Consider the following 144,179-nt stretch of genomic DNA (forward strand, 5'->3'; position numbering starts at 1 on the left):
TGGTGGTTTAATAAGTGAGACGTAGAATAAATGGAGAGAAGACTTAAAAGGACTGTTAAAATGAGCTTTAGTTTAGAGGTATCTTTTTGTTTATTTGGAGATCTCAGACTGAAAAATGTGCTGCTGCCTTGCAAATAGATGTATAATTTTTTACATAAGACATGAATGACACAAAAATTCCTCTTTGGTATATAAGGCCATGTCACTGTTTTATAAGGCTGTACAGAAGATCAGTGACTATGACTAATATAGCTATTGTGCTTTTTAATGTTTTTGCTGCTAAAGTAGTGCTTTAGTGGTATTTTAGATCAAGGATGAAATTCCAGTTGTGATAGCCAGTTGGACAGTGGGTCCAGTATAACATGGAACCTGCAAAGAGGCTCTAAGGAAATTAATTAATTAATTTTGATGACATTTGGCTTTGAGCTGTTCAATGGAAAGATCTTCTGAATAATTCTAAATGAAAAGTTCACAGTGATTAAAACTGGAACAGATGAGCAGGAAAATAAATATTTTTAATCCTTTCTCTCTCTCCTTTGCAGAACTAGATGGAGGTCTTTGTGTTTCTTCAGTATTTCACCTTCACAGAAATGATCTCAAGAGAGGAAGCCATTCTGATGTCTTAATTATCTTTTGTTGCATCTACTAGCTTTTATTTTTTAAAATTATTTGGTACAAGTTTTGGAGAAAAATGAAGGGTTGAGCTAAATTTGCAGAAGAAAGACATTTATGGGCTTTACTTGATTTGGTACTTAAGAGTATGCCTCAGAACAATGGTGCCTTTAAATGGTGTTGGGCTAGAGGAAGAGCTGAGCAAACAATGCAGGTTGCTTCAGTATGAGTCAATAGCTATTGTGACTTCATAGAGACATTTTGATATCTAGAGAACTGATAATAAAAGGAGAAGTAATGTTCCATGTTGTGTGGTAGGACAGATTCGTAGCATGTGGTATAATGGTTACTGAAGGCACCTGGTTGACCAAAAAGAGCTAGGCTGTCAGAGCCTCCTTTATACGTTGTTTGGCACTTAGGTTTTTGGATACATGTCCCTGGCTGTGCTAAACAAGCTGTTTATAGCTAACAATTTCTACTTCCTTTAATAAAATGCTTAGTAAGTCTCCTGCTTGGAGATTTAATGTAGTTAGATGACTGTCACTGTGGGGGATTTCTCTATTAATAAGATATGCTATCCTAACTTCTGATGCTGTTCACGGAGTGGTGAAAGTAATATTACTTTAAATATTTGTTGATCTGATCTGTAAATCTCAAATTCACGCTTCTTGAAACTTTAATTTGTAGAGTATTTAGGTAAACAGAGGCATTGAGGCATTGACTTGAAAAAACGGAGCAAAACTTCAGTATTTCAATACTGGAGTTTGAAAAGGAAGATTGTTCTGCACCTCTGAATATTGAAAGTCCCAGCGTCAAAAGATTCTGAGTGTGCATATTGTTTCTGAAAAACTGAAATTTAGTTTTTTTATGTTATGTCTTGAACTTGGTGTTTCTTTATGAAGGACTACTCTACATATCCTTGTGTCATAGATATAAGCCATCTATACACTGTCAAATGGAAACAACTGTACATATCTGCAAATAGTGATGATTTTCATCATCTCATACCACCTTTAGGAAAAATTCAGAAGTTTTGTTTTGACAAGTTGAACTACAGATGCTCAGAGCTGCTACTAAAATCTCTCACGGCTTTATTTTTGCTTCAGAGTACCTTTGCTTTTCCTTTTCCTCCTTTTGTCAGCCTTATCTATTATACTTGACACTGCATTTCTCCCATGCTGGACTTCTCCTAGTGTGTCTTGTTGCTAACACCATTGTATCTCAGATGTATCATAGGTGTGGTACCTTTTCTGTTGTGATGTTTTCCTGCACTACTGCTTATTATCTGATATTTTCTTTTCCATAGATACATGTATCTTTAGACTGACAAAAACCCCCTCAAAATACGATGTTTAGAGCCTGCTACTTGTTTTGAGCAGTTGTTTATGCTAGGGAGAGTTGGGGACCAGTGACAGTAGGTAACTCTGCCTCAGAACTTGGAAGCTAAAGATGAAAATAAAGTAGATTCATTCCACTGTTGAGATAACAGGAGGGACACAGAGATTCCTAAATCCCCAGATATAGCCAAATTAAAAGTGACATAGGATTTTGAAGGCCTAGAGCTCCCCTAAACATAAATCATCAGAAAGCAGAAAAAGGATAGCATCCTATGGCGTGTTCCTTCAACTGACAATTCAGTGCTCCAATCTGTGTTACTACCTATGTTACCAGTGCTAGACACAGAAGGAGAGAGTTTCAGTTATTCCTTTGGAAGTTACAGCTCTTTCTAGACATAAATGTATTTTCTCACTTACTGCTAGTCATATCCCACAGATGAGGAAAGGCAGACAGGTTTTTGGCAATGAAAGAGAAACTTCTCTTACCTGTTTATTTTTATTTTTGGAAAGGAGCTGCTTCATCCAGCTGACCTGCACAATATTTAATATTCACCAGCAATTTTTTTTGACATGCAGTATTTTCATGCTGTTTTTCTTTCTCCAGCAGGTTCAGAAATTAGCAGCTGACCCTTTAGTTTCCTCTTTTTTTCTTAGCCTTTAACATTTTCAGTTATGAGTCAACCTGTTACTTTTATTTTCCAAGTGACTGCTAGAGCTAATACCATTTTGGGATTGATCTGCAGCTTCGCAGAAGGTAGCATTCCCATGATGTCATTGGTGTATTTTTCTGCAGTGGCCACAGAGTATTTTTGTCTCTGCTTCCCAATTAAAACAAACAAATGAACAAAAATCCCAAACAAATCAAAAAGATGAGCACAGGTCTCTTGGAAGAACAACTAAGAGAAACTTCTTTATTAAAAATATTACTTCTTTTAATATACCAGATTAGAAAAGCCTTTCATAAATGGTAGTAAGTGATTTTATATATATTAGGAAAAGCATGAAAAAGCCAGTGCAGACCCAAGAGAATTCAGGAGGGCTCTGGGTGACGTTCAGGACTATTGTTAACATTATAACATCTATAGAATGCTTTGCAACAGCTTCAGGGGTTGTGGTGGTGTCCATAGCACCGTTCTATAGATGAGGAAAACAAGATAGAGTACTTTAGTCATAAAGCTTAAGTATTGAGCTTGTCTGCCCTATCAATAGTCAGGGACTCCCCCTGTCCTGATCCTCTTTTCAGGAGGCTGGCCAAATTCCAGGCCCTTTGCCACTGGGCCCCACCTGAGCCAATCACCCAAGGAACTTCAAAGGAAGAAGGGTTCAGTTTGCAAGATGCTCAGCCCACCTACTACCACTGGGTCATGCTGGTCTTCTTACAGGAGCTGCTTCTGTCCTATTAGTGCCTTTCATCTTTCACTTGTGAGCGAAATACCTGTCACCTTCAGGTGTATTTCGTTGCATCTCTGCCTGTTTCTGTACTACTAAACAAAATGAAGACCAGGATTGGTTCTCTCGTCCTTGAAGTCAAATGGAACAGACTGGCCATATTCACATTCCTAGGCACTTGGCTGTAGTCTCCCCTGAGCCCATGTTTATCCATACTTCAAATAAAAGAACAACAGTCTAGTTCAAACACTGGACTCCTGCTGGCTGTGGTTTGTGCTACTCCAAACAGCTTGCTCTGAGAGAAATCAGCATCCCTTGGCCTCAGAGCTGGGGCTTGGTCCTGGACCATCATTTACTAATTTATATGTAGACATAGAGGCTTTTATAGACCTTCCCCTGGCTTTCAAGTGAGTGTTGAGGACCCACTGAAAGAAGTGCCAGAGCTGGAACAGGAACTCCAGAAAGGCTACCTAATAGTCCTATGTTAAATCAGATCTTTTCAGTCTCATACCACCTATCATTTGTAACTGAATCTTATCTTAACAAGGAGTGGTAATGGCCTGCCAAGAGTTTCAGGTCCTATGGTTTCCAGGTGGTCTTTTAAAAACATATTTATTTAATTTTATTTTTAAATAAAGCCATAGAAAAATACAGCTGAAAAGACCATCAGGAGGACTTTTGGTGCAGTATTTTTCAGCCTCCAAGCAGCTGATCTGTGGTAGTTCATAAAGCTTCTTAAGGTGATCTACATAATTACTCCCAAATCTGAAAACTCTGCACATATACTCATGAGCTGCTGAAATGCATGCTCAAGTATCATCATTATAAAAGATCACAATGTTCCACTAAACAACATTTCACAAAGCAGCTTGTTTATTTACCTAAAAGCAAATACTTTATTTTTAAAATAATTTTTCTGGAATGTGCCAGGTAAATCAGATAGATACAAGATTACCCTCTTTTTTCTTAAATCCATCATCCACTTATTAATTACAAAGATAGTTATGCATATCTAAGTGTCCAGCCACAAGCAGAATCAGCTACAGCCTTACCATCCTGTATATGCTTGCCAAACCTCTAACAACAGTGCTCAGCAGATCCCCATAAAAAATCCATTCCAGTCTTTCCTACCTATTACATTGTTTTTCCTCATAATTAACCTAGATCTACCCTGCTGCATATTTAGTGGTTTATTTCTTGTCGTGCTGGTTGTGGTAGAGTATACCCTTTACTACATAAAAAACTCTTTGGTTTTCCCATTCAATCGTTTCATTAATTGTCCTTGTGAAGTTAAGGCATCTTTGTGTGTGTGTCTGTGTATGAATAAAAGTGATTTTCTGTGAACAGCAATAGAGGGAGAAAGGGAAATTAAATGAGAGTCTCCACAAAAGTCTGCATTTGCTTTCATCCTACACGTTATGTACCTTCCCACTCGCTAACCTCCAAACATATTGTGAGAAGCAATATCTTTTATCACATCAGTCCAAGGTTATTCCTTGCTATTTAACAACTGGGGTTGCAGTAGGGAACACAGTTAGAGTGAGTCTAATCTAGGTTAAAATAATAGTTTGGAGTAAAAACAGTGTGGTGAATTTATAAAGAATTGCAGTTTCATTTCTGAGAGACATCCCAGAAAAATAAGGCCCTGCTTACTGCATCTGCTCCTAGTAAAGTCCTCCTTTGTCTAAACACTGCTACTTCAACGTTGCCACTTTCAAGAATCAGATCAGGAACTCCATGGTCATTTTGATGAAGTAGTAATCTTTTCAATGATTAGAATTAAGAAGTTTCTCACAGAGTCTCCGGCTGCTCGACTAGTCATTGCTTCAATAACAAGAAGTTACCCTGCAGTGACAGTACCAAACTTTTCTGCTTCCTATGGTGCATTCAGAGGTCAGCTGCAACAAGAATATAGAAGTTGGTTTGACAGAAGAAAAGGAAAAATGCAACCTTACAAATAATCACAGAAGAGAAAACTGATGTCTTAAGAAAATAGGGTTACTTTTTTTGTCCAGGTTATATTTCTGGACATCTTTGGGAAAAGAGAGAAGTAAAGGCTCTGCAGAATTTAAGGTCACATAAAGTAGTGTTGGTTTTGGCTAGAATTGCCACAATGTGAAGGTTGAAGGTGAACTTTCTTTCTGCATTCCCCTTCACATTTTGAAAATTTGTTTTCACCTGTGCTGTAATTCTAAGATGAATTTTGAGAAAAATAACCCATGAAGCTTTAAAATCAGGGGCAGGGAGGTTGATCAAAGCCTTATTTGTAAATATGGTAGTCCATATTTGTAAAGAAAATTATTGTGTTGTAAACCTAAATATCTTTATAATTTTTCTCTCAGGTCCTTTGCTTCCCTCCAATTTGCCTCCTACTGGCTATTTATCAAGGAACCTGCTGTCATGAAAATATTACTTTTTATTTTTTACATAGTTATAGATTTCTTCTCTGTATGTTATTTCTTTCCCTGCAGAAATTATTTACATTGTTATTATTATTTACTGCAATAAACAATAATATGTATTTAACAAAATAAAATCAGCATAATCTCAAATACATTACTGCAGCTTAATATTTCATACTGCTCTCTATAACAGAGAATCTTTTAAAGATACGAAAAAATTATTTGGAAATATCATACAGAATACTTCAGGTTTATAATAAACAATACTTAAACCTTTAAAAATTAAGCTGATGCTGAAAGGCTAACAAATTAAAGGTATTTCTAGGTGATTAGTCAATGTGTGTACAGTACTTTGAAAATGAAATGCTATATCCTTGGTTAATTATGAGTGTCCTTGGAATTACTAAATGCAGTCTGAAGAAATATAAAAACATATGGATGTTCATTTTAATTTCTGATGCCCCTCTTACCCTCTGAGTCTTCCTTCCCCCCCATTCCTCTTACAAAATATACTTTCAAGAAAGCCAGAAAATGCTGGGTCACCTACCCCTCTCCAGCAGATGAGGATTCATTTAGTATACGGTCTGTCTGTATACGCTGCCGTTTCTCTCTGGTGCAACTTATGTTTTCTGTTGCAGTGGGATTTAGGAATCCTTCTATTCTTCATAGTTTCAATGAATTCAAAGGTGGAAAAATAATCTAGACTGGCTTCCTCCATAACATGCTGAGGAATTCTTGCATGATGCCATAACTTTTGAAATATATCTTTTAGATTAACATCCAATCTTGACTTAAAGCTTTCAGATTATGGAAAAATCTAACACCTCTCAGTGAATTTTGTCTTGTAACAGGTACCTTCAGTATAAACAAGTGCACTTCATTTTAATTCTACATCTTGGGTTTTGCTACACCTCTCTGTGTCTGATTAAAAAGCCAGTTACTATTTGAAATCTTTCCATGTAGGAACATACAGACTGATTTGTTGCACAAGCCTTCTTCTGTTATTAAGGAAGATTTTTTTCCCTCACTGTAAATAGGGAAATGAAAAGTTGGTAGTTGACACATCAGGTTTACTGAATCTTTGTTTGTTAGGAGTAACACAGCAAGTGTTCTTGGTTTGCAAGCAAGCAAGCAATTCAATTTTTATTGATTTCTTTAGAGATACTGTCTGTATTTGGTGAGGTGGTTCTAAAGGAATAATCCTTTCAAATTTATCTGGATTTTCCTTTATTTCCAATGCTAAACAAACCCAAAACCCCCCCACCCCCCGCAACCTCTGAACCCCATTTAATATCTCCATATACTTTTTCTTCCTCTTTTCAGACCTGAATTTATATTAATCCTTTTTTGACTAGCTAATCCAGATTCATTTGTCCCTTCTTTTTGAAGGAGTGGTGAAAGAAAATCTGTTTCTCATAAAGTTTTAAGCTGGTAACTAAATTTGTTTCTTTTCTGCATGGTCTGAACATGAGGGGTGATAAAGCACCATCTCTTCCTTAACTCTGGTATTGTCTGTTTTCCTTTTTCCTGATTTATTGGAAATTAACGCTGCCAATCTCTCATTTTGAGAGCAAAGGTACCCTTTATATTGAGCAGAATTAACAGAAAGCAAGGGAGAACACCGTGTGCAAGTACATAACTAAAAGGTGTTAAACAGTTTGATTGCCATCTATCTGTATGAATTCTGTATACATAATGTATACATGTTCCTCTAAACAGCTGTGACTTTAAGCTGATTGCCTTCCACACTTTCTGCTGGTTTACTCTAGCTTATCTCAAGAGCAAATAATTTTCTAGCATGCTCTTTGTTAAACTAAGTATATTGACCTTCTCTGGCCTTAAGGCAGATTTTTCACGTGTCAAAATATGCTTTAACTGACTTCTGAATATTTTCCATTTTTTAATGTTTTGAAGATGCAAATGCCACATCATGTTCCAGCATTTGTGACATTAATTTTCGAATATGGAAATAATGAAAAGCATCTACTTCTTTTCAATATTCCTTTACTTCTCCAAGGATCAGATTAATTCATTTAGCAACAGCTTTGCACTGTGAGTTCACAGACAGTTTCTTACCCAACTACAGTTTCAGAATCACTTTTTTCAGTGTCCCGTCCTATAAATATGACCTGCATTCCTTGTCCCTAGAGTTATGACTTTATGATAAAATTTATCTTGTTCAAATGAAGCCAGCTAACCAATCAAGACAGATCATTCTATAGAAAATTTGCCTTATTACTTGCCACTCCACCAATTTTTGCACGCTCTTCAAGTTTTACCAGCAATTGCCTGTATTTTCTTCCAGATCATTGAAAACTATACTTAAGACTTAGACACTGGCTAGCCCATATTAGATATACTGTGGTGAGACAGGCATTCCTCCTTTACGTTCCTTCCTGAAGAGGAATGTAGAATATATTTATAGCAGCTATAGCTAATAACTAATTAATAATTTTAAAAATAAACTTTAACAATTTAAATACCACTTAAGTTATTGTATTTAATACTATCCACCCCTCATTCCAAGAAATCAGCAAGAACACGGTAGCTCAGAATGTAGGAATAAGCCATATGCTTTACAGTCATGTAAGTTCAGTATATTAACCAATTTTCTTCTCTCAAGAAAAACTCTAAAGCTTGCAGCCAGGGTGCTCAAGGTACAATCCTCCATTTCCATAAAATCAATTAAACTTTTGGGGAAGATAAGAAAGCCACACTTCACAATCCTTTTTCCTAATAGTAGGATATAAGCTCCGAAATGTTATTTAAATTTTAAAACAGCAGTTCATTCTAAGCTTGCAGAATATTACTGCATTATGATGTCCCTGCTGGACCATGAAGAATGAAAACTGAAGCTAGCAAATAGTGTCAGGTGTTTTAGTTATGGGGGTGGTGGCACCTCTGTCTCCTTGTTGGTCTGTTCCTATTGAAGGAGCTCCAAAACAGAGTAAGCTGATCGAAGACAGAGCTGCTGTAGTCCTTTTTCCCTCCCGCTACACAGAGCATGTTTTGGATCACTATCAGTGTTCACCTGGATCTGTGGTAAGCAGTCTTGGGGACTTAAACTGGCTCAAAACTATGATGATGGTGATGATGATGCAGGAACCTGGCCAGCACAGCTGTGCAGTAGGAGTATGAGAACGTGGTCTGAGCTGAGGAAAGTAGCATCAGTGTAAACTGTGTTTAGCAACCTGTGCAAATTTTGTTCTGTTGTGCCTCTCCATTTTGTAAACTGGAGTCACATGATTTTCCAATCCTTAGACTGGCAGGACCTTAAAAAATATTGGGGCTTGTCTAGCTCTGTTTTCTGCTGGAGTCAATGGACTTACCTTCCTGCTAATAATGGACTGGGAGAGGAAGGAGTTATTTACTCAACTGCAACATTTCCTTATGGAGCTAGTGCTCACAAAATAGTTCAAATGTATAAGCATCTGTAAGGAGAATAGAAAAAATCATTCTTTTTCATACTGCACATTAATTTTTGTCATGCAGGCACCATCTTGGTGATAATTAGTTTTTTATTTGTAATAAACAAAATTATGCTACATGAGTGAATATAGAAATTATGCAGAGAAGTGTGATATAGCGGGCATTTCCAAGGTGTAGTGACATGCATTCACAGGTAATTTTTTCTACAGGTAAATGATTTGAAATTAAATATGTGGTGCTGTTTTCCATAGAAACATATACTATAAAAAGAGAGGTTCAATGTGATTAAGCAGTTTATAGATGCTGTGGGCCACATAATTATCTATCTATACACAATACCTCAAGCTGCAACATGCAGGCAAGTCTCCCCTCAGTAATTTCCACTTCTCCATCTCTTTAGAAATCTAAATTCATTGGCTCTGCAAACACAAGTATTTACCTAATTTCTGTAACTACACTTTGAGTCGCTTCTAGTCAGCTTTCTGTCTCAACACTTTCCCCAAACTCCTCTCAGCTAGCGAAATCTTGGAATTGCTTGAGATGTCTTCCACTTGCTTCTGTTCCTTATTTTCTTTATTCCACTGACACTTTAAATTCAAACTTTCCTTTGAAACTAGTATCTTTTTCAGGGTTTGGTGAAACATTCTAATTTTGTGCCCACCTCTCTGCTTAATTCTATGGCATGTCTTTCAGTTTGTTGCACTGTGAGAATGCCAGGGGCTTTCTATCTGTCCCTAAAGGACTCTCCCTCTGCACTGCATCCACTGCCATTTTTATGTTGGTGATTTATTTCTGACACATCTCGTGCAGCTGCTGATCTTGGTTCTTATCACCGATTTTGGTAGTCCTCCTGTCTCCAGCTTTACTATCCCCAGACTGTGTATCTCTCCAGTTCATCTATATTGCCCATTACACCCTTTCAATCCTTTTACTATCTCTTTCTTTCTTGCTAAATTACATTGTTTCTATTAATTATCTTCGAGTTTCTTCCACAGCTTTACTTTTGTTCGATGTACTTTTACCTCTGCTACATCATCAGGACTCTCTAAGCCTCTCTAATGAAAACAAATTTGATGAGTGCTATATTTGTGCCTCTCCTGTGCCTGACAAGCTCATATCCTTCTTGAGACAAGCCATATAGGAAACTGCTCCCTTTTGCACATCCCTTCTAAAGCTGGTGTCAAATTAAATGTCTCATGAAAATAATTAATTCATAATGTTCAGGGAAAAGGCAGTTGAGGATAGCTGCATTTTCTTCTTTTTCCATCTCATTTAATGTTGCTTGTCTTTGATTGTAAGTACTCTGAGTTTGGGATTGCATCTGTACTCAAGTTTGGAAAGTGATTAGCCCAGGATGCACATAATAATTTTTTAGAAAAGATTCTCTTGACTTATAAAGAACAAAACCTGCCATCATTGTTAAATATTTAAAATATTACTACTTGCTGTGTTTAACACATACAGCCAAATAACTGTTAGCTGCCTTCTCCAAACACTGCATCGTTATGGTCAGTGTTATTAAAATACTTGAAAACTCACATGATTCTCTGATTTATAATTCAAACAGGCATCATTAAGCCAACAAGCTCTTAAAGTGTAAATATCACCCAGCACCTCTAAGCTACCAAGCAGAAGACAACATTGTTTCTGACCACTGAAAATTTTTGCATCTGGGCAGTGAAGAAGGGATAAAGGAAGGAATGTGGCCCCTTCAGAAGGATGAAATCAACAAGAGAATGAAAAGTCTCCCTTACTGCATCTTGAACAGAGGGTTGGTGGGGGAGGAATTCACAAGCTTCAAAGAGCCTAAAACAAATTCAAATTAAAGATAAACCTCTTGAGGAAGGTCTTAGATGATACAAATTGTCATAGAACTGATTAAAAGTTACCTCCCTTGCTTACTTTACCTTCCATCGCCCATGACTAGTAAATTGTTAACTTATATTCAGATGAAGTGGGGTGGTCCAGGCATAGCATGAGCACATTAGCCTACTGTATTTGTGCTCTGGAAAGATGTGGTCAGCTTGCTTGTAGCAGCTTGGAGAAGCATGTGCCACCATACAGAGCAGCACAAACATGGCTTTTGTTGGGGTGCAGTGCAGGCCAGCAGCTCCCAAAGGAGAGGAGCCATGAGCTTGCTGTGGGACCATCAGCAGGTCCCATCCTTCCACCCCAGTGAGAGGAGTGGAGCAGCCTAAGGCTGCCATCACTGGGCAGGGACACAGCGATGGGTTACATCTGAGGCTTGGCCAGAAAGCCATGCTGCAACAGTGTCCCTCCACAGGATTGTGCTTGGGGTACTCATTTGTGAGGTGGTGTGGCCGTGGCAGGAGCAGACATGTCATCTGCTGGGTCCCTGGACAGGGGCCCAGGAAGTCACTGCAGGATTATCTCAGAATGTACATTGGGGAGAATTTAAGATGGATGGATGGTGTGTTGGGCACATTTTATCAAGGACATTTGACACCAAAATGGGAACCTGTTTGTGTCCTTAACTGAAGCTAGAAATTCTGGGACAATTAAAGCATTGGTACACATGACCCATTTCTTTTTAAATCTGACTTACAAAACCTCTTTCCCTTCATTTTTCTGCTCTGCTGCTACCCTGCTCAAGCCTGGTCTGTGCTATCTGTTCTAGCAGTCCAGAGAGTGGTTCTCTCTACTGCCCCTTCCTACTGGTTCCAATAAGAACTCTCTTAGAAAAGACCTTTAGGATATTTTCACCTACTGATAAGAGTAGTTGAGGCCTCGTGAATCCTTGTGAATTCACCTCTCTGTTGTGGTACTACAGCCTACAGCAAAACCAAGCTCAAAATTTAGATAGAAGGACTCACTAAAGTACTGTGTAATTACTGCAGTAATTCACCTCTGCTGAACTACCTATAGATATGTGTGTAAAATGCTTTTCAATTAAACTTTTCTTTATTAATGGTCTAGTAATTTTACCTACATGTGCATTACAAAATGCACCAATATAGTGATCCTTGTTAGAACAGGGACCTACACTGTATGGTCTCTAGATAAGACAGGGATCTCTGTACTTCATATCTCTGTGCTACCAACCATGCTGTGGGTGTGATAGAATACTAAATAGCAGTAACATATTTAAAATATAATTACAAGTATTTGACTACATTCATCCATGGCATAATGGGGCAGCTGTATTATTAGGCTGTCCTTAGGAAATTGAATTACTCTAATAAATGGAAATGACTGTTATTTAAATGGAAGACTATTTGCATAAAATAGGCCAATGCTAAGTGACCAGCTGTTAAATAGGTGTAAAATCTAATCTCAAAGTTCTGGGTCAAGGATGGATGGGTTCTTGCCAAAGATTTTAATATTTGGACACTTAGCCTATATATAAAAATTTTGCAGTCAGAAGAAGCTTCAAGATCTGAAAATTGCAGCTCAACTTATTCTTTTTCCTTTTTCATATTTTTAATTAAATAACAAGCTAGTGATTGTCATTCAACAAAATCAACAGTTTCTCTTAAATGGAAATCAAGAATAAGAAGTCAAATGATGCAGCTTCATTTCATAAGGGAAATGAAGGGAAATGGCACTGTTGGACTTGTGGTATTTCTGAGGTAACTGAGTATTTATCCCACTATTACCTTATTTGATATCAGGAGCTTGGAGATAATTCAGTGCAAAAGAAATAATTAAAAACTATAATAATCTTAATAACATAGATATTCACTTTATCAACAGAAATGCAACAGGTCCATATCTTCCCAGCAACTTTCTGTACCTTATTGCAGCTGGGGCTCAGCTCAGACTCCTGTGAGTGCTCCTTTAGTTTGGAAAATAGTTCCAACTCTTACAACATTGAAGCTTTTGGAAAGACAAGCTGGAAAAAACTTTTTCAGTAAGATTCTTGGTTAGAAAAAAGGTTGTAAAAATTACCTGAAAGACCCCTTCTGTAACATTCAGCCCTACATTCCCTGAAAAGGCTGTCAAATGTTATAAGGCTTGCGTCTGCCTATCTCCACAGTACTCTATGAAGCAAGAAGCTTAGTAGTTTTTTCTTTGATGTGTGATTTTTTTAAACAGGAGGAAATTCAGCAATTTATTGTTTGCCCACTGCTGCCTTTTTTTGTCATAAGGCCACATTCTTATGTGACTTGACATTGGTACTCTTCCATGTCTATTAATAGATTTATGCAGCTGATGATCTACATTATAATCTTCTCAATCTGTAAGCATAACGTAGCTTGGTTTATGAATAACAAACACCAGAAAAACTACATAGAGAAAAAAATCTTGAACAGAACACAATCTTGTAAAAGGTGGGGTTTTTTTTGTTTTCTGTTTCATACAAGTAACTTTTTCTGCTGGAAGCAAATAATTCGAATATAAAATATTAATTTGCTAAAAGCTACAGTTTCCATCAAAATGGTAGCTTTTCAGCCAACAGTTTTTATATTGAATATGACCCTTATTAGTTGTCTCACAATGACTGAGTCACTGATGTGGAAGAAAATGAAGCAAGATGTCATGTGAATCATATGACTGTTCTGTGATTGGTTGGGCTCCATTTATTTATTCCATGATGTGGAAGGGAGCTTCACTTTTTGTGAAGTTAAAGGATTTTTTTCACTGAAGAAGGGGACAAATTTTCCACACAGCTCTGTGTTGATTTTTCTTTGAAGACTGGAATTTAATACCCTTTTAAACATGAGTGTCCTGGCTTTGTGTCTTCCCCTGCCATCTGCTAAAAAAGAAAACTACTGTAATAATAGACATCATAGAAATATTTCCAGCATTTTCAGACCTAGCCAGCTGATTTAACCTTCCACTAGCTGATTAACACCTTCCACTAGTTCTAGCTGAGGTAAGGCAAAACTCATATAGGGTTATAAAGGGATGAAGGATGCATACCTCTAAAGGAAAATATTGGTAAGTCTAATTTTTTCTTTTCTGTAGAGCAAATGTTCAAGCCATTCGACATTGAGAAAACTGTCTGCGTTTCGGGGAAAATGCCTTCAAGCTTTACTCCTTTGGCCTTGTCAAGTATTTATTTAGGCATAAAAGGAATGAAGCCACTATGTACTGCAAGATATAAACCATATCCAGGTTCCTGTCATCTTTAACCTATAGACTTTTATCTGTATTCTGTACAGGTGGCCCAAGTCCCACAGTATTATGAAATTTGGCAAGTTCTGAGGGAAGAAAAAAAAAAAGATCTTTGCAATGTAATAAGAATGTTAAGAAAGTCTACCTGGCAATTGTGAAGCCCTGAAGATCTGCTTTTTCATTTAGATTTGTTGTTTAGGGTTTTTTTTCCCATTAAGAAAGAACGTACCTACCTTTGGTGGGTTGCACCTCATTTCAAATACTCTGAATCAAACCAGCTTCTCCATAAGTATCCATCTATATATTTAGATAGATAAATAAAACTAAATATATTTATGTAAATTTAGATATCTAAATATCTAGAGTCAAACCTCACTGAACAGGAATAGATAGAGGAGACCGATACTGTGATATGTAGGTGATCATGTAAGTGACCACTTTGTAAAAGGTGACGTGGAACTTGCCCTGGTTCATTTCATTAGTTAAGTGGGCCCAGGAAGGAGATGCTGACTGATACCTGCTATCTTACTGAAGTATGTGTGGTTAAGTATTTCTCACTAGGCGTGAGAGAAAATGAGAGTGTTTCTGGAGAGAAAGTGTCTAGGGCAAAGTTCTTTCTATAGAGAGAATCCGTAAACAACAGAGAAAAGTGAAGAAAAGAATCACTGAACAACAACAAAAAAGGGGAAAAAAGTATGAAATTTCTATTTTCATGAGCTCATACTTTCTTCCAGTTTTGGTACTCTATTCCTTGATTTAGTAAGAGCAATAGCTTAAATTATCTTTTTCTGTGTGTCTTTATTCTTGTACTGGTAAAAGTGCAAAACGGACAATGTTAGCCCTTCTCTGCCTCAGTTGAAATTCCAGTTCTCTAGTAGATAATGGGCTGAGACAGCTCTCAGAGATTTTACTTTTGCTTTCTCCCCTAAAGAAAGCTTTCTGAAACCTTGAATTATACTCGCCAAAGTGAACAGAGTTATTGGGTTGCATGCCTTTTAATATTTTCTTAATTTGGGAGTCCTTTCATCTGGAGTACAAGGGTAAGATAGCTACAGAAAGGATAGCATGAGCATAACTATATTAGCACCCTGTGGTGAATTCTCATGCTCAGCATGAAATCCCTGTTTCTGCATGTTGGAGCAGGCTTGAGCTGCTACTAAAGTGAACGCAGAAAAGGTTCAGGGACTTCTAAAAATCTAAGACCTCCAGAGTGTGTTTGCTCACCTAACTGAATATTTCAGTAGACTTAATACAATTATCAATCAGAGCCAGGCAGGCACAGAATGTGTGAGTAGTCCCACTTTCTTTGCTGTATTTATAAAACTGCCCAAATTCCATTAAATAAAATTTTCCCTAAAATGTTCCATTTCATAACTTCCTGTAACCTTCAGCACTAACCTTTTTTAGATGCTTGTGAAACTAGACCTCCTGAGCCTTCCATGATATCATCAGAAATGTGTAATGCATTAGCTTTGTATTTGTTTAACCGCATAAATACAGGCAAGCAGATTTATTCATTTTAGCTCTTGGTAACAGCAGTGTTTGAGTGCTCTTCTCCCCATTAAGTTTTTCTAAAGACACTGTTGGTTTTTTTCTAAATGTAAGTGGCAAAGAAAAGTGTCCCAGGCATGTAATTTTAGTAGTATCTTCTTCCCTTATGACTCATTACTGCTGAAATCAACACAACTTGGGATGTGCTCAGGAACTTCAGTACCCCTCTTTAATGTTTTCAAATAGTAACATCTGTGCATGTTTATGACTTCATGTTCTGCCTTAGCGTTAGTCTTGGCCAATGTTTCTGGCTGTTAAATGGTTGTACTTTCAGAGAGTAGGGTCTCCGCACATAGCAAGAAGCAAGAGAATTATCATTACTGAATATTTCACTGAGCAGAACAGCAGCAATGCTTCAGAAACAGACCTACTTTTATCAGAACCATGCAGGTTTGTCTGGAACTTGCACCATATATTCCAAGGTAACTGATACACATTTTTTCCTCCCCAAGTCACGACCAAACCCTTCCTTTCACTTTCTACATTCATTTAGGGACAATAATTCTTCTGGATTTGAACACCTCTGGATCTTCTTGCAGACCCCCTTATTTTAGCTTGCCACCCACCATGATGACTGGCTGAAGGGAGAAGAGATACAGAGCGGGAGAAGAGACAGAGGTGAAGAAAAAGCTGGCTTGAAGATAGATAGTGAGAAAAGGATGAAACAGATCTCAAGGAAGAGTAGTGACCTAAACCACCCGTCCTTTAGGAGATGGCTGAAAAGGGATCTAGCAGTGGAAGCCTTCAACCATTCTTGCTGTGCTTATGTAAACATGTATTTGTATAGAAGTTATATAAGAGAAATATCTTAAAGAACAATTACACATAGTCTTTGTGGAACTTTTGTCATCACCTGACACTATATCTTGATTATTAATATCAGAATGGCTGACCTTTGAACAAATAATACAATGTGCAAATTATCAGACATGAATATGCAGTCTCGTAGGACTGCTGGTTTTGCCACTCTAGACAAAGGGCAATTATAGTAAATTGATTTCCGGAATGCTTTCAGGATTATTATCTGTGTCTGACTGTACTCCGTCACTATCTTGCTCTACATCTTTATATAGTGTATTCAAAGTTTTGTGGCATGTCAATATAGCAAATAAATGAGCTATCTTCCAAAGCTCAAAGTGCTAATAAAACTGTGAAGTATGAAATGAAAGTGCCAAAATGTGAGAGAGGTGTTGCAAACTTGCATGCAAAGAGGAAAGACAATATCATCTGGAAAAGCCATGGGATTTATGCTAATATTACGTCTTCTCATGAAAGATGCATACCTGGCGATCGGAACAGTAGTGTACTGCATGCTGGGGAAGTTACAGATGTCCTGTAAAGCCTTTCCATGTACTTGATGATACATAAGGAAATCTTGACAGGTTTATGCCAAAGAGAGGATTTTTCTGTTTGGTTTCTACATTTGAAATTCATATTGTCCAAGAAAAATTCTCTGTTGATTGAGGAGATAATGACATGTTAATAATCACAAGAACAAAGAGACTGAAAATTGTACAACTGAGAGGGAAATGGGTTTAGGATCATTCTGTTTAAACCAGAGTTTGCAAAAATGCATAAATGTATTGAACACAAAACTGAGGAAATATGCAAAATAAAGGGAAGACCAAAAATATGCAGCCTGCCTAACTTCCCATGTGGAATATGTGAATTTACTTATGGCACTGAAACTGAAAAAACTTTTACCTGTATTAAATCAACATGTACACATTTCAAATGAAAAAGAGGAATGGTCTTTGATTTCAAAATTATTTATTATAAAGTGCAATATAAAACAGGGAGAACTTTATGTTCCTAAGCAGGTACAAATCAAGACATCAGCACTGCTACTCTGGGTTTGGCACTCCAACTACTAGAGATACATGCTTTAGTGGTACTTTTTTCTGTCTGATACTTGAGTGTGGTAAGACTATATGGGTGTATTGCTAGGCTGATGGGGGTGAGCTCTTTCAGGGTGAAAGTTGCATGTGCTGCGTTGCATCTGCTGCAGTGAGGTGAGAGAAGTTCACAGGATGAGTTGGAATGGACTGATTTCTGAATCCCCCTGTATTCTTTACTTTCAAATTACAGTTCACACTTGTATTCCACTTTGTTTTACTGAAATTAATAGACTTAATTTGTTTTCTTCTCAGTGTTTTGTTTCCCTCTGAAAAGTATGAGTGTTCGCAAGAGAGAGACTTGAATAATGATCTGTTTGCCAGTGCGCTGGAACTGGCATGGTGAGGCTTGGAGGAATGAGCATCTTCAATTCTACCTCACCCATGGTGTACTGTTGTATGATTACGTGTGTACGAAAAGAAACAGAAGGCTTCCAAATTCGTCTGTCTGTCCGTGTGTGTGAACACAGGACAAAATGTAAAACATTTTAAAAAATTAGAATATGTTAATATGGGACAGTAAGTGGAAAGTAAATACAGAGGGAATATTTTTCTCGTTTAAGGAAAGCTTCTGAAGGGAGCGAGGGGAAAGAAACAGCACTTATAGTGTACATATTTGAAGGCTATTGAATGTTTTTGCTATCTTTAGTACTTCTAAAACAATTGCTGTATGTGTACATTCCTAATAAGATGATTTCTAAAGCAGTTTTTATGCTTAAAAGTGGTTTAGTTTTCTCTGTGCTTGTGAATATAAAACAGAGCTATATGGAGTGTGTGGTCCACTTGCATAGTGGTTTGGCGTCCAAAATTAAATGCAGAGTGACACTGGAGAAGATGTCTGCTTGCAGTATGTGCATATGCTTGTAGTTTTCCTGAGAAGTTTCTCATACTTGTATAGAAAAACATGATGAATTGGTGCCTCTCTTGAGCTGGCTGTGCTTATATGTATAGAAATTAATATATTTTAAATATTTATATATCACTTGCCTTGTTCATAGAGAGAATGTGTGTAGCTGAGTTTAGTCTGGGATTGACTCTGTGAGTAGGGCTTTGGAGAATGAGAAAAAGGAGAACTCATCTCTCAGGTAAGACCTGGGATAATTGACTGGACTATTGTTTTTCCTCTCAAAGCGAAATAAGAAGTTGACTCTGCCTTTTTACAGGTTATAAGTTACATTACTGTAAATGTCTTCCTGTGAATTCTTTGTGAAATTATAAAGTTCTACAAAATCTAGGAATAAAAGTTCTGTTTGATTGCTTGTTTACATTTATTTCTATGAAATTCACTATTGCCTCTTCAATATATAGATTATTCCCAAGATCTCACTGAAAAATGCAGGATGAGCTATCTCTGCAACTAAAGACTTTAGTTCTTACAGTAAGAAGAACTGAACCTTCCCTTTTGTATAAACTACTGATTTTTCTCCTATTGATTTTAGTGGTCAAACTCATTTACATCCTGTGATCTCTGGTCAGGCCCTATACCTAAACTAAAACACTACTGAAATGTAGTAAAGCTCTACTGAAATGTAAATAAATAATAAAAAAAAAAGATGCACTTATACAATTTTAGAGTACCTACTTTGTCTTTTTAAAATATCAGTTATGTAATAACCTACCACACCTACAAAAAGAACAAGATCTTTGGGTCCCTTGACCTAAACAAGGTGACGACCATTTAGACCAGCTGAAGATCTGGCCCAGCTCTGCTCCCAGAAATCAGCTTTTCCCTTTGTTCTGTTCCGATCAGCATGGCAGAGTCATTTTGTGGCACATTTCTCCCTTGTGGTATCACGACCTCTTGTGAATCTTCATAGGCCTGGGCTATGCAGCTCTTAACCATTTTGGTAAGTATTTACTCGTGGCTGCATCCCACGTGCTCTGATGCAATGATGTGTATGAACACATGCTCACCTCCCAACATGAGTCATGGAGCACACTCTAACCCATTATTGATATTTATTTGCAGTCTTGGCTCATACTTTGTCAGCTGAATCTTCCCAAAAGTAAAATTGTAAAGATTTCTCAAACATCCTTACTACCATTTCAAACACCTTTCTAATAATGCCTCAAAACTGTTGACAATATCTTCCTTTTATCTTCTGAATTCTAGCACTTTAAGGAACATTCTTAGTGGAACATTTTCAATTTCAATGAGATTAAAATATTGGTAAGAGTATATGGAGATCTAAGTGTGCAGTTTCAGAGACTTATCATTTTAACTGTTTAGCAGGATAATTATATTTGCCTTGCATGAGCACAATGAAATGGCTGTTCACAGTAAATGATTTCACTGTATCAGTGAGCTTTGGCTGCATCTTTCCACATATCCTAAAGGAAGACAATATTATAGCTTATGAAAGACATTCCATTTGCTGCTGCTTCTATCCAAAAAGAACAAACCTTAATATATTTACTAAAATGTTTATTTGATGATTTTGAAGGGTTTCCCCTGTTCAGTATCCCCTCTCCATCCCCCAGTTCTTGTGTGCACCTAGATAGAAATGAGAAGTGGAATCACAATAAGGGGGGGAAACAGGGAGTAACAAACAAAGATGACCACTATAAAGCAGAAAAAACAGTGGGGAAGAATGGCTATGTACAAATGGATTTTGCATTGAGGTCTATAATCCTGAATTTTTGGCCTTCTTTTTTGATTACTTCACGTTTACCTGCACCTTTGTGACAATATTTTGCAGACATAACCCTGTCTACTGGAAATCCTTGTGTGTACCTGTTACAATCTCCCACACCTGTGGTTCAATTTGCACCTTCTTATGTGTTTTCCAAGTGAAGACAGTAACATGAACACATTGCCCAGCTACTTTAAGGGCACACGCACATTCACTGCTATTGCATGTATCTGTTAAAGTGCAGAGACCTGGCTGAAAATAAAACTGATAGTGCCGCACCATCATCAGTAGTACATGAACATGAACCCTAAATTCAAAATCAATGGAAAATCCTATTCAGAATTTCTCTTTTGCCTTCTCTTATATCAGCCTCTTAAAATTCTTCAAGGATTCCAGGAAATCTCATTTAGTGTCCCCGGATCTGTGTGAATTTATGTAAGGTTCCAGTGGTGACACTCCCAAGAAAAAATAAATTATAGCTTGTAATTGTGATTTTGTCTTGTGTTGCTTTCAGTGTAACCTCTTTTCAGCCTGAGTATCTCATGTGACCTTTCCTTTACATTTGGAATCCACAAACAACTTAGGATCAGCCTCCTGATCACTCCTGGAGTACATTGTAAAAGAACATGAGAGATTTAAAACTAAGACATATAATCTGGATTTTAGTTCCAGAAAGTGTAACATATCTCAGTAATAAAGCAGAATTGGGCACTACGCTTCTGGATGGTAACTGTTCTTGGTGGGTGTCACAAGGTATTGGAGTATGCAAAAGGTTAAATACCTTTAACACTAATGCAATCAGTAAGCCTCTAGTAACTTTCTATACATATTGTATCCTAGGTCTTCATGATAATGAATTTGGCTATTAAATAAAATAGAAAAAACCGCCATTCTTTCCAAGATGACATACTTAAATACCAAACTCAGTTACATGCATGAGATGTGATAGTGACTTCATTTCCATGAATTTGCCGTTGATCTGTTGATAATATCTGTATCCTTGTGTCCGTAGTTTCACAGCAGGTGTGGAAAAAGTGTTCAGGTTTTCAAAGCACTTTGTGTTATTGTTGACTACGGCAATTCTTGATAACGTTATTTCCGAGCAGAGCTGAAACTGAGGAGAGTGTGCCCCACGGAGGCTCCTGGGGCTCTTAGTTACTTCACAACAGTTCTAGAAACTGGCCATGGGAACAAACTTGTTCCCTGGGATGAGTATGTTTTATCCGCCCAGCGTTATGCAAAATTAACCGTAGTTAAACAGCTAGGTTAAAACACATAGATAAACTTATTCATGTTAATATAACTTGTATATATATTTAATAGAGCCCAAAAGCACAGTCTCCATGACTAAATTAAAATTCAGCAAATATGACTGGTACTTACAAACAGTGAGTAGTTTTCAGGAATTGATTTTTTCAAATAGAATATACCTTTTTTATTTCTGAAAATTACCCACCATCGCAGTTACCACCACATTGTTTTAATGGTAAAATAAATGAAACATCTGGAACTGAAAGAATTACTCCACAGAGCAGCCCATGAACAGATGAGCAGACAGATTGGCATGACTATGAATAAGCAAAAGCCAGTCCAGCCTGCTCCCACCCATCCGAAAGAGAATGAAGCTTCACAAAAGTAATTCTCCTGTCTCACTGACACCTATTATTCACGTAACAGCTACAGCATACCTGTAGGCAATGCCACTTACCCAGTCGTCTTTACCAATATGCACAAATTTGCATTTCGCAGTGCTACCATAGAAAATAATTGTTTACTTTCATTCTTTGACTTCCATACCCACAATACCAACATGAGTGGCAGCTAATTACAGTCACAATGACCGAAGTCATTCTGTGAAGAACTAGAATGAAGCCGTCAATTTATTTCCTATTATCACAAAACAATTTTTAGATTGTAAGGACTTTAAACACGGTAATAAGAACAGAAATTAAGGACTCTAGCGTTAAAAAGTCCCCAACCCAAAAGCTAGTGTTTATTCAAATGGTTAATTTTTACTTTTAAGTGTTTAAAAACATATTTTGAGGTGATATTTTACAATGTATGAGATTTAGCTTACAATGTAAGCTTGTAGAGAAAGAGAAGAGATAAAATTTTGCTTTGTTTTAATTTCTTTTAAAGCAGATCCTTGGATTTACCCTGTGCTTCTCCTAGACTACATGGTGTTCCTGGGTTTCAGATCACACACAAAGGTAAAGAGGAGTAAATTTGTTCTGGTACAGTGGGTAGAATTGATCTGATTAACCTATACTGAGTATTAGCAAAGAAAAGTTATCTTGGGTTTCTGGAAGGAGAGGTATTTTTTAAAAATTCCTCATTTTGAGTGTATTCTATCTAATGTTCTGCAAAACTTCAAAAGGTTTACAACACTGATGCTAGAAAAATTTAGTTTTTTTTTTTTCTAATTTCAGACTTTTTTTGAATATCTGTGTATCTTGGGGGCAACACTCCATATTTATCTCCTAATCCTCTCCTACTAATAGGCTTTGCTAGCTTACTTGAAATCTTTATGCTCTGTCTTTCAACCCAAAGTGAAAGGTGTCTGTTTTCCTGTGAGCTACTACACATACTTCTTTGTATACATAAGCATATAGCAAGAACTTGGCTGAGTGACAGTTCAATTGCCAAGACTCATTGTGCCCCCTCCTGTCTCGAGCAATTCTAGCATGCATCAACCCCTTCCAAACCTTACTTGCACACTTGGGCAGCTGTCAGTCCAAAAAACAGTCAAATGGCCTGGCCACAGTCTGTCCCCCAGGGATTTAGATACTGGCTTGAAAGCTTGGCTGATGGTTTTCCCATCAGTCAGGTTTCCCCATCAAACACTTGGGTGTAGCTCTGCTCTGTGATCCTGAGACCTAACAAAAGTTTCTATCTGCTCCAGCCTTGGTTCTTGATCCTGACTCTTGCATAGGTATCCCTCTGTCCTGCCTCCTGTTACAGCTTGTTCTTGCTGCCAAACAGCCAACCTAATTCCGCTCCAGCCTTCTTTCTTTGACACCTCCGTCTTGCAGGATGGATCTCGTAACTGTCAGCTGAGTCTTCCCTTTGCCAGCATTGACTGCTTGAATCCTGCCTTTAGCTTGTATCAGCTTTACACTGGCCTAAGCTGCTGTAGTGTAAGGGCCAGTTGAGAGCATGAACTCGTATTCCTCCGTGGAAACTCACTAAAAATAATGTAACTGAAAAGAGATCTGCAGTAAAACTTGTGATGCAAAGTTGGAGGCAATGCTTTGAGACCTAAGGAACTTACTCAGTTACATCTCTTTCAGTCAAAGGGCACTAAGAAATAGATAAAAAGATCTGACTCCTGTGAAAATAAGACACTTATCTGACCTGAGTTTTCCTTGATAAACAGAAAAAAATAACAAAAATATATTTGCCATAAATCCTTCTGAAGGCTTTCACAAACTTAACTGGGCTCTGAATCATGATAGTTACTAAACGTTTTCTTAATCTACTGCACTTAAAAGCCCCCAAGGTCAGCTGTTGCTAGCAGCAAAATGACCTGTCTGCTCTGATCTTCCCTTTCTGCACTCTGTAATCTTGGTATAAGGAAATGTAAGACTATGAAAAGCCAATGGATTGCGAAAGAATCAGGTATTGAGAATGAGTTAACATCCGTTCTGTCTTCCAACGCCTTCTGTTTAGGCCTTTTACACATTTCAAAATCTAAATTTTCATGCAAGCCGACAAAAAAGAACTGATTTAAGCTACTATCAATAGGATACTGCTGTCTCAATGAACGGGAATGTTTAGACTATATCCACAATGTGTTTTTTGCAAATATTGTTTAAAAAGGCAAAGAAAGGCTCTGAAAACCTTCATTTGATTGTTCTTTAGGATTAAATTGCAGCATGACAACTTGCCTTAAACTGACTCAGCGGCAGCCTATAGTTGTCCACCCCCAGATCAGATCAGGCAGGGAGCTAGCTCTCAATTACAGTTTGTGCTTTGGTCCTCCGTTCATTACAATAAGGAAGCAATCTGTTACAGTCTATTCAGAACAGGATTACTTTCCTTCCTAGCTGGTCCAGATCTGCTGGCCAACAAGGCTGGATATCCTGCTCCCACCACTCATGCTGTGCACATCTCTGTATGTGTCACTGAGACACTGAGAAAGCTGTGATGCTACTCAGTGGAACAGAAAAATGTGACAGAATCTTGCAAAAAATTGTAACTGTCATTTTTAAAGGACATAGTTGTTTTTACTTTGTGGTAGTCTCCTATTTGGGTCTCAGTCAGAAACCTATACTCTGGTTCTTTGAGCATGCCCTAGATGTATGCAAATTTCCTTATGTGAACGCTGGCAGATTAGATTGCAGTGCTGGGGTCACGAATGACAAGAGAGAGGAGCTAATTCATCAGGCTATTTTAAAACAGAATAACTGGTTATTTTATTGCTACTACCTGGACATTTGTACTATAGGTAGAGAAAGTTGAAGCTGAGCATCAGCTCAGCTATGATGTTTGTTACGTATCTTTATAAAAAACCCTCATAATTACATCCTTGCAATACCTGCAAAAATATTGATTTCAAAGAAAAAGTTTTTTACAATCTGTTATTTAATGCTTTCAAAGCTTAAGTCCATACATTTGTAAAAATATGGGTCTTTTAAAAATATACTGAAAGAACACAAACTGCAGGTTATCCCTCTTTCTGAGGTAAAAGAGATTATTTCCTTAAGCTTAGTGGATTTTATAATTAAGAGCTAGGAACTGATAAATAGTGGTGAAAATGGCTAGGAATATGCAAGAAAAATATGTTTTCTAATAATTTATTCAATGATTAATGCCAATATTCCTCAAACCATATTCAAGCAACTGTCAAACTAGCTGAATACTTAAGTCTTCAGTAAAAAACAGTAAATTATTTGATTTAGAATGTCAGGATTAATTCTAAAATGTTTTTAGCAAATGACATTAGTCCAGCTGTCTTGTAAAGTAAGAGGACCAGAGCTTTTGCCATATCTCCAGGGAACAAAAACTGACTAATTCTGTAAATGTTTGTACAGATTTGGTTGTATTCCTTTGAGTCTAAATTGCGTCTTAAATTATGAATATTGTCATTCCTCTTGTAGGAGAGGCTTGATACACTGTTAAAAAAGCGAAGTAATTAATTCAATTAAAAATATGAGGCAAGAGCTTTAAGGCTGCAGGCAAACTTCAATTCTTGTACGTTAACATCAGTGTTTGTGTGTATATCACTAGGCATATGTAAAAATACATATGTACTCCTAAGATCTACTGATCCACTTTGCTTACAGTTACAGCAAAGTGGATACAGATACTTTGTCGATACAGAGTGGATATGATCTGGTTATTTATTAATGCCAAAAAATCAGCAACCTGCCTTTTTTGAAAAAATAACAAGAAGAGTAACTCTCACTAATGTTCCGTGAGATTTTTAACATAGCTCCTTGCAGTATTTCCGTGACCCTCTTAAGGTTCATGCTACCATCTTGCATGACAGAGAGGCAACACATATTTTTGTCAGTGTTTCTTGCTGTCAGTCTTCCTCCAGGACCCCGGAGAGACATTCCACAATAGCAGTGTGCAAGTGAGGAGAGACTGAGAGAAGAGGAGTAAAAGTGCTTCTTTTGCTGTCTTCTACCCACCTTTGTTGAGAAACAGTTCGTATGAGTATTAGGATAGAGGGGAACTAGATGCGTTTAAGGTAGTGTAAACAGTGGAGTAGTCCTGATTCTTTTCTCTGTTAGTCCAATGTGGCCTGCAAGAGCCTAAGGGGCTTGCAGCTTGACCTGGAGCCGATTTCTTCATTCGTCCTCCTCTCAGCAAAAGTGTGAAATCTTTTGAACAGAACTTTGAGGCTGTTTTTTTCTCTTTATTTGCTGCTGCAAGTTATTCCTGATATAAAGGCAGAATATTTCTCTTTCAATGAGCTAGATAACTAAAGATGGGAGTTAAATCAAGGGTCTAGCTTATCTCTATCAGCCAAAAACAATCCAAGCCAAAGGAGTTGATGACAAATATGTGAGAAATCAAACATATTTGATGATAAGGAAATAATGCCAGAAACCTTGCATTGACTTGGTTCATCCTTATTCATGAACAGAGATGAGTCACAATCAGGCACTGGCTTGAACTTAGTTCAGCTTTTTCATTCTGTTGCCCACCTCTATTTCTGTCATATGGAATAACGATTTTCAGCAGAAAACAAGGAGGGAAGTTGGAATTCAGTTCTTGTCTAGTAGGCTGTTTTGGGTTTGCTTTTTGTTTTTTTAAGGACGAATATGCGCAGCAAAGAAAACTTCAGCTTCAATAGCTGAAGTTCCCCTAAGTAGCTGAAAACAGCATTGTAATGGACGAGCATTAACCAATTCTGATGGGAAGGGCTGGTAATAACAGTCATGTTGCTCATTCATGCAAAAGCATGGCTGAAGAAAGACTCACTGAACATATTAGCAGCACTCTCGATGTTGAGTGAGGTGCTTCAAATAAGCCATCTGATTTATACTTTGAAAAAATAATGCTATAATTGAAACACTTGCAAGACCACCCATCTTTTATGGCTGGACTTACTCAATAAGGTAATACTGCTCTCTCCGGAACAGCTCATCCTGGCCAACAAAGCCCAATTCAGATGCTTCACCTTTCTTTTAATGAGCTGAAACAGGGTGCTTTTTCCAAGTCACTGTTTAGTATATATATTTCATAGTTAGGCTATGACAGGTCTATGATAGAATCTCAGAAGCCATATATCTACAAATACTTGCCAAACCTATCGTTTGTACAGATAGGTCCTATATGAAAAAATACATAAATATTAGCAGTTCTGAAGGCCCTGATGAAAATTAACTTCTACAATGAAAGTCAGGTTTTCTCCCCTGGCTTAACAGATGATGCGAATAAGAAATCTGTTTTCTGAATGAAAGACTTGGTGCAAAAGAGGCCAGAAACTGAAAGGCCAAGTGTTGGATGGTACTGCTTTATCTATGACAGCTGAACAGCTTTGAAAATCTGATCTTCAGAGCTGGAGGACTGCCAAAAGCTGGAGGCCTTAGTGTGTTGCTTGGGCTCACTACTAAATAGGGGTTGCAGAATCACACTCTCTCTTGAGTTCACTCATTGTGAAAAAATCTGCACCCCCTTTTTTGTCTATAAAGGGACATCGGCTACTTGTTGAGCTTCAGCAGAAGCATACATCTAGCTCTAATTCCCTTTTGTGTCACCATTTTAGGCGATCTGTAGTCAGTCACACCTGGGTAGAAAGGAAAAAATCAAGGCTGGGATTCAATTTGGGTCCTCAATATAAATGGGTTTTTAAGAAACAATCAAATTACTCCTGTCTGCTTCAGGCACATTTACCTAATTTTTTCTTATTGTGTAAGAGAAATGGCCAATTTTTCTGTCAAAAAGAAAAAAATAGTGTCAGATGAAGAGATGTTATCCTTTTCAGATTCCTGCATAACTAGTTTTCAATTATGTGCTCCTAAAATGGTGGGGCTATTGGTAATTAACACTATTACAAGTACAATTTCAAACCATCTAGCACAATTTGTGGGGGTTACATTTTATGATGGCTCACTTCCATTCTTAGAACAGGAAACTCTGGAACCGATTATTTTTCTTGCTTGATTCATCACAGTTCATGGTCATACATCTACGAGGAAAAAACATGCTTGTTTAATAACATGAAGATACACAACTGATGACGCTTTTTAATGGAAAAACATGTAAAACATTTCGTTTCATAAAGGACAATGTTAGCTGGAAATAAGGTTTACAGGAAGGAAAGGAGAAGAGCGAGCTGTGGCACTGCAAATAAACAGTGCATTTTCAAATACAGCTTGAATCATAAAATAAAAAAGGTGAGGAGATTTCACTTTCTAAGACAGGAAAACAATTTGACCTTTACAGAAGATATTCACACTACATATTGCTTAGGCCCTTTGATGCTTTGTTGATAAAATCAGAAGCTGTTTAGAGCAAATTAGAGTTAGCTTGATTTTGAAGCAATTGAAAAAACAAGAACAGTTTGCAGCAGTGATATAACAGACTTTTGCTCTCCCAACCAAGGCCATAGCTGTTTCAACTACAATCTTTATTCTTTCCTCTGTTTCATCTGACCCAGTATTATTTCTTCTTTATCTTGTATTTTTGCATTACAGTTTAACAGAAAAGCTTTACTGAATGGAACAGGGTTTGTTCGGGACTACAGCTTTGTATGTATTTCTAAAGGGATTTGTAGGCAATCTTTAGGAGTGCTGCTATATTTTTAGTAGTCCTCTCCCTTGCCTATTAAATACAGGGCTGAACAATAGTAATTACTGCACAAATACCAAGGTCCCAAAGTAGTACCATTCACTTCAATGAAGAGCTGCTGTGAAAACACATTTGAAAAATAACCCATGGTGACAAGAGGTGGGGAACACGGGAAAGAAACTGCAGTTCAAAGGGCTTTTTCTGAGGGAGCATAATCCATTCATGTGTATACAAGATTCTTTTCCCCATTGTTTGCATTTTCACTACAATAAAATAGGCCCATGGAAGTGTCTTGTGGGCAGAAAGTGAGTTCTTTAATGGAAAGGTTTATATGACTGAAGTAAAGGAAGGACATGAAATAGGGTGTCACTGGGAGGCTGGAAGTGATCTGGATCAGCTAGGAGGGGATCAGCTATACAAGGGGTTGAAGGGAGAAGATTAACTGTGGGATCAGACCTGGAGAGTAGCAGGCGGCAACACAAGACCTGCAAGGTGTAGCAGGAGAGATGTGAAGGAGTGTCAGTGAAGACACAGTATCTCTTCTGAAGTGGAAATTTTAGGGCTATCTTCCATCAATGTCCCTGTGGCAGTGCAATGCCAGTGAGGGACCCCCAAGGTGCATGCTGGTTTCACTTCTATTCTGTTTGTAAATTGCTTTGGTGAAGGTGAGCAGTTGTGGTGGCATAATATTTTCATTATTTGCAAGCACTAATTGTACACTGCAATGGAAAACTTTATGTTCATTTATTTTTTCAGGTTATGTTTCTGCTCTGTCAAGACTGCTGCAAACTAAGAACTGTTGATTTTATTAAGCTTTTCCCTTTTTAGAAGTTAAAGTTTTCTTGAGAAAGTAGCCCTCTTTTAAGGATTTATTTTGGTTTTGCAAAAAAAATACGTTTTCCTTATCCCTTTATGTTTTTTCTATGTTTATGGAGCTTACAATCTTTTTCTTTTAGATTGTAAAAGGAATTATTGAAGGAAGTAAGGAAAGAGAAAACTCCATAAGTTACCTTTTGTCCCAAAATCTTTAAAATATACAAGATAGGATATTTGACATTGTTTTCCTCATTCTAGCATTTCACATTTTGTCTTTCTTTCATACATTATGTACTCCAGATCTCAAACAAACTTTTGTGTACATGCCAATACATCCTACCACTGTCTTGAGACAGGTCCACTGCTTGGCTCAGTAGACCATGTCATCATTGGACTCTGGCATTAGGAAAAATAAAAGGGTCAGTGGCTTTCCTCATGTTTCCTTTTAAACAGGATAACTCACCCCATGTTTAATGAATGAAGTAAGATTTATAATTAAAAAAAAAAATCTAAACAAACACCCAAAACAACCCAAACCCCTACCCTGACTTTTCAAAAATGCTGTCTGCAAATGCTATATGGGAATCCTATTTATAACTAGATTTCTGCCCTTTGGGTTGAAGACTGTTTCCTGGTGAGCTGTGGGTGTGCTAACCAAGCAGCTGAACTGGGTGAATGATACTCTGATATTACAGGCACTTGGAATAGATATCAAAATTTCAAATGCCAAAAAAAAAAAAAAAGCTGATGAGAAGCTGATGAGACCATCATGACATAAACACTTAATATTCCCCTTAACACAAGCAGGAAATGAGACCAAATTTCAGATGTATTTCTTGAATTACTGTGGTTTTCTAAGTGCCCTTGAAATGTGTTGCATGTAAACAAACCTATCCTCTGGGTTGGATAACCAGATGAACACATGCATTCTTGAATCTTCAAAGCAATTGTTTTACTTGCCAATATAAAATTCAATTCTAAAGCACAGGAAAAGTTTAAGGATATGTAATTTCAATGTATCTTCTGCTTTTTTTGACCAAAATGTAAAATGCAGTCTGAATTGTTTATGATTTGAAACATACTTAGAAAAAACACATTACTTTAATTGAGGGTAAATTTATTATAACTCTAGTATGGGCCAGCTCAGTTGCAGTAATACCAGCTTTACCACAGGACTTTTTATCAGAGTTTTTGCTAAGCAAATAGCACCATAATAGAAAGTTCAGTTTACAGAGAACATGTTTATTTCAAGTATTTCACGCATGTAGATGTTTTCAACATGAACTGGCAAAAACACTTTGCATAAAATGTGCAACGATGCAACTATCTTTTCTAAACAAAACAAGGTTGTTCTCTTTGCTTGTTAAGTCAGCTTTAGCAGTTCTTAGAAATGTCATTTATTAAATGTCTAGCTAATTACTTGTAATATCAACCCTAAACAGCAAACCTTTGTGGATACGCTTTCAGAAGCCTTACTCTTCTCTATTCACTGTCTGGTACATTTCTAGAAAGCAAATAGATGTTTTTCTAAAGATACCAAGCTATTTGCTAAATATGTATCGTTGTTCAATATATAGAAGGATGTTTCATAACTCTTTAATGAAAGGAAATGCAGAATATATTTTTATTTTAAATAACCAAGTTTTTAAAACATGGCTGTGATACACAACAAATGAATTCTAGCAAATACCCCATGTCTGGCAGGTACCAGTTCCACTTCTGTGGGGTAGCAGGGATTGGTTTTGTTCTTGCAGCTGAACCTGACACCAAAAGTGCAATTAGTGCTGATTCAATAGCTATTTCTATACCATGAATCATTACATCTTACATTGGTCGCTTGGCACTGCAAGTGTGCTACCAGCAGTAACTGCACTATTAGGAAGAGTGACAGACCTCCTTCTGTTGAGAAAAAGAGGTTAGTAGAAAGAAAACAAATCTTAGTGTTACAAGTGCTTTGTCTGCAATGACATGTAAATCAGTAAGAATGAAATCAAAGTTGTTAATCAGTAGAAATAGAAGAAATGGACTGAGAATTTCTATACTGTTTAGACTACAAAACAAGAATTTTTTGCATTTGAAAACCCTTAACAAGCTCTGAAGTAGCCTAAGTATATATCTGCAAGGGAAAATGAAGATGAGCACTGTCATGGTGTGTCAGTTAAACCTAGTTTACATAGGAATACACAAAGTAAAATTGCAGCCCTCCAAAGGAGCTAGCAAAGGGTGAAAGTTGAAAGTAGAAGTGACAGAGGTTAAAGCTTGGAGATGAAAGAGCTTGGGAATAGAAACAGTAATATTTGCGTTGGTAGATGGTGTACCTACTTGTAGGCACAGGTAGTTCCTCTTCTGGAAAGTTTATGTACTGCATATCAAAAAAGGCAAGTAAAGTTAATGCATTCACAAAATAAACCAAGACTGAGGATAAAAAGTCAGATTTTAGTAACGTTTTGGAATGTCAAAATAGAGTCTGAGCACTGGAATTTTAAGGAAACCCATCAGGTTTTAATTGTTCTGTTGATCCACATGGGAGTTAAGGTCTTTGATTGCTCAAAATTCCCTTAGACAGATAAGTTTTTCTATACTTTTAGAGTTTGCCCCAAACAAATCATGTGTCAAAGAAAAGAATTAATCAGCAAATATTTTCAGATGACGTTTTGAAAACAGAAATAGTTTGTAACTTATTATAACGATATTATATCTTTAAATGCTATGAGTTTCTAATCAGATCTTGAATGCTCTTATCTCTTACACTATCTGAGAATTGCAAAGACGTAACATTATGTTCATTCTGGAATATTTAAATAATTTATTGCTGCACTGAAGTTGTACTTTTAATTCTTAGATATGTATATAATCTCTTACTATACATAAACATAAATATACATAAAACATTTACATAAATTTATATAAAGTTGCATAAAATATCCTAATTCTATTAGAGCCTCAACCACTGGAAACATACAGAAAATACTTGTTTCTTATTATGCAACTTTATTTAAAACAAATGTAATGGAAGTTGCAATGTAGGGAAGGAGTGCAACTTCCTATTTTGGTGCTCTGATGAGCCACAATCTTATTTATGCTATCCTGGCAGTGTAAAAGACATCAAAGTGGATACAAACTTCAACTTCATATGTTCTATGACTGCTATATATTTCTAGATCCTGGCCACTATTTTTCCTGTTCACTATTTCAAAGCACTCATAGACTGACTTTATAGATAAAATTGAAATACTTTGAATTAATTCTCTAACATGAAGTTATTAAACTAGCCCCCCCTTAAATTATACATATAAATTATGAACTGCTAATTCTATGTTCTAGCTAATAATTGCTTGCAAGTACTATAGATTAAAAATGAGTGTCCTATTTAAAAAGGCATTAGATAGCTGTGAATTTTCATCAGCTTCCTCCTCTTCCCTCCATGCACTCATTTTTGGAGTGAAATGATAACTGGGAAAAAGAGTGCCATTGTGAGAAGCTTAGTTTAAACTCCTCTGGCTTTTCTCACCTATTTATTGGATCACATAGACGTGTCTTTCACAGGATTCCTGAAACAACCTTTGACTTTAATGAGAGTCCATGAAGGTTAAAAGCACTCCTGGTTGACCTTACAGAAATGTTCTTTATGGGAAAGGGCTAGATAAAGATGCGCCTGACATCGAAATGGAGCAAAGCGGGAACTCAGAAGAGAAGTTAATTTGGGAACAGATGAAATTCAATAAGTGTCAGAGAACTTGGGAAAGTATAAAGAATATTAATTTGTTTATGTCTTTTTTAAACTGAATTTTGACTCACTGGTCCCTGGAATTGCAGAGGGATGTAAATTCATTGTTTTTTCCTCACAAATCTTTTTTTGATTTTGCTGGTACTTATTAAGTTCTCAGGCTCCAAGGTAAATGGTGTTGTGCATAATGGAAAAACATATTGCCAAGCTGTGGGAATAAACAATTGAAGCAGAGCGCCCTAATTTGTTGCGATCTCTGAATGTCTCTGCATTAAGGTATGTGCCTGTGATCATTATATGACTCCTTTATCTTTCATACCCAGGTGTCTCAGACATTTTTTCAAATATAATTTCTCTTCATAGAGGAGGGATTAGTGCAAATATAGAAAATAGACAATGTTCTGTAGTATTTCCAAAATGATCGAGGTTTTTAGAAGTGACTCAAACAACTGAACTCTGCAGCAGATTCTATTAGGCATTCACAGAGTTAGAAGTTGTAAAATCCACCCCACTAAACACAAACATGCTTAACCAAATAAATAAAAGATGCAGAAGAAAAAGATTTATATTTAAATCCTGTTCTTTCTCGCAGGTACAGGCTTAACATCATTTAGCTGAATGTTTCCATCATATGTAGAGCAGAATTTGCTGTGGTTTTATTAAAATATAGTATAGGAGGTCATTCAGTCCTAAGTAACTTAGTAGCTAGAAAACACATTGCTCCTGGTAGCAGCCATGAGAATACCAACTGTTCCCTGGAGGAATTAAAATTATGTTACATTAGAGAGAATGCTGGATCTTAGCTAGTAGCAATGGCAACTCCTAGGCTGGCAGAGGCTGCAGAAGGTATCTGCAGAAGAGGAAAATAGATGAGCATAGCCCGAGTCTTAAGCATTGTGTCACAGCATTCTTTACAGAGTCATCTTTCCCTAGTGTTTTTCATCTTTTATCATTGGTGAATCCTTGATAGAATTTTTGTTGGTTTTGGGTTGAAGGATAAGCTGTCATGTGCTATTAGATGCAGGTGTTGTGATCAGTATAATAAAATAAAGCATATTATGTAGTTAAGGGTTAATATGGCAAATGCAGAAAGAATAGTAAAGTTTCTTCATAAATTACTGATGCAACCTCATCTGAAATACAGCGTGCAGTCCTGGTCACAGCATTCCAAAAAGCATGTAGCAGACGCAAGATGGCCCTTTTACAGTCAAGGCCTTGACAAAATTTATGTGGAAAGAAATACAGAAAAGAGGACTATCCTACAAAAAAGGGACATTTAGAAAGGACATTTAAACAGGTACCTGTCCCAGGCATGCTGAGCAATAAAGAAAAGATGGATCAGGAAATTCCAGCTTCATGTGCTCCCTTGTTCCTAATGGAAAAACAAAAGGGATTTTTAAAAGATAAAATAAACACCCATACTTTTCACAAAACTGCAATCACTTTTTGAGGTCATTTTTTTAGGAAATTTTTGATACCAGAATGTAAAAACGTCAAGAGTCAATGTTAATTATAACACTATAAATATGCTAGTGACATTAAACTTCATGACTGAAGACCAGTCAATCCAGAGAGGAGAAGGACCTCTGTTGATCAGAGATTTCTTTATACAGTTTGCGATTAAAATTTTCTCAGAAGTGTTTAGTGTGTGCTATTTTTGGAGAATGAGTCCTGGACAAGGACCGCTGACCTCTTTCAGTAAGGCAGCTTCTATTGTTACATATGTAATGGGCAAAACTGGCACGATGAAGATTTACATTTCATTAGCCAAACTTGATTATGTTTTTCTGAAATGGTCACACCTACTGCAAGAAGTATCAAGCTCCCTTGATCTCCCCCGTATTGCAGTGCACTCACTGAAATCAAGGCTGTATTTTCTTTTCAAAATCTAGAGCAGAAAATGCTTTCTTCCATCATCAGTATCAAAACTATTGCAGTACGGGTTAAACATGTTACTATTTCAAATTTGTATTGTTATATACAGAACATAATCACTACCATCTGATGGAGCAACTGCTTACAGTCATTCATTTGTGCAAAAACGTTAGATGATCTAATTGTTTTTGGAACTCTATAGTTATGTACTTTATCTTACAGTGTAAGCTGGCAATTCATGAGTTTGAGTAATGTATATATTTTTGTTAAATAAGGTTGTATAGGAACCAGGAATTCAATGCAGTTGAAGCCGATAGGGAAGATTTTTCTTAGAAAATAATGTAGTGTGTGCATATTTTACCATTCAGAATATTTTGACAATAGAGAACATTATCACGTTAGAGCAATAACTAAGTTGTGACTTGGCATAAGGCACTCATATTGTACTGACAGCGGTGGAGCTGTAGACTGATAACAAATCAGAGTGGCTCTTTAAAATGCCTTCAAAAGCAGCCCTGTTCCTGGTTTCAGCCTGAAAAGAGGTGTACTAGTTAGGTAATTTTGGGGAGATGAAAGAACAGTAAGTCTTGCAGCCAACGTGCTTGAAGAGGAAAACAGGAAACTATGCTAATTCTCTTCATTGTAAGGTGGATGGAAGAATGCAGAGGTGCTTTTATGCCTTTCTAAGGAGGATATCTGGATAAAAATTAGGCTTTTTATTTTTTCTTTAAAAATACTTGTGGGAGTGCATTGAAAGCTATGCAATAAGATGCAGTGGTTGAGATTTTACTAGTTTTGTTGTCATTGATCTAGGCAATGAGCTTGAGAATATTTGAAGTGATTTATGGAAACTTCTGACTGACCCAGTAGGAAATGGATGTCAACTCCACTTCTGGGAACTGAAACCACTAATTCAGTAGCTTGAGGACAAATGAATAATGTGAAGTAATTTGAATAAATGACATCTTTTTCAAAAACACACTGATCTTCCCAACAGGCAAAGTATACCAGGACTGGAGAGGTGTGATTGCACCCAATCCTGTAAAGGATTACAGCCAAGTGAGGCAAAAAAGCATGAAGGGCAAGGAGGTATGTAAAATGACCAAGTATTGGTCAGGAATGATCAGCTCTGTACATTAGAAATTCTTGCATTTTAGTAATGAACTTTGCTTTCTACATCAGTGATCTATAATATAAACAATGTTTTTATCAAAACAGGGGAAAAAGTCTATAGTTGGAGCAGTAGCTGAGATTTGGGGTCCAGAAAATTCTCAGCTTACCAGATATCCTTTCATTATTATGAGTACCACGGTCTACCCATTACTACGGACAAAGCAGTACTTTAGTATTGGTGCACAACCACCAGTACAACTTCCATGAATGTATGTCTATGGCATTACGTACATGCATATGACAGAGTACATACAGACAGTCATATAAAGAACAGATCCCTGTTTTAAACTAAACCAAACAGTACATCTAGATTTCTGGACTACCCAGACTTCTAAATGCTGATAGTCACCATGTGTTAGATAACACAGGCTAATGTCAAAATTGAAATAACTTTATCTAGATATACCCTTTCTTTAAGAAGAGGGACAGGTAGACTGATATTTGATTTCCAGTATTTACATCTTTATGGCATGGCTATCTTTGTTTCACCAACTTGATTTTCTGGATAGCCGACATGCTATCCAGAAATATAAGCGTTTTTTTCCCAGTGAGTTAATAAAGCTGAAACTATTTGACCTGGCCTCATGTAACGTAAGGCAGAAACTGGATAATTTAAATTACCAAGCCTTTATAGCAATGCTAACAAATATTTTATGAAAACTACTGAACACTGAGAAGATTACACATTCTCAAATTCATATAGTTAAAATGAGGTAAAGCTCAGAAAGCAATAGAAACATTTAACAAAACTTCACACATTCTATACACAAAATTTAGAAGCTACATGTTTTTGAGGTACAAAGATTAAAAGTTAGAAGTAATTTAAGGTAGCAAGCAGTTGTTGGAGGTGACTTCCCTACTTAAAGTTTTCTGTTTGACCTTGGAAGTGAATACATCCTACTATTTAATAAAATTATTTCAAACAAAATGTAGCCTGTTGGAAAACACTTGTGAAGACTAAAAGGCTTGCAAGAAACAAAACTGGAAGTTTTCTTTTTTCTTTAAATATTTCTTTTCTTCTTAAAAAGGAGCCTCTATCTGTGAATAAAGCAGAATATAAAAGAAGAGAGAAGGTTTCATAGCTTAAATTGAGCTGGACAGAATTCTGGATAGTGGCGGTTGAAATTCTAGCACCTCTTCAACTGAGAGATGTTATCCCTAAAAGCATCTTATAATGATCCTTACTTTTAAATGAGTCATCCTCAGATAGATCCAGTCAGATAATTGTTCTCTGTATTCTTTGGAAAAACTCTATGAACCTAGCCTTTGTATAAACAAGAACTTTTCTTTCTGTACTGTAATTCGGTTCTCTTTGTAAATTGTCCTAACAGTCAGTTAATTCACAAGGAGAGTGACTTTGTACTGATAAGGGTATTTTCGCCTAATGAATCCAGGACCTTGCTGTAGGTGACTGTACCGTTTAGGTATTTATTAAGCACTAGTCTTCACCTAGTACTTTTTTTATCTCCCACTAATTCCATGGAAGAACAGCTCTTATCTCCTTTGGTGGTCAGAAACCTTCAGTTTTCATCCTAAATTTAGGCAAGGCCAGTTTGTACTTACTCTTTATTTTGTCAACTATGTCATCTGGTTTTATAGCTGTTCTCCCTCCCTGACTTTTTACACCCACTCCTGCCTGAATCAATTGTGTCCACTGTCAGCCTTTGCCTCTCTGGGCTGAAAAAGGTGAAACTACTTTTTTCCTCTCACATGAGACACTCTTAATTGCCCTAATTGTACTAACAGCCATTTCTTTGCACTTTAATCAGTCACCATTCACCTTGCTGGAATGCTGAGTGACCACAGTGATACAGAATATAATAGTTCACAGAGTAGCATTAAGCTTTTCCTTGTCTGATATTTCTAGGATCAAATTTACTTCTACTCAGCTATGGCTCATTGTCATGCTGGAAGTTGCTGAGACATCCAAGTCTTCCTCCTCCACTGCTACCTCTGACTAAAAAACTTGTATAGAATTTCTTCTCATTAATCAATATATAAACTTGCACTTTTACTGTCACTCTATTTCTATAACTCCAATCTACAATATCATCTAGTTCTTCTTTTCCTATATGACACCTTGATCTTCCAGGTTTATTGGTGCTGTACTCCAACCATGTCACTTCACTGGTACCTGCTTATTCTATGCTGAATACTAATAGATATATTATTATGTTCACTAGTGACATAGATTTTGGAGGAAATACACTAGTAACCTCCTCCTAGCCCATAGTTTCTTGTTTAGATCAATGCACCACTGGCTGTCCCTTACTCAGCTCCTTGTCCACCTTACAAATAATGAGAAACCACAGCTAGAAACTAAATCAGAGTTAGAATTGGTTTAGTGTCAAAAATTGCATAGCTAAGAAAATAATTTTTTATTGTACTTGATGAAAGTGGGTCTGAAAGGGTAAATAACTGCACCAATGCATATTAAACAACTCATGGTTTTATTTTGAGATTTACTTGTTCTCCATATTAAACTTTGTATTTTACAAGTGGCCTCTCAGAAATTATCTGCAACTTGGTGACTCATATTGTTTCTGGTTTGAACTGTACTAGAAAGTGTGATTGTCTAAAGATCTCTTGGATGACATTAATAAGTAAACACACTGAACCAAAAATTTAGTTTACATTATGGAATAGACTTATTGAAGATATTATTGTTTTGGTAATATTTCATTAAATGTTTTGCTAAACAGCACTGATCAGTCAAAATTATTCAAGATTACAGGAACAGTGGAGCATGTCTCTAGAGATAGTTCAATGACACTATTGTATTCCTAAGTCTGTTGTCAATATTAATGTCTTGCCCAAAGATGTTTTATTTAGTCTCGGTCATAAGCTTAGACTGACAGTGACTAAAAGCAAAATGTAACATTCAGCCTTAAGAGTATTCTAACAATTGGAATGTCTTAGGAATTTATGTTAAGATCATTTAAGCTGCAACAAAGCTGTTAACTGAAGAATCCTCCTGTAGGTGTACGGAATGATAGAGTGAAGTAAACCTTGCTAGCTTATGATGTGCAACCCTTTCTGAGGAAGCCTTCCTGAGGAAGCCTGAAAAGTCCACAGACTATACCCACATTTCAAAACAGTATTTACAAAAAAAAAAAAAAAAAAAAATCAGATGGGATGGAATTAATGTCTTTGTCCAGCTTTAGATGAAGAAAAATGTTCAGAAGATGTATTGCTGAATGTAGTAAATCTTCAGCTTTGACAGCATGGAAGAGTCTTGGGGAGGCTAGATAAAACAGGTTACCTCTTGCCTAGAGAGGCACCTGATCATTAAGTCTAAACTAAAATTGCATTTTATGTTTATTTGTAGCGTGTTGTTTCTAATCTTGCATCAAAATGCCTGACCTTATCTTTCATAAAATAAAGAGTTTCATGATTATTAAGTTTGCTTGGTGTTAAGGATAAGCATGGAATGTAACTTCCATGGATGGAGTGAAATGAGGGACTAAGTGTCATGAGCAGACATTGCTGAGAAACTATGTTCCAGGGTGAGTTTATGGAATTTAGGGAGTATCTCCTGCTACACTGCAAACACTTGTTAGGAACAGGGGCTGACTTTACTGTGTAGCACTTATTTGAGAAGAGTTGTTTTCAGCAAGGATAAGCCAACATTTCCTCTACAAGGAGCAAATGACTGAGAAATATACCCTGACTTCAGGCAAATCATGAAGCTCTACAGATGAAATGTTTTCCCCCCAGAAATGAGTTTCAACAGCATTTTTGTCAAGAAGAATTTATCAGGCAGATATTCTCTAGAATATCTGCTGTGGGGAAGAAAGGAGAAAACCAGAAATTCTGACCCTCTCATGATAACAAGCGTGCAGGGAGGGCGGGGTCAGGTAGTCTGTGAAAAAGGGAAGTTGAAATCACTTTGCTGACTCATTCAGGGCATTTTATTTAATATGAATCTCCAGCATCACAAGTGAATGCCTTAGCCACTCTGTAGAATCTCTTGATATTGTTCTGCAACAAAACTGAACTTCAAAATCTTGAAGTATCATGTGAAGTTAGGATTGAGCCTGTAAAGAACACATTATCCAAAGACAGGACTGTACTCTTTATTTGTATAGATAAACATAGCTAAACTACCTTCTTTAAAGAGGCTTTGATGATAGGCCTGTATTGCCAGTGCAGTTACATTGTTTTCACAACTCACATCCTTTCAATTGTTTTCAACATGAGTTCAGATTTCTATTTGCAATACCCATGTTCCTGGTAGGCAAGTTACCATGTAAAGTTATGTGCTTGCTTCATGGTATTTTTATTTGATTAAAGCCAGCTACAATGTCTAACCTACCAAGAGGAAAAGCTAACCTGGATTAAAATGCAGACAAGAAGTGGGGAAAAAGTAGAAAGCATGTCATGAACAAAGACATCTTTGCTACTGAATGTTTCATGTGAAAGAAAATCACCTCGCAGAGTATTTCCAAGTCTGAACGCATTTTCCGTACTGAGAAAAGGCAACACAGATCACTGTAGCTTCTGCATTTGGATAAAACAGTGAGTGTGCTCAGAAAGTGCCTGTTAGTTTGCTGACATCTACACGCAAGGTATATTGTTTTTTTTCAGAGTGGTTTTCATGTATCCTCTAAAAAATTAGCAGAAACAAAAAAGTGAGAGTAGTTCATTAGAATTTAAAATATGTGTAATAAAATATTTCCCCAAAAGAAAACATGAGGGAGAAAGGGTTATAGAAAAGGTGTTAAGTTATCAAAATGCCATTATTTTGAATTATTGATTTATTTTCTTTGGGAGGAGACAGAATATAGCTGTAGTGTTTTAAGAGCTGATATAGCTTGGTTTGCTTGAAATTTGCACTTCAGTAGGGTTTTGCACTTGACCTAAAATAGGAGACAGTTATTTAAATCGAAAGCTCTTTCAAAGCTAGCTGTGAATTACCCATTTCTGCATTATGATTCAAGGCTGATAAAGACTCCTACTGTTTATCATGCAAAGTGGTTCCGTGGTTCAAAATCACCAGTTTAGACAGAATACCATAATAATCTGAATTGAACAAGATATGAAACATCCTTTTCCACTCTATCATCTCTGATTCACAATAAAATGATCAGCTTCTATTCTTCCTGTTGATGAATTATGCCAGTTTCAATGTTCCAGCATGCAACTGTAGGTGTTTTTCCTGTGCTACCTTGTAAGCTTGGCAGAAACTCTGTAGATGGTCCAAAGCAACCTCTTTAATGTACTTTACGTTCATGCTGAAGATTAACCCTGACCGCACTGTCTGTTCTCAAGTAACAACTATTAAGCTCCTGATGTACTCTGACAACTCTGTCATATCAATCAAACCCACTTCATTGCTTCTTTGTGTTTCTTCACCTGTCTGTTTTCCTCCACTGTGTCTTGATTTTTTTATTGCAATTGTGAATTATCTGAGATAGTACTTACTCTATACTTACTGTATTTAAGCAGTGTCCAGAATTATGGGGCACTGGGACAAATACTAAAGTCTTCAGTTTCTGTGGCGTAGTACCACAAGCTATAATAGATGAGGTGAATTTCTTCTCTGGTTGCAACCTAGTCACCAATTCCAGTCCTTCATTAGATGCTCTTAGTCCAATTTTTTATGGGCTGCAGCAATCTGTGGTCTTATTGCAAAAGGTGGGGCTTTTTGTTGTTGTTATTAGGGTGGGTTGTTTTTTTGTTTGTTTAACTTTGGGACAGAAGTCTTACCAGTCTTTTGAGTCATCAGAGTCTGGCATTTCAGCTTCTCCCCAATTTCAGAAGTGCTGGAGATTTTTTAATTATATTTTGAGTAATCTTTCATTCTGTTTGTAGATTAATGTAATTATTTTATCCATATATATCTTGTCCTAGTAAGAAAATTTAACGTATTCACAAATAGATCTTGGGCCCTGTACAGAAGAGGAAGCAGAGTAGCAGAGCTAGAATGGAATAAATTAGTTTGCTACCCCTGATTCTGGAGTAGCTTTCCATACAGACATTATTCTTAAATAAAAGTTACTTTTATTCCAGAATAATTATTCTGCTCACAAAGCAGCACCGGCTCTGAGACAAAGCTGAGACTTCTAACACTTTGTAAGTTTATCTCTGAATTCCTGCTGTGCAGATGGCACAGTGGGCTGGGGAGCAGCAGGACTGGGAAGCAATAGAGGAGTTGGCAGGTTGGTGAAGATGATAACAGGTGGCTTGTGAAGTGAAAGCAAGGTCTTTATTGCAGGCCACCCTTGTCTCAGGCAGAATTAAACTTTGAATTCAAAGCAGGGAGATAGCCTCACATGAAAGCATATGCAACCTACTGGACCACATACTGGTGACCTGAAAGGTAGTTTGGGAAGTAAAGGAAAAGAATTGTGAACTTTTGGAAGGCCCTAAGTAAAAATTTGAAATCTAGAGGGAGGAATGGCTGTTAGAAGGGCAGCTACACACTGAGATGATGGACCAGCACAAATAGAGGGCTGTGGAAGAAAAATACTATATGAGGTCTTCAGATGAGATAATTTGGTTTGGTTTGGTTTGGTTTGGTTTTTTGTTTCTCTCAGCAACCTTATCAGAGTACAGATTGCTGCAACAGCCAATTAAATTCCTTTTGCAAGTGGGAGGCAGGAGACTGAACTCAATTGGCAAGTGGCTCACCATAGTGTGAAGTAGGAACAGCTCATTCCGAGTCAAACACATGCTTCACTACATTGATTTATATGGAAGATTCTGAGAAGATAAAGTCATCTGACTCCTTTGTTATATCAGTGTATCAAATAGCCTGGAGAGTGCAAATTGTAAAGAACCTTTGCATGTATTTGTCACCTCCCACTTTTCAGGGGGTGATGACATGATTTTCCTTATTGCTAAAAGGGAACACACTTCAAGATATGTGGTCAATTTGCTTTAAGAAAGTAAGGTAAAATACACCTTTCCTTACACCAGTAAGGAAAAATAGTTTTCACTCAGCTCTGGGTAGCAGTCTGCTGATCAAAGGTTTATCTTCTCAAAATATTAGTTTTTGAAATGAACAACGCTTGTAAGTGTTTGAAACTTGATTGATGAATACCAGAGATATTCAGAGATCCAGTCCTGGCACATATTAATCACATGCATAGTAGGATTATAGTTTCTATTGTCAGCTCATAATCAGAATCACATACTGATACGTACAGCTGGAGGACTTAGAAGTCCCTTGGACAATGTCTTGATAACACGTTGGAAATCTGGTGTGAGTTATTAAGATACATTTGAAGTTATTTAGAAAGTTATCAAGTATCTATCTTGCTCTGAATTCATACATTTATACCCAGACATGTGCAAAGTCACTTACTGTAGTGTTGGATCTTTGCCCAGAAAATAATTTTTGGAGAATGACTCTTGAGGTCTTATGCAGATAGTATGCTTATTGCATGTCTATGTCCACTCTTTTCTCATGTTTTCTCTCAGACAGCTGGTGTTAACGTCCAGACTGAATTAAAATAGCTAGTCACATCTCAATTGCACAAGAAGTGTAATTTCATCTTCATATTAAATCGTAGATGGTGACTTTATTAGGATTGGCTTGGCTTTAGATCCCATGAACTAAAACGTAGACTGCCTTTCAACATATGCCTTACGTGCCTGACAGGGTTTCCAAATGGATGAATGGGGTTGATAAAATGACGGCTTTAGCCACTCTGGTTCCAGGAGGAGCAACTTCAGGACTCAAATCCCTAGATCAAAACCAAAAGTGAAGACCAAAATATAGCAAGCTGTAGCAATAAAAGCCAGCCAAACAGGACAAGACTACTTTGTGGTGACACAGAACTTAATATATAAATTACCAAAGAACTATACACTTATAAAATGAGCTACTAAATAAGACTTTTCCTGAGCATGTGACTGCATTTTAGCTCTCCCACCACATAACAGTTAATTGCACTGGTAGCTGATGATCCTAAAATATACAAGAGCATGCAGAACCAGGTCTTCTATTTAAAATAGCAATTCTTTCAAGTGCAGTAACAGCCTCCTAAGAAGAATATTTTTCTCAAACGGTTGGGTAACTCATACCTCACTGCTTGAAACCTGCAGTACAAGTCAGTGCACTGACCAGTAGCCTTTAAAACCTGCATTCTTTGATTAAAAGTGATAATCAATGACTAGCATTCAGGCTCTGTGAGTAGATTTGCTAAATAGAACACTTGAAAGTCTGGTTTATTTGTACTTAATGCCGACATTAATCTAGCATGTACCACATCTGATTTTTCAGACCAAATCATGTTTTATTATTTGTTCATCAAAACATTCTGGTAATTGAAAAAGTAATGAAAATGTTTGGTGGAGGGAATCATTCTATACACGTATAACTGAATGAGCTCTGAATTTGGCATTTTCACACAGACAGGAACCTGGAATCATTGTGCTTAATTGTCTGAAATTGCTAACCAAAGGGAGTACAAAATACAGTAGGAGGTTGGGTATTGGAAGGAAAGGAACTTAGGGCTGAGCAGAAAACATCACTGTGTCTGTGTACCTTGAGGCAGGTAGCAGTGTGGAGAGAGGCGACAGACAGGAGTTAGTGACAGAAGCCAAGCACATCAGGCCAGAAGAAGAATCAGTAGAAGTGTTGGGAGAACAGCATGCCTGGGATCTGGGCTGAAGTATCAGGAAGTCCACAGAGCACGGTAGGGTCTAAGGTGGTAGATAATAGGCAAGGCTAGCGTACAGTTGAACGTGAGACTCTCATTTGAGTAAATGAGACTAGGGAATAGGATCTGAAGCATGAGGTAGCCAAAAATATGTGGAAACTTGCAACCAATGCAACATGCAACTTCATTTTTACATGAAGTGGATAGGAGCATATCACATGTCAGACATGCAGTCTTTCCTTCAGCTGATTGAATGCATCAAGTCCTTAACTGATAGGAAGACTCCTCAGACCAGCTGTAGTGCTGGTACTCGAGTTGGAATTTACTAAGAATACCAGAATACCTGTGTAGCTGGCCACTGATTGGGATAGAATTCTTACTACATCTGTAGTGCACCCACTTCTTAAATACTACATGCCGGTCATACTGTTCTAAAAAGAAAAGAAATCTAGAATGAAGTGTGTGGGATTGCCAGAGGTGTGGAACAGTTTCTGTCATAAAACAAACTAAATAAGCTGGGAATCATCGCATGGGAAAATGTTTCATGCTGGATTTACTGATAATAGATATCATATACCATTTTACCATCCATTGATTTGGTATCATAAAGTCTAGGTGACAGAGGTAACAGATCAAGAATAAATACCTTTAAAGTTGGGGAAAGGCTAATAAAGAGTAATAGATATTGTTTTTCTAGCTCAAGAACTAGAGGGACCTAATGAGAACACCAGGTAGCAAATGTAGAACAAAAATACAGAAATCTTTTTCATATAATGTATAATTGAATTGTGGATCTGGCAGCCACAGGTGATGCAAAGTCTGAACATAGAAAAGGGATCAAAAAGGGATTAGACAATATGATGTCTGGTTATTCAGTGGTTATTAAATGTAAGGGTATAGATGTTGCCTATAGCTCAGTCCCTAACTGCTGATAATCAGAAGTCTATAATGGAGATGAATCACCCTTGAAAGTGTTATGTTTCTTATGCCTGCCTATACTCCTTTGGCGGCCATTATTAGGAACAGCATATTGGGAAGGGTGGTATTTTGCTGTGATGTCAGATATCTGTGCTTTAACATGCTTTGTTTATCGCTGTGTTTTAGGAACAGAGGAATTAAGATGGCAAGGACATCTGAGGGGGTTATAGTTACATGCTTCAGTTACATACTGGGTTGGCTTTTTGTGTGTTTTTTTTCTTTTTCTTTTCTCTGAGTCTTTTACAGATGATGGTATCCTTTCGAAGAGGTAGCCAGATCAGAAATGCATCACAACAAAAGCCAAATGACCTGATCTATCGAAGTGATAGCAAATGTTAGTGGGTTTTGTGTTTTCATAGTTCATTAAATGAAAACACTTTTAGAATTATAAGGTAGCAGGACAGGGAGTAGTCATTGAGGAGACAGAAAGAAGAATGCAGTATTTACCCTTTTTGAACCTGTACATCTGAACTTAAAGGGAAGTATTGCTAGGTTCATTCCTAACATTTGCTGTTACCGATTAGCTCGGGTTTATTTCTTTGAGGTTTTTAGTTTTGCTCAGTAAAGCAGTAAGTCCTATCTACATTTAAAGCCTTTTAAAGTATACGTACATTTATTGAAATATATGGCAGTTATCAGCTGTCTTAGGTTTTATCTATCTAATTGACTAGGTCTTTCTTCTATCTTTCCAGGTTATGGTAGGCTTCTGAGCCAACAAAAAGAAGAGCACTGCATTAAGTGCTAAGTCAGAAAGGAGGAATATGAGTTGCTTTTTTCCCATTAATCTTTTGTAGAAATGACAGCAGGTGAAACTGATTTACTTATTTTCAAACATTTTTTCTTTTTTTTTTTTAAATTAATATTGAAAACTGACAAAAGCATTAGGAAGCATGAATAGGTCTTAGTCATACATTTTCACTATTTCCAAGTAGAATCTCAATACCATGGATCTGCAAAGCCTCAGAATGGTCATTCTGGGTTCTTCTGTGTGATGAATGAGATCTGTTTGTCTGACCTCCTGTTAACATCATTGCACCCTCAGGAAACCAGGGAAATTTTAGTATCAGGCCGTGAGACCAACTAAACTGGGCCCACTGAAGTTGAACACTGTTTCTTCAACTGGAAGTGAAAGCTGTTGTTGTGCCTGTCCTAATGGCTTGCCTTTATTCCTTCATGTTGTTTCACTGTCATATTTTGTCTTCTGTGTATAACCCACGTGAATAATATGGGATGAACCTTTGAGTTTAAGCAGGGTTTCATCATCTCCTTAATTTATGTCTGCATGAATTGTAATTAGCTGGTCATCAAAATTCTACTCAGCCATACATTGATTATGTATATGCATATCTTCAAATTTTATTTGTAAAGTGATAATTTCTAGATTGAGAACATACTGACACTTACGCGTAATCACTGGGCTCCAGCTCAGCACTCCATCTGTATTCAGCAAAACACTTAAGCATATGCTTAATTTTAACTTTAGCTCAGGTAAGCATGCAATTCCCACCATCCAAATTCAGCATAGCATTTTAAGTATATGCCTAACTTTAAGCATATCTTTAAATCCTACTAAAGCTAAAATCAAACACATCCTGAAGTGTCTTCATGAATAACTACTGAACTTCATGGACAACTATTACATGAGGTTTGATGACATTAATTCTGTTGGCCATTAAATAACAAGAAATGCCTGGCTGTTATTTCATTAATTTTCTAAAGGCAGGGAAAATATAACAGATCAGTAAACTAACTTACTTGTTTCCTGAAATTCTGAAAGCTCAACTGCGTACTGTTGAAGATAAAGTGTTTTATAAACTGGGGGGACCTTTCTATCCCTTGAAGAAGACTGTATCAGTAGGAAATCAAGACTTTATTCTCCATGTTTCATTAAGTTGAGAATATTCAATAAAATTCTGTTTCATTCTTTAAACAAGACATTCCAGATAATGTATCTAAATCTGTTTAAATTTACAAACGATAACGAGAGCACAACTGGTCATAGAAACTTACAAAGAAAATGAATAAACCTGTGTACAGGTGGTAAGCATTTTATGGCTTATAACACATTTTTCTATGCTTTTGTTTTATTTTCAATGCTGAAGTGTTTGATCCACATTACCATTCTTTGTTTCAGTCCATTTTCACTTTTGTTGCTTCAACCTCTACAATCTTTCTGCACTATTTATGTGAAAAGCTCTTTGCATTTTTTATTTCAGATCCTCTCCTATTGCAGTTCATGAAGTCTTTCAACAGTAAGCTGTTAATCCCTTGCAGATTAATATGATTTCAGTGATAATCCTTTCCTTTGTTGAATTTTTAAGACATATAATCATTAAAGACAGTGCTTGATGGATTTTCCATTAAAGTAGTCCAAAGCAGGTGGTATGTCTTTAATGTATGTCGGTAGCACTTTATGTTGCTCATTTATAAAATTAAATTCGCAGATGAAGCAAGTAAGTCTATAGTTACTGGTATTTTCCCTTTGGTATTACAGTTCAAATTCAGTCAAGGAAAAAAAATTATTCAGGGGTTTGCAGCTAAACTAGAGTTAGAATACCTGTTTTGAATACTCTTCTCACAACTCCATTGCTACTTTTCATCTGGGGTAAGGGTCAGCTTGGGTTCTGTACTGATACTGAAAGCATCAAGTTAAGTATATGGAGAAAAAGCAGGGTATAAATCAATACCTCAGATTTGCCTTCAGGTAGGCCATAGGATACAAATGGTATACAGGAGTTATTCCAGCTTTCTGTACAAGGCTAATTTTTGTCTTCATTTAAGTTAAACATATGAGTGAAATACTCTTCCCCAGACAGAACTGAAGTCTGTAATTATCTTGCAATAATGGCACACATAAATCTCTTGCCCTTAGGGTTTTTGGTTTGCTGTTGATTCCCAGCTCACTGTCCATGACTGTCCTTTTCATTCAAATTCTTTACCCTATTTTTTGTCTCCTTTTCCCTCTGATATTTCTTATATTGAGTTATTTCACATTTTCCTGTTCTTTTATGCATACTGGTGAAACAATAGACGTGAAGAGAAGGCACAGGTATTAAAATACAGTGATACTGAGTACTCTTGTAAGCCACATTTTAGTTAAGATTTCAGAATCAATGCTTCGAAGTTAATATACCAACAGCAGAAATGCTTCTTAGCTAGAGATCTGAAAACCATTAAAAGTTTATTAAAACCTCTGTTTAAACAAATAGCTAGTAGGAGTGGCCTATCATAGGCTGAATTTTTGCATTTATATACCGAAAACTCATAGATACTTCAGGCAGGAGGGAGAGGAACCAGACACCACAACTCTTTAGGAAAATCGGGTCCTGAACTTGGCAAACCTTTAGCTGATTTTGTCATATATTTGCAGCTTTAAAATGATTTGGCCTTTGCAACAGCCAAAATAAGTGTCCTTTAATCACTTCCAACCTATTAACAGATGGGCAAACAGCTTTTATAAATGGGGCATACAAAATACTCCAATATCAGCCAAAACTAATTAGTCGCATTATCTGAACTAGAATTTGTAAGTGGTGGAATATATATTAATGCAGATAAACTGTTGGTTTGATAGAAATTCCTTTTCAAACATCATGCTTGGTATTTGTTCTGCTCTTGTACGTTCTAAACACTTATTAAATAAAACTGAAATTTTTTCCTATTTAGCTCTTTTATTCTATTCAAACAACAATTTTTCCCGTAGAAGTTATCATTAGAGGTAGTGAAACTGAGAGAAATCACATTAAGCAAAAGGTCGTTTAGTATGCATTTTTTGTGGCATATAAGAGAAAGAATAGTGTAACTTGAACACAACCTTAAAATAAATTAATCTTTAAGAACAGCACAAAATACTGATATAAGACATTATTTATACAGCAGTGCCAGAGAATATTAATTATATCTTTACACACCACTATTAATCAGAATATGTAAATCACATGAAATTAAATTGTGAGATTATAAAAAAATTGCCACATGTATAATTCAGTAGGAAGAGCCATTTAATGCACTGCTATCAGATCTGCAGCATGAATTTGATTTTACAAAGACGTGTAGTGCAGACAGCTGCTGTACCTAAGTGAGGATTTGATTGTACACTTGATCTTTCAAACAGCCACTTGTCCACATCGTTCATATAATTTTTGTTATCACGGATCTAAAAAAGAAAGGAATGGTTACAAAATCAGAATTGTTCTGGAATACATTTTCATTTAAAAAAAATTAAAATGTGTTGATCTTAGGAAGACTGTCTCTCCTTCCACCTGAGTGCCCTGCCTTCCCCAAATAATCTTCCTATACCTCAACTTACATACTGATTTGAGGATCTTGCTTGAAAAGTCAATCTATATCTAGAATCTGAAATAAATCTGAAAACAATGTTAAGAAAACATTTCAAATTTTTCTTCCTGCAAGATACCACATTGGGACCTGCCCTCCCAAAACAGATAATCACCTCTGATATATCTTTTCTCAAAACTTGGGAAAAAAAATATCTATAGAAATACCATGTATATTCTATATACCCATGTATCTAATAAGTCAGGTAGTTCCCTTCCTGTCTATCTGACATAATGTTGGTCCTTGGTCTTCAAAGATAGTGGATTTGATCAGTCCAGAGATGTAGCCCTTGGATGTCCTCATGCTTGGCACATTGTCATGTCTCAGAGTAGATAGGCATCACCTGCAAACTGGCTAGACCTGTCTAGAAACAGTTGTGGTGATGAGTCCACTCATTCCCTGTGCAACCTATAAAACTGCAATTCCTTTGAAACCCTACAAGCAAATTAAAATGCTGCTGTCCTCTGGGCTGAATCACTGGGCAAAAAAATAAAAGCATGGTATGGAGCTGAATTAAGCTGGTAGGGGGTTCAATTCTTTGTTCAGTGGAAAAGGTTAGAGGCTGTACCAGATTATGAGTGGTGAAATTGTGGTCCCTTACTGTGATATACCTGGAGGATTTTTTAGCCAGTAGAGAGATCAAGATTGATGGAACAGATTTGTCTTCGTGGCATAGGGTAGAATGATGAATAAGTGCAAATGATATTTTTAATTATAAGAAGATGGTCTGATGAGAAATCCTGCAGGCTCTTGGCTAGAGGGAGAAAATGCTACAGAATACCAGAAAATAACCAGTTTGAAATTCATAATCTAAGTTATTATGTTTAAAGAACCCCAACAACATATTATAACCTCAAACCCAAAAGCAAACAAACAAAAAACAGCAAAAGACAAGATTTTGATAAATACTTGGATCTGGAGTATTGCTGGAGCATGTCCAAAGTTTGCTGGAGCATGTCCAAAGAAGGGCAATGAAGCTGATGAAAGGTCTGGAAGGCAAGTCTTATGAGGAGAGGTTGAGGGAACTGGGGTTGTTTAATCTGGAGAAGGAGGCTGAGGGGAGACCTTATCGCTCCCTACAAGTACCTGAAAGGAGGTTGTAGTGAGTTGTAGGGAGGTGGGTGTTGGTCTTTTCTCCTAGGTCACTAGCGATAGAACAAGAGGAAATGGCTTTAAGCTGCATCGGGGAGGTTTAGATTGGGTATTAGGAAGAATTTTTTCATGGAAAGAGTGGTCAGGCACTGGAACAGGCTGCCCAGAGAGGTGGTGGAGTCACCATACCTGGGGGTATTCAAAAGATGTGTAGACGTGGCACTTCAGGGCATGGTTTCGGAGACATGGTGGTGTTGTGTTGATGGTTGGACTTGATGACCCTAGAGGTCTTTTCCAACCTTAATGATTCTATGATTCTATTATCTCAATTTCTCAAGCATTTTATCTGACTAGCACCTTGCTTGACTAAGACCAGGCATCAAAAAACATTTTCCTTTCAATTCAATGATATTTCAAGCACATTGGTTTTAGTCTTGGCACAATGTGCATGTGGTAAGTAAAATTTCAACTTACGTTTACAGCACATGGCTACTTATGACTTTAACTATAAAATGACTATTTCTATTCACAATTGCACCTTCAGAAAAAAGAGAAAGCTCTAAATGTGGTCAATGAAAAATCCTCAGCTATGTCTTGGTTTGCATTTCTGCCTGTTACACTGCCTGAAATGCAAAATCTAGCATTTTGATTACTCATCAGATATATATTTTGATCATTTTCTCAGTTGGGACATAGCCAAGTAATCACACAGGAAGACTGTGGAGATGAAACTTCGGAGAGTTCCTTTCTACTCATTTTGTCTCAGGACAAAGTTGAGAGCTTTCAGGGTTTTAAAATTACTTTCAGTAATTTTAATGTAGCAAATACATTTACAATTCAGGTTATTGAATCTTGGCTTTTCTGATGCTTCTGTTATCTTGTTTTGATGGGAAAATTTTCAATACAGCCTTTCCTGGTCTGTTCTTATGAAGAGGATAGGTTTCAATATTTTTCAGTGTTCTTGTAAAATCTTTTTTTTTTTTTCTTTTGGGGGGTGTGTGTGTGAAATTTCCTGGCAACTTTAATGAATACACATTAATAAAATCCATGGAAGTTAGCATTCCGATGGAAGAGAAACCTAACGGTTTCGATGTGTCTATCTGCCATAGTTTGTATTATCAGTTCAATTGTAAGTGCTGGTAGGTAAGTTATTTTTTCAGTCTTGCTCAAATTAATTTTTTTGAAATAGTGTATTTTCACACAAAATATGACTTTTTGTATTCTCTATTTTGTAAAAAACTGCGCAGTTGAATAGGAATTCAAAATGTTAACAATGTTTAAAATAATAACTTAATCCTTATAGTTTACCAAGCCATGGGCATTATGCAGATCTACGCAGCTGCAGCAGGGCAGTTGGCAAGCAGATTTGGATGCTAATTCTGTAATTGTAGACGGTAAATGACCACAGTTCCTTTTCATTCTTTTCAAGCTATTCATGTAAATAAAAGGATTCTACGTGATTCTGTAATTATTTTAGGTGGACATTACAATTTGTCTTCTAGAATTTTGATTCATAGTTCAAGCATTTGTCCACCAAATTGTAAAACAAATCTTCTGTACTTCAATTTCTAGTGATGAATGCCTTGACCTTCAAACTCAGAAGAAGGTGAAAAAAATGTAACTCACCTAGAAGTTTTTGAAGCTTCTTGTGATCGTAGAAAGCATCCTAGCAGTAGAGAAGTACTTAAAGCCATCACTTGCCTTGAAAGATATGGGAGAAGGTGGCTTGAACACAGGGCATCAAGAAAATAAAGATTAAGGTAATGTCTTGATTGTTTAATTCATGTGCCACTTATAGTAGTGTAAGAATTTTTTATTATTACGATTTTGCTATGAAAAAGCTCCATGCTCAGCTAGTCTGTCTGTCATGGCTGTTCTGTACCTCCAAGGTTAGGGAGGATTCAGTGATAGCGAGTGCTCTGCTGAGACCCATTTCCATCACCTGATCTCAAGAAGACTTTCTATTAGTTTTTAGAAGAGAATCGTCTGTGTTACATTTGATCCCTCTGCTTTCAGAGAGTCTTGGTGTACATGCATATTGTACTGTTAATTCTGGGGCTTGCAGTTTTTCAGGTAGAGAAACAGGCTGTAACTAACAGACTGTTTATTGCACTCCTCTGCTCTGTTTTAAGCTTCAATTACTGGAAAGAAAAAAGTAATGGATTCTATAGCATAATTACTGTTTTTCATGTTTGTCATTTAGTATTGCTAAATGAAATGCCAGTTCCTGAGAAATTACATACTAGAATGCCATAATATGCACTTTTGCCTTCCATCTCAGAGTTTACACCAAGTTAAAAGAGCTTATGCACATTGCAGGTTGAGTGCTAATGGAGGCTGCATAACTTCAGTTAGGATATAATTTTTCTGGTGATGTGTAAGCGTCCTATCTAAGAAGTATACCATAAGAAAACTTGTATCTAATTCAAGTAGGTGGGCCAAGTAGAAACTAAGTCATCCATTAAACAATCTATTTTATTGGTTTTACAGATTCCTAAAATAGGGTGATAGAAGTCAGGTCATGTTATTTGGTAATCATCAACCTTTAAAAACATTCCTTCACGCTACATACTGAGGAAGAGGGAGTTTTTGCTGCTGCTATAATTAATGATGAGGCGAGACAGCATTTCTTGTTATCTTCTCCTGGGCTGTAGGAAAAAAATATGTATTTTTCCTCCCACCACATACTTTTAATCAAAAAATAAAGAATGTTCAACACAGAGTTTCTCACCTTTCCAAGTTTCACTGTTCTACTTTTCCTCTGCTGAGATACAGAACCTTGTATTTCCCCAAGACTCTGATTATGTGCAGACAGTATTTCACATAGTTCCTGATCTGCTTCTGTATTTTGGGATAAAATGTGTTTATCCCAAAATAGTTTTATCTAATCACCTTTGGAAAGGATGATCCCTTATCAGAGCTATAGAGTGATTGTTTTTACATAGCTGTCCAAATCAGTTTACAGGAATGGAACTCGTCCTTTCTTTTAAGATTTTCTTATACGTTGCACACCTCTTAATTCCACCTCCTCTGTTTCTTTAGTCATAGAACCATAGAATGGTTTGGGTTGGACAGGACCTTTAGAGGTCATCTAGTCCAAGCCCCCTGCAGTGAGCAGGGACAGCTTCAACTAGATCAGGTTGCTCAGAGCACCGTCCAACCTGACCTTGAATGTCTCTAGGGATGGGGCTTCACTCTTCACTTATTTCTTACAGTAGTGAAAGTGAAACATATCTGTAATTACAGTCTACAAGTCATGGACCATCTCTACCAGCAGTTATAAGGTACTACTGTGAAATGATAGCCCGTTGGTGGTCTGGATCTCTCTACACCACTTCGGTGTTTTGAATCAGAGGAATGAATAGACAAGAAAAAATGTAAGTCATCCCATTTTTAAATACAATTATATTTTATTTTAGTTTCAGTGGTCTGTCCATTCTTAAGTAATACTCCATGTCCACAGCACAATTATTTTAAAGTGATTTTTGGTACAAGGAAGATGTCATATGTCCATATGCACAGCTGCATTTCTAAGATGTCATTCTGGCACTGCACAACTGTAGGGTTTAGCTTGAATAAAAAGATTCTCTTGGCCACTTGATGAAGAAATTGCTTATTAGCCATTATCATTAACTATTTTCTTTCTTGCATGCTGCACTTTGTGATTGTGTCATTGTGTTCTGGTTCTTAGACTGTAACTGTGTTAAATGATGGACAGTGTCACAAACTGTCAGGAAGGAGGATTTCTAATGAGATAGTAGGTGAGAAAGCACTGAGTATCATCACAATTTTCTTAACAATGTATCCTTTTCATTCATTCTTGCCAACATTTTTTTCCCTCGTATTATTGCCCTATTGCATTTTTGAGGGATTGTGTGGAAAATGAATAGCACTTAATGATCTCTCATAATGAAATAAATATCTTGCATGTTTAAAGAGCCTCTTTGAAGAACATCCCTTTGCAGATTGTTTTGAGCAATCCGTCTATTATGTACTTTATTCATGGAACTAGTTTTTATACCTGCTTTTGCTTCTGCTGTTTCCTCATCAGTTTGACGGCTCACTGTACAGTCAAGCAAGTGTGGTAGAGAAGATAGATGTTGTTGTTCAGCAGTATGGTAGAAAATTCATGGACACACACAACAGAATAAACAGCAATGGTCAGGAGAAGCATAAATGAGGGTAGCTTGAAGGCATAATCAAGAAGACAGACACAAGGACTGCTTCTCCTGATACATAAGCAGAGAAGTGTTGAAAGAAGAGGAAATAGTTGACTAATACCAAAACTGCCTGTTTCTTAGTTCCAGATGCTCTGCTCAGTGCCTTCTGCATTCTTCTGAATGTTTCTATTTGTGTGGTCCTTATCACCCCAAGTATTATAGGCAGATATTAAAGAAAATAAAAAGCACTTTAGACTGTAAAATTTAATCTAAACTTCTTTTTTTGTCTAATCCACTACCCTTCAAATTCCTTTTCCAGAGTAAGAGGTGGCCATCTCATCACATCATCAGAGAGGATATTTAAGATTAGATGACTGCGTACACTAGAAAACAGCTTTCCTGATGGGAAAAAGCTGAGAAAAGAAAGTTAGTTTTCAACCATGCATCAAAACGCAATACTGCAGGTTGGACTCAGGTCACCATTTTCATACCTAAGGCTTAGAAATGTACTGGCTTTTTTTTTTTTCCCTCTCCCTTAAAGAAAAATTAGCGGTCCAGAGAAATAAAAATGTACCACCCATTAAATACTGAAATTAGGTTCTAATTGATTCTTACAGCTTTTGAGCTTGATATTTAGAATTGTTTATGTCTTGATTCCCATTTCCATTCAGTCCTTTAATTCTGCATTCATAAAGCTTTATACTTTGGTATAAAGTAGGAGGATTTTAATACTTCATTTCATCATATTCAGTGGATAGACTTCAGTTCCCTCCAAATGCCTTACTAATGCAAATCATGTAATCTGAAGATTCACAGCATAGTCTCAGTTTTGACTTCTAAATTCCATAATCAGGTCTTATATTCCTAACATCACATAGGAAAAAAAAAAAAAGAAACGTATATATACATAATTTGATTTTCCCCATATGTTAGAAAAATTATCAATAAAACTAAGTCCTAAAGCATAACCCACATCCTCTTAAAAACATATATTCTTATCCTAAGATGAATAACTCATAACATACTGTCTAACGCTTTCTGACTGAAAAGTTTGTACTACTCTTCATATTGTAATGAAATGCTTGTTGATGGTTGAGTCACCGATGCTTTAATAGGAAGTCTTAAGTTTACACCTTCAAAGCTTCTTTGTTTGTAGATGTGATAAGATGTTGAGGCCTAGTGTATTGTCTTTTTTTGTTGTTTTGTCTTTATGGTCTTCAAAGATTAGAGTGAAAACTCTGCCCTAAAAGGCAGACGCTCTTTTTCAGAAATGATAAATCGACATTAATTTGCTCTGCTTTGATGAAGACAGAGAGGCATGTTATAGATGCTCATGCATAACATACAGTGTAATATGATCTATAGCTGTTAACCCTTACAGAAAAACTGGTGGTTTTGTTAATTAGTGGTAAATCAGCTAGGCTAGTATACTTTGCCTCTCCAGAAGGAAGATTTGCAGAATTGTACCAATTCTGCAAAAATCTGTGAGCTAGGTAGATCAGCTGAAATGTTCTGTGTGCATGAAAGTATAGGAAACAGTGAAGTTGTTTATTTTTGATCTGTACCTTTCCTTCCCTGAGCAGTACAAAGTAAATCACACAACACTTGTATCTGAGTTAGTTTCTTTGACTGAGGCTATAATATTTAATATATTAAATTGACTGTTAGCCTACCAGTATAAGTTCTCCTTGTTTTTTTTTTTTTTCCTAAGTAGCAGCGGCAAGTCATCTGTGGGCATTTCCAGTACGATAATACTGGGGACAATGTCTTACACTGTGAGTTTTCCCCTTGCCTTTTACCCTAGGTGGAGCAGTTTAATATACTGCTTTGGGTAGGTTGAGCATATCTCCCAAGTAAAAAAGAGTATTAACCACTATAATGATCTAGTTACCTCAACCTTTTTCTACCAGCCTAGTTCTGCAGAGTCCATCACCTTTACATATTGAGAAATTCTAATATGGGCAAGAGATGTTTTTCAGCCTGACTGTTCCCCTCTGCATTCAATAAGGATGATGTGTGAGTTTCACTTCAGTGCAAGAGTAAGTCAGCAGCAAACTACCCCATCATAAGACCTCTGCATAGGCCTAAATTTTCATATGAAGTTTATCAAGCATATTAACTTGATTCTAAAGTAAATATTTCTAAAAAAGAAGAAAAGATTCTGAAAAGAATATTTCTTAAAAAAATCAGTGCCTAATAACTTATTGAAAATATGTATCTGACAGAAGCTTCTCTTCTTCAGTTTATGAAACAATGTTTTCCAAGATGGAGTTTGACAAAATGATGGCCAGAAATGTTTTGCCTAAATTTTTGTGAGACTGTGGGTACTCTATACTGCTAGGGGAATACAGTGTATCTTCTAGCTGGTCTGTCCAGGTAAGCGGTTTCTTAAAAGTGCTTTGCAATGCTACAAAATTTCAATTGCAGATGCTGTGGGCTTTGGGTTTGTTTTTTTTTTTTTGGTTGGTTTTTTCCTTGCATGAGTGAGGAAGCTCCTATTCTTAAAAGCATAGTCAGGACAAACCCTACCTGATGTTCGTGATCTTTTTCAAAAGGGAGCATTTTATCATTATACTTGAAATAAAGCACATTTTCTAGAATTCCAGTGTGTCTAACAATGCTGGAATATAATCCCGTACTATCTTAGAGTATACTTAAGAGGGTGTAGAGCAATTCTGTGGCAGGTCTACACTTGCAGATGTCTCCAGGCAAAACATTTACCCTCTTTGTAAAGTCAGCGGTACTTGCCTTCCAACATCCTTGAACAACTCAGCCCAACAAACTTATACAAACATTCAGAGGTGAATGCTTGTAAATAAAATAAAATGTCACAAGGCAAGAATCGAGATATCCTGTACTGTAAATAGGAGGGAGATCATTACCCTTTAAAAATAGAAATAAAACTGTAACCGATTAAGACCTTCAAATAAATGTAGAGTCTCATCTTCCGTCTGGCTTTTCTTTTTCCCAGGGCCATCAGTGGAGGATCCTGCAATGCTCTGCTTCTAGTGTAGAGCAGCAGTAGCAGATCCTAAGTGAGACTTATGGAGGCAGCCTTTTAGGGTACCTCACAAGTTGAGGTGGGAGATGCCGCTCGCAATTTCTCCTCCAGCCCTTTTGTAGCATGCTTTTGGTTTGTACTGACATACATAGGTGCTGTAAACCACAGCTCCTCTAAACATGAATTTATATTGTCTCTGTGTCTTCCTAAGTTTGATGTTCATCACAGCTGGGAGATTCTTGTGGACCGTGATCTTCTTTGGAGGTTACAGTTAATTTTATGTATCAGCAATTTCACAGAATGCTTTTAAAGTACAACATTATTTATTGAGATAAGCCCGTGTTTAATTGATACTTTTGATTTGTTAATGACCAACCCGTGGTTTCTTTTCATCATAATTTTTTTGTATGCTTTCTTCCAGCCAGCTCTCTGTTCAAGCTGCACCTTTGAGAAGGTGGTCTCTTTGAGTGTCTGACGTCACATTGTACTTGCATATTATCTGCTTCTCAGTATTGGCTCCTAGTAAATACAATTAATTTCTCATGGAAAATCATGTGTTACATGTCACTTAGGTCACATTCCTAAGACAGTGTGAATAAGACCAGGTATTTTTAGTCATTTGCTCAGTCCCCATCACTATGGTAACAGGAGATTTCTGTGACTGTGAGACAGATTTCTGCTTATATCCTAGATTTGGAGACTATTGCTACTTTTCACTGTCTTCACAGACAGACTAGGAAAGGTTCATGCTTCCCTACTCATTATTTAATTTATTTAGAATCCCTTAGCTATGGAGTGTTATCAAGGCTTGTTTGGACATTTGAGACAGTGTGTAGGCTTCTTATTCATTTTGAGTTCAAAACTCTCCCAAATTATGAATGCGTAAATGACGAATAATTGCTGAAACATGGAGGTGTGCCTGTGTCTAAAGGGCACCCATAAAATGATATCTGACATCGAAGCATTTTGAATAAATGGCACTTATCTGTAAAGTGCCCTCTCTTACTCAATTTTATGACACAAATGTCATTATTTCTGAAGATAAGTTATTAACAGATTATAACCTTGCTAAATTTCCTGGAAAAGACACTGCAACTGGTTGAATGTTTTGAATTGCTGAGTTATGATTTGATGCAACTGTCTGCTGTGCCAGTGCAGAGCACCCCATACCATCAGACTGCCTATTCAGGAATGGAAAGATAAAGTGGCGGGCAGGGTGTGCGTGTGTGTGGGCAGAATAGTGGAGAGATTACAGATAATTACTATACTGAGCTTTTTTGAGTGAACGTTGCATCTTGTATGGCCATGTGACCCATCCATGAAAGGTTAAAACAAGAAAAGGGACCCTGGCCTTGTGGCTATTTAATCTGAGCACAGGGGGAAAAGAAGATTCAGGTTTTCACTTGAAAATTTTTCAATCTCATTTTACTCTTACCGTTGATGCTTTTTTTTAATGAATCTAAACACTGATGAAAAAACAGGGCCTGTGCAAATACGTGCCCAGATGTTAAATGTATTGTTGCTTTTCCATTTCCAGTAATGAAATGATGAGTATTGTCTTTGGCTAACAATAATTTAGGCAGGAAAAGCATGAAGACTTTTTATTTTACATGTTCTCTTGAGAGTTTTAATTACATCAGTCATACATAAATACAAATCTGTTTTGTATGGGATCTGATTATTTGATGTAAAGGTTAGACACTGAAGATAAGATAGTAAAATTATCAAAATAAAACAAGAATACTTGTAGCGAAATGCTAATATGCATCATTATATAACAAAGAACTTGCTGTCAAAATAGGAAAGAAGAGTATGTTATAAAATACCTGCAAAATGTGAATTAGAAATATTATTTGGAATAGAAAAAAAAATTAAATACACGGAAGGCTACTAGACATACTGCTTTGAGTGTCTGTGTTCCTACAAGCAAAACTAATATAATAATTTGACCAAACGAGACTATAGTAATGACACTGTTGGGAACTAAAGAAGACATTGGTGCCTGGAGTGGACTTACGGGTGCTTAATGGAGGCTTACAGAAAAACATGTTTGTGGTTTCCTTTTGAAATCTACTTTTTAATGTCTGGGGAAAAAAGCGAGCTTCCTTTAGGTCAAATGAATTTAACTGCAGATGATTCTCTAGATGTATCTATACATATCTTGCTCCCCACAGTGTGAGGAAAAATCAGTGACTATGTTACTAGCTAACACATTGCTCACTGAGGAGTTAGGAACTGACTAGAAATAACTGAATTGTTTTCTATCAGTGGTGAGGTTTAGCTGCTGGTTTCAAGAAAATGCCAATTAAAATTGAGGCCATAGTGCAGTGATTTTTAGATTTCATACACAAGTAATGATGCTATTTCATCATAGTTCAAACCAATTTGTGCTGCTACTTCATTCTGCTATTGAAAAGCAGAATGCCATGCACTATGGCAGGAGAAAACCTCAGTGCAACACTGCTGTACTTTGAATAAAATAGCAAAAACAGAGGTAATGAAACAATCAGTTTTGGCCATACACTTTGAAGTATCCATTGAAATGATACCTAATTGTTATAAAAATATGTCTTTAAATATTTTTCAGAAAGCAGTATTGTAGCCTATGTTTAATACATCTTTTTTCTCTGATTGGTTCAAAGTATTACATGTTCTATTGAAGTAAATATTTACATTGAGTTCAGAGGAACTATGCATGCAGGTTAGACACTGGAACTGCAAGCTATTTCACTTATAGATTTGCTGAAGAGTCCAGCAATAATACCTTGTTATATAAAGTATTCTGCAGTCACTGGAATTACTACTATTAATGCTGGTTAAGACTGGGTTAGATAAATAGTTGTGAGCTGATCCTGGTATCTGTTGTTAAGGCAAATTCCTCACTGTTGTAGCATCCTGATAATTGGAGTGTTTTCAAATAAAATGTAAACACGGTAAGAATTTTCTCTGCAATTGGCCCTTCTGAGCTGCCTCTACTAAAACCCAGATTTTTCCATCTTCATATTTGTGATCTTGATAACTGGTCTTGTATTTATACAAAATCTCCAGTGTTTAGGCTAAGGGTATGAAATATCACATATTCTACTTGAATTTGAATCATTCCCTATAAGCCATCTCAATTTAAATCAGTCTTGCCTCATTGCTGATTGGTCTATATTTGCAAGGAGGTAACATACCATCTCTTCATTTAAGTGTCCAGAATTTTCATATATTTAAATTTGCATGTATTAGTGAAAGGTAAGGTTTTCTGCAGGAGCTTTTAGGTTGCAGAGTGGTCTGGCTTGATCTTAAACAACAAATGATAGCGCAAAACAATGAACTCTAAGAGACATGTCAGAGTAATGTGTCTTTAATAAAGTCAATGCCAATTCCCTTTCAAGCTGCAGAAGGGAGGGCAGATGCAGGAGGTCCTCAGGGAATGCTTCCTTGCGTGAAGCTAATAGAGGGTAGTAGACCAGTCCCCCACTGCCCTTGCTACAAAAGGTTCAGAGCTTGACTCATGCCGAAGCTTCACCATTTTTCAGTCCCACTGGGCTGTTCCATAACTGGTGCCTGTTACTGGGGCTTTTGGAAGGTTTTTGGAGGTTCAGCTCAGAAATGGCACTGTCTGACAGAAGCTTTCCCCAGTGCACCCTGCAGTTATTTTCTCTCTCAATTCTTCCTTACTGTCGTTTATATTTGTGACATCTTATGCATAAATTGTTAAATATAAACAACACCTAATAGCAATTTCTGTTGCAGTCATGCCAGAAAAGCCTTATTTATAGAGCAGGACACTTCTGTGTTGAGTACCGTGCACATTCTGAAGAAAAATATGCTTCCTGCATCACTGATGGGATATTGCCTCCTGAAACTGTTTATTTTTCATTAAACAAAATCTTACAGGCCAAGCAACAGGAAGCTATGAATACTGTAGTAGGAACAAAGATGTAATAGCTCTCATGCATCTGGAAGAACACAATACACAGGAGTTTCTTTCATTGTACTGTTGTTTAATAATGTTCTCCACACCTATGTGTTAATGAGCCCTGAGGCAGATGTAGGCTATCATTATGACCATTTAAGCCAAATATAACATAAAGAAATTTAAATTCCACCATGGAAGAACTCTATAAGTGAGTTAGTGATAGCGAATAGATCCATTAATAAAATGTCTTAACAGAGCAAAACTTTCAATTTCCTACATAAGGGTTGCTGGATCAAGGCTAAATGCAAACCTGATCTAATGATCCCTTCAGGTCTTTAAGACTGTGGGTCATTCATTATCAAATGCAGCAAAAGGAAATAAAATATGTATAGTACACCCCTCTCCTTGACTGCTGATTCTCTCCCAAAAGAATTACAGATTAATATGAGTTTAAAAGGTTGAAGGCCTCCTACATCATCTGGAATGTTTGTCAACAAGCGTGCAAGGGTCCCTGCTGGATCCAAATGCTATCTAGTTAAAGTTTGTCCAGAAGCATCCTTTCTAACCTACCCCATTTATACAAGCCTGTGTTTCTCTTTTTGGTTTGGTGGGGTTTTTTTTTGTTTGTTTGGTTTTTTCCTTTTAAACGAAGGCAAATCTTGTGCTTACAAACTTAATTTGCTTGAGTGTTTTGCTGTTAGTATATCATCAGTATGTTCCTCCTGGGGTTGGCAAATCGGAACAGGAAATTCAATTTGGGTTACCCACAGAGCCCAGCATACCCTAGGCCAGCCACCAACCTTGCTTTAACATGATTAAAATGTTATTTCTTTTTGACAGTAATAATAGGCCAAAACATCATTATAGATTTATTAAGATGTTTTGATAAAAAAGAAGAGACCTAAAAAACCAAATGATCTCTTTAGTTGATGAAGAGAGATTTTGCAAATCTGTTCACACTTCGCATCATATTTAGAATTATTCTAAAAACCTACTTTGGAACAGCAACACAACTATCTGAGCAGTAAATTTTCTCCTTAAAATTTTCCTTTGCTACAGTGTCTACAGAACAGTTGAAAACAGTTGAACTAGTAGTATGCTGACACTGCTGCCTGTCATCCAGACTGATGCTGTCTTATTTATATTCTCCTGTCTTGTATCTTCCTCTTATACCTAAGCTATAAAATCTTGGACTGGCTTTTTGTTCCATCTGTGTTAGAAACTGGCACTGAGGGTCTTGCTCTGTGCCTAGGGCTCCTGAGCACTATCCTAGTACTAACAGTTTGTAAAAATAATGATGCATTGTCAAATCCGCTTTAAAGAAATTTGGGGAATTTTTAAATTTAAAAGATGGAAGTTCTCTACACCCATATAGGCAGAGCATAAGTCCTTACATTTGACTCATTTTCTATGCCTAGTGTGTCTCTCTACCCACTAAATATATGAAGGATGATACCTATCACAGTGAATCCAGTGGTAGGTTATAAGTGGGAAGCATGACAGGACTGCAGTATTTATCCTTCAGTGTATGGCCAGTGGTGAGCACAGAGCAGTGTCTGTGCTGGTCTGACTGCGCTTCTGGGACCATCTGGCTGAAGATTAGGGAGAAAGGACTTTCCCTGGGCCAGCATTTTTCATTGCAAGTGCTTGTCACAAATATGTGGGGTGTAACCTCTTGACTAAAGCGTAGGATCTTTTTTCCCCTGCCCTTTCTAATGACACCGTTTAGGGTCACTGTAATAGACTGGCTTGATCAAGTTGCCCGCCTTCTCTCTTAGCACTTTGGCCTGTCTCAGGACAATGTCATGACACCACATCCTTTTCCACCTGGCAGTTTGTGTTTTCATTAGTGTCACTGCAGGGAATTTATATTTTTGTATAAATATTAGCGGCTCAGTTTGCTAATACATTTCATGCAATAATATCAAGTGCAATTCATTCCCTTGATACAACAGCACATACATTGTCAAACCTTTTTAAAGGTGCAAGTAAATTAGCATGTGTGACACACTGAAATGGTTGACAAATAACCATAATATTGCTTTGTCTATTTTGCATTTACAGACTCTTTATCTAGGAGATTTTACAAATCATCCACTGGTACATGCAGGCAGTCTCCTTTTCATTATTACGGACAAACATGGAAGTATTGCAGAAGCATGTACTCACGGATTTCTAGATGCTATTCATCTGTTGAAATCTCTGACTGTTGGTGTTTTAGCATCCACATGAGGTAAAAAATGAAGTGCCTTCCATTAAGAGAACTCATCAAGTTCATTTGTGTCTTAATGGCATTAGCTTTTTAAACCTTTTTTCATGTAGAACTTAACTTTAGTTCCTTAACTAGATGAACTGCTCTTGCAGGCCCACCCATTCTGATGGAGCAGGGTCATTGCCTCTTATGCCTGAATGGCAGCACATCTGTTAAAACATCTCAGGATGACATTTGCTCTTCTTGCAATTGTGTTTTTAACTGCTGTTCTGTTTGTTGTCCTCTATAGCACAAGTCTTTACTGCTGCCTAGACGGTTTCCTCCATTTTTGAGCATTTGATTATTTCTTTCCAAGTTCACTACTTTGCACTTGTCTTTATTGAATTTTATCTTATTGACTTTGGGCCATTTCTCCAATTTGTCAAAATAATTTTGAGTTTGACCTCTCTCCTGAAAAGTGCTTGTAATTGCTTCCAGCATGGTGTCACCTACAAGCTTTATATGTGTCTTCTCTCTTCCATTATCTTGGTAGTCATTAATGAGGATATTGAAGGGGACCAGACTCAGGACAGAGTTCTCTGAGACCTTACTTTATACTTCATCTCAATTTTGACAGGAAAGTATTTATCCACCCTTTGAGTAGGATATTTTGATCCCTAATAAGAAAAAATGAGTCCGCGGAAAATATGAGCTTAAAGATTAGGTAGCTATTTAAGAGATTCACAAATTCTAGCATAGAACAGCAGTATGTGGGAGAGAAATTAAATGTTCACCATTTATTGGCACAAATGTATCCTTTACATTATTTAAGAAAGTTTATTCTCCAATAATAGATAGAAAGATTTATCACTGCAGTATTCTTGGTCAGAAAGATATATATTAGGTTTTAAAAGTTCAAAGAACTTCTTGCTGTCTGTGGAGAGATGGTCGATATAAATTGACTTAACTATGACCCCTGCTAAAATAGATATTATAATATTTATAATTTAGTATGTGCATAGTACAATGCATCTATACAGATAGGTGGATATGTACGTATAGTACCTACAGAATACGTAAAAATAAAGTTGAAGGCTTGCATAATATATATTGAAGTAAAAAAGATCTGTATCCAGTGAACAGAAATCACTTGTTAAACAGGAGGAACTGTGAATAATTGTCGCTCCCATACTACAAGATCTCTTGACAGGGCAAGGAATGTAAAGAGTTTAAGCATCTTATTTGATAACTATGAAGGCAGAATCATTCTAATATCCAGTTTATGTATTAGTTTACAGAATATGTTAGAATGTTAGAGTTTCATCTCTTTTTTTTTTGAATTTTCACCCATACTTTATAAGCACAATAATCTTTCCAATACTGCTGTGTTGTAGATAAGTATATATTACTTTCATTTCTTAGCTGGACAAATAAAGAAAAGAGTTTAAATTATTTGTCTCTGATTGTATACTGAACAGGTGTTAGAAATTTGGCCTGAATTGTTTAAAATTGGCTTAGAACTGGTTCTTATGCCCATGGTCATTAAAGAGGTGATTTCTAAGAAGCAGCTTATTTTTTTGTCTGCCTTTCATATGCGAATGCACATACACACTCATACTTAGTCCTCTTCCCCAGACATGCACTTAACACACATGTACTCAACTTCAGCTAGTTCTTGTTGCCTGTTGAGACAGGTACTACTCATGAAAAAATGGTCCCTGAATTCTTTCTGTCAGAAGTGAATGTGTACAGGAGACTGAGTAGGATACAAAGGCTTTTAAATAAAAATCAGACTTGCCTTTTCTGATAAAATTAATTGTCCAAGTAGAGAAACTACCCAATTTATTTAAGAGAACCCTAAAGTCTTAACTTTGCTTTGTTTTTTTTCCTGTTAGCTTTTGATATCTTGGCACATCTTACGCAAATTCCAATCTAACAACATTCAGCTTTTTGTCATGATTTAAAAAGTAGGAGCATAGGGGCTTTGCCCCATTAAAATTACCTTGCTGAGTAACTCTATGTTATCGTAAAAGGTCCTTTTTCATTTGAAAGCAGTGGCAAAAAGCCCTTGTAAAATGGAACAAATAAGATCTGCAGCAAAATGGTTTTCACTGTAAAATTTACATTAAAAATAACAGAATTGTTCTATGCTGTCATCTGCTTGGCACTTTATTTGCAATATTTTCTTAAATTTTTCCTTACTTCAGCAAAGCTAGTCTTTGCTTTCTGCTGCTAGGTAAATTATTTGAATCACAACACTCTGTTATTTAAAATGTCCTGTCACATGTTCCTGTAATCCATCATTGCATTTAAAGTTCTCTCAAGTTAGATGGCATAAACTTAATCATTTGATTGCCATAGATATACTCCTTTTTTTGAAGAATAGCTTTTTATAAAACAACTCATCCACTCTTCAAACCTAAAGCAAAAAAGAATTCTATAGCAAAACTAGATTGTGCAATATCATCACATCAACCATTTGTGTTATCAACAATTGATGTTGCTATAAACAATTTCTGTTAAGTTCATGTCCAGACAAATACCTTGAGCCTATAGGTTAAGATTCTGCCCCTTTCACACCTGGTTTAAAAAAAAACACAGCTACAAAAAAGATAATTAAAGAGCTCTATACTTATGTGAATTCTATCATTTAGGCATTCTGTGTTTCAAGATCGGATTTTGATCTTTTTGCATTCTGTTCTTCTAGTAACTCTGTATGACGTAGTATTTCTTGATCTAGTGCGTATTAATGTTTTCCTAAATTATCTTTTGAATTCTACTCAGTAGAAGGATTAAATAACTGTCTGGCTACCAACTGTTATATCTGCTTGATCAAAACAACACAAAACATCCTCTTTAACTGTATAATTCTCCTAGAGAATTACCAGTCCTTTTACCAGCATGTGATTTGGCTATCAATGTTTGTGTTTCTCCTAAAGAAAACAGATTTGGTTGTCAGATTTGGTGATGAGTAACTTTCTGGTTTTCAGCTATTTGCCTTGCTGCGATTACATTGGTCTCAGTTCTGCTATTCTTTCAGAAACTGAGTTTTAGTGGAGTGTCCCTAATATTGCCTGTGACCCATCAAGAAACTATGTTTCTGCACTGGGGACATCTATCATTGTGACCATAGTTGTTGGAGTTTTGTTCACTGGGCCATGAATTATTATTTTAATTTATTTAAGTTGTGCTGAAAGCTGCGTACTTGTGGTAACTTCTTTTAAATCTGTTATTTGAAACTGCATCCCTTGTGTTGGATGCATTTTCTATGATGTTGTGATAACCATCCAACTTCTTGAAACAAAGTCTTTAGAACATATGTGGAGGATAAGATCCAAGATGTCTCTCTGCTGTAGTTCAAGACAGCATCTAATAAATCTCTGTGTGGTAGATGACTGAATACTTTAGGATACCCATCGACAGACTGCATTTTCTTAAAGAAAGTCGTCAACACTCTCAGCTAAATACCGCACTTAATATATTTTTTTCCACTTTGAGAACTATAAAAAACAATGGTTTTCTGCATCTTTTAAATGGAAAATAGAAAGAAATTAATAATACTTATATCTAGATGTCCTTGTTTCTTATCCAGGAACATGCAGTCACGGTGTATGTAGTTTAATAAAATGATAGATAAAATATCTGTAGCTCTTTGTTAGAAAACATCCCAGACTAAATTATTAAGTCTCAAATAGATATTTCAAAGTGTGTTGCCTTCTAAATATACAGACAGGCCCTCACTTGTAGGATTTTATCTAGAGGCCAATGACATCAATAGAAAAACAGATTCAAATTAAGTTTATCACTCCAAATAATTGGTCTTGGCCATAGGTTCAAAGACATATGGGTGACTCTCATTTAAGAGAGGCATAATACTGTCACACTGAGTTAAATATTTGTGTGAAAGTAATTAAAGAATGACTTAAGTAGTTTCTATCCCTTTTTAAAAACAATTCATTGTATCAGATTAAATCTCTGTAAAACTTAAGTTGAAAGTTTATGCTAGTATAATGAATACAGTTACTAAAGCTGCTTTTGCTATTTTGTTTTTCTGGCACTGAAAGGCTATTTGAATGTAACAGAAAGGGTCTAGGTAAAAACCTAAGATTTAAGAATGAAGATTATTATTAATGTATTTATTCTGGAAAAAAAGGAGCATATGTGTTACACAGCTTTACTTATGGTCCATTCCATTAAATTCTGAAGAAACAATTGCAGCAAAGTCCCTGGAAAATGCTGATATTTTACAAAGATTTATCAAATTCATAAATATTTCTAGGTCAAGGAGAAAATTGGCATTCCATTATAGGAAAGTATTTTGACAATATTCTATTTTATTGGTGGTTTCAGGAGTGCTTTTTTCCAGAACTTTCTTCTAATGAGGAGTCAGAAAAGAATCTCACTGTAAAGGAATTAATGGTTTGGTTGTACTAACCATTGTACAACCAAATTTGTTTGAACAACCACCCTGTTTTGGTTTTATAGATTTAACAGGGTTAATGGTAAGTTTTGTGTTAAAGATACATGTAAACATTTGAAATTGCATGATCCAGAATAGGAATTGCATTTTTATTTATTTTGCTGTCTGACATGGCATAAAGTCTTTGCCATTTTAAAATAAAATTGCACCTGGGTAACAATTAAAAGTTATTTAGACTTTCACAGCTTGATCCTCTGTCTCCTGCAGTTGAAAACAAACTTCTGCTGACAATAATGATAAAGGAAACTAATTTTTTTACTTTACTTTCAGAAATGACCAGAAAGCCTTTCCTGTGTGTAAGCTTGTATTTCTTAAATATAAGCCACTGCTTTTATATTGCCAAGTTCATAAGGAACATCAGTAGACAGATGAAGTGGGATTTTCAGGTTTGTAGAGCTATGTTTAGACTCTGTGACAGGCTGTGGTTTGGTACCCTTCAAAACTGTGGTCCCTTGATCAACCAGGGCAGAATTAGGCCTTTTGTCAAAGTACTGGATAAAAAAGTGCTTATTACACTGGTTCTTCCTTTTCCTTGAGTATGGAGTAGTGCAAGCAATCCCTCATGCACAGGAAATCTATATGTAAGTTTTGTGTTATTAAATACCTTGTCAGTGACACCGTAACATAATAGCTCATGAAATGTACTGCCCACAGTTATAATTCTAGAAATGACAGGGAAAGGAAAGAACGTAGAAAATAGAGATAACTACCCAAAATTTTCTGAATATGAATCCTAATAGGTAAATTGGCTTTTTGGTATAAAAAGTACTGAAGTTCAATTTGGAACAATATGAAATTCTTTTATTCTTCTGAATTCAGCTCATACATAATTAAAATTTCACCAGAACTATCACATGCATGAAATTTCAGCCAAATAGTGAAAAATTTGGCATAGTAGCTTATCTTCTGCCACCTTTAAAGGTAAAAATTTAATTAAGTTTTAGAGGATCACTCTTTATAACCTTTACTTCATCCATGGCCTAAAAGAATTTGAAGGCATATAGTAGTCTTCACCCTAAGATGACTGATAGTGTTTGTTTGTATACCCCAATTAGGAGGTAGTAAAGCACACAGAATTTTTATACTTTTTTTTTCCATCCCTTTAAATGAACATAAAATTGAGGTATATCTTTTCTTAAATATTTGCAAGAAGTAATGGGCCATGGTGCTTTGTAGAAAACCTGAGAGGTAATAACATGTGCAGTAGCTGTTTCCCTGACACAGCCTTTGTCTGTTGCCTTAGGAGTATAGCTCATTTATGTTTTCCATTTATGCCTTCTCTAAAACATATCTCCTAGAAAGAATAAATTTCAGCTTGCGCAGTTTTCAAAATACTATGTACTGTATGAAATATAAGTAAGTAGAACTGGCTTAATTACTAAAAGCTGTTTAACCTTTCAGGCTATCAAAATGCCCTTTGTATAATATGGTGAGCTCTGGATGCTTTTACAGAACATTAAATACAAAATCATATTTTAAGGTATAAGCCAGGGCCAGCATTAAGACTTGCTCCCTTCAAAAGCGGTGGCAAAGTTCTCATTAATTGTAATGGTGAATAATTAGGGGATAGCATAGGAGACTCAGAGTTAACTCCCATATGCCATCTACATGTTCCCCCCATCCTGCTGTCCTCAGTTAATTTTTATCAACATAGGAGATAAGGTTTATTTTGTGTGAAGTAACAGCTGAAACTTTGAAATTCTGGTGTCCTTTGTTGGTTCATGTCACAACCTGAGTGTTATTTAAACATCTATTTTTTTCATATTTAATACTGGGTAATACTCTAGAGGCCTCTTTAAAAGAGCTAATGTTCCCTTTGGCACTGAAATCCACTTACCTTAACTGACTTCTGTTATACTTCAACCTGATTCTCAGAGTCACAATGGTAATATTCATTTTAATGTCCCACTAGGCTCTCAGTATTCATCAAATATTTGATTTACATTTCTAATAAAGCTTATGGAATGCAGAAACATGAAACCCGTACTTTTCCATGATTCTAAGTACTGTCTCTTTCATTAACACTCTGAATTATTTCTCCAAAATAATTAAAATCTGTAATTGAATATACTAGAATAGTTTTGGAAAATTAGTTTAATTATTCCAGTGCTTCTATTTGGAAAGATCACATAATTTATAATAACAGAATAGGCAAATATGAATTTACTCTCCCAGAGTCCTTTTGTTTATAGTTATCTTTTAAGAAAACATATATACTTGAAATGCATATGCTTGTTAAGCAACACAGATGCGATATAGATGCTTTGCACTCCAAAATTGTACTGGAAAAAAAAAAATCTCAGAATTTTTTCAACAATTAATAGGTGTGTCTCCCCTTTAGGAATTTGTTTTTTCTCTATGAATACTGTAACATAGAAAGTATTCTTTGCCTGAGCTAACTGTTGTATATTTAGTCACAGTAAAACTGAATACACAAATAACGCCTGTATACTATATGAAGAATTACTTACACACCATAAATCACTACACTGTGTATACAAACCAAAAATGCAACTGGAATAACTAGGAGGTAAATTGAAAGGGTTAAAAATTCCTGGCATATCCACAGTTTCGGGAGTATACTGCTGCTGTGTAGGCAACTGCAAAGTCTTGCTAGGGTTCATCAGTGGCTTCCTGTGCAAGAAATTAAGGAGGTTTGTGATTCATCAGAGCCATGACCATAAGGTCTGAAAACTGGCCATAAACCTCTGAACAGCATTTTGCAGCTGCTACTACAACATATCGAGTTGTGGGACTGAATGGCATTTTGACCATTATAAACATAGGCGGGAAGGGTTTTGAAGTGAGAAGGAAAACTAGGCTAAGAGAAAACCTGAATTGGAAAATTTGTAGGAAAGAGAACTGGAGTGAAGGAACAGGACAGGAGATCAGTACAATAATATAAGGGTATATATCTGAGTAACCTGAAATTTTTTTTTTTAACATCTTCAAATTGTGGGGCTTCAACTGCCCCAGGGATCCCAGTCGGTCCTTTGGCATGACGCCAAATGGTACCTGCTAGGGACCTGCTCCCAGCAATGGTTATGTGTAAATTCTCTGAGTTATTGGACTGATGGGGCGTGTGTAAGCATAGGGCATGCAGAGCTATACCAATGCATTGCTCACATGTCTAATTCCAGTTATACAAAGGGTTTGTGGGTGAATGGCTTCCAGGCTGGCAATACTGCCGTGCGTAGAAACAAATGCCCTGTAAGCTATTGATTCCTGTTGTGGTAATCCTTGTATGGCACATTTCTCTTGTGATGCACCCAGCACATCTCATTCACAACCTGCACTGATTCCTGTAGTTTTATTTAGTATGGTTTGTAGTGTTAGTTTGAACTTGTAAAATTTTAAATGTCTTGCGTGTGTGTTACTTCAGGGGTTGCTTTTGCTGCATGATGGAGTATAGTTTATAGCACTGCAGGGCTAGCTCTTGAACCAGGACAATACCACCATGCCAGCACACGTGCGGAACCTGGACTAATTAGCCTTGCTGAGAGGGGCTAATTGGTCCAGACTTAACACAAGTCTCACCATGCTTCTGGGAGCTGAGCTGATATTGCTGCATGGTAATATGTCAGCCTGCTAATTCATTCAGAGCTCCCTGCAGGATCTCTGAGTGGACTGTGTCATCAGCTGTGCCTTCAGATGGCTCCCTTTTGAGAGACCATGGAAGATTTTAGGCTCTCACCCTAGGTTTAACCTCCAGGAACCGACAAAGGCATCCAAGATGGCTTCCTTATTCTACATGTCATTTCCATACTCAGTCTACCAATATTTTTCATTCTTCAGTTTATGTCGGAGGCTTGTTTGCTCATCCAGACTCCTGAGCTTTCCATTCCTCTGTCTCTCTGGCTCCAGGAGGTGGATCTTCAGTGACAAAGTCCCCTTTTCAGCCCTGTCAGGGCCACAGGATCTGTGCAGGGGACACTATTCATTAGCGCTCCCAGCTTTCATGTTTTCACGTGGTGGTCGTGAAGCAGCTGAGTGATGAGACAGTGAGCGATGCAGAGGGTCAACTGCTGGATCAGGCACCCGCCACAGCTGTCCTTCACAGTGTCCTTCCCAAACGCAGTACCAGGAAAAGTGGGATCAGATTTTTTGTCTGAAGACCATTATTTTCTGTAGTAGTGATATGAGACGAAAGGGATAGAATCTTTGATTCTACCTCATTCCAGTCTGTTTCACATCACTAGGTGGTATTTTTTCACCTAACCTTGCTCAGTTTCATATTTGGCTCCTGCAAACTGTATGAAAATGTTGCAGACTGCAGCATAGGAGGGACAAATAAAAGCCATGCGACGGGAAGATGGGGTGCATAGCTGGAGAGGAATAGTAATCTATTTCCCTGTGTTCTTCCCTCCAGTCAAACAATGTTAAGTGGTTGAATTGCTTAGTGAATAGTACTCTTTTCATCTGGTCTTATTCCATACATTTTACCAAACTGAATAGTGATTATTAATAATAAGTCAGATTTTAATAGGTCTTATAAAAGTACTGTGTCATGTAAAGATTGCTGATTTATCCCCAAAAGGGTTATTACAACAGCTGTGTATAATCACTTTTTTCTGAAAGAAATACTAGAGTTCGGACAGCTGGGGCTGCGTGTGTGCACTGGGGGCAGAAAATAGCTACTATTGTTGTCCTATTATTTCGAGAAAGGAGATTATTGAGTAACCTAAGAATTCTTGGAGCTGTTTAGCACTTTCCCTGTTGATGCCAGAGAGAATCACACATTTACTGCTAATGAGCAGAATGCAGCTTTATGACTTTGCTGGAATATTTTGCCTGATATGACTTCCTTTACTACTAAAATCATTGGCAGAGCCCCTCCTGTTGGTTTTGATGAGGAAGGATTGGACCTTTAATAAGCATCACAGTCACGTAAGCTTGGGGTTTGTTTTTTTAGCATCGTGCTTTTTAAGTGTTTTTAGTTACTGCCTGCAGTGTATACAGCTGTGAACTTGGATAATAAATAAGGATTATTTCTATGAAGAAACCTTTGGCAGCAATTTTTGCTTTGCTGAGGTAAGCTGTTAGTCATCTGCCACCAAAGGGTAATCAGCTAGATTTTAAATATTGCTGTGTCTTTCTACTTTTACTGTATTTTTGATTAGTCAATAAATACATGTTCAGTCTATTTCCAAAGCCCAGCAATCAGTATAGATGCAAGATACATTGCTGAAAAGAAACAAACCAACAACAGCTAATTGTAAAGCTTCTGGTTATTCTAAGAAAAGGTTGGGCTCACTTGGAAATTAGTGGAAGGTGGTAAGCTTCATTATAAAAACATCACAACCAAAAAATTGTGTTGACAGGTGGTAAAGTGCATTCTCAAGACCAAATAAAATTATTCACTGATAGTAAAAGTGAAGCCAGAGAAGCTGCACACCCTGATACTAAGGGTGAATTTGAGCTTGGGTACCCTGCAGGCAAACACAATTCAGATTCAAAAGCCTAAATTTAGCCTCCTAAATCCATATTTAGGAACCTGCCTGACTTTCAGAAGTGCCTAGTACTAAGTCAAGGAGACTGTCTTGTGTAATAAAATAAATATAGAGATAAGAGAGGAATCATAGTTTTCTATTCTTGCTTGGTATGAAATAATTCAGAGCCAAAAATCCTTACCATCCTAACTGCCCCTCCTGAATCCCCAAACAAAAAGTGCTGAAAAAGTCATAACAAAATGTACTATGTAAATGGAATTGTTTGTCATATTCAGTAAATAAAAATGGCAATGGCCTGACATGGTTAAAAACTGATAGATATATCCTGGCTTAAAGATAGAGAGCTAAGAAATTAGCTGTTTGAGTTCTTACTTACCCAGCCAAAAAAAGAATTATTTGTTGTATTACAGGCAAACTGGGCATGTTCTATATTCAACCATTGGATATACTGCAACAATACACCAAACAAAAAGTAATTGTTTAGTCATATCTAAAGAAACTCTGCTGATAAATAAGGAACATGCATATCATCAGGTATTCTTCTGCACCTCTGCTATTTTTTGTCCATGATATGGATGCAGAGAAGGACATGTGCACTGTGCAGATGACTTTTAGTTCAAATCTGGTTTCAGTAAACCTCCACTTGGTATTTTACCTTGTAAAGCCTTTAGCTGAAAGCAAAAGAGTGGGATGCGTAACATTGCTTCACCTTAATAAAGCAGTCCTTGCTTAAAAAGACTTCATTCCTTGGAATAATCAAGATCATATCTGTTATCAGGTAGTGAAGTCTTTCCCTTTTTCACCCAGTTCAGTAAGAGGAATTTTCATTTTAAAAATTGTAAATAAATAAAATAAAAATTGCCTGTATAGTCAGATTTGATTATACAGTTAAAACAGATATGAAACTGGGAGCACTTTAAGGCCCATGGATAAAGCTGCCAAGACAGACTGCTTAAATATTCCACTTCCAAGATGTCAGTGAAGTTTGTAATGTAGGTGTGGATGCTTGCAGATCATCAGCTATTGATTTTCCATCATTATATCTTCAACAGTGCATCAGCATGTATGCCACACAACATAACAAAGGATAGAATTTAAGGTTTCAATTAGATAACTTTCACTGTATGCGGCTTTTTTTTCAGACTATGCCAGTTTTTAGGAGAAAGCTGTCCTTCAGTTCTTTGGGCTATATTCAGTCATTGGCTATATTTCAACAATACATCAAATGAATTGTGCAATCTGAGTGTGGAAGATGAATTTATTAAGAAACTGTGCACCACATTGTTCGTTTTGCATAACCCCATTTGTTCTTAATCTTTGGAATGTAGTGGTGCTTTAGAGGACATCATCAGATAATGGTAGGCCAACCTGTGAATTTGAAAGCTTACAGTAGTGCAAAAAAAGAAAGTAAAAGAACCATCCTAAAATTAAGAACCAGTCTAGGGAATTTGGTAACATAAGTAATTCTGACGCACAGCAATAATTTGAGGAAAATTGAAAGACCTACAAAGCTGGAAAATGTACTGCAGCCAGCCAGTGCTTAGCTACCATGGATGGCACAAGAACATACAAAAGGATTAGTTTACAGTCAGGTCTGGGAAGCAGGGCACAAAAACAGAACTGAAGAAGCTTGGGAATTATGCCCAGTTCTGCTACAGTCTTAGTGGGCAGCCTAAATAGTTGTTCCATATTTTTGTTTCTCCCCAACACTGAGTTTTGCCTCTTCTGACCTGGTGTTACGACATGGATGTTGATGGGAAATCAAGGTTTCGACTGTAAATTCCTCTGGGCAAAACACCATCCTGTGTGCTTGTACAGTGCCTGGCACAATGGGGCTGGTATCTCTGTGGGGGACTGTAAAGGCATTACTGTAATATAAGTATCAATATTTTAATCATCTGCCTTATTTCATCTGTTATCTCACAATTGTTTAGAGTAATTTGGACATTTGTTTCCTTTGCACATTTAAAATGGTCCCATGGAGACTTCAGTGGATTGAGGTTCATGGATTATGTGGACCTGATTATTCAAATTTTCTGCACCTGCGGGGGTTTCTTTTGATATTGCATGTTTCAAACTGAATGTTCGCTAAATACAATGAATTTAAAATATGGAAAAAATGAATTAAATGAAAACATTAGAACTGCATCTAAGTTTATAATCAGCATGATGTGGGGGATGGAAATGAATGTGGAACCCAGCTGAACAGTGTGTTGGCATAAGAACTCTTGACTTACAGCTGTTCCTTTGTTCTTTTTTGTTAGTTTTACAGCTTTTTTTTTTCTAGAAAACCTTACTTTGCATGAAAGACAAATTCATACTAGAAGACTGTTTAGCTTTGTGCATCGTAATTTAAACAGAGTGAATTGAAATCTGTTAAAGTTGCACAGCATTCTGATGGAGTGGACAGTTTAGCCTAATAGGTCACTTCTGTCCAAAATTGAAATCTAGTCTTTTCTGAAATGTAAAAATCAACTTAGACAGAAATATTCTTACGGTCTAGTAAGGCTAAAATATCTTTAATACCAGAATTACTGAGATAAAAGAAGAAAACAAAAGTCCATTACAAGAACTATATGTGGAAATTGCCTGTAAGTAGTTTCTGTAGACATTGTGAACGAATGGACAGACAGGGGAGAGTGGAGGACTCTGGTAAGCATTCCTAAGCTACTGCAGGTGGTTCTGAGGTCCTCCTAAGGCATGTTTTCAACTGTTGCTTTTTCCACAGACTGACTGGTGAGGAAGGCCACCACCCACTTTTCCTGTGACAGCATAGGTTAATTCTGGTTGGAAGGAACCTCAGGAGGTCTCTGGTTCCACCTTCTGCTGAGAGAAGACTTAAATTTGAGGTCACACTAGATTGCTTAGTATTTAATCCAGTATGATCTTGAAAACCTCCAGGAATGGAAACTGCACAACCTTCCTGGTCAGGCTGTTCCCCTCCTTGACTGCCCTCATGGTGAACAAGTTTTTTCTTTTATTGAGTCAATATACTTTGGGTTTTTTTGCCTGGGACATGATATTTCAAGTTCTGGTGCTTTACCTGAAAGATTCAAATCTGTGTTTGAAGCGTCTCAGATGAATCTCATAATCATTGCAATATAGGCTGGTGGGAGGGGCTTGGACTGTATTATTTGTTGAAATTGTTCTGCTTGGCAGAAAGGACTCCATGAATCACTAAACTAGAAAAACAGATCTAGGGGCAGCAGGAGTCTAGTCTTGTGGGTAGGGGAGAAAGAGACTAGGAAGAAGAGGTATTTGGGTTTTGGTCCATACTGTAATAATTGTTATTATGCATTTCACGTTAAATAATCACTGGGTAAAGTACATGAACAGAAATATAACCCAGGTTTCTTGCCACCCACAGGAGTATCCTGTTTACTGCATTAAAAAGTCATGTCATGGTTCTAGGATTTTGTTTCTTCCACAGTTGCATCTAATGAAGCTTGATTATTTTTTGCTGAGGTTGTCCAGCTAAAACAGGAAAGGTACCATATCCTGTATAGCCAGGTGGTGAGAGATCTGTTCAAACAGATGGTCTTTGAGCCTCCACCCCTTAAGGTGGTTTAGCCAATCAATGCTTTAACATCAGTGCTTTGATCACGTGCCTGTCACAGAACAGAAAGCACTTTCACTAACCTCTCCTAGACATCTTCATGAAAGTGCCATATTCACCACTCAGTGCTTAGCTCCTTTCTGTAGCTATGTGTCAGCCCATGTTTACAGAGCAGCCACTGATCGGCTCCATCATGAGGCAGATTTATTTCCTGCCAGGTTTGTGAATTTGTGTCAGGTTTAGGTATCTAAGTCAGCTTTCATTGGCTTTAATGGCAATGGTGCTAGCGGAACGGTAGAAGTGTCTTTCCCACCAACATCTGCCCTCAGGTTCTCCAATTTACAAGGAAATTAGGAAACACAATAACAAAAGTATCTCTAATTTCTCAGGTTATTATTTTTATTTCTTCCTTCCCACCCTTTTTTGATTGCCTGTTCATTCGTTGCAGAAATTGCAACGTGCAAGGTGTTAGGGTGAAGGGTTAGTCTCATGGTTCAGGTGACTGAGTGCTGCTGTGGGAGACTGAGTTCCTCCCCTACCTTCACCACCATGTTTTAATAGGATCATCAGCAGATTTCTTCAGTCAGAGTTTTCATAGATTTTTTTATAGATACTTTCTGTTTATGGACATGCTAAAAGCTCATGTGTAAAGTACAAGTTAATAGGGGCTGTATTTTAAAGATGTGCACTGCTACATAAATTACAACTTCTTCCCCCCCAGAATACTTAGTTGTATCAAAGCAGGCACCCAAATTAGTGAATATTTAGCAAAGTGGCCTTCATCTCTCTGTGCTTCAATTATATGATTTCTTAGAGGTGTTGGGAGGATAGATTAATTATAGCGAGAGCTGAAAGCACCACAAAAAAGCTGAGAAAACCACAAAAAAGCCTATGAAGAAATTGGTAATTTTGTATTCAGTGCAGGGTTTTGATGATGTATGCTAAATAAGGTCTGGAATCAAACATAGAAGGATGAAGATAAAAAGAAAAACTGAATAGCTCCCCATTCAGTTAGTGTCCATTTTATACACTGAATAAGTCCTGTAAGGAGGAAAAATGCAACATTAGTTCTCATATTTTATAACTTTTGAGTTCTTGAATCTGTATATTTAATACTTGTGTAGCATAAGATTAGAGAAAATGCACAGCAGAAATGGCACAAAAGAGTGTTCTTCCATGAGGACATCTCACAGATTTCATTTAAGCAATATATGAGAGTTTGTGCAAGTTTTTATGTACAAAGAGCTTTTGTTATTTTTGTTGTTAGTGCCGGAAATGAAGCTGCTTGTTATCAGTAAACTTCTCAGCAGCTGCCTAGCCAACATGCTGCCACGTTTCCTTGTCCAGCTACACAGTGTTGTGTACAGCAAGTACGTCTGGCATAGTAAATAAACTTGGAAGAGATCTAATATTCCTGAGATGACATGATGGGCCCGCCTTTTTGTGCAAAGGAATTTAAGTGTGGGGTTCAGATACATGGGAGCTTAATTTTTAAGCTTTATGATTAGAGGTACAGTCTTCACTGCCCTCACCTGTACGCTAACTATTTAAGTCTCCTGTGTGAATTGCAGTCCTCTCTGGAATCAAAAGGCAAAGGAAGCCTCAGTTTTTAATTTCTGCCTGTCAGTCACTCTAGCAGAACTGGTGACCCATTCAGAGGGATTACTAAAGCTACACAGGCAGGAACCCATTTGACAGGTAAAGGAAAACTCCTTTTTTGTTTGGTACCTTCGTGGCTGTAATTAACATTTCTGGTTTGTTCTAATTATAGTTTTTGTATCTTAGCCATTATGCTAATGGTGTTGTTCAGTAGTATGTGAGATTGCATTCATTATCACTGGTGAATTAAACCTTTATTAAAGAAAAAATCCCCCAGGCCTCATTCTGAAGTTAAGTAATTATTCATTTGGTTTTATCCTGGCAATTAGCTTATATACTGTAGCACTCATGATTGAGTTTCTATACCTCCCAAGATGAGATTAACCCACCATGGTAAATAAATGCCTAACAGCTCCCAACATGTTGTTTTAAGCGCATTATTATATAGCAAAAAAAAAAAAAAACCCAAACAAAAAACCCTCATCATTCAGTGAAACAGCTTTCGAGTTCATAGCAGACAACACAGTCAGAAGGAGATTGTGCTGGACGTTTGGGGCTCTGTGGAGCAACAGTAATAACAAACGAATTTATGAAGCCCTCCAACAGAGCAGTTAATTCTTTATTTGATTGCAGTGACTTCCTTGGTCAATATGCTTCATAACTGAGATATGCACTGTACTCAGCCACACTCACACTGTAAATCAAGCCTTCTGAGAGCTTCCAGACATAAATAAATTTCCTGGATGGTGTAGCCCAGCTCTCAGTCACGAGATGGGAAAAAAATGTCAAGGAAAACCTTATTTGCCCACCCCTACCTGTTAGTAGTTCGTGAATGCCTCACAAGCACTGTAGAATTCAACAATACTTCCCTGAAGAAAGATGGGGTTTTATGCCCATTTGACCACCAGAACATGGAGGCATGGAGAAATTAGGGATTTACCAACAGTCACACAAGAAATCATCAATAGAAATGGATTCTGATTGTGTTTCCCCTGCGGCCCCATCAGATATTTTACTTGTGTTAACAGCTTTCTCTTTCATATCTCTTCTTAGCACACATTCAGTTTAGAAATCTCTTACAAAATGGGAGTCAAATGCATTCAAAATCTCTTTTTACTGGTCCAGTTTGTCTTATGCTGCTCAATGGGGAGAGGCAACCATTGTCCTGCCTTTAATTACAGCTACAGTTTATAGAAGTATTTTTAAATGGAAACACCTGAACAGCATTAAATGAATCGATCAAGCATCCTTGATTCCATACAAGACTTCAGTAATGGCTTGTATGTAATCACTGCATAAGGTGAAACCTAGCATGCTACCACAGCCAAAACATTAATAAACTACCTGAGAGGTTTTCCTCTAGAGGCAATTTAGGATTTGACCTTGAATTTGGGTAGCTAGTAAATATGAAATGCAGGCACTACCTCCACTGTGCTGTGAACCCAACAAATTTGCATAGATAGGAAAAAATAGTATACATTGATTTTTGATAAGCATCATTTAATCTCTTGTATATTCTGGAAATATTACCATATACCCACAGGATCTAGGAACCACCTTAAACATCTCCACTTTCAATTCCAAATGCAAGCTGCATGTCATTAACCTTGCCTCAATATCAAACATGTGAAGCACAGCAGACATAAAATAAATAAATGAAAAATAATTTTGAGAACTGCCACATAATTTTCCCATTGGGAAAAAAAAACCACCAGAGAAAAAGGAAAACACAATGCTGTTCCTGTCTTTTAATGCATGCCATGAAAGTATTTCACTTTGGATTCTCAAAAGCTTTCTGCCTCACCTGCACTACTGTCAGTGGAAGTTGCATGCCTAAATATATTTCAGTTTCTGGGCTTCAGCTCCATGAAGCTGAAGGCAGGGTGAAAATCTAAATAGAATTCAAGGTCATTAGTAAGTCTTATTAAATTATGTATTATATGTGGAGGTATAGATCACATAACAGAACACAATATTGCTTGCATTAGGTGTTAAGAAGTTGCTTGTTTATTATTCATACGGTGTTTTAAAATAATAAAGTGATATATAAGTGACAAATACTATTGTACTGTACTATATCTCATTGTTTGAATTGTGTACTGTAAGACTTCCGTGCAGAAGTCACCCTCCTCTGAACATGCTTTACAGACCGCTACGTCCATTGAGGGCTCAGTGGCAGTATGGTACAACGAGCAGGGAGGTTCAGCTTCCAGGCTTTGCTCTTAACCACTTTGTGGAGCAGCATTTACACCACTATGGAAAGAAAGCTCTCATCAGTAAAAAGGAAACTGCAGATATGACCTGTTGAGCAGTCCAAAATGAGTGCTAACTGCTTGTTCAGGAGGAAAGGGAGGAGTAAACTTGGGTTTTGGCTGAAAAATCATCCTGTCAGGTTGCATTAAGAAGGCTTCCATGTTTAATCATGCGTCAGTTGTTTTGCAGCAAACCTTTTCTGCTTATCAGTAAATCTATTTTTGATTTCCACAACAGCAAAGGAAATCAGGCTTGGTTTTTATCCCTCCTGAATTATTACAAATCATGCTTTCATTGTTATGAAAATCCTGACAACAAAATTCTTTTTTCGCTGATACCTATTCAAGTGAAATTCTGCCTGTGCCCTGACCACCCAGTGTTGGGATGCCAGTAGATAATGTCATGCCTCAGATTATCCATTGCAGTTGTGCAGAAAGGAAGTAGGTTTCCTCCATAAATAAATTATTCACAATATGATAGTCCTTTCAACCATGGCCCCTCAAAGTTCTCAAAAAAAAACCAACCCCAAAGTGGAAAAGACAGGAAGAAAACTAAAACTCCAGAATTTTCCCCTGCTGAGGTTGTCTTCTGTTGACTCTTACCATGGATTTTTGTCCCTGCGAGGACGGGAAACCTAAACCTGCATTCTCAATTGAAGAAAGACATTTTTTTAAAAAAATTGTTAATGACACAAGTGATATTCACCTATCCTTTGATGATGAGACATCAGACCAGCTGAGGTAGGCAGTGAGCTATTAGGTAGAGGCTGCCTGTGCATTGATTCTCTTTCCAGACACTTTTGCCTCTACCAGGAAGCTGCTGTGCATACTTCTACTATAGCAGATTAAGTTTCACAAGCTTATTTAGTTAACAAGACTTATTATTTTTGTCTTTTGTGTAGGGAAAATATCACTCCTGTTTATTCTCTTGAAAATTACTTTCTTATTGAAATGCTGAATTTCCGTTAATTTTGTCATAACTGTACTCAGTGTAAACAGGAAACATTTGCACTTTGAATCAGGCTATCATATAAAAGTAGGAGATATTTCAGGGGGAGAATTTTGTAGATGTCTGTTTGAATGCTCTGCTGTTTTATGATGGTACCAATGGAGAAATCACTGGGAGGGTGTGACAGGACTGAAGAGGGTTTGGTTTGAGCAGTTTATTGCCTCTGGTAGATGCTCCAACAGTGAAACTTGTGCAAAGTATTTGAAATTGCTGTTATTATTATTGAAGAACTGTAAAAACCATATCCAATTGGAGAGAAAAGATAAAGATGTTCAAAGCTAGCTGATTTAATTGATTGGTGAGCAGCATATTTCTCTCAAAGGGCCTTGTACGCTAAAGTATTCAAATCTATCAGCCCTACATTAGAGCAATATCTATGAAGCTGGAAAACAATGCCACTCTAGCTTGTGTGCTGCTCTGCATCACTGTCTTCAGCGGTCATCGTAGCAACACATACAATCATAGCAACAGTCTTTAATTTTAAATTAGTAGAAAAAATTTCTTGCTAAAAGGAGATATTGTTGATTTTCTATTAGGGCTCAAGCCCTTGAAGTGGCAAACTGTGAAATGATGGATATAGAGGTTGATTAGGAAAACAGGCCTTGCCCTGTAGGGAGAGGTCCCCAGTCCTGCTGTCTTAATGAAACCTGATCATCTTGAGGAAAGCATCCAGATATTCCAGTGAAAAGGTGCTTAAAAATATATTTATTAATAACCTTTAGAAAAACATTAGCTTCACATTTTATATGCCATTGCCTCATTCACATCTGAATCACAACAATTCTCTGAAATGTTCAGGAAACAAATGTTAGTCCATTAGTTATTTCCACAATTCCGTATATTTACTAGATATGGAATTCCTAAAATCTTAAGTTCTTCATTCAGGCTGCTCTTCAGCTATAATATACAGCACTTTTTAAAAGATAAATTAGAAAAACTATCAATTTCAAAAGAGTATTCTAGAATTTACCTACAACAGGGAAGTCCAGGACTCCAATTTCTTTTTATTTTTAGAATCCTTTTAGGAAGGTGGTCCTTAACCACGGTAATCTTGAAAATATTGGTGGCCACTTGAAGTCAGGGATTTTAATTCTGCAGCATACCAAACCTGCTATCTACAATTAGGGTATAGATAATACTGGTCAAATTTTCCTCTGAAATTTCCTTTGTAAATGGAGTGAAAGTCAGGATATACTCAGATCCTGCTCTTAAAACTCTTGAAGACGTTGACTTGAGCAGTCACCATTATAATATGCTTCTGAAAACCTGCAAGATTGTTTCACCCCCATTTGACTCTGTCTCTTAAGTTTCTAGGTATACATCCTGCATTTACTCCCACTGCAAACATGAAGTGAGTATTAGGAAAGTATTGGTAAATTATTAACACTCCTTTTTATAAAATTTGAAAGGTGCTTCAGACTTCTGCTGACACATGATGAGAGCTAATCTGCAAGTCAAGAGATCACAACATGCCATGCATATGAGCAGAAGGGCATGCTTTTATTCCTGGTTGATACCTGTTATTTTCCAGGTTCCTTTAAAAGGAACTGGCCAGAAATGATCCTTGAGTCTTAGTGAAGCACATTTGAGTTCCATTGTAGTAATGACCAAATTAAGCTTCTCTATATTGAGGACGGGAATGGATTTCCTGAAGAAACAGAGATAAAAGTAGTTTCAAATCAGGACAACCTTTTGCTTACTTTTTCCACAGTCAGGTGAAATAAGACCTTAGAAGGTTCAGAACCAGGAATGGAAAACCTGCAAATGACTTTGGCATGGGCAAATGTTTAGTAATGTTAAAATATTTTTAAAAACTTTTTTGTTATATTATTTCAGGAGGTTGCAGGGTCAAAAATAGAATTTTCAGCAGGTCAAAATATCAAAGCATATTTTTAAAATCACTTTGACATATTAGTGTTTTTATTGCACATAGCACGGTAATGGCTTGCTGCCAGTCAGACACATTCTGCTTGCTTTATTTACACATTGAGGTCAATGAGATTCCAAAGCAGGATTACTCATTTGTCCCTAACAAATTTAGATTTGCCAGTGAAATGACCTATGTTGTCAGCAGGATTGTCTTAAACCAGAAATCCTGAGTCCGTGCTACACAAGTTAAAGGGGCTACTAGTATAATGGTGATGACAACATCTGTGGTAGACCTACACTCTTCAGTTTGTTTGAAGAGTACCAGTTATTATGACAATATGATATTATAACAGTAATACTGCTAACAGCATGTAATGTTGTTGCTGGCATCTAAATGACCTCCTTTCCATTTCTGGAACCCTGACTCGTTGTTATTAACGGTCAAGCATCTCGCATTGCGTGACTGTGGTGCCAAGCTGCAGGCTCAGAGTGACTTTGAATCCTTTGGTGATTCTTGTTCGTCTTTTCTACATGAGTAACCTTTGTTCCAAGATTAGTCAACACACAATAGGAAATATAAATTTTAGATCACTTTTGTAATTCCCAGTCCTGAGTTTTATAACACGTAACACCTGGGTTATGTGCTAGGACCACAAAAGCTTGCATTTATGCAGTTTCTGTCTGCATACCATAAATGTTTTTAAATGTTTTCTTTTCACTATTCCCTGATGGAAGGTATATTGTTTCCCCTTCAGTGCTGGGTTAACATAAAATGTATGTTAGCCGAAAGAGATAAATTACTTAATGTAATTTCGTAGCTACAGTCTTTGTCATACTCAGAGGCTTGTTATTTACCCATCCAATTGTATACCAATTGTTCCCATAATCCTCAGCGTTTAAGAATAAGGTTTCCATGGTAATCTTAGATTTTGTAAATGCTTATAATTTCTCCAAATGGATAGCTTAAATAAATAAGTGATCAGCTATCTTGTAGCCAGGATTTACTTTGTTGGTATAAAAAGCAGAAATATACCTCTGTTATAAAAATAGACTGGTTTGTTCAGCCATAATAAGTTCACAATCTGCAGAATCATGACCCTACTGATAGTGTTAACAAAAGCTTGCTCCTTAATTATCTGCATTGCATTCAGCTGCTGTTTCCCTCCTAAACTCAATTATAATTCTAATAGCAGCTGTGCTACCATTGTTTGTTGCAATTCATTTTAAAGAAGTTTGATTGGATGTCATTGGTCTTTTTGACTAAATGTGCAAGGTTCAAAGTATCCACTGCCACTAATAGCCCTCATCTCAACTCAAGATTATACTAATTATTTACATAATTATATATTATACATTATAGAGCTATTATGTATTATTTCTAAATGATAGTTCTCCATCAAAGCTGTTGAACAAAAGAATATATATAGTTTTATTGTCCTTACACATATTTCAGTGTTGGTGAAGATATACTTATGATTACTCTCTGCTTCTGTGTTAGCCAACAATTGAAGTATCCTTCCAGTACACTGGAAATTTATTAGAGCTTTCAGGAGCCTCTATTGCTTTCAATTATGACTCTTCATTTATTATTTCTTCAATACATCTATACCTGCAGTGCATGTGATAAGCAAATACTTTTACAGGAACAAAAATGTCCTCTGATGTCCTTCAAGTTTTGTTATCCTATTATATGACAGATCTTAGTTTGATGATATAATGTAATAATTACAACAGCTAGTAGAAACACACTTCATTATTACCACTTATATAATTGTAAAAAGCCAGCTCATCTCTAGTGTAGTATAAGAATAGATATGATGGAATATTTCAGGTCATTTGTACACGAGTAGACAAAAATAAATTAAGAAATTGCTGCAGGTCTTGGATTTTGGATTGGATTCCATGTGGAGCTAGTTCTGTTGACTTTATATCACTACTACAAATATAACTTCACTTCAGGATAACTCATGTATGCCAAAGAAAATAAAGCAGTAAAAAAATATATATTTGATTATCTTAAGAAAAGGCTGTCTGTTTAGATACAGAACTGGATTTCTTTGATGTTTATAGGTGAAATGAAGTGACTTGAAGTGGCGGTATTAGTCTGGGGACTGCGGAAGCCTGAAGTGTGGTTTAGGCACATTTAACTCAAAGGCAAGGCCATGAATTCTTCCTTCTTATCATGGAAATTATGATAATGGACACCTGCATGTATGTGGGGCATCAAAAGGCTTCGTGCCTGTTGAAAATCCTGGAGTGTTAGAGCATGAAATTATGAGGGTAGTCTTGCACTTTTTTTCTGTTTGCTATTTCTAATATCTTAAATGTTACAAAAAAACCCCCAAACTCCACAAAGTATTAAAAGAACCGTGCTGGAGTTGCAAAGTCAAGTGATTTATAGTTTGCACATCAGCTGCACTGCATATGCAAATTGGCCTCTATGTATATACATAGTGTAATGGTCGTCAGTTGTACAATCATGTATATATTTCTGAGAAATTTCTGCCCCATTCAGTACAAGAGATTCAGAGTTTATGGGGAAAGAGATTGCAGTCAAGACTCCTCCATTTTTTGCAGAAGCCAGAAGGTACGTGGCAAATGATGATGAGAATTGCAGGGAGAGAATGGTTACATAGTTAGAGTATTTGAAAATTGCCCACAGCATCTCACAGAGTTTCTTTTTGCTGATAGTTCATTTATGTAAAAGTGTTTGCAGAGGTGTTCAGTATTTTTGGATGCCTGACTTGGGATCTTGATGACTGATATGCAGAAATGCTGAGGATTCAGAGCTACAACTGCTGTTTAAATTTCTGCTGCAGCTTGAGGCTTGTGTTTAAAGCATATAGAATGTTAGTAGAATGCCAAACACTCTGAAGATGAGATCCAAGGTGTCTGAGAGTGGGAACCCACAATTCACGGACACCCTCATCCTTATTCTGTTTTGGTTAGATTTTAAAATAAATTTGCATGTCTAGTGATGGGCATGGTCTCATAGGAGAAATTCCAAAAGAACCTGTGTGCTGGAAATGAACTGTTTTAGCACTTTTGGGAAAACTGTTAGGCTACTTCATGCATTTTTGGGTGCCTATTTAAGTGTGAAAAATCTGATCCTATGTGCCTTAGCTCCTAAGCAGTAAAATGGCCATAATAATACCCATTCCTCCCTTAGGTTGTTGCAAAGGTAAATTTGTTAATGTCTCTGAACACCTGATACTCTCGTGATGAGTCCCATAAAGAACTTCATCAGGAAATTACTAATCCCATCCTCAGCTCAGAGCATGAGTACTGTATGGTAATCAAGTCCTGGGATAACATGCTGAAAAAGGAGGAAACAAAATACCAAATACCTGCTCATAAGGTGAACACCATCAGCTTGGTGCAGTGAAGGAGACAGGGCTCATGTGGATCATGAAACTAAGGACCTCATCACGATGCACATGCAAAAGGGATTCCTAATGCTTGAGTAGTACTTGAATTTGCAACCTTAGTAATGATACCAGAACACAGTTCTTTTATATGTAATATTCTATAACGTTTTGGTTGACAGTCATTTGGGAAAATCCATATACCTAACGTATAGCTCTGCCACCTGTTATTAATAGAGTCTTCCTAAACCAGAGGCAATACAAGCTTTACTGCACCTCAGGCTGTCATATATCTATATTAGGGGAGTGATGAACACACTTTCTTTTTACAGAGTTAGCTACCAAATACTTAAAATTGAAATCCTCGGGAAAACAAATATGAATCTGGATAATGAGACAAGTCTGCCATGTTGATGAAAATAAATATAAAGTTTATTCTAACAGAGTTTCAGAAGCACAATCCATTTAGAGGAGTATTGTATATCTGTTCCAACTATCTCATTGTATGGAATATGAAAATGTATTTGAGAGTTATGCATGGCATTTCACACTGAATCCAAACTTTAATCATGGTTTAAGATTTAAAGGGTAATTTCATAAGAAAAAAAAAGAAATCCACATTTTTAGTGTGAAATCTACCCCAATCCACCCCCCCTTATTTTTTCCCTGTGTTCTTGGTCACTGCATACCTGGAGCTCTGGTCTGGACTTGGCAAATTCTGTGGTTTTCCTTAGATTTCTTTTCTAGTACTATCAGGTAATTATTTTTTTGGGTCCTTCATTCTGTGAATGTATTTCTAAATACTTACAGGAGGCAACCAACATGTGGGATTCATGGTCATTTGGTGTTATTTCTGCTTTTCCTTTTTTGCTCAGTGGACAAGGAAGAACTAGCAGTTGTACCATGCTACTCCACTTTGAAGCAAAAGGTTTTAAAGGTAATATTTTTGTCCCATAGGTGACTATTTTAAAATAATTTAAAATTAACTGAGGATTCTGTTTGGTTCCACAGATTGTTTATATTTTGACTTGAAAAACTAAAGGAAAAGAAATGGAGGGGGCAAAATAAAATCCCAGGGTACACCATTAAGAAATTGCACTTTGAGATTCCAGCCTGACCTGCATCTGTTTCTCTTGTCTATTATTCTAATTATCTTGGATCTCTCTTACATTCCTCTTTACATTGCTTTTCAGTAGATCTTTCTGATCTCACATTTTTTTCTTCTATTTACAAATTAAATGCAAAGTAGTGTGTGGTGTGTGGTACCAGCTGTGGATTGTTTTCTAACTCTGAAGCAAATAACAAATAGAATAACTACAAGTGTTAGGGGAAAATGGCAATACCTTGCATCTGGAATCATAGTTCAGAAAATAAAGATGAGTATTCAGAAGTAAACTTGTGCTTTCTAATAGAAAGTAATAATATTAAATAAAATAATATTTACATTTAATTATTTTATTTAATAAGTTATTATAATGCAAAATTAACAGAACTATTGATATAATTAATTTTATTAAAATTAAATTAATTTATTTGCTTATATTTAATAATATTCTAATGTTAAGTTAAACTAAAATAATATTTTAAGAAAAATTAATATCTAGGATGATTAATAAAAAGCAAGGAACAATGGATACATTTTTACAAATATATCACTGTACAGTTTTCAGAAGAGATGCGGCACTGATGGTAAGCAAATCAAGCATGCAATCTTATGTATATCATACTATTGGTCATTCTAATCAGCCCTAACCATTCTAGCCTATTATTTTCTCTTACATTAAAAAGATTGATGATGATGATGATGATGATGATGTATTAAAATAAGTGATTATCATACATACCTCTGCACTTTTTAGATATTCTCATTGACTACAAGATAGCTAACAGAAATGAAGTCTTCAAAATGAATGATAACAACTAGAAAATTTGTGAATAACAGTAAAAATAATGTAAGTAAAACATGCTGCTGTGACTTTTATAGATGGGTGATGCAGACCTGGTTCCAGTAGCAGAAAGCATTTCTATTTCATAGAATTACAGAGCAAATGCTCTAGTCCTTGCAAGGAGGATGCTTACTCACTGCTTGTGGAGTGGGGTGAAAGATGTTAAGTTAGCAGCAGCATAAGTCTGCCTAGTTGAATTTGCACTTAATAGCTCAGTAAGGATTCTGTGTTCCTTCTGGTTTGTGACCTTGCTTATGCCTGGGATTATCTGCCTCACTTGCTTTTAAGAAGCACAAGAATTCTTTGTCCTCCGTCAGTTTGCAAAAGGTACTCCCTATATGCTTTGTTCACCATATATACCAGCACAGCAAGAGTTAGGATGTGAGTCCCTAGTCCAAAATGAGGGCCTACATACAGAATTATTCGTGGCACATACAGAGAGCTATGACATGCCAGAAAACAGGCTATCAGTAATGAAGAAGCAAAAGTAAAATAAAATGGCATGTATGTTCTCATAAAGAAGGAGCTTTAAAAATGAAGACAGTTCAGCTGTTGGATTTTTGGAAAGAGGTATATATATGTTTGTTAAAATGGAGAAAAATATTTATTTTCTTGAACTTTGTGATGTATTCTGGAAAAGATGAACTCATTATTTATCCAAGTACTTTAGAGCTAAATTAAACAGGGAATAATTTTTTTGTGTGTTTCCTGATAAACCTGGCTATTCTAAGTGTTTCTGTGTTTGCTGGTTTCTAGTTCCCATGTCCTGCAGGAACAAAGAGGAATCTATTTTTATAATTTGATTTCCAACATGAGAAGCTTCTTGTAACTGGCAGGGAAATGACCTTCCTGAAACACTGCATATCAAAACCTGGCAAATGGTTCTTAAACTGCTTTTGTAACAGATGAGATTGTAGACCTAATCCCTATATAGGAATATTCCAATACAAGTGTGCTAGGTCTAAGTTCCGTCTTCTGTTATATGTTGTATGTCTTTTCAGTGTACTCAGCATGCAGTTTACAGACTAGTATTTGACATATGCAAGGCGGTCTAATGTTTTAAAATGTTTGAATGGTATAAAGGGACATTACCAAAATAAAGTTTTTCTGCCCAAGTGCTGGGAAGCAATGAGGAATTAGACTGGCACATTGTTCCTCCTGAATTCTGGTAAAAGGTGACTATTGTACTTGCTGGCACATGTGAAAGTGTCTTAAGGCAGCCTGATTGTACTAAGGGGTCGAGTGGTAGCAACAGCACTGAGCAGAAAGCCCACATTCAGTAATATTTTATATCATAAACATGTTTTGTCTTCGCCAATTCCTCTTTCTATTGTTTATCACCCACCTTTCAGCATGCCTTTGTAGCAGGTTGCAAACTGCTTTGCTAGCTAACTTGACAATTCAAATTTGAATTCTCTGTTCTGTAATTCCTCTTGTAGGTTGGATGTTTTCTATTTTTTCTCTTCAAAATAGGTAATATGGTTTGTCATTTCCCAGCTCTGGGACCTTGGCTGTTCTCCATTAGTTCTGAAGAATAATACCCAGTGGCTCCAACACTATTTCTGCAAATTCCATTAGCTCGCTGGGATTAATTCCATCTGATTTCTGTGAATTTTCTTTTGTTGCAATAAATGTATTGTATATTAAAAGATCCGTTATTGCATTACTTAAGAAATCTGGGCAAATCTGTTCTACCAGACTTTTTAGAAAGGAGGCTAGGAATGTGTATATTAGTGCCTGGATCACAAGCAAGAGTTGGTTTTACAAAGGACAGCTGAACTGCTGCAGTGATTGTAGGAGATGGAAGTGTAACATATCACAATACCAGCAGATGAATGAGCCAATGGTACATTTGGAGATGTCACACTCAAATGAATTGTCTTTATAAATAATAACTATTAACTGTTACTCTAACTGTTACTCTTATTTAAAATTGGAATAGTGCCAAAAAGTCTATTTTTAAAATTCTTTTTATTAAAATGAAAGTGCTCCTTGTTTATAAACCTGACCCTTCCCTAGTACATCTGCTTGATTAGTCCTGCACCTTAGGTTCCAAGTCAAGTTTTAATGAACTTTGTTGTCCTTTCTCCTTGTCATGTGTTTTGTACATTTAATTATGATATCGGAGATCAATGATTCTTACTTCTATTTTCCTAGACTGTATCACTCAATGACATGATTCTGAAATGGTTTTTTAGCATTTTTGCCCTTCAGCTGTAAATTGTGATCCTGTACTTCTTCATTAATGATCTTGGAGTGCTTACATAACTACTTAAGAGAAAATATTAAATGTGAGATGGTTCCATTAATTTAAGAGCAGAGACATTCTATTTAGACTCCCCTTTCCTTGCTCAAGGAGTACAGCATTTTTCATTTTGATAAATGATTTGCCTTGTTATAAATTTTTTAACTAATGGGCATAGAAAAAAACCCTGTTAAATAAAAATGGTATGACAAAAAAGTGTGACATTCACTTTATTTTAAACAGAAACGAATGTAACACAAGGTGATTTTATTGAACTGTAACAACAAAACATTGGAAGTTCAGTGCTGAATTGGCTTTGAAATTTATCCCTTGTGTAATATAGATCCCTTTGCCTCCAGATTTAGGTTCAGAGATAGACCTTTGTTGGTTTTGGCTGGGATAGAGTTAATTTTCTTCATAGTAGCTAGTGTGGGGCTATGTTTTGAATTTGTGCTGGAAACTGTGCTGATAACACAGGGATGTTTTAGTTCCTGCTGAGCAGTGGTTACACAGAGTCAAGGCCTTTTCTGCCCCCCACCCCACCTCACCAGCGAGCGGGCTGGGGGTGCACAAGGAGCCGGGAGGGGACACGGCTGGGACAGCTGACCCCAGCTGACCCGAGGGATATTCCATACCATATGACATCATGCTCAGCCTATAAAGCTGGGGGAAGAAGAATGAAGGGGGGACGTTTGGAGTGGTGGTGTTTTGTCTTCCCAAGTAACTGTTATCATGTGATGGAGCCCTGCTTGCCTGGAGGTGTCCAATAGGAAGTAGTGAATGAATGCCTCGTTTTGTTTGCTTGTGTGTGCAGCTTTTGCTTTACCTGTTAAACTGCCTTTATCTCAATCCATGAGGTTTCTCACTTTTACCCTCCCAATTCTCTCCCCCATCCCACTGTGAGGGGAGTAAGCATGCAGCTGGGTGGTGCTTAGTTGCCAGCTGCGGTTATACCACAACAAGCCCAAATGGTTAAAGACCAAGGCTACTAGAAATGCAGTGCTATAAGGCATTTGACTCATTTCCCTTTTCTAAAGGATGCAACAGGTGTTCTTACCCTGAGCATCAGTATCAGCATCCTGGATATGGGTTGCACGTGAATGTTAATCAGAAGGGAGAACTGTGCCCCCTTCTGCCCCCAACATGCTTCTAGAGAGGTTATTCTAATTGTTGTTACAAAAAGGTCACATCCAGAAATTTGCATTGCTTTAACTGTTTCTGTGGTCAGGAACAAGGCTATAGTTTCCAAGGAAGTGAGCCCTCCATATGTGAGTGCCTGAATGCAGTAGAAGTACATGTGCGAGGTACACTTACAGGATCAGGCTCCTGTATGGACTCCTTTTTCATGTTGGAGTTGTTCCATTTCTAAAAATAAGTTATGATCAGCTGTTGTTGAAGAACAGTGTATAAAGTGTGGTGAGAATAACTTCTTACTTGAAATTTTAGCTTTTTCTGTTTTTCAGTAGGACACTGTTAACTAATATTTCATTTAACCATGCAATATAATGATCTAACTTCAGGTGTGCTACAGTTTGTTATTGATAAATAATAAGTATCAAGCCTGATATTTTCAAAGGGGCTGAAGGAAAATTACACATTTATCTCCCATTAATTTTTGAATGCCTTTGAAAGTTTTAGTTATGCTTATCACTGGACTCTACTCAGAGAAGATTGCACCATATTATTTAGTCAGAGTCATTACAGAACACAGCTGCATATTGAACTAACTGAAGTATTAGAACAGTAATCAATTAAATCCTTCCAAACTGGACACTTTTGTCCTGCTTTTTAGTCACATCCAGCAGCTCTACAGCTTGTAAGCCTACATACATCTCAACCCTTTTAACTTGCAGAATTGCACAGTTCCATCCTAATGTGTTTCAGTTAAGTAATAAAAGGAAATCTATCGTACAGGTTATTACTGTGACTGTCAATTGCATTTATATATATATCAGAGGAAAGATGTTGGTCATTATACTTTTTTTTTCTTTTCTTCAGGTTCCACTGCTGCTGTAAGAAGCATCAAAAAATCATCTAGCAATTGAAATGGCTTTCACATTATATCCTTCTGTTCATGCAAAAGTGAAGAACCTAATTACAGTGCCACTATAATGGGTGGACCCTCTCATGGATGGAAAAGATGGATCCGAGAAATTAAGTAAAAATTTCAACCTCTCTGAAGGATATGAATGTAATGAAAGGCATTAAGGTGTTGGACCTTCCACATCATCTATTAGAACCTGCATATGTGGTATATACATCTCCACAAACAAATTTACCACCGCTACCACCCCTGACACTGAAGAACTGGTGTACACTTTCCAAAAATTGAATTAGTTTACCTATTGCCTTTCCATAGGATGAGATACAATCCTTGGTTTCAGGAGTTTCCAATACAAACCCTACTAACTCAGCAACTGAGCCTCACACCTAACCTGTAATGGTTTCTCTATGTGTGTTAATATTAAGGGTATGTTCAGTCGACATCTCTTCGAGGTTCAAATTCAGGGGCAGAGCTGTTTTTCTGCCACTTTTGCCTCAGAATTGTAGGCAGAGGAACTCCTTTACATTTACATGCAAATGAATCTGGATGTGCAGAAAGAATCCACAGTGTGTGTGCTGAAGAGAGGAGGTGAAAAGGATAGAGAAAAGGATGCCTCTCCAGGTTGTGCTAACATTGAGGACACAGTGCTACTGCAAAGTCTAAGCTGGTGATATGCTTCGTGTGTCTCAGGGCATGATTCCTCTGAGAGGGACAATGGCTGCAGTCAAGGATTGTGTGAGCATGAGAGAGATGAAAAAAAAAGATAAAAATAAATTTAAAACCTCCACAAAACTATGAAGTGTTTAGCAGGCTGGCTTTTTGGTTCCTTAGTGTCAGAATTAGAAAAGTTCTCCTTGTAACAAGCTTGGAGTCAGAAAAAACATCAGAATAAAGTCTGTATGGGAAATAGTCCATGATCTGCCCTTCTTATACCCTCTCCCCTTAATTAGCCAGGTAACAGCAGCCAAGCTGTATGTTAGAAACTCAAGGCTAAAATATTTTTGCTTACTCCCACACCTTCGTGAGAATTTCATGCAGTTCATTTAGGTTCTAAATGTCTTTCTAGGGTGCTGGCCCAAAGACAGGACTCTGTAGGTTGCACAAAAATGTGGATTTAAGGATGCTGAAAGACAAATGTCTGTCTCTGCAAACATAGATTATTTTTCACATGTGTTTATGAATCAGAAGATTGGTGGAAAGAAGGAATAAGTGGCAGAGGGGAGTGGGAGCCATCCCTTGGCCAGGCAATGTTCAATGTTCTTCTGCTGCATTCTGATGAAAAGAGCGCTGGACTGATATTAAGACAGTTGTGCTCATCCTTGATGTGTTAACAAGGCAGACTTGTTCTCCCGTCACTTCTCACAAGTGTCCTCATGACAGCTGCTGTGCTAAAGAAATTATTATTCAAAAAATAGCTTTCTAACTCACTGCAGAATCTGTTTTTAAATGAATTTTTCGTTACTATATTTTCATAAGTAATAATTCATTACTCTAACAGGTGTAAGTGTCTGACTGAAAATAAAATGTAGAAGGAGATTTTTTTACCTGCAGACATAAAAGGTACTCCTAATGCAAACATACAAAAACTTTTCCCTGTTTTTGATGTACCATTAACACTGTCTTTAACTGGGCTTGAACTGGTACTATGATATGCTGAATTATACTTTGTTTGGGCCAGATCCATGTCTGCTGGAAACAGTCATAAATTCATTGATTTTAATGAGGCAAGGCTGGTATACGGCACTCCCAGACAGGTGCCACTTTTGTGAGATTATTGAAGTCTGACAAGACCTGAAGTATTTAAATGCTCTCCTCATGCTAGTCAATATTCTAGATAATGAATATTGGTCTGTCAGATATTGATTATAATATAGACAAGAATAGTGGAGGAGACAAAAATAGATCTTCAAATGAGATTATGATGTATATGGTAAGATCTACCTCTGGAGGGCTTGTGAGCGTTTTTGCTCAGTGACCAGAGTATTGCATCTTCTTGAGTTACAGCAGTTATTAAACTGGTTGACAAGAGAAGTGCAGTAGTTGCCTTGAAAAGAGATTAGTCTATTGAAGGAGGACTTCCTGTAGCTCAGAGGCCCCTCTTTCAATAAGCATTTTAGCTCTGGATAGCCCCGGAAATTTATTGTGTGTTCCACCATTAATACCTATAAACACTGCAAGATTCATACAGCCCTTTTTTGCTTATTGTGTCTGTTTCTGTGGCTTCTGAGATACATTCAGCTTTCAGCTGGTGACTGTGAAGCAGTGAACACCCACTTACCAACCCATCTGTAGGCAGGGCTTTTACTATTTGGTAAAGATCTAAGCTAAGTTAAATAATCCTTCAACTGTGATTGTATTTAATTCAAAAGTGGAAGTTCCCGTAGGCATATTACACCATATATGTAAATGACAGATTCTGGAGCAGCGTACCGTTAATTTCTAAGTATAAAAATTCTACATGCGCTTAAATAAGCAGAAATTCAGCTTGTAAACTTTTTGAAATACAATAGTCTTTTTCATATCATCGATATACAAGGCATGTTTTCATAACAGTTCTGCACTTATGTCAACTATTATTACTCCTACATTACCAGTAAGTAGTGTGCTAACATCTCTTTTAAGGATGAGTAGTCTTCACTGTATTTTTTAACTGGAAAATGGAAGATAATATTAATTTCCCCGTGCAAAAATGACTATATGAAAATCATCTTCCTACTCAATTTGTTTGCCAGCTCTTGTATTCAGATTGCTTTACTGGTTGTCCTGAAGAGCCAGGACATCAAGGTTTAATTCACATTGTCACTGTAGAGAGTTTTGCAAGCTTTTCAATTTTCCAAATGTCCCAGTTTTGATATTTGAAAATGGATCAGTGTTTTAAATTAACTTTTCCGAAGTGCTTTTAGGTGAAAGAAGGCATGATTTCCTTATTTAAATAATCGCATGGGTGATCGATCAATACTTTTATTTTGCTGTGTGAGCAATTTTAAATAAATATTAAGCTGTATGACACTATCGATGATGACATAGAGTCAGCTTTTCTCTCTTAGGCTTCTGATAATTAAAGGAAGGACACATTTTTTTACTTTATCCATTACTGGAGTCTTGTTCCTCTATGGAACCAGTAGGTGGCTTTTTTTGTTTTCCCCATAAAATAAGACTTTTTTCCAATGTTTTGCTGCAACAAAGAAGCAATACGACAAAAATGTAACATTATTATGGTTTTTGTAAATATATATATACCTTGAAATTATCAATATTGATAGTACAGCAACGGAGTTAGTATGGTTAATTCAAACGGCGAAGTAAGGCTGCAAAAGCTTTTTGAAGAGAAGGCTTTCCTTGAGAAACTAATTTTAAAACTCACTGTTAACTACTAGAGCCACTAGAAGTCAATGGAAATATTCAGTGGTGATGTGCATCAGTCCCTTATGACACGCTGGTGTATGCCCACAGCAGTCTGTTTACTCGTTGCTTGCTATCTCACGGGTATAAAGAATCTCTGCCAGGGATGTTTTCTGGGTGATATTCAAAACAGACACAATTCCATCAACCTTTCCTTTTGCTGCTAGACTAAATTTTGATAAGAAGTCTCTGAAAGTACCATGCCCTGCTGATTAGGAGAATTGTAATATTGTTGGGTCTTATTGTGTACGCGAGAAACAGCTTTGTAAACATGGACTCAGCAATTCCATGGGGAAAAAAAAAGCAGCAGAGAGGAAGCGATGTAAAATGGAAGGCTGAAGCACTCATACTTCGAGGGGTAGAGTGATTATTCTAATACCTGAGCAAGAGAGGATGTGGCAGGTGTTTAAATGTCTGTATGTAGTGCATATTACCTCTTTCTTTCAGCTTTGATGTGACTTTCCCAGTTTAATTTACATGGTATAGCTTCGAAAATAAAAAGAGACGATACTGAAGAGCTATCATGGCAAGCTTTTCATATGGTGTCAGTTTGGGATAAAGGAATAAAAAGTTCTAATAATATCTTTCAAGCATTAATCTCTGCAAGATGTCGTGAAGACCAGAATTAGAGCAATATGTGGTCTTTGCCATCTTTGACTGTTGTGACTCAAAGACACTTTTGATCACTTAAAAAGAAAATTCAACACTTAAAAAGCACACAAACCAGTAGAATTTCCACAACAATCCAAATCCCTATTTACAGCCCAACAGGGTCAGTTTTCAATACATTTTACATAAGAAAAAATATACTGTTCTCATGATTGTTAGTGTGTGTAGTTCTCCGTACCCCATGCTGTAAATATACCCCACAGTGTCAGATCCATGCTGTGACCAACAATATATGCCCAGTGGGCTAGGCTAGCAATATCTTCTGTATGTTTATATTTTTTCCTTTGCATTTCTGCAAAGCTGCTTCTTCGTCTTCTGTCTTAGTCTGGCAGTATGGCTTGCTGTAGTTTGGGGGTTGTAAAGCTGTCTCTAAAAAGCATATTGGAATGCAGCATTTGGACTTCCAAATGAAAGCTCAAGCTCTCTGCTGCAAGGACTTTTCTAAATGTTTGCAGGGTATGCAGCAGGACAGAAAAGCTGTGTATCAACACGAGTGTTTTTAGAAGTTGTAGATAATGCAGCAGCATCTTAGTGCCTCACTTAAGGTGAGAATTGTGGGTCTTTTACTATATGGGATTTCCCATTAGAGCACACCTTAGCTTCCTGAGCTGTGCTGGATATCAAAGGAATCTGAAGTAAAATTCAGCCTAAAAGTCCCTTTAAAATATTGGAAATGACAGCTTGACTGCTCAGAAAGAAAGGATTTTATTTAATGAAAAGTGAGAAATAGTGTTTGAAATCTCTTTAGAAGAAGGCAAAAGGGAGATGTCACATCCCTTCTAGTCTTATTTTCATATGATTCTGTGAATGTGGCATTTGGGTTGGTAATAATTTAGCAATGAAAATTACCCGATAATTTGAGAAAAGTCAACACTTGTCTAATTTTGTGTTTAAGAGGTTCTTGGAGTGGCTGCAGTTTTCTAAAATTTCATCCGTCACATTGCAAAGTCAGAGTTTGAAACCTGACCTGTATGCATGTTTGTGACTAGTCAATTAAATCTCACAGTTCTATTTCTGTTTCCTGATTTGATTAACTGAGCCCACTCAAACACAAGTAATGGAGCATGAAGACTTCATATTGACTTTCAAATAAGCTTTGCATTACTCAAGCCTGTTCATCTGAAAGTTTGCTCAAAAGATGCAGAGACATGCCTCAGGTAGAATTATGGAAAAATGCCACTGAGTGCTCAAATTATTCTGGGTGTGTATTCACAGTATCAAGCCTGAACCATTTTGAAGTGTTCTAGGGTTATCTAGAATCCTAGAAATGCAGGTTTAGGATAGTTTCTAAACTGTTCTACATCTACTAGACTCAACTGATATTTCTTAAAAGTAAAGCATAATTTATCGCAGCTTGTGAGGACTAGTATTAGTGTAGCATTTCTTTTTCAGTTTTTGAAAACAAACACAACATAATGCATCTGCTAGGACAAACTTTCCAGAAGACTTTGATAATGAGGGCTAGAGAATTGCATATGTATGTACATACATACATGCATTTATGTATAAATATATCATATATGAACATTATACATATAAAATTATTATTTATTTTATCAAATAAAATTGTTAAAGGAAAGTGCAGCTACTGATTTTTAAAATATTTTTATTTTTGACTGAAGTAGTTGGCATCCTTTTTGTGCATCCTCTGAGTGAAAGATGTCAGTACTCTTCAGTGAGACTTTTTTGTTTAAAAATCCCCTTCAATGTATTTGAGATACAAATTTCAAACCCTTCAAAATAAAAGAGAAAAATTTTAATCAAGCTGTCACTTTTTTAAAGTTCTACTTAACTGAAGTATCATTATTTCATTGTGAACCAAGACAAATTTAAAAAACGTCAAAGATAACAGCCAAAAATATTTGTATGTTCTTAACTGCTGTCTATTGCTGAATTGTCATTTGCTGCTTATCATGAAGCATGATATATAATCCTTTCTAAGCAATGATAATCAAACAGTACCATAGAGAGACTTTTTAAAATTTGCAATTACATGATTAAATGGAATTACTTATCAAACTGGTGGGCCAAGAACATGAATCCTAATTGAAATCCAGTGTCAAGTTAGCCTTTGTTAGAGAGTTGATAAAATCAAGGTATCTTTCAGGTTTGCAAGGATCTTACAAAGAGATCATAAAGGATTCCAGTATGAATCTAGCTGGAATTCTGCCCTTGAATTAGGGATTTGAAGTTATGAGAAACACTGTTGACGAATTAATGACAGAACAGGAAATAATTGTCCTGCTCTGCAAATACTCTGGAGGTAATCTCTGTCCCAACTTTTACAAGCAGAAATCTGTGCTATAAAAAGAAAGGAGTGAAAATAATTTTTGCTTGCAAATTAACCAGAATGCTGGAAAATTAGTTTCACCTAGAAATTCTGCTCTTATTTACAAGAATATAGAATTAAATTAATCTCCTGAACAGGAAAGATAATGAAATTGTCCCATGTATTAACTATACTACTAGTCAATTAATTAGAAATACTAGCAAAATATGTGGGTTTTGTTACAGTTCCTTCCTACTGTGTGAGAGTTCCCTTTGATAAGGATTTCATAATTTGTATAAAATAGTAAAATGCATGCAGTTCTTTATGAAGAACTGGTAGAGTAGGAACACCATGTTATCTTTTAGCCCCTATATTAAAATATTACCTACAAAAGGAAAATTTAAGTTTCATCTTTTGTGGTTGCTGGCATAGATATGCAATCAGCAAATCAACTCATTTGCTAACATTTTTCTCAGTTCACGGTAGATAGCAGGAGAAAGTTCTAAGCAAATTCTAAACAGCATTCAGGTTTGACTCTAGTGGTTGCAACAAAGCCTTGACTTCAGAGGACCGTAATTGCCTCAAAGAAATTACTGCACTGTATTAGATCTATAACAAATATACAAAGACATACAATTTTAATAACTTAAAAGCTTTGGAATTCCACAACAAGAAAGCGGTATTTCAGAATTCTGTTGGGAATGATACACGTGTAACCCCGACATCAAATCCATTAGAAACCAAAATGCAATATTACAGATAAAGAACATGATACTCAGAATGATGAAGCTGTAACCAAGACAGAGTTTCAAAACAACAATTGTTTTTTAACATCACAATTACCACCTACCCTTCCCAGATAACTATCTGGGGATAGCTTAGTATCTTCCCGAAAATTTTAAGAAAAATAAGGCTAGCGTGAGGGGGGGTTGGTAAGAAAGGTAATTGCACTAGAGAGGCTTTTTGTTTTTAAAAAAAAAAATTTTTTTTTTTCTATTTCAATGAAAAATAATTTCTTAAATTAACCAAACACAAATATAGCTTCATGTGTACAGTCAAGAAAATTGGTACTGTCAAATCTGTGGTTCATGTTTGCAGTTCTTAGAAGGTGAAATCCATTGGCCAGATTGATTTCTAAAACCATAAAAGTGAGTTTTATGAAACTACAAATTTTTTAAATCCTACTTTCTTGGCTCTTGAAACATATTCATTGCTTATTACCATGCACCTATTTATATACTTTTTGCCTGATCGAACTAGTTAGTGTGCTAGTTTTCACAAATATGTTTATGTTGCTTTTCTATAATGTTTTAAAATGAAATTGTTTAAAAATAAGCAAAATATTTAATGAATGAATTGTATGACTTTGAAATCAATATAAACTACCTGCTTTGTAATCCTGCTAAAATGCCTGCTTGCATTTGCTTTGGGTACTATAGGGAAAACATTTCTTACACCTATTTTACTTGATGCCAATGTTAATTTATAATATAACAGGAATCAGATTGCTGAATATCTTCTGTGGCCCAGGCATTCCACTTTCTAGTGTTTAGAATTGCTCTCAGGGTTTCAATCACAAGAAGAAACGCTGAAGCTGTTGCTTAGCAAACTCCTTCCTTTATCAGCAGGAAAGGCATTTCAGAAGGTATAATTGAAATTAAGACATTTGAACCAATGATTTCAGTGATCTGACTGTTTGAGTTCCTGATGACATCTCAATACTGGCTGGTGAGTATAACAAGTGATCCACAGAGACATAGGAAGCTGCATACCTGCAGTAATTTTCATTGCTACGTCACATAAAGCTAGGCTCTGGGATTAATAGACTGATAGATCAATAAAACGTTGGCCACGTAATAAGAAAACACTAAGCATCAATGAGAAGACAGTTTCTAGTCAAAGTACCAGGAAAATAGGAATCCATTTATTTCAGGGCATTCCCTTCCCCACCCCCCCGAGTCACTGTTACTGGCCTTATTCCTGTATCTGAGATGTTCTCTTAAATAGTCTCCAGCAGGTGCCATATTTAATACAAATGCTTCCACTCCTGAGTAACATAATGGAGTTAATAATGTAGCGGCAAAGTTTTAATATTGGCTAACCTGTTTTCAGCTGGTCATCCTGAAAATAATGTCTGCTTGCCCTATTGGAAGCTCCAAACTAGTGGGGTATTTTCTTTCCAGGAAATGTCAGTTTAATGTCTGGAAGCAGATGTAGTTTTCCCTAACTCAGTATGGGTCTATCTCCTAACTTAATACGAGCTCTAAATAGCTGACAGGTGATAATACATCTAGTCAGCTCAAAGCGTATTCTGACTATGCTGCCAGCTAGTAAATGGGAAATTTTTACTTCTGCAATGGTGATCTTAAAGTGATCACCTTGTTGAGCAAGAAATCATGTTTTAAAATCTTTCTGATTAGAAAATCAAGTCAGCCACATTCATAGATATATGTAATTGATACAGCTATGTGTATGGAAACATTATTGTGTAAAAAAAATTATATTGCTTATCTGATATTAAAAATAATTTTCAGTGAAGAAGCGATTATTTAAATCTCCATTGTAGGCACCTCTTAAATGAAGGATGATACAGAAGTCTATATCTAATCTGACCTCTGATGTCAGCTCCATAGCAAGGATCTAAGCCTAAACTGATAAGTAATTCTTTTCTTCCAGAAACCCATTTTCACTTACTGAGCATTTCAGGTGGATAAACTGTGGCTCCATTAGTGCAGTTCTCATGGGCTGAAAGCTTTCTCTCCAGACTCTGGTACTCTTCTGGTGACTTCTGCAGTCATACTAGTTATTCCAAACTTGCATTATTTAGTTCTGCTGAGAGAAGGGGGTGGGGAGAGTAAGACAAGGGAAGAGAAGTTCAGACATCAGTTTCTTCCACTTGCTCTAAATCCTACTGTGTCCCTTCAGTCTTCCCTGGTCTGAGAGACAACCATCTGTTCAACTCACCTTCCAATTTTTCCTAGCAGTTGGTCCCGCTTTTAGAAAGCAATATTTTCTTCTAGACATAATAATTTGTTCTCTGAGAGCTACACTGCTGAGGATGATCAGCTAATACCCAACTTTCATTCCTGCTCCAGCTAGTTCTTGCTCTCTGTTATTGCAAACTCTGTACCCTAAAGTGAATATTTGATATCATGCTGAGATGGCAGCCAACTCCAGGTTACGGTCAATTCCTGATTTGGATCACAGCCCACTTAGAAAGTAGAAAATCCATTTTAGGGTTACCAACACAGCACATGCAAAGGAGATTTAAATCTGAGGCAGCTGTTCTAGCACCATTAATATGTAGGAGCAACTCTTCAGTGCTCAGATTTATGAAACAGAAAAGTTCTTCACATTCCAGCTGCGTGCAAGGCAGATGGGCTGGTTGGGTTAGCAAAAAAATCCTGTGGGAACATAGGATGTAGAAGGTGTGAGAACTGAGCTGTATTGTAGATGTGCTGATGTTCTTCAGGGATGATAATCAGGTGTCCACAATCACAGAAGATCCCCTGTCTCTGAGGCCAAAGCAGTTCTAATATGAAAAGAGGAAAATTGAATATTTATGTCTATGGAGATGGTGCACAGACTCGGTGCATGTGGTGCACCAAACTCTCAGTCTCCTGGGGCTGCCTGCAAGACCATCCTCAAAAGGAATTGAGTAATGGCCAAGATCATCTATGAGAAATGATACTTGCATAGTTTAGGGATCCACAGCTCCTACATTTCCTCCTGAAATGCAATCATAGAATCATAGAATCATTAAGGTTGGAAAAGACCTCTAGGATCATCAAGTCCAACCATCAACCCAACACCCCCACGCCTCCTAAACCATGCCCTGAAGTGCCACGTCTACACATTTTTTGAACACCTCCAGGGATGGTGACTCCACCACCTCTCTGGGCAGCCTGTTCCAGTGCCTGACCACTCTTTCAGTAAAGACATTTTTCCTAATATCCAATCTAAACCTCCCCTGATGCAGCTTGAGGCCATTTCCTCTCATCTTATCACTAGTGACCTGGGAGAAGAGACCGACACCCACCTTGCTACAACCTCCTTTCAGGTAGGTGTAGAGAGCGATAAGGTCTCCCCTTAGCCTCCTTTTCTCCAGGCTAAATCATACCAGCTCTCTCAGCCGCTCCTCATAACACTTGTTTTCCAGACCCTTCACCAGTTTCATTGCCCTTCTCTGGACACACTTCAGCACCTTGATGTCCTTCTTGCACTGAGGGGCCCAAAACCAAACACAGTACTTGAGGTGCGGCCTCACCAGTGCCCAGTACAGGGGCATGATCACTTCACTACTCCTGCTGGCCACACTTCCTGATACAATTACTTTCACTTTTTTTTTTCCACTTAGCAAAAAAGATGGGACCTGTATTCCCTTTGCCTTCCTTGATGTAACCTGGGAATCTGAATTATGAGGATTTGATCCTTTGTACATTTGCAGTTGTACAAAAAGTAAACTTGTTTTTCATGAACTTGCTGTGGTATGTAATAATCTCCAATACAGACTATGCTCTTGAATGTTGTAAAATTGTTTAAAATATTATAAGATATGAAATCAAAAGAATGTCCACTCATTTTGTGATACCTTGTTATATACCCATTCTGGGTGAGAAAGAACTTGAATATTTAGTACATAGAAAGAACCACAAGGCATAAGAAACAAAAATTTCAACCCCAGTCCTGCAAATATTAAATTAGATCCTTTTTTGTCATCAGGATATCCAAGTCAATTTGGCCGTATGGAGGCTAAATAATTTGCCAAACCCCACTTTTTAGAACAACACTGATTTTGAGCTGTATAAAGCAATATTCTGAATAACTCACCACGCAGATGATTCTGTCAGTCAGCATTGTGTATTGCAGGAATGTAGATTATATGTGTAGATAATAGGCAGGCAGACAGACAGACAGACTGACCAACCAACTGACCAACTTTATTTGTTAAGCCTGAAATTCAAGGAAGAAAAATTACTGGCAAGGTTAAAACTCCTGAAAAACAAGATTTAAACTAGAAAGGATGACACAACTGTAACAATAGCATTGTGAATGGCGACATTGTCATTCTGAATGGAGATCTGCTTGAGTCAAATTGAATAACAATGTTCTTTTTCTTCGTTATGGCCATTAAAATCTGTAAGGCTATGGGACCTGGATAGACATAAAGGTTTTAAAAAGCAATGAGGAGAGACTAATGCTCATTGCTGCATACTTACTTGAAGAGCCCAATTAAGTAAAATTTTGTGCTAATTTGTGCTCTCTGAAAAATCTAAGTGGAAACCCCTCATTTTTGCTCTTGCATTGGTTCAGTAAAAAAAGCCTGCAACTTTTTCTCAGTATCATCATATAAATATTACAAATTCTTTTTGGAGTGCAAAATGATTTTTACTATTGTAACTGGAGATGAATGTTATTTGTGCCTACCATCAAAGTATAAGAATTCACCAAGATTCTTTCTCTGCGCCTCACTATGCTGTTTCAATGGAGTGTCTCTGGGAATATTGCAGTTTTCTATTGTGTTTTTTTTTTTGGCAGTGCTAATATTAGCATGAAATGTGATAGGAATTATTTAAGAACCTAATTGCATGCTCTCTATTTGGCATTTGAATTTTGCATCTTTGGAATTTGTCTTTTCAGAGTGCTTTCTTTAGTTTCTATTAATACCTTGTAATTTAATAATTGTAGTGGGAGGCTAAGGAGAATATGGAACAAGGAAAGATTTGCATATTTCTTTGATACAGTAGTTTGTGATAGGCTCTGACCTTTTTTTTAGACTGATCTTAAAAAGCAGTTTTGCTAAGGCTGGCGTGCACATCACAGAGCATGGAGAGGCCAGATAGGGAGGCTATTCATCCTTTATTCCATTCATTTGTCGTATGACTAAGGGAAGGCTGACTCAGTCAATCAGAGCTCTGCAAAGCAGTATTAAGCAATGTAATTCTTGATTAAATCTTGCTTTCAATGTGGATATCAGCCTGAAAAAAAGATCTTGTAAGCTAAATCTTACATTGAAAACAAACAAAAAAATATATTGCTTTTTCTGTTGCCCTAAGACTATGCTGAAAAGCATATCTGAAAAAAATTGCGGCTGTGACTTCATGTTTGAGTTTTTGCCTGTTAAAACATATTACTATAGACCTCTGTTTTTTGCACTTGTAACCTGAGTAAGAAAATGGCATTCAAGAATGAAATCTTCTGGAAAGATTGGCTAATGGCTATGTAAACAGCAACTGCTTGCCACATATGGGCATTAGGAGTTTTTATTGCAAAGGCTTGATGACTACTATGAACAGCATAGAGCTCTGAAATGTGGTAGCAAGGCAGATCTTTCAGGAGAGGCTTGGAAGTCACTTGGCAATGTCCTTACCAGAGGCTTTGGAACTCTTTACTCAGGGCCTATGTAAAAAAAAAAGGGACTACAGCAGCAAAAAGACAAGGCTGTACTGTGCTGCTTGGGTCTTCTGCAAGGGCCTGGGCTGATCTTCATGAAGGGAACACGTAATCAGCAAAACAGGGCTTAAGCAGAGTCACCTCAGGAATTTACATGTAAGCAAGGCACTGTTGTTGGGACCCCCCTCCCTGACCCTTTCTGGGAAATCCGCGTGCCGGGGTGCCCCTCTGAAGTGCCTGTCTACTAACACATGCAGTATGGGGAATGAGCATGACAAATTAGAGATCTGTATGCCCAGGCAGGGCTGTGATCTTGTTGGGATGACAGAGACATGGTGGGATGGCTTGCATGATTGAGTGCTGCAATGGAGTGATACAGGCTCTTTAGGAAAGGCAGGCTGGGAAGATGACAGGACGGAGCTGCTCTTTATGTCAGAAAGTCGCTGGAGTGCATGGAGCTCTGCCTGGGGATGGGTGGAGCCAAATGAGGACTTACAGGGATGGGAGACATTGTAGTGGGTGTCTGCTATAGGCTACCTCATTGGGAAGAACAAGTAGATGAGGCCTTCTACAGAAAGCTAGGAGTAGCTTTGTGTTCACAGACCCTGACCCTCAAGGGGGGTTTTAACCACTCCAATATCTGCTGGAGGGACAACACAGCAGGGCAAAAGGAGATTCTAGGAGACCACTGATGTCAACTTCTTGACAAAAGTGACCGAGGAACCAATGAGGAGATGTGGTCTGCTGGACCTTATGCTTAAAAACAAGGAAGGGCTTGCTGGGCATGTGAAGGTCCAAGGCAGCCTTGGATGCAGTGACTAAGAAATGGTGGAGTTTAGGAACTGGAGAAGAGGGAGCAGGGCAAAAAAACAAGATCACAACTCTGGGCTTCAGAAGAGTAGATTTTAGCTGCTTCAGGGCACTCCTTGAAAGAGTCCTATGGGATAGGGCACTAGAGGAAAGAGCAGTCCAAGAAGGTTGGCTGATATTCAGGAATCACCTCCTCCAAGCTCAAGAGCAGTCCATCCCAAAGAGCAGAAAGTCAAGAAAAAATGGCAGGAGGCCTGCATGGATGAGCAAGGAGCTCCTGGCCAATCACAAACCCAAAAAGGAAGTAATGAGAAGGTAGAAGCAGGGACAGGTAACCTGAGCGGAATATAAAAACACTATTGAGTATGCAGGGATACAGTGAGGGATGTCAAAGGTCACCTGGAGCTGGACCTTGTGAGGGATGTAAAAGGCAACGTGAAGGGTTTCTACAAGTACTTAAGTAGCAAAAGAAAGACTAGGGAAAACATGGGCCCACTGCTGAATGGGGCAGACCTGCTGACACAGGACATGGAAAAGGCTGAGGTAATGAATGCATTCTTTGCCTCAGTCTTTACTAGCAAGAATGGCCTTCAGACATGCAAGGCCCTGGTGATCAGGGAACAAGTCTGAAGTAAGGAAGACATACCCTTGGTGGAAGAGGATCAGGTATGGGAATATTTAAGCAACCGGGCATACGTCAGTCCATGGGCCCTGATGGGATGCACCCACAAGTGCTGAGGGATTGTCTGATGAAATTGCAAGACCACTTTCAATTACCTTTGAATGATCATGGCAATTGGAAGAGGTTCCTGAGGGCTGGAGGAAAACAAATGTCATTCCTGTTTTCACAAAGAGCAAGAAGGAGGACCCAGGAGCTACAGGCTGGCCAACCCTACCTTGATTCCTGGGAAGGTAATAGAATAAGAGGCAATGGGCACAAACTGAAGCACAGCAGGTTCTATCTGAACATCCAGAAACACTTCTCTACTGTAAGGGTGACTGGGCACTGGCACAGGCTTCCCGGAGAGGTTGTGGAGTCTGCATCCTTGGAGGTATTCAAAAGTCATCTGGATATGGTCCTGGGCAACCTGCTGTAGGTGGCCCTGCTTGGGCAGGGGGGCTGGACAAGATGACCTGCAGAGGTCCTGTCCAACCTCAACAATTCTGTGATTCTGTGATCTAACAAGAAAATCTAAGAAGAAAAGCTTCAAAATATTGTGATGGTCCTGGAAGAAGTGGGCTCCCTGACGTACCTTTGGCAGGGATAAAGTAAAGGTTTCAGGAGGCTTCCTCAATAATGATGAGTGGATAAACTCAGTTTCTACTCTCAGTCTACTTTCTGAGGGTTGGAGAACAGGCCCAGGATATAGCAAATATTGGGGCATGACAGAGGGGAAAAATACCATCGCTCATGGAAGTGTGCATCTGAGTTAACTGTCCAGTTTGCATTTCCAGTGACTGTCCCCTTTCCTCAAATAACATTACCTTCTGTTTTTCCAGTCAATAGGGAAGGATCCTAAATTTCTGTACAGATTTTATATACAAATGCTTTTAACTACCTCATTTATAGGGCTAAATACAAACCTTAAACAGAAGGGTATTTAAAGTCAGCTCAAATAAACAGAGGAGAGATTTACTATGATTTAACAAGGAAACCCAGTCTAATATATTTATAGTTGGTTGCATTATATCCATGCATGGCTTATATCCATCACAGTAACTCTGAAAACAACTTTCCATCAACTAGTAATAATTGCCCTAAAAAAAAAAGAAAAGGAAGCTTTGTACTCTGCAGCCAGTTCTTTGGTTGCTTGGGAAGATCAGGAAAGATCGAAGTGATTGCATAGAAGTTTCCCAGACAGTGGATGTCTAACATCATGAATGCACAGATCAGTATTTAATCTTCATAGCTTCTCAGAGCAGAATTATTCTAGACAAATCTATGGGAGCTGAAAATACAGAGAACAAGAAAATTTAGAAGCCCCAAAATAATAAAACATTTTCATTTATAGTTATTTGTATAGGTCATTTGATTTCAACAGAAGACTCTAAGTGTTGTTTTCCCGAGATTCACCCATTGATAAAATAGTAAATCTTTATAGGTCAAAGGATGTGTATGTTGCTAACTATGTACTGGCTTTCAACTGATGAGGAGTTTTTTGCTCCCAGATATAAAAATTATTGAGAAGTATTTCGTGGCAAAATGGAAGGGATTTAATTGAGTAGTATGTGTTACCTCTTAAATTCTTGATTTAGCATTTTTATTTCAGCATTTCTCTTTCATCACCTGACTCCCCGGCCACTTTCGCTGAAAGGAAAAGTTGGCTTAATAGGAAATTAAAAGCTCTGTTGAACGGTTGGAATTTGACTAAAGGCTGGTAAGGATTACTTGCATGCGAGAGATTTTATAGCAACAGTTTCCCAGACGTGTGGGTATGTTTGCACGCTTCAGGAGTGTTCTTTGAGGACATAAGCTAATATTCTGTTGTGAAATCCTAATTTTCTGAGTTTCTCAGAGTTCAAGGAATTCTTGCTTCAAATGCAGCAGTAGAAATAATATTGTTCTTTAGCAAACAGTCTTGGACAGATTGCAGAAGTCTGTTAAATATTAATTCCATTAAGGCTGAATATTTAACTAAAATTAATTGCAATGCTATGTAAAAATAATTTCATTAATTTATTTAAAAAGGGATGCAATGAAATGTATAGAAACTTGTAAGTAGTATTTTAAATAATACAGTGAAGCTTATAATGATTTAATTGCATATTTGATGGTAATACAGGTACGAACTTGAGCAGAAAAGATCATATATATATACTTGCATATATGCATATATATGTGTGGATGTGTGGATGTTACATCCACACACACCCCCCCACCATATATGTATAACGCGACATGTGAAGCAGGAAATAAAGCAGAAAACAAGCTGGTCTTGGACAGCCAACCTACAGATGTCCTAAATGTGCTTGTCCAGATTATTGGTCTTTTGAATTCCTCCATCCATGTGCACAAACCTGTTCACACCTCTTGTTATGTGGGTTTTAGCAGCACAGAATAATGACAGGATATGTGTTGATTCAGACTGGTGCCTGATTTGGGCATTTGGGGAAGCTGTTTACCGGAGCATGGTGTAGCATGATAAATCAGCAAGGAAGTACAGATGCAGTGGCTGTGTCCTCACTGAATATGATTGGAGATGGTGAAGAATTTAGAATATTAGGAAAGAATTATGGTGCCTGTTTTCCATTTGCTGCACAGTTTTTTAAGGGAAATAAACCTTTTCAATTTTTTTTTTCTTGCTCAATATTTCTCTCTGTCCTTTCTCATGTGGCCCATCAGCCATGTGGATATTTTGCAGAAAGCATAAAGACAGATATATGAGTAGGAAGGGAGAAAGGACTTGGTATAACTACTTTTCCCTTTTGTGTGTCTTTTCTTGTGGCATATTTCCCCTCAAGAACATTCACAGGGTGAAAATAACATAAGGGCTACTGAAAATACTGCATGCTTCTTATTCTCATTAATTCAATATTTTATTTATATTTATTATATTTATATAATATATTATATTTATTATAATACAATAGCCTTTGTATTTAAAATATCCCTCAATAACACTAGAAAAAGTGGAAATACAAGCTGAGCAATGCAGTATTTGTTTCAATGATCTTAACATGAAGTTCAGTGCACTGCGAGGGTCTATGGCATAAATGTTCAGACATATTCAGTTTTCTCACCCTGCACGTTAGAGTGTTCAAGAGAAAGCTTTGTGGGATGGCTAATCAGCTTTTCCAAACCAGATAGGTATGTAGACACTATTTCTAACCCCTGGTTGGAGAATGCAGCTCTCCAGAGAGGGGAACTACTTGCTGTTCATATCCAACATGGGACTAGGTATTAAACTTAGTATTAAAGGAGTTTGGTGGGACCCTGAATGCTCATCTACAAGAGCAGCAAGTGAATAGGGACCTCACCCACTACACAGGCACTTTGCCTGCCCACATAAGCTAGGCCATTAATAAGTGCATATATGTTCTGACGAGAAGCTGGCATGTTCTGTATTGGCAGCCAGTATCAAAACCATTAGTGGGTTCACGCCTAGTCCTGCCTCTTTGCTGCAGTCTGTAGCTAGCTCATTTGTGCATTGCGATGCTCCAAGCCCTCACTGGTCTGACAGGCTGCTGCTTACAGATATGAGCCTTGATCCTGAGGTTTTGGATGTCAGGGAAAGGTTCCATTAAGTTTGGTGGGCTTATGGAAAAAAAATCTCTTCTATTTCTTGCTGTATGGAGTAGTTTTTCAAATGAAGGTTTGGGTAACTGACTGTCCAGTCTCAGACATTTCATTAAAAGCTTGCCTCAGGACTTTCTTCCTGTACTTCCTTGTGCTTCCTGTTCTTTTTTTCTAGGAAGACCAGTTGCTATGACCAAAATCAATCACCATTTCAAGTTTTCTGGCAAACATACGTAAAGACAAATCTCTTTCTGACATGCTTCTATTATTGCAATTATGTGATGAAAAGGAGAACGCAATCCAAAGTACAGAAGCCCCAAATCTTCAAATGCAAATGCCCTTGCAAATGAACCCTCTACCCACATGGAGAGAAAAGATCCAGGCTTAGCTTCACAGTATGTAGCCTGGCTCTGATTCCATGTACGAGAAAGCTTACTGTAAGACCAAAATCAAATTATCACTGTGTTTAGAAGGTAGTTAACATTAAATTAATCTCTGCACCATCTAATTTCATGTTCAGAGTTTTGTATAGTTTATCTTAGCTAATAAAGAATGTTGACACAGCAGATCATGTTGTGCAGAGAGGAACTCAACTTTACTGGCTTCAAAATGGTTGTCTTCAAAACGCTTCTGGAGAGAATTACATGAATGGAATAACAAACCAGACTTCTAGCTGCAAATCCGTATTAGAAAGCTTTATGTTAGTGTTAGGGTATCACGGTTGCATTGTCAAAGAAGGGCAAAGATGCTAAGAGCATAAGAAAGGCTTTATTTTGTGAATATTTAATTCCTAAAGAAAGAAAAGTAGCATAAGAAAGGAAGTGATTATTTTTCATTATTTCAGACTTCATGTTAATGTCAGTATATCCAAGTGCATTTACAATGTGGTTTATTCTAAAAGCACCAATTTATTTGCACTACAGCATTATTTCAGTAGTTTTGTTTCAGGCTGCTATTTTTATGTCAGGGAATCCAAATTAGGAATTTTGTGAAGTCTCAGATGTTTCTAGTAATTTACACAGATTTTCTAGTTCCGTCATGATTGTTCTGAGGGCTTTTGTTTGATTTTATTCTGCAGAAGATTAGACCTCAATATTACAAATGTTTTCACTGGGACTAGTCTATAAGGCTGCTAAGGCAAGACACCACCTGGGTAATATTGCTTGCTTTGAGTGAAATGTACTCCTAGGACAAAGTGCCAGGACAAATAATTCAACCTTTGTATTACATAAGTACTCAAAATATGTCTGACGTGCCACTTTGAAACCCATGAGACCACTTCAAAGACAACTTCTTAACTGTGGCCATCCTCAGAAGAGTTAACTGCTTATTACAGCTCCTGCATGTCATCCCACAAAGCTTGAGCGCCCAGGGAGTCCTACAGTGCACCTGCAGGAGCCAAAATGCCCTCCAGCTTCTGCTGTCACTCCTGCAGCAGGGTCTGTTCCAAACACTGTTCCTCCCTGGCACAGTAAGGCATCAAGCCTCAGGATCCCTATGTTTTCCCGTGCAGCCCTCACTCTGATGTACCCACCATCAAGTGGTCCCCTTTGAACAAAACTCAGGACCTCCTGTTCTCTCCCACTGAAATCTCAGCTCTTCAGTACTCTTGCATTTTGGTACTCTGCATCCAATAAATTTCTTCTGGGAAAACTGAATTCGGGATCACATACTCTAAGCTTACTCAGCCTTTCTAAGTGAAGCCAATTATCTCCCATGTGTTACCAGGATGATTTAGAGGGTAGTCCACAATTAATTTTACCCTGGAAACAACAACGATGAATATTCTCTTGCGCAAAATCCGAGGAGTTTACTTCAGTTTGGTTGTGAGCAATGGCTCGTACAGGGAGAATGTGAATCTGTGTTCATTAATTATATGTATATTATGTTAAAGGGAACATATTCCAACAGCAGTGTTAGTGTATAGCATTATACAGCAGAAAATGTGAACAAATAGCACTTTCAGGACCCTTAAGGAAACCAGAGATAATGCCTTCCCATCCTTCTACCAATGTTTATTAGTCTCACACCAGTAAGACCACCCTTTCCTGGCAAATGCAGTTATCTCACTTGACATCTGAGAAGCTTAAATACTAACCACTCTGTGGCTTTTTCTTCTCTCCTTAATACACAGAGGATTACCCTTGTGAAGGACTACATAAATAGAAAATGTGATGGCTTTGCTTTAACTATGCTAAGCCTGTCTTTTTTTCCTGGCAACAGTTTTAAGCATCAGTGTTGCATCCATATTAAGTGTGAATTCCCTTGTGTAAATCCCATTAAGGTTAACAGAATTTTAGTTTTACTGCTTAATAAATTACAAAGTGGATTAACTTTTGAGAATTATATAACCAGCCATAATGCACAGAACACAGTCCCATATCAGCATACGTATACTGTAGCTAAGATATGGGAAGTGCTAATGGAGACGTGATGAAGCAGCTTTGTATTATATGTAAAGAAAAGAAAATAGAATATTTTCAAGTTTATAACTTGTTTTTTGCTTTCTTTTGTCACTTCTACTAATTTTGAAATTACATTCTTCCAGCTTTTGTGCTTCTGGATTCAAAATAATTATGAATGATTTGAGACACCAGCTTTTCGAAGCTGTTAGATCATAATGCAATCTTATATACATAGTAATCACTGGACGCATTGGGGGAACCGGACAGTGAGAGAGTTCGTACTCAACTGCATGTATTTTAGGAGGATCATAGAATCATATTTTAGAGGACCCCATGACTTTATGTTACACACATAACACTGTAGGTATTCACACTGTGAATTTGAAATTGGTTTATAGTATTAAGGACAGGCTTCCTCTAAAATTACCATATTTGTCTCTCAGGAACTTTCAGAGTCTCAGGTCACTCCCGTTGACTTTCTCCAAGTGCTGTTACATTTTATTTGCCAACTTTAAAAGTCGTGCTTAAGGCAGAGGAACCTTTTTCCACTGGAGGCAGGCAACGCTCCTGAACTTTTGCTCATTGGTGCTGCTCTGAAGTCAAGGTGAGGCTGTGTCTCCATGGGCTGGCAGCCTTTCCCCTGACCCTCTGTGGGGCAATGCCATTCCTCATGGTCGAGGGCCAGGCCTCTCCTCCTAACCCCAAATTTAGCTAACAAAATTAGACAAAAGGCCTGAGCTTTCTAACGCTCACCCACCTCTGCATTTCTGCTAGAAATCTTTGATTTTTCCTATTGTTCACATCCCTGTGTACATCCCACTTTGTATTTGTGATGTCAGTGTGGTGAGTTGGGAAATCTGCCTATGTATAACTGTAAATTGCTGCCAAGGTTGTGAAACAGCAGACTATCTGATTATTAGTTATGTTCAGGAGACTGACCGAAAATGTCATTGCAGGTTTCCATATTTATTATCTCAGAGAATTCTATATCCAATAAGAATATGGTTTTTTTTCTTTGCATGCCAGTCCTGTAACTCTGCCTGTGATCTGAAAGTCAAGCTGTCATCTTTGCTTTTAATGAATTTTTTTGCAACAGAAACTTACATTACAATATTGCTGCTAACCTGAGCCAGCATAGGACTGAGGCTGTTTTTATAGCTCCATTGCTTCTGCAAAGAGCTGAAGTGAAAAAGGAAAGAAGTAAAAAAGAACAAAACAAAAAAATTATTTTTGTTACAAAAATAGTTATGATCCTAAGTAGTTACAGGAACACCGGTGGTTCAAAAATAAAATGGCATGTCTTCATAGTCCTTTTTGATGACTATAACTGTACTTTTAGTGTCTAATGGCAGTAAACAGATGCAATAGCATCCATCTAAACAGGCAAGGTGACATGCTTCTCTAATGCACATAATAGCCTAAAATTGAAAAACAACTTAAATATGGTTTGTTCATGCTAATGAGAATTAGCTAGGAAGCTCAAGAGAGGTATCACTCAAGACTTTAGCCTATAGCTTCCTTCTTGTGGAAGGATCCAAACTGACCCTGTTTGCTTTACCTTCTGGTGTTCCAGGTCATGCTTGATTTCATCTTCAATTTCAGCAGTTTTCAGTGGCCAGGTATGCAAAATTGAATACCTGTATTTGTGTTACTAGCTAGAAACGCTTTCCCTTAAGCATCATTCATCTTCCCTTTGTGACTAGAACTTGCAGATAGATGTGCAGCCAACCATGTGACAAAGTTGTACAATTCTGCCTTTATTCAGTTCAGAGTAACTTTGTCCAGGGTGAGTTAGGCTACCGTACCTCTGATGCTGACCCATGTAACATGTATATTTGCTGTTGCACTTTTGATGCCAAGCAATATGTAATTTTTCTATAGCTTTTAAAAAAATAGTTGATAATTAATGGCTGCGAAAGGGTTCAGTATTATCCTAACTTTCAAGATGAGGAAACTGAGGCAGATGACCGAGGCAATCTGTTACAGTGCACTATTACAGTCACAAAGTGTGTTGAAGGCATTTATCAAAAGCAACGAACAGTTGCAGAGATGGACAAGTCAGAAACAATTCACTTAAATGATCTGGTTTAGACTTTCCTATTTTTTTTTTTGCCCATCGGAAAAATATTCAGTATCAGTATTTCATCGCAATCTGTCATTAAGAAGTGGTAAAGTGGCTGCCTCTGCTGCGCAGCCTACTTGTACAGCTTCATTCGTGAACAGTTAATTTTTAGGTAGCATGGATTTATCTTGGAGAGCTGGCTTACAGCAGCTTTTTGTTTTTCTGCTATGTAAGTATCTTGAGGAGTGATTGTGAAGGATACTTTCTATGGTCAGGGTTTTGTTGGTTTATCAACATGCTGGTTCTTGGGGTTTTTTAATGAAATACTTCTGGCATTTCTTCCTGTACTTCCCACTACCCAGTCCCACTTCTGACACATCTCAGTGCTGATGAGGCTTTGAGAAGCCATTAGTACTCTATGCAACAAGGAGAGTTTTGGTGAGACAGTATCCACGTGCAAAACCTGAAGAGACCAGGTACACCATGCAGAGAAAGAAATCAATTTCACTTGACCCTTCTTATTTGGACTGTTCTCTAAACTGTCAAAGGTCCTTTTTTTTTTTCTTTACTTGAGCAGAATAGGTAACAGCAAAGTTTAAATAAGTGTATAATTTAAATACTTATTTGGTAATGGATTATTTTATACATTTCAGCTCTATGGATATGGGTCTATTTTCCACAGATCCTGCCAAGAGAGTTTCCATTCTGGGACTTCCTGCTTATTTCTTCCAGCTGCTTCTCTTTCTTATCCCTTCTGTTATTATTCTCCTCCTGTCTCCTTGTTTTCACTACTGATGGAGGAGAAGCTTGGTTAGACTTCGAAATCATAATATAAATGTTCTTGGCAACTGTTTATGTCTATACTCTTTATAATTATTCTCCAGTGATTCCAATTGTATTTTCCAGTTGGAGACCATCACTGAGAACTTTATTGCCCAGTCAGAATGTTAAAGGTGCAAATCCTTTAAGAGGATTCATAAGGAACATGTTCAACATCGAGACACAGCAGGAATAACAGAGTGGCCAAAATGGTGCTGGCTGTGTTGACCAGAGTGATGCAGAAAGGAAAACTCTTTAAACAGCTCTTCATCTCCTGCCTAGTCCTTAGCCAACCTCACAAAGTCCATCTGAAACACAAAGCCTCCTGCCAATCTCACCCTGAAAGTTCACCATCAGCAATAATGGGATTTGTGGGACTTGTTAACCCAACCTTCCTCAACGGTGTGGTACTGGTTAAATGTACGAAATGGGGACGTGGGTGCATGTGTCTGTGTGCATCATTTGAATTCTCTCTTGTATTAATGATTGATAGTTTTAAAAGAAAAAAGAAAAGGTTGGTTTACATCTGTGGAAATCATTTGACTACCTGTTACTCTGATGGCATTAACCCTAATCTTACCAGAAGTGAATCAGTCCTCCTTCCGGCCAAAACAGGAACTGGCATGGAGGCAACGAAGTGCTGTTTTCTCACATGTGAAAGTATTTGCAGAATGAAGTCCTTTGTTTGTTTGTTTGTTTGTCTCTGTGTGTGTGTGTTTGTTTTCTATACTTTTGGAACATATTAAAAAGCATCCTGCTCTTGTTATTTCTTTTGAATAGTCTATTTTCTGTAGAAAGTAATACCCACATGGTAAACTCCTATTCATCAAAACTGTGCCAAATATCTGCCATTTTAAAGCTAAATATATGTTATGTTATTTTATTTTACTTTAAAGCAAGCCAAAATACATACCAAGAGCATAGCTCTGGATGGTGTTGGTCCTATTTTCAAATGAGTATTTACTGTGTGAGGCACTTCTGTGCAGCAAGCTGAGTTGGTAAGGGGCTGCTTTATGAATGCGGTACAGAAAGCAGTATTTCTTCCTCCTCTTACTGTGAACTTACCTTTTAATTGTAAAAATACGTATTTTTCTATTCCTGGTGAAGCATATGAAGCATGACCTTGTGTGTCTAATGCAGTCATACCTGGCTCCCTAGCGCTCCCCTTTCACTTGCATTTTAGGAGTGTTTCTCCAGGGCACATAAAGATTATGAAAAAGTGTTTGGTTCGGGGGATGTAGTGTTAGAAACTTAGGAGTTTCTGTGTCAGCTCTTACATCCTTCTGTAGGCATGAATGGCTGATGTACAGGGGTGTACTTTTGCTCCTATTTTTCTTCCCTCTTGGTGGGTGCTAATAAGCCTTTCCTCATGCCATGTGGTGGTGATATTTTTCTTCCTTGGCTTGGTCAGGATGAGAAAAATGTCTTAAACAAGATCTTCCATTCCTCTACTGTACACCAAAACAAGGCCCCACTTCAGGCCGGAATAAATAAAATAGGGAGATTCCTGAAGTTACAGGACCACAGAGTAAATATCTTCCTTTTCTATTATTTTGCTTTATAAAATGTTAAGAACTGATCTTTCTCTTCTGGTAAGGTATCTATTTTACACATCTGGCTGAACTTTTCCCTTTCTAAAAAATAAAAAAAAAATGTAACTGAGCAACTGTGATAACAAATGCTGAAACTAAAAAAACCTCTATGTTACAGCATGACCAAATTAAGGATGTGTTATGAGGTTTATAAATTAAAAAAGAAAAGTTTTATAAAGATTTGAGAGTAATCCAAACCAGCAGTAATTTCTCTTTGATCACATAGAAAACAGTTCTACGTGGCCTGCAGACCTACTGACTTAGGGGAATCCAGTAATTGAAGCTAGGAATAACGTAGCAATTTCACATCTCAGACACTTGAACTGAGCTTTGCTTTCAAAGGTCAAGTCACTCTGGCTAACAATTTGTTTATTTAGAATATGAGCTTGGTCTCCCTGAAACGTCTAAAAATTCATCCTAGGTTTTCTGAATAATCTCAGCTGGGAAAAGACATTCATCTGACTTCTCCCAGGAGTGTGGAATATGGAGTTTTTAGTGTTGAAATATTATTGGCCTTTGTTGTCAAACTTCTAATTATTAAACTTCTGATATACTTCTAATTAATAAATGTTTATTTTTTGTTGCGCCATTTTCCCATCGAAAGTCAAAGAAAGCTGATTTTCAAGTGTCAGCTGCATTAGCAACTTTTTCAACGGGTAGTGGGAAAGAAAATCACCTCTCTGATCAGGATTTCTGGTGCCGCTGCATGAAATGAGCTGGTGAAGTCTTCAGAAACCAAGTTCCAGTGTAAAGACACTCTTTTGCAGGGAAAGAATATTACATCTCAGAGTAAGCAGGACACAGGACTTCTTCATGTCTCCTTAAACAGGACAAAAAATACGTGAAAATCCAGCAGGTTACATAATTTTAGACCATTTTTTAAAACACGTGTAGATTTGCCTATGATAGGGTAAATCGGTGTGCAACGTACATAATGGATTCAAAGAGCAAAACACTATGGCATAGTGAACTGATAAGAAAAATGTAAAATTGTACCAACCAATGATCTTCCTAGGGCAACATACCAGCCAGAGGGTTTCTTTCTTTAGGTCTTTTCTCTTTAACCTGTTTAAGGGACAAATCTTTATTCTGACAGACTTCCTGTAAATGGAGTGGCAACATTCTTTAGTTAAAGTTCAGTAAATATTTCAGAATTTGGGGCCTAAAAGAGTAAATGGCACCTCTAATCTTCCTCAATGGATGCAGTGGTGCCTCTATCCCTGAAACTGGCACAAATCGGTTGTGCAACAAGGGCAAGTATTGAGGGTTTGTTCCTTTTGTCCTGTAAGCACAGCTGACAACTGATGCAAGAAAATTGTTAAGGGATATTATTTTCACAGAGTTTACTTCCATTGCCGCACAGGCACACCAGCAGCTGGTTCAGCATCCAGCCCACCTGGAGGTGAGAGGCAATGGGGAGCCTCTAAAATAGATGTGCTGCTTAGGGAGAAGTGTCTATCTGCTGCCTGCTGATGCCCTTTAGGAATTTCCAACTGTCCATCCCCAGCTGTTCATGCCCCTGCTGCCAAAACAAGGTGCTTAAGCAGCTGGCAGAAGGAAGTCAATCGATTATAATGTCTGAGATTAAAAATGACCTACTAGGTTATCAGTTAACCACCCTCCTGCTGATTAGTTTGAAGGCATAGGCATGTTATATTTGAACAACTGATGCTGCAGCTTTGAGGGTAAACTGGGCGCAGAGGGAAATTTCAAGGAGAGTTGAAGTGTTTGCTGCTGCTGCATGGATCCTGCCTGCTTTCTCTCAGTGTAAATAGGGTAATTGGAAGGCTGCTTCTCTCCTTTCCTTCATCTTTTTTAACACAAATGTAAAAACTAATCTTCAGAAGAGATACTACTGTGGGACATATACTCTGGCTCTGTCCAGCTACTAGAAGGAGGGTACATGTGTTCCCCTTTGCCTATTTCAGTCTTATTCAATATTTTAATTTCTATTATTTTCTACTATTTTTTCCTATTATTTTTATTATTAACTAGAATTTTCTATTATTATATTTCTATTATTTTCTAAAAACTCTTCTGCTGTGCTCTTGACCTTGTAAATAATGCTTTCTAATAGTAAACTCTGTAAGTAAATTAACTAAGATTAACCGGAGTGGATTCTCCCTCATCCTCTCCAGACAGCAGTGCACTTCCAGCATCTGTTATCACTGCCAGACCTTTGGGTATGGTTCACCACGGGTTCCTCTGTTCCTCCACTCACCATAGAGCCTAAGCGCGAAACCGTATCAGGGACTGAACCCTGTTTTACGTTTGTCTGAGCCGGCTGCAGCCGACATCAGGCCGGTCACCCCCCTCTGCCTTGGCAAGCGGTATTTGTTCCAGCTGTGAACCCATTAGCATTCACTATTAGGAGTGACATCCAGGTTACCCTTGGCAGGTGGCTGCCCTCACTCCACCTAGGAGAGCGTGGCTGTCCGTCCTGCTGTGCTCAAGGGAGCAGCAGCCCCCACACCCCCGCTGTTGCCTGGCCCGGTTGCTGTGGCACTGCAGGGGTCAGGCCACCCCCCTTCAAATCCAAACCTTGCTGCCTGCTTTACAGGAAATGTGGTGAGTGGTGCTACCAATGAATGTGGCCTGGGTATTTCTCTGTGAGACTTAGAGTTGTTTTGAGGTTTCTTGGTACGAGCTTTCGCTACATGCCTCTTTGGAGGAATGAACTTGTGTTTAGTGGAATGACAATACGTCACTCCAGATCTGCAAAAGACAGTGTAAGGTCAGTGAAGAGAAGCCTTCACTTTCCAATAGTCAGTTTCTATGTATAAATTGGCACTTGATGCTCATCAAAGAACAAGAAATATTGGATATGCTCTAAATGTCCATTGTATTTTTGAGCCAACTACCTGATGGAAGTCATCACTTATATGTAAATGAACTGTCAATGGCTTGCCTCTGTTGGCAGTCGCTGGACTGTGAAGGGTATGTCTTAATAAGAACCAAAGCTCTTCACAGACTTTGATTTACTGGAAATAAAATAGAAAAGTCCTCTGAGACTACAAAGGACACTTGTTTCAGATAAAACGTCTAGACAGTAGCAATATATTTGGAGCTTTTATTATAGCAAAACTGCAAATTAGAATAGAGTGCTGAGAAAGTTCTTATGACCCAGCTGAGTTCAAAACCACTGTTTCAGACTGATCCTTGAAACACTTACACTCAAATTAAGTTCATGAGCATTCAAAAAGGGAAAGAAAAGATGTGCAAGGTCAACGTTCAGGTTTGCTGGAACTCTAGAGCTGCCTGGATTTTACATTATTTCTGGCAAGGAGGGATTTGCAATTCAGCTGCGATTTAAATCGGTTAAAAAAAAGCACAAATCACGCATTGTGTTTCCCTGCGTTAGATAAGAGTGTGCTTTACAGTCCGTTGCTGTATGATGGCTTTTTTCTTTGGTTACTGAAAATAAAACACAAAAAAGATTAATTTTGTAAAATGTTACATTTCAAAATGAAACTGAAGCATGCTTTGGCTAAGATATGCCTGTTGGAAGACAAATCATACAGCATTTCTGATAAAGATGTGGAATTTTCAGAACATCCAGTTTACCTGAAAACTATTATTGTTACTAAAATTGTGGTTTTATTATTAGCACCATTGACACATTGACAGATTTTTACCAGCCAGAATTTTTGGAAGCTTTACTGAATTGAAAAAAAATGATTGGGGTGAACCTATGCCTTTTATCACAGTCTATGTAACCTGGGCTCAGTATTTTTGCCTAGGAGGATTTACATGCCAAATATATATACAGTATGTGAGAGCTTGGATACTTAAATTAGAACCTTGGTCACCTGTATAGCTAATGGAAAATCCAGAAGGCAATGCAATGAAGCATCGATTTCCAGCACCAGAGAACTCTAAATCATCACCTGTGTGATTCACCCTACCTTTCCAGGAACTATCCTGCACTCCTTGTGATCACCTCCTTTTCCATCTGTACAGAGATCAAACGGAGATACATGGTGGTGCACCCTACCAGCATTTCTTCCCAGTTGCCACCTTTGGTATCGGAAGCTCTGGCTTTGTAAGAAACACACAACTTCTTAATTTTCAGATAATTAAGGCATTCATAGTTGTGTTTCCATATACCTGAAACAACAGCTCTGGGATGTGTGAACTGCTTGGGAATCTATGTCACATATTGCATCAGATAATTAAAAAGATAGTATCAGTTTTGTTAACTGACTTTTTCACAGTGCAGATTTATGATGCTTGAGGGAGTGTAACTCGCCTGTGATGTGGGTCTCAAAGCAGAGCCTTGTATGATGCTCTCAGTCTTTGAGTGCTAGTTTTGAAGTGGAAGGTCAAGGTGGGATTCAGAGAGAAGGCTGAATAATTCTTGCTGGCCTGAATGAGGTAATCCATTTGCCACTGCCATCCAAATATAAACCCAGAAATAGTTTTAAGAGGATCAGGCTGAGTCTGCAAGCAATCTGAAATCTTATCTCGGGAAGGTACGAAAAGCCCCTTCCAATTCAACAGGCTACTAACCCTGAAAGTTGACCAGTAGCAATTCAGTGTCCTTTTGAGTGCATAGAAATCTAGATTCAGCTTAATGCCTGTGTACCTAGGTAGTCTATTAGATGATCATGGTCTATGGTTTTAGTTCCACTGTAAAATTAATATAAGCCCTAAGGTTAAATGGTGCACATTGTCAGCGTGATGACTGCATTAGCTGAGCTGTTCCAAAAATAAAATTTATTTGACAGTAACTGAATTTCTACATAGTCCAACAGATGAGTCATCATATAATGTCCACAGAGATAAATTTTATTTATACTTTCAGAAGATTAATATTCACTGTTTTCTAAATCTAAGGGTATGCATAACAACAGACTGAATTAAATCTAAGAAATGTAAATGGATAATCAGAATGTCTTTTGGGGCTTCGTACTGATTCAATACTTGATACTCTGATCATAGCCACAGTGTACCATGTTATCTTTTATCCTGTCATATGGTTGGTAAATACTATTACAAATACAAAATTAACGGACCCAATCCCATAAAAGTATAATTTGATGGAAATAATAGTAGACTGTTTACAGACTCCTCAAGAAGGCTTTGTACCCCACATATCCCGGCATGCAGTCCTTCAAATATTTGACAAGTTACTGTTGTCAGAGAGTACAAAGCACCAAAAAACCACATGCAATGTTAGAAAATTGAGGCTAAAAAGCACAAAGAAATCAGATTTAGAACATTATCTTTAATTGATCAAAGGGCAATATTCCTACCTATGTCTTCCTTGTTTTGAAGTATGTATGTAATTCAAACATTACCTGTTGTCACGGAAATCATGAAAAAGGCTTTTCTCCCCGATTCCCTGACATTATACCTACGAGCAGCACAGTGTTGTTGTAGTAGTTTCACTGCCTGAAGTATTATCTGGAACATCTATTTTGTGTTCAAGTAAGTGCTATATTTAGAGCCTATTATTATTCTGCCTAAAGTATACAGTACACTAGACCTTAATGTACCCTCTAACATGGGCACAGAAGATGTAGGCTAAAAATAGTTATTACTCTAGAAGCAATAATTTGTTTGAAAGCCATCACCTGAATTCCCAAGCAGCAGTGAATGATTAGGACTCCCTTGTCTTCTCTGCTGGAGAGAAACCTCCTCAGCAGATCCTCTTTTGCAGTTGGCAAATTTGAAATTTGTACTAAAATAGTAACAGAAAAGGTTAGAAAAATTTCAGCACGCCATTAACTCCTGCAGGAGGACGAAGTGCTATTTGTTAATTCCTCTCAGCAATAGTTACTTTTCAGTGCTTTCTTTTCTCCATTGGGAATAAGGTAATTATCAGTAGGAGTAGCAGTGAGGAAGAAAAATAAAATTGTTTATTATTGGACAAATCGAGCCCAGCGAGATGAAGGCCAAATTGTTTTTGCTTGTCTGAGTTTGATTTTTAGTCAGTCTGGATGTGTTTTTTGTTTAGCATAGAACTTCAGTGAGGAGTATGTTATTTTATGACTAGGGCCAATAGAAAGTCATTGGCATAATAAAACTGCAGATTTTACAATTTCAACGCAGCTGCTCTGTGACTTTTAAGCAACTGTGAAATCACATTGTTTAAACTGTGTTTTTAAGGACTGATGCCTGGATCCATCTTTTTTCTTCCTTTTTTCTGGAGGAGTCAACAGAAATCCCTCAGATCAACAACTGGTATTGCAGCCTAACCATTTTAGTAAGTGTTCGCAAACCTCCACTTTAGAAATAATCACCTGGTCACCCTGTGTTATACTCACGTATGAAAATGAAAATGATGTTACCAGTATCATCAATGAATTTGCTAATACTAATTCACCAGTGAAAATCCATTAATTTAATGACAAACACACTTGTTTGGACGACACACCGATTACATGCAATACCCTGAGCAAACTGGCATTTCAATTGTTTTTTCAACTCTTATGACTTCTGAAACTGCAGCAGTTGGTAATATGTAGACATATTGTTATACTGTGTTATCAAGAGTATACATGCTCCATTTATAAGAAGTATTGCTTGCTTCTCATGGACCAAATTCTTTGCAGTGAGAGGCAAATTCTGCACCTCAGCTGCAGTCGAGACCTATCCCTTCCTGCTCTGAGCCTGTGATCCCATAAACATCCACCAATATATTTGTGCAAGTGATATCAAAGTGTCTTTTTTTTTTTTTTTTAAATCCCAGCACTTAAGTAAATTTACTTGTTTAGCAGATTAGGACTTCAGGTTTTAAGTCTACAACCTGAAACATTACATGTTACAGTTGAATTACCCCCTATTGACAACAGAGTATCCATGCCTGGCAGCTCTCAACTGCCAGTTGAGAGCTTAAGTGAGCCCTGAGGGTAGAACCTACCACCTTGCATCTGCAGATGTGTCAGGCCCCACTCCTACAGCTGTGGATGCAGATGGAGAAAGATGGGTGTTTGTGATAAAAAGGGGCTAGTGATGGGGGGAGATGTGAAGCCAGCAGGTTTTGTGTGCTTGCCAGAAGAATGGTGACAAGGCATAGCTTGCCTACAGTAAGGGTCATTATTAAGTTACAGGGTAGGAGCTAATTCTTGTGGTGATTGACCCTTAAGATTGAGAAGACCAATAGGTCAAGAGTCCTGTAGAGAAATGGAAATCTAGTTCAGATGTTTCTGTGTATTTTGTTTGGCTATTGAGCTTTGCTGAGAGCCTCAAAGGAGCCCAGCAGCTGCTGCCCTGAAAGAAAAATGAGATGTAGAGGAGGCTCTGAAGAGACAGGAAAAATGTGACAGAGCATTTGAATTGGAGACAGCAAGTTTGTGATATATTTGAAAAAGAGCATAGACTTCAGAGGATGCTAGAAAAAAGACCACATACCCCTTTATTGGTATTTTCTGGGATAAAAGTATTGAGGATATCATCAGGATGGTGTACATAAATCATACGATCAACACAATAGGTAAAACTGCAAACTCTTGAGAGCTCAAGTGGAAAGGATTACATAGCAACTTTTAAACTGTTTCTTATGACTTACAAATTAGTACCAAGGAATAAAATTATCCTTTTCTCTTCAGTAGATTAACTCAGTTTATTGTATCTGATGCCAAGGATCAGATCTTTTTATTTACACAAACTTTACTCAAGGGTGGTTTGTAAGTGTCAGTGGAGTTATACTAACTCTTACAGATGTAGAGAAAAATGAAAGTTCATCATCAACAGGATTTTTTCGTTTTTCATGTTACAGCCCATGTGGAGTGTGACAAAAAAGTACAGACCCACGTTCTCAGGGAGGTAAGTACCCACACTGAAATAACTGTGCATCACAGGACTAGCTCTAAAGATTACACCCAACCTAAAGTTAGCACAGCCAAAAGGTTTTACACAATCATCAGCCTCACGTGTAGGGGTCATACATGGTAGCCTAATGCCATGGTAGACAGAAGGGATGTGTACTCCCAAGGCCTTATTCCTTTGTAATACATGGTCTTACCAGAGTGTGTATTGGGAAACTGATAAAGTAAGGCACATTTTAGATTTGAGTCATGTATGCAGAGACATTCCTTTAGATGTAGGAAAGCTTTTGGAGCTGTAGAGCCATCCTTGGCTTTTATTAATAATACTGTCTCTCTCTGGCGTTAATATGGTCATCAGTAGTGGTTAGTTATTCTTATACTTGGATGTGAATGATGCCTTCGGCACACCGAGGAGGGAAGAGGGAAATTGTTACCATTTCCCCTGCATACAGTGCTCTTGCATAACTGAAGGGAGACATAATTTAGCCTGCAGTGCACAAAAGGAGTGGATTAATGCATGAAATGTACTGGTTAGATAAAACCTTTACTCAAGCCTGATATCTTTTTTAATATGCATACAAAAATAATAACATGGGGATTCAGTTTCTATTTTGTTTTTCTACTGCACAAAGAAAACAAAAGTACATCTGTTGCTAGTCTTTCTCACTCGTTTCTTTGCCATCTCAAATTAAGACTAATTGCTTCTGCTTGTCCCTTGAACAATAACACTACTCAGATATATAAACCGGGATCTCCTTCTGACAAGTTTTAATTGTGGGATGAGTCAAGCTGGCATTTACCTAGAAAGTTCACACATGCAAAAACTCTGGTGTCAGGCTCTGTCTACGATGCATTATAAAACTGGGAAGCTGAATTTCACATGTGTAGTGAAGAAAAGGTCTAGCATTTGCAGTGAGCCTGGAAATTCAAGCACCATTAAAAAACTTCACAGTAATGTGTGTAACAAGCATATTAGGTTCCCTTGCAAGAAAGGGAAGAGAAGGCTGTATCCAACCGGCATGCCAGGAACAACCCCCTGGGTCCATGCTTAATGATAGGAGAGGGGAGACAAGGTAGAAGGGAATAAAGAACCGAGTAAATTTACAAACTGGGAAGAAGCTTTGCTGCTTCCTGGAAAGAGAATCTGTTTGAAGTGGGTGTTTTCCCAGAGGTTTCAGCAGAATTCAGAAATCAGATTATATACGTATGTTTCTAAAACCAGGACCATGGCTAATGTTTAGCATGTTTTTTTAATACGTGGGAGTGTATTTTTTTGTAGCCATACAATGAAAAAAGGAATGAATGAATGTGGTACCAAATGTTTACTCCCGAGGACAGAATTCATCTCTGTTTGTTGATACATACTTATGCATGGTAGAAAAATAGGAAAACAAAATTATTCAAGAAATCCTGCATCTCCGTTCATGTCTTTCAAGGCTGCCACCTTGCCACAACATAGACATCAAACAGCAAAACATCTGGGCAGCCCCAGAGCTGGGGTCAAGAGAAAAGTACAGAAGGGAATACCAATGGCATACCTCAAACTTGCGAATTGGGGTCAGAGTAACATGTTGGCTTTCTGGTCTTGATAGAAGATACGCCTCTCTGTGCTGGTTTTGGCTGAGAAGCGGTTAATTCTCCTCACTGTGGGGGGGCGGCTACCTTTCCAGCTTCCCGCGCTCTGCCGCGTGGCGGGGGGTGGGGCCACGGCGGGGGCGGCTGACCCCGACTGGCCAATGGCAGGTTCATTCCATACCATGTGACACCGTGACCAGTATATTAGGGGGGGTGGGGGGGGTGGGGGGGCAGTTGCGGCTCGGGAGCGGCACGGCATCGGGTCGGCGGGCGGCTCTGCCGCGTGCGGTTTGTTTCGGCGGTTCGTTCCCTTCCCCCCCTTCCCCCCCCGGGATTTTGCGCCTCTCGTTGTTCTCCTTTACATTGCATTTCTGTTGTTGTTTCTTTTAATTTTAATTATTAAACTGTCCTTATCCCAGCCCATGAGCGTTACCCTTCTGATTCTCTCCCCCGTCCACTGGTGGGGGAGTGAGCGAGCGACTGTGTGGGGATGAGCTGCTGGCCAAACCACGACACTCCCTGACCTTCTTGCAATCTCAAGTGTCTTGTGTGTACAATGTGATGCTTGATCTGTTAATTATTTGTAAGCCTAAAAGCTTTGATAAAATGGCATAAATAACTGTAATTATTAGCAGAGAGTTCCTCTAAAATTATGGGGTAATGTAGAATTCACCTACCTATTGCTGACTTGGGACACAAGCAAATGAGTTTATACCTTCTGCTCACATCTAACCTACTGGCTGAAAATATACCCCAAATTAAACACATGTAAATTGTACTGGGTCCTTGCAAAAGGTAGCAAAACTTATTCTGGACTTGACTTGACGCCACAAAATTTAATAGATTTTTGCAATTCCTTGATATTATGTGACTGACTCTCAGTACAGCACACACAAAAAAGCAAATATCGAGTTCACTGTGCTCTACAAAAAGACATTCAAGAGGCCCGGGGAGACATCAGCATGGTGGGTTAGGATGGGGCTGCACAGCAGGGACTTATTTCTGAGTGGGTAAGGAGCACCTTTAAACCTACACACTAAAATGAGAATGGACTCATATTTCTTTCCTTCCTGATCAGCAGAAACAGAAAGGAATCAGTAAGTAGGAAGTTCTGAGACTGCAAGGTTATAAAAAGCAAGAGTCTTAACTTTCCAGTAGCAGTGAGGATCTGATAACATTTTTTCACTTTGCTATGAGTTTGCAGAATATGACATGCATGTTGCTTACCCGAAAACAAAGAGAAGGTGGTGCTTTATTAATGGGAATTGGGCTGCTTTTGTTTCTTGCTGGCTTCTCTATTTGCTTTATTCTTTTTTCAAAAACTTGGTGCAAGAATTGAGGGAACAGAACAACAGCACTGATGTAATTGTAAAATATACATTTCAGAAAACAATAAAAGCAAATATATTTTAAAAGCAGGGGAATACTTCATAGCCTACATATTCATAATTAAATGCTGCTCAGAAAGTAATTACTTTTTTGTTCACTCTAAACTGCTGTAATCCCAAGACAAAAATCTTCCTGGATTCCAAGAACTAATAAATCCATTGATCATCAACCAAGGGATAAAACCACCTGAAATTACCCATAATAAATAAAATAAAAGATGATAAGATGATAACAACAACCCTCGGTTAAAAATAAATGTTAGTCAAAAGTAGAAAGGTAAAATTGGTATTATAGAAAGTAGAGTCCAAAATATCTTTTTTTTTTTTTAAACTAAAACAGGTCACAGCGTCCTCTATAACCATGGATTTCTGAGCTCCGATTGTTTTGTGTAACATCTTAACAACCCTTTAATGAAGGTTTGTTGGGTCCATTTAAAAAAATAATCCCCACAGTTTGTCCGAATTTTAAACCATGAATTAAAATAAAACCAATCTGATTTAGCAGCAAAAATATCTGAAAGTGGATACAGTGCAGTTCTTTCATTGATATCACATTAGCTTTTGGAGCTAATCCAGACTCACTGGAGGTTTACATGCAAACCTGAGTCACTATGGGTCTTCCATTCATATCTGATCTGCTTCCAGATCTGATGTCAATGGAGGCACTGTATATTCTATGCTGCCGCTATCCAGCTTGGCCTCCCTCCAGAAACTTAATGTTTTTCTTCAGTTGCATCACTGCCTCTGAGCAAAAAGCGAATGACATCCGTATGTTTTAAGATTAAAGCCGAGTCAACATTTCAAGTGAAAAAAATGTATGCGTTTGTAGGCTTACGGTAATATGGTGAAAGGGTAAATATCTTGAAATAACAGTTTTGGTCTCAAAGCTGCTGAGGACATTGTGTATGTTACATTTTCTTGAAAGAGATGAGCAGAATGATACATGTAGATTGACAATAGCTTTCTTTTGGCAGCTAAAGTTTGAACCATATAACTTACTGTATTTTTTTTAAATCAAAGAAGAGAATTTCCAATAAATATGTTGATAAACTAGCATTTAAAGCAAGTGAAAGAGCAGTTAACTCAGAATGCTGATGAAGAGAGCTAGGTGTCTATTACTGCACAGGAACAGGGCTTAAAGGTGTTTTCTGAGGGGAAATTTGTATTATTGCAGTTGATTAATACAACAAATGCAAATAGATCCCAGACAATATGAGTCACTTGCACATGCAGTCATGTATTGAAGAATTCTTCAAACTCTTCCACAAACTTTAGCATTAAGCATACCACTCTAAAGGGTTTTATTTCATCTAAACACGCTCCTGCAAGGCGATGCTACACTAGCTGTGCCTGGGCACTTCTGCCACAGGGCATTGTATAAGCTGATGTTCCCTCCAGCATGCAGAGGACTGTGCTAGGGAATCAGTGCTCCCTCCACGGTGTGAAAAAATCACAAACAGAGGGAAAGTAGTTATAAATGCATTGTGGAGAGGGTAATTTACCTTGTAATCTGGTAGGACCAGATAGTCATACCTTACTCCAGGATAAGCAGGACCTTACTGGAGACACAATGATGGTAACATCATCTCATACGCATGCAAAAAAACTTTAGGAATCAGCACTCGGTTCATTTTGTCTTAATTCTCTTATATACCATTATTTTTCTTCCAAAAGCAGGATGCCCTCCAAAGATATTTTGCAATAAGTTGTGAAGGAGCTGAAAGGCTAAACAGGACTCACTCCAAGAGGGTTTTGTTTTTTAAATCACCCTTCCCACCCCCACCCCCCCCCCGCCCCGATGAGTGTGAGATGGGAAATACTTGGTCCTTACCAGATTTCTCTATTTGTTAAAAACAATTTCTGAAGCTGTTTCCATGTGTTAGCAGGTAAAGTGAGATAAATTCTTGGATGTCTAGGAGATCAAGGTGGCTTCAACTCCTGTTTGCTATGGAAACTTAACAGACAGGTCTAAGCACCACCTAGTTAGACAAACATGACCCTGATATTAGCTCTTCTGTGTCACTTGACCAAAAATCTGAGTACAGTTGTTTGGACTGTTTATTAGTTTCCCTGTGTCTTTATTCATTAAATCACCATCAAACATCATATACAGAGCACCTGTAATATACCAAACTGCTTTGTAATGCATAATATAGAATAAAATGTGCAGCGTTCTGCAAGGGTGATAACTTTGGAAATAGCTGAAGCAGTTCAGGATAGGTGCCTATATATATCTTCACCCCAGTGCCTGGCTGAAAAGGTTGAGGGCTTGAAGCAAATGCAGAGCGTGCCAGCATTTGCCGCCTCTTCTCTGTGGTGGGAATGGGAAGAGCCATGGCATGCTGAGCTGGGAAAACACAAGAAAATGGCAGCTGCCATCTTGTCTGTCTGCAGGCATGTTCAAGTGCACTTCGCAGATATTTTTCATAGTTTTCTAGAGCATTTTCTTACACTGCTGTGTAGAAAAGCCACACATGAGATTTTTTTTTTATTAAATCTAAACATAAAAAGAAAATTTCACAGATCTGTTGGTCTGGCTGTTTACCAGTTGTATGTCATCTGAATTACATTACCACAATATTCCAGACATTAAATTAAAGACAGTAGGAACAAGTATATTTGACATCTGTGCAAAATTTAAAACTAAGGAACTTCCAGTGGTTTCTTTAATCCCAGCCAAATTATGGCTTTTACCACACTCTTCCTTCTATAATGCCAATTTCTTTTTCCTCTCTCTCAAATACATTCACAAGATCACAAACATGCAGCTGCAAGGCATCCTGCGCTGTTCCTGTGTGGGCTGGCCATGCCAGCAGTCGCACCAGGGAGAGGGTGCCGGCTTATCTCTGACGGGTCACTGCCCTGGCTTCCTTGCTTTTTGCTATCACCAGGAATGTGCGGTGCCTGGAAGAGGTAATCTCTGGTGTGCCAGGCATAGCTTTCATACCTTTTTCTTTTCCCAACATAGGGAAGAAATCAGTAAGAGTTAAATTTCCTTGCTAGGAGGAGTGTACAGCACTGGAACATGATATCCGGGGACACTGTGAAACATCTGTCCTTGTGGGTTTTCAAGACTTGCCTTGGCACAGCCATGGCTGACCTGAGCTAGTGCTACAGGCAGGGGCTTGGACTAGATCATCTCCAAGGTCTTCCTCCAGCAAACATTTTTAATAGTCACCGCTCTATCCTTGGGGAAACCAGCAATGCCCATTGCTAGTGGCAGAGCAATGATTGCTTAATTGTAACTATGACCTGTGACCAGCTATCCACAGAGAGGTGGAGGAGTTTTGTTTTTTCTCCTTTTCTTAGGCTGAAAGATGTTAATGGCTTCTAGTAAATATGTCTACCGAACAGTTGAAGATGTGGTTAAAGTGAATGAACGCCCTTTCATCCAGGGCAACTAAATGCCCTGGTGAGTAGTGGTAGTGGAGAAAGCCACAGCTCAAGGCAAAGCCTGCTGTGGTCAGACCAATTAGAAGCTAAATCACATGCACACGCTTATATGGGGGAGAGAGAGAGATGTTTCACAGCTACTCAGCTGAGGCTGACATGCTCCTGCCCTAAATCAGTGGGGCAGGCAAAGGCTGCCCACTCTGGTGCTGCAGGTTCCCCCCAACTCTTGCCCTTCCGTGCCCAACACCACTCCCAGGGCTCCTCTCTGCAGTGCGCCCATGCCATGGGCTGGCCCATGTGGGAGCAAATCAGGATGTCTTGTGATTCCCTGCATCCCCTTGTTTTCCTCTGTGTTTGTTCAGCTGCAAGTATATTTGGAAACACATTGGTGGTGGATGGGTTGCTCTGGCATTGCAGAAGGAAGAGTGTGGTAAAGGCGCAGTGTTTTCTACATTATCTGATTGATACCATTCTTCTTTCCTCTCAATAGAAACAATATACTATGGCTTTGAGATTGCCTTAACCACATAGGCCAGAAAAAAATAAAAGGGAGAATATTCCATTTTGGCTTGGTATATCTAAACATAGATAGTATTTTCTGTGGAGGCAAAGGTAAGTACAATGTTGTGTATTGCCTCAGAAGAAACATCATTCATCTACCTTTAATATTTCCATCAAGAACTATTTTGGTGTGGAAAAGCTGGAATTTTGCATGTTCTTTTCCCAAGGGAAAAAGAGAGGAATAAAATAACTTGAGAAAACATTGATGCTTTCTACAACAATGAAATGAATACTTTGGACAGAAAAATATGTGAATGCTAGTAGAAACAAACTTTTCATTTTCCAGTCTAAATATCAGTTCAATATACTTCCCTTTTTTGTTATATTTGGAGGCTCTGAGGTACAGAAATGAAAGCTGGGAGTATACTTTCCTGTTTTAAAATGTGAAGCCATGTTCTGCTATATGGGCTTAGAAGAGATGGCTTACAAAGACTGCACCTTGCAATGAGAGCAAGTGGGACCATGTTTTATTCTTATTTTCACAGACCACCAGTTGTCCTTTGACGTATCCCTCTGCGTTGTCTCTCTGAGTTCGATTTCATTAAGGTTGTACAATAATGGATAACTGTGGGGGAAAGTAGGACCTGATCATGCTCCGGGGCAGAATTCTGTTTCCTATGGGTTTGTTACCCCACAGGCATGAATTGAGAACTCTTCTTTTCAGGTTACAGAGTAGGGTGGTGGATATGGTCCCTGGGACAGGGAGGTGACAGCCACTCACGGAGGCCAAGCAGACCATGAGGAGGACTTTGGACATGGTGGCTGAAGTATGAGCTTCGATTCTTCCCCACCTACCCAGCCCACACTTTTGTAAGTGAAGCCAGCATGAGATCCTGGTGCTCCGGAAACTACCACATTCACAGAGCAGTGTATATTGTACCTTGTTTGTCAGGCAGAATGTACCCATCGATCCTCTTGCTCTTAGCTTGGGAAGGAAGGCATGCGACTTCCGCGCTCCCGGCCTTCATGGGAAAAGTGGAAATTAAAGCGTGAATAACTCTATCCCAGCCAAAATCAGCACAACCATGTCTATTATTTGTTTGTTAGGTGCTGGCAACTTGCTTATGGCACTGCAAGGCAGAAATGTGAATTACAGCCATCCCCTGTAACACCTTCGCTTTATGGTCCAGGCCTCAACTTGAGTATCTGCACAGGCCAAGTCAGTTTTAATGAGGCGTGTGGGGAATCTCCTGCGAGTAAGTCTGGTCATATTGTTCTCTCTGAGGGATCAGAGAGGAGGGAATGATATGTGATATTTTATTTCTATTTCCTTGTTCTTTTTCATTTACTTGAAGTTCAATTATGATTTTTAAAAAGCTACAGACAATGAGATTCAGAGTCCAACTGTTTTTAACATCAGCCAGATATCTGATATCTTCTTGGCAATCTGGGATCCAGAAATCAATGAATAAATTGCCATCATCCAGTGAATAAGAGAGTCATCTGAATAAGTACAGCACAGATGTGCCCTTTCACTTCAGTAACATGTACTGTATGCAGAATACCTTAAACATGATGCAATTTCATGTTTCATAATGCATGCTTTTTTGTGAAACAACATATGTTTTCAGTTGTGATTGTTCAAAGGTACTGCTAGAAACTTGAGGGCTATTATTATGTTTGTTGCAGTTGACCAGTCATTCTAGAAACCACTTTTTCGCTGCTTGTAGAAGAGATCACTTTAATATAAATTAGCTCAATAAAAATATTTATTAAAACAACAGTCAACAATCTGCTCCTCCTAGCATGCATCTTGTATGGCATTAGAGTGAAAGCACATATTATCATGTTACTAAAAAGAAAACTACTGAAATAAAAAGATTTATAAAAGAATAACAGTAAACAATCTGCTCAATCAGGCATCTTAAGACTTAGGTGTGTAATTATATAAATGACACAATGTTTATGCAAGTGTCTTAGGAATAACAACAAAGCGCAATGTGTATTCTACCAAGGAGGATTTACTTAAATGAATATGCTATAAGCCCAGCAGGACTACTCACATGACAACAGAGGAGTAAACAGGGAGAGGCATTCCCTAATGCACAGTCAAAAGGGCATAAAGGCAAGGCTGCGGAATATGAGGTTTCATTGGCGTCTGAAAGGTTAGTGCTTGCTCTCATTTTTCTTTTGTGGTGTTTCACGTATTTGTGCAGAAGGGGTGGGCAGCATAAACAGAACTTAAATCTGTGATAATGAAGGCTCTCCACTGTGCCAGGTGAAAAAGAAGTTGAAAAGCTGGGAGGATGCCTGTTCGTATTTAGCGCTTATGTGTGTCTCCCTTTGTCACTGTCTCTGTTCCACTTTTTGTGTCTTGTTTGCTCCTGGTCCAAGAAAGTAATCTCACCTCTATGTCTTACTTCTAGATATGTCTCCTAATCACTCAATTTACAGAGCAAATTCATCCTCTTTGCATCAAATTCTTACTCTTTATAGCACTCTTTAATCTCTAATCTTCCCACTGTGACAGGAAAATGTGCCCTGCAGCAATGCCTTATGATGTCAGAATGAGAGGCTTCTGGCTGGATGAGCAAAAGAGTATTTAAAAGGCAATTTTAAATGCACAAGTTCTGACCACATAGTCATGACTGGCCCCAAAAAAGAAGGGAAAGGCATCTCTGTAGCTTGACCTGCAGTTTCCCTTCTGCAGCCTCTAAAATAATACAGAATGGAAAATACTGCTGATTTGAGGGGTGGCCCTCTCCACTTATTCTGTGCAAGAGTTTGTGATGACAGAAAATCAGTCCCTGGAGTGTCAGGTCCTCACTGTTTGTGACCGCCTGTTTTCTGCGGCATTTCAGCAGATCTGAAACTGGCCAGCTGCTTTAATATAATAGCAAAAATAATTTGTCATGGTATTTGGGTCACATTAGTAGTGAGCTCCCAGTACAGTTACTTCCCTGCAGTACTATGGCCTGTTTAACCCTCCTGCCTGAAGAGGTGTCTGTGCTGTTTTCACAGCTGAAAAACCATTCTCTCAAGATGCTGGTTGGCAGGATGCAGGAAAAACAGCACATCCCTCCAACACTTTGGCTGCATCCCAGTCATAACTGACTCTACTCACTGATAGACATTACCTTACACCCTTGTCCTGGGGGTGGCCCAAGGTGAACTCCTAGCAGTGCTAGTAAAACTGAATTGGGTTGCCTCAAGGGTGCACAAAGGTTTTGGCCACTTTTGCCAGAAATGGAAGATGGGATCTAGGGTCAGTAATCTGGGGTGAAAGCTCTGAAGACTTGGCTTCAATGCATCTTCTACAATGGCAGCAGCAATTACTGCTGTGGGTACCAGTTTCTCTTCTTATGTAGCCATTAGCCCCTTCCAGGTACTTCTCAAGCCTGACCCACAGTGTTCTGTAGATCACAACTATTTTGAGGTTTTTCTAGACAGGATTTTGGTTTTCCCTTTTCAATACATTATTTGTGTTATGTTGTGGTAGCAGATATGTAGGAATATGTATCGCTCTGGCTTGAAGAATTTCCTGGCTGCAGTAAAGCCTCTAACCCCTAAGGAGCCTGGAAAGTAACTCTGGTTTGAAGGAAAAGGATGAGAAGCTTAGTGTTGTTATAACACTGATTTTGAAAACTAGGTTATTGTCATTTTTACCTGGGATAGTTGTGCTTAAATTGTTGCCTTTTCTCCTTAAATAAACCTGAGGTACTCCCAGTTTTTGTAGTATTCCTCATGTTTCCCTGAAGTTTCCAAAGGAGACCCTGGAAACATCAGCATAGTGTTTGCTTTAAGTTATGCAAGGAATTTAACACACTCAGAGGTAATTGAGGCTTGAACACAGGTGCCAAGAATGACTAGGAATATTTTTAAGTCCGTGCAGATAGGGGTCACTAGGACCCTTGCTGTGAACAAGCAAATGCTCTGCACCCTCCGCTCACTGGGCTCAGGAGAGTGAGAGGACTACAAACAGCTATTGACCAAAGAAGATCTACAAAGCAGGACCTGTAAGTGCGAATCCATGTTGTGAAGGATAAGCTAAGCAGCTAGGGGTGGGCACTGTTTTAATAACTAGTAATGAATCAAGGCATTCCTGTGCAGGGTCAGGGCTCCGTGTGCATCACAAATTCACAAGAACCAGCAAATCAGCTGCTGGTCTGACATTCAGAGACATGCCCAAAAACCAACAGAATATGTATTTAGATCCTTGGTTTCAAGGTGGTGCATGTCACATCTTGATTGTATAGTCACACCCCCTGCCTGTTACTGGACCACTTTCTGTGGGGCTGTGCTTGTCTCCAAAGCAGGCTTGACACAGGATGCTAATCCCCAGGCTTTGACCAGGGGAGAAAGGCTTTCAAAGCTGACTATGTTTGCATTCAGGAGCTAGAGATGAGCAGCAGAGAGGTCTGCATGAATCTCCTAATCACGCTGGGGTGCTCAGTGAGCCTTGCGGTACTGTGACCCTGCAGCATTGATACAGCCAGCCAGCGCCAACTTACCCAGTGCTACATTGGTCTAGGAACCCCTGGGTCCTTGACCTGCATTAGGCCAAGCTGTGAGTCCTCCCATGTGAACTGTGGGAAAGTTAAATGACTTTTGGGGCACTTAAGGAGACTGGAAAAATGTTGGAGGCCTATCAGCACTTGCATGATTTAGCGTAAATCCTCTCAGCAGAGTGAATGCTCACAGTCTGAGGGGAAATCTCGCCTGTAGCTGTGTGCAAGCCAACTAACTTAGTCTGAAAGGACCAAATTAACCTTGGATAAGAGGTTTTTGTGCATGGATGGTTAGTGGATTAAAGGAGATGTCTAAGTGAAAGCCCAAGCTAAGTGAGGGGAAGGAGCAGCCGTGCTGTGCACCCGCTCGGCCTGGCCACGCTTCCCTCCCGCCCCGTGCTGCTGGCCTTGGGGCCAAGGAGCTGCAGGTGGCCTTGGGGATGCCCAGCCTCCCCTTCTTGCATGCCTTCCAGGGCTGACGGAAAAGCTCAACAAGAAACTTGGGCCCATGGTTTAAAATTTATTTACTGACAGCCAGTAACTGCTTTTTGGGTTTTTTTAGACCCACCCACCCTCACTTGACAGGCAAATGGGACCTCCTGCAGCTCCCTGGTGCATGGCCACCTTGGCTGCACTCCGCCAGGTGCCCGCTGCAGGCACAAATGCCCACCTGCATTTGGAAAGCAGAGATCAAGTTGAGAAAAAAGGGTGGCACTGCATCCAAGGAGCATGCTTGGTATGAAAGTGGATCTTGCGTATGGCCATCCTATTGTGCCTCATTTTAAAAGTTGGAAAGCAAATACTGTGTGTTACTTTTGTTAGGGAGAAAAAATACATCTTTAATTTGATCTCTTTGTAACAGCTTCAGTCACTTATCCCTTTTGTGGGAACTGGCTGTCTATTTGACATCAGGAAGTTGTGCATCTTCAAGCTAAGTACAAGAAATTACTTCATCTTTTTTTGAAGTGGAAAACTTGTGTCCATCAGGCCCCATCTTCAGCAGGGAAGGCAGCACTGGGAGTTCATAAATGCAGTAACCCTTTTTGGACATCATCTGCTTTCAGTGAGCAGCAGGACTAGCGTGGGACCCACATCACCATCTATGGCCTGGGTAATACTTTCCAGCTATACTCCACTCACTGCAGGGAGAATAAAGATGGCTTATGGCAGCTGGCAGCATTTGCAGGACGTATAGCATCTGCTGCGTATCAGCTCCATGCTGATACAGGGCCATCGATTGCCTGACAGATTGAGATAAGACCATTCCTTGTCAGGATGCTTCCAGGCTACTGAGAATGTAAAATACAGGCTGTCTAGAAATACTGCTCAGCACTGTTCGTGTCTTGGATATCGCAACACACAGTAAAAGGACAACAGCCAGCACGGATATTCACTACAGGAATTACATGCAGGACAACTAAATCAGTAGGTCTTTAAGACTCAAAATAACCGTGAAGCTTCCTTAAACCATTGCTTTCAGAGTTCTTTTTGTGTACCTATGGAAAAGAAGGAGTAGCTGACTTGCTGTTGTACTGTACACTCTCCTGTGGCGCCAGAATGGTCTTCTTGCAGTCAAAGTCATACAGTAGCAGTCTCAGATGTCTTTTAAGTTGAAATTTGGGTCCAGCCTGCTGTGTAATGAGCAAAGAGCAGGGAATCACAACGACGCTTATGACCATTTTTTGATTCTCTGATTTTGACTGGAGACTAAATGGATTAGGCCAGGATCTCCAGTCTGCTCTCATTATTACACTAAAAATATTTTACTGTAACTTTGCAGATGGCAAGCTTGACATAATACCCACCCCATTATATTTAAATTTTAACTTAGCCTTACAAGCAAACCTGTTATTTGCCATACTACAGAACTAAAGCAATGCAAAGACATTTGCAGCAATTACATTCTTCTTATATATGAAGGAGCAACATGAAATGAATATAAAAATACATATATTTACGTTCTTTAACCAGCAGCTGGAGTTAATAATAACTGAAGTTTGGAGTTAATTATAACTGAAGCCTGGGCTATTCATTTTCATGTTTAGGGAAAACCCCCTGAGGTTGCTGTGACCAGGATTTTATAGCCATAGACAAGAAATTCACCACCACTGGAAACATACATATTCCTATCAAGTCAGTTAGAGAAAGAAAATAATCATATTGGATTTATCTGGCCAGGAACATGGCCAGATAAACCCAAAACGTATGATTAGGTTAGTCATGGAAGATCTTCTCTCTCCTACCTCCTATATATTGCAGAGAGTAGGAATCACTGGGAAGACTTTAAATATTCAGAGGGAGAAAGGAAATACAAGATAAATGGTTACAATGCCTTCTAGACAATACCTGTCTAGAGTTACAACTAGCATCAAGCAGATCCAGCAAACAGATGAACTAATTCCTGAGAGTTAGAATTTCACTAGCCTGGGTTTGATCTGGCTAGGAAACAGTTTTCCCACCCTGCAGAATTTAAGATTTGTCTTTTCCTTCCTATTCCTTTCACCAGAATGGAATCCAAAATTTACAAGGACCTTTTGTGAAGCATGAAAGTCATTCCTGGCAGGTAGTTCCTTGGAGGATCTTCCCAGTCTTTAGGGAGCGTGGACTGGAGTGGCTGTGCTGTCATTTTCTGCTTCTCAGTTGGGAGAGGCTTCTGTAGTTGGACTCTTCCACTCTTCCTTTGGCAAAAATTACACACTGGACCACAAGAGATTATACAGGTTAACGTTCAGTGGAAAATACTCTTGTGAAGCATTTTCATTTTGATGAAAAAGCATTTTCTTTTCCTTCAAAAAAGGAAAACACGTACCCATCCTGTAATAGGGTTTTGCATGCAAGCAATCACAATTCCCCCCAGCAATAACTCTGTTTTGCATGCAAGCATACACGCACGTTTCCCTTTGTTATTGTTTGTAAAGCACTTTGAATAGGAAATCGTATTTGGTGCTAAGCATTAGTGCAGCTTGCTGGCAGCTTGTTTGCCTGGTACCCTATGTGCCCCATTGGGCTCTGTAGCACTTTGTGCTGCTATGAAGCAGCACCTCTTTTTGTTCCCTCCATGCCTCATAGTTTCTTGCTGTGTGCAATAACAATTGCACACTATGTTTTAATTTGCATTTTTAAGCAGACGTGGTCTCAGCCATGCTATGTGACAAGAACAATTACTCTGACCTCTTATACGAATCTGTCCCTGCTCTTCAGCTGCCACCCTTTTGGCATTTTGTATCTTAGAGGAGGGAGAAAAGCCAAGCATTGAAACCGAAATCATTATATTAAGATGTGTGAAAAAATAACATGAACATGCTTCTGAAGCCCAGATACTGTGCTTTTTCATTATTTCCACCATCAGAAAGAGATCTCTCACAAATGTTTGTCACTGGAAATAGTGCGCAGGAAGGAGGGACATGGGTAGGTAGGTAGACAGTTGCCTAAAGGAAAGGACAGAAGAGGCAAATGTGGAAAGCTTTTGTTTGAACTGCACTGAATGTTATTTCCTGGAGACTTTCACAATGGAGTAAAAAGTCTAGCAGGTAATTGTAGTCTGCCAAGGTTTGATGATGGAGAAGCAAACAAAAACATAATTCATAAAACATGTTCACAGTACATGCACTACAACCAACTGGGTCAGCTGGCAGTGTAGGAAGAGTCAGCTGATAAGAGCTGGGAAGTCAGAGCAGCTGTGCTCTAGCCCTGATTATTATTTATTATTTATTCACTTTGTTCTGCTTAAGCTGGGACATGCAGACCAACACAAATTTGCTTCACCTTTTAGAGTATGTTTGAACAGTCAAAATGGGTGTCTGTCAGTGGGTTTACCTCATGTGAAAGCACTTGCCATGATTAGCAATGGGAGGCGTGTCAGGGCAGGACTTGCAGCATTTGGTAATTTCAGAGCCCTCTAAGGCATGGGTTCACATGAAAGGGAATATAGCCCAGGGTCTTACAAAGCATGAGGCCTATTGCAACTGTGTTGAACTTGCTTGCCTACAGCCACCCCTGAGGGTAAGTCCCCTAAAGCCAGCCTTGCTAACTGTAATGCTGCCAGGAGGCAAACTTAAACACCCAACAGAATAACTTACATCAGCAATAGGACCTTCTTTGCCCATCGATTGCTATAGTAAGATTTCTGTCTGCATAAATACAGGTTTCTTTTCATGCTGTCAGCCAACACTGCTTTTTTGCAGGAAAGCATGATTTTTTTTTTCCTGTCTGTCCTGCAAGTGGCATGATGGGAACATTCTCTGAAGAAGAAAGCACATAGCTGCAGTTAGCCAGGGAATAAATATGCTCTGAATTACAAAAGACTGGGCTCTGCACTAACCACAGCAACATGGCTTCTGTTTCAGAGCTGTCTCACATCTGTCTGAAGAGAAGCACAGGCAGCTGGAGTTCACATCTGCCTGGAAAATAACATGTAGACATACCCATATGGATGCTGGTGAATCTTTTAAGCATTGACAAAGCCTATGAGGAAAAAAAAGGGAATACAGCTCATGCTAATGTCTTCTAGAGATGTTTGACGTTGATCTTTACCTATCTATGAAGCTAGGGATAAGGTCTGTTGTCTTGCTGAGGAATGGGAGTTTGATGCTGAAAGATGGACATAAATGGTGCACTCAGAGTAGATATTTTTTACTGTGTTGGTCAAATTGTATGTGTAAAGGAGGGAAGAAATGCTGTTTCCCTGAATTGGCTGAGGATCGATGACATAGTGATAGTTTCACTATAGGCTGAGTGGCCCAATAGTCTGGCCTCAGTATCATCCAAGAAGAATTTCTTTTAAGTTTCTTGCCTGAGCTTCATTTTCTTCTATTTGTGCTGAAGTTTACATCTCTGTTTTTGTAAGTGAGCTGTGAAGCAGAAGCCATAGTCTGTGAAGGAAATCCTGCAAGAATTTCAGCCATAAATTACTGCTGTTTTATTCCTGGGCTTCATTTTTTGTGCAGCTTCAACCCTGTGTTGTTGTCCCTGATGAAGTAAGTGATGATACTGAGCAATGTCTTTTCAATTTTGTCTGCTTCTAAATGAATTCTAGTTTTATTTCTCAGCATAATGCAGGCCCTATGTCTAGTTTACTTGTGATTTATATTCTGTTCAGAGATATGAGCCTTCATGAATCCTACTGGCTAATAATTAATTAAGCTCATTTTAAGTCATTAATCTATTGTTCTGCATGATCTATCCAGAACACATTTAAGATGTCTGATGCAATGTTTATTCTCTGCCCTTTTAATGCAAGTCTTCACTGTAACTGCCTGCCTTTATTTTCCATTTGCATCACCTGCAAATGGTTGTCTATAGAAGCATAATGGTTTACAGTAACCCTTTAAAAATAAGACACTTGAGGTGAACCCATTTAAGATAATTTTTTACAAAAGTCTAGTATTCCACCCAAGCACCACCGCATACCTTCTGAACAGAAAGCCAAGTGCACTAAATGTATCAGCATTACGATAGCCCAAACCCATTTGCTGTGGTATTGAGGACTGACACACAAATGACCCTGGGTCTCAGTACATGGAAATTACTTGTAATTGTTCTATATTTTCCAGCCTCAACCTGTTCATCTCATAACTCTTCAGTAGAAACTCTTTTGAGCTGGCGTTAGCATTATCAGGGGAAATTCTGAGATCTCTGTTGGAGCTCTCCAATTTGCAGCTGAGTCGCTGACCCATTTTTGTTTAGGGCAATGTGTCTTTGGTTATAAAATCATCATTCTTTATAAGCCTCTTGCAGGGGGACAAATGGATGTATTTTTTACTCTATGTGACATTTTTAAACTGATAGACAGACACTGTTTGCCCAGCGTTTTTTAATCTCCATTTCATGAAAAATGAAGGTCTTTGGCCTAGAATTTCAATTTGATTTATATGCACATTTTCTCTCAACATGTTTCAGCCTAGCTGATATCAAAACATGAACATTAGCTTTAATCATTACCAAAGGTTTCCGTGTGATTTAATAGCAAGAGAGGATGTTAGTTTTCCTCATCATTTTTTAATTTCTCATAAACTGAATATCAAATTCACTAACTTTCATCCAGAACCAATTACTTTGAAAACCTGTAGGAAATGAGACCTTGAAAGAATATCCTACCATAATTTCTGTCACTCTATCCAATCTTGGTGCTG

General features: G+C 37.8%; 1 protein-coding gene across 1 annotated transcript; it reads left to right on the forward strand.

Moving 5' to 3' along the window:
• Nucleotides 1-8,623: 8,623 nt before the first annotated feature.
• IQCM (IQ motif containing M) lies at nt 8,624-119,626 on the forward strand. The gene is given in 19 exon segments (XM_075092404.1): nt 8,624-8,782; nt 12,884-12,965; nt 12,968-13,093; nt 13,096-13,189; nt 18,344-18,362; nt 18,718-18,779; nt 22,467-22,537; nt 35,987-36,078; nt 36,208-36,326; nt 52,752-52,783; nt 52,786-52,917; nt 52,920-52,939; nt 54,426-54,487; nt 54,489-54,556; nt 57,582-57,671; nt 57,674-57,715; nt 94,208-94,239; nt 94,241-94,364; nt 119,496-119,626. Coding segments are annotated over 19 exon segments (1,557 nt in total).
• Nucleotides 119,627-144,179: the final 24,553 nt, after the last annotated feature.

This window comes from Phalacrocorax aristotelis, chromosome 4, assembly GCF_949628215.1.
Source record: "Phalacrocorax aristotelis chromosome 4, bGulAri2.1, whole genome shotgun sequence".
NCBI classification, from domain to species: Eukaryota; Metazoa; Chordata; class Aves; order Suliformes; family Phalacrocoracidae; genus Phalacrocorax; species Phalacrocorax aristotelis.